The 142608-nt window shown below is 41.8% G+C and overlaps 10 protein-coding genes and 1 long non-coding RNA gene across 15 annotated transcripts; 8 read left to right on the forward strand and 3 right to left on the reverse strand.

The window, feature by feature from the left end:
• Positions 1-7273: 7273 nt before the first annotated feature.
• dharma lies at positions 7274-9479 on the forward strand. The gene is made up of 4 exons (XM_036131467.1): positions 7274-7446; positions 7535-7655; positions 7768-8004; positions 9292-9479. Exons 1-4 carry the CDS (start codon positions 7328-7330, stop codon positions 9418-9420), a joined length of 606 nt encoding a protein of 201 aa, XP_035987360.1. The 5' UTR covers positions 7274-7327; the 3' UTR covers positions 9421-9479.
• Positions 9480-10203: 724 nt separating this feature from the next.
• On the reverse strand, positions 10204-29415 carry clip3 (CAP-GLY domain containing linker protein 3). 2 transcript variants are annotated; one of them, XM_036131576.1, is made up of 14 exons: positions 29280-29415; positions 23270-23641; positions 21152-21291; positions 18398-18491; positions 16770-16931; positions 16563-16681; positions 16238-16474; positions 14872-15007; positions 14401-14553; positions 14192-14323; positions 13985-14108; positions 13829-13896; positions 13635-13707; positions 10204-13311 (listed from the first exon to the last, which is right to left on the reverse strand). In XM_036131576.1, the coding sequence occupies exons 1-14, from the start codon at positions 29410-29412 to the stop codon at positions 13257-13259; spliced, it is 1998 nt and encodes a 665-aa protein (XP_035987469.1). In that variant the 5' UTR covers positions 29413-29415; the 3' UTR covers positions 10204-13256. The 2 variants fall into 2 exon arrangements, with proteins under 2 accessions (XP_035987469.1, XP_035987468.1); XM_036131575.1 differs by having other exon boundaries at positions 14872-15061.
• A 5947-nt stretch (positions 29416-35362) lies between these two features.
• Positions 35363-37745, forward strand: LOC118560523 (E3 ubiquitin-protein ligase TRIM21-like). The gene has a single exon (XM_036131584.1). The coding sequence runs from the start codon at positions 35757-35759 to the stop codon at positions 36198-36200; it is 444 nt and encodes a 147-aa protein (XP_035987477.1). The 5' UTR covers positions 35363-35756; the 3' UTR covers positions 36201-37745.
• Positions 37746-40094: 2349 nt separating this feature from the next.
• Positions 40095-51030, forward strand: LOC110367702 (zinc finger protein OZF). Its single transcript, XM_036131582.1, has 3 exons — positions 40095-40355; positions 41510-41981; positions 46475-51030. Exons 2-3 carry the CDS (start codon positions 41879-41881, stop codon positions 47827-47829), a joined length of 1458 nt encoding a protein of 485 aa, XP_035987475.1. The 5' UTR covers positions 40095-40355; positions 41510-41878; the 3' UTR covers positions 47830-51030.
• A 3732-nt stretch (positions 51031-54762) lies between these two features.
• LOC105922500 (oocyte zinc finger protein XlCOF6-like) lies at positions 54763-59311 on the reverse strand. Of its 2 annotated transcripts, none has more exons than XM_036131574.1 (2): positions 58830-59311; positions 54763-57220 (listed from the first exon to the last, which is right to left on the reverse strand). In XM_036131574.1, the coding sequence occupies exons 1-2, from the start codon at positions 58930-58932 to the stop codon at positions 55032-55034; spliced, it is 2292 nt and encodes a 763-aa protein (XP_035987467.1). In that variant the 5' UTR covers positions 58933-59311; the 3' UTR covers positions 54763-55031. The 2 variants fall into 2 exon arrangements, with proteins under 2 accessions (XP_035987467.1, XP_035987466.1); XM_036131573.1 differs by having other exon boundaries at positions 54763-57232; positions 58830-59308.
• Positions 59312-64747: 5436 nt separating this feature from the next.
• LOC105924523 (zinc finger protein OZF) lies at positions 64748-73050 on the forward strand. Of its 2 annotated transcripts, none has more exons than XM_036131581.1 (2): positions 64748-65013; positions 71068-73050. In XM_036131581.1, exons 1-2 carry the CDS (start codon positions 64911-64913, stop codon positions 72444-72446), a joined length of 1482 nt encoding a protein of 493 aa, XP_035987474.1. In that variant the 5' UTR covers positions 64748-64910; the 3' UTR covers positions 72447-73050. The 2 variants fall into 2 exon arrangements, with proteins under 2 accessions (XP_035987474.1, XP_012715799.3); XM_012860345.3 differs by having other exon boundaries at positions 71071-73050.
• Positions 73051-79037: 5987 nt separating this feature from the next.
• Positions 79038-87076, forward strand: LOC118560520 (gastrula zinc finger protein XlCGF26.1-like). The gene is made up of 2 exons (XM_036131577.1): positions 79038-79383; positions 84673-87076. The coding sequence occupies exons 1-2, from the start codon at positions 79281-79283 to the stop codon at positions 86505-86507; spliced, it is 1938 nt and encodes a 645-aa protein (XP_035987470.1). The 5' UTR covers positions 79038-79280; the 3' UTR covers positions 86508-87076.
• LOC118560524 lies at positions 81638-82969 on the reverse strand. Its single transcript, XR_004929417.1, has 2 exons — positions 82910-82969; positions 81638-82130 (listed from the first exon to the last, which is right to left on the reverse strand). It is a non-coding gene; the product is annotated as an uncharacterized LOC118560524 (long non-coding RNA).
• Positions 87077-94387: 7311 nt separating the features above from the next.
• LOC118560522 (gastrula zinc finger protein XlCGF57.1-like) lies at positions 94388-101074 on the forward strand. Of its 2 annotated transcripts, XM_036131580.1 has the most exons (3): positions 94389-94772; positions 99367-99518; positions 99609-101074. In XM_036131580.1, the coding sequence occupies exons 1-3, from the start codon at positions 94670-94672 to the stop codon at positions 100875-100877; spliced, it is 1524 nt and encodes a 507-aa protein (XP_035987473.1). In that variant the 5' UTR covers positions 94389-94669; the 3' UTR covers positions 100878-101074. The 2 variants fall into 2 exon arrangements, with proteins under 2 accessions (XP_035987472.1, XP_035987473.1); XM_036131579.1 differs by having other exon boundaries at positions 94388-94772; positions 99367-101074.
• Positions 101075-106914: 5840 nt separating this feature from the next.
• Positions 106915-120200, forward strand: LOC118560521 (gastrula zinc finger protein XlCGF57.1-like). Its single transcript, XM_036131578.1, has 2 exons — positions 106915-107253; positions 118139-120200. The coding sequence occupies exons 1-2, from the start codon at positions 107151-107153 to the stop codon at positions 119797-119799; spliced, it is 1764 nt and encodes a 587-aa protein (XP_035987471.1). The 5' UTR covers positions 106915-107150; the 3' UTR covers positions 119800-120200.
• An 8438-nt stretch (positions 120201-128638) lies between these two features.
• LOC105922590 (zinc finger protein OZF) lies at positions 128639-135037 on the forward strand. Its single transcript, XM_012858486.3, has 2 exons — positions 128639-128966; positions 133345-135037. Exons 1-2 carry the CDS (start codon positions 128876-128878, stop codon positions 134724-134726), a joined length of 1473 nt encoding a protein of 490 aa, XP_012713940.2. The 5' UTR covers positions 128639-128875; the 3' UTR covers positions 134727-135037.
• The last annotated feature ends 7571 nt before the right edge of the window (positions 135038-142608 follow it).

Here is a 142608-nt window from a genome sequence, read left to right on the forward strand (position 1 = left end):
AGTTAATATTCTATATTAATATTAAACAGCTGATCTGTGTGGTTCAGTGCTGTTCCTCCCTCAGGAAGCTGCTGCTAACAGGCCTGGACAAAGACTCAGAAATTATTATTCCTTTAAATTTTATCACTGTAAAAACTTCTGCATGTTATTCATCAAACTGTTCGTACATATTTTAATGGTCATCAGGTTCTTGTTTTCTGTTTTGTCCACTAAGACGAGTAAAAGAAGTCTTGATGCCCATTAGTCTTTTATCGGGTGAAATTATATATATATATATATATATATATATATATATATATATATATATATATATATATATATATATATATATATATATATACACATATATATATATGTGTATATATATATATATGTGTGTGTATATATATATATATATATATATATATATATATATATATATATATATATATATATATATATATATATATGTGTATATATATATATATGTGTATATATATATATATATATGTGTATATATATATATATATATATATATATATATATATATGTATATATATATATATATATATAATATTCCTTTAAATAAGCATGTTGTCCCAACCCTTCTCCATATGCATTATGCTGTTTTATTTTAACCTGCTTCTGCTCACATCAGTGTTTTAACAAAGTTTCCTAATAAATCCAGATTTTTATGATCTGTAATGTTTCTGGGTTCTTGGTGAGAATCCGCTCCAAGATAACTTCCTGTTTTAGACGAAGGAACCTGACCAGGAATGAGTTTCCTGTCTTTAACTACATGAGTTGATGAAAATCGTTAAAGGAACAGAGAGCGGTCCGGACTCAACCCCCCGACTCCTCGGCCAGAACCTCCATCAGAACCGCTTTGTTCTGCTCCAGGTACCTGAGCAGGTAAACTCAGAGACGTCATCCAGACCGATGCTCCACCGCAGCTTCATCAGCTGTTAGTCTGTAGTCTGCAGCAGTGAGAGCCTGACTGGACCTGCCGGGGGGGGGGGCTGGTTAACAGCTTCTCTGCTGGTGATCAATGAACCAGCAGCTCAGACTCACATGTTGCATTAACACCGCTGGGAATGCTAGTCTGGCTGCACGTCCATGCAGACTGCACCGTCTAAGGCCTAAAATTAGTGATGTTCTCTGGATGTTCATTTATTTCTGTTAATAATAATATTTCTGTTGTCATTTATTCTAAGTGTGCAGAGTTTGCTGTTCAAAGATGGCCAGTTCTCCAATCATCCCTTTCAACAATTTTCCTGATATCAGCTGATTGGGCTGATATTCACCAGACAATAACAGTTATTTATTAAACACTAAATAACTTAGAACAGTGTAGTAGCACAACAAGGCCTGCACAGATGTTTGCATGAGTCCCAGGATCTTTACTGGAGGACCTTTGGTTGCTTCTCTGCAGCAGATCCACAGAAAGTGTTTCCACCTTGGAACAACAAGCCATCACCAGGCGTGAGCCTCGTTTGCATGAGCGCGGCTGAGTTCCTGTCCTCAGAGGCGTGGACACGAGGTTTAGGGTTATCTGCTGCTAGTTACATCAGAAGCTGCTTCTGTTTGCAGGCGTGAGGAACTCTGATGCTTCATTAAAGCTCTTAGTTTGCTCCACAGCTTCCAGTTTTATTTGACATCAGATTATTTCTACCTTTGCATGTAAACAGGATAAATGTAGTAAATGTTAAATAGAGCAGAGAAGGACAGGGCTTCAGTCCCAGGTGGACATGTGTCCTCCTCCTGGAGACGGCCCTGCGTGTCTCCAGCAAATAGTTCTGATCCAGGCGGGATCTGATCCAAAAATGTGCTCCTCGTGGTTCTGGTGATTTTAGGGAACCGGCCCTGGAAGCAGAGGCCACTCCTCAATGGAGCCACACCTTTAAACCACGTTCCTAGAGATCTGCATCATGAACACCTCCTGGTGGGATTTACCAGCTCCCAGCTGGCGGCCATATTGGACCGATTGGACTGGGTCGGGTTCTGAGGTGAGCTGCTGGTCCGATGAAAGTCTGGGCCTCAGATGTTCTGTTGGGTTCACTGAATCGAGTCCAGGGAGGCTCAAAGCGGTCTGCTTGATGTTCTTCATTAAGAAGTTCTTCAACCAGCAGAACGTTGATGTTCTGCCATGCTAACCTGTTTCATGCTAACCTGTTTTATGCTAACCTGTTTCATGCTAACCTGTTTCATGCTAACCTGTTTTATGCTAACCTGTTTCATGCTAACCTGTTTCATGCTAACCTGTTTCATGCTAACCTGTTTTATGCTAACCTGTTTCATGCTAACCTGTTTCATGCTAACCTGTTTCATGCTAACCACAACACCGCACTGACCTGTCACCTGTCAGCCTGGTGACCAATCACTGCTCCTGTTGTGACACAAAGCAGCCAATCAGAGCACATGCTCTCCACCTGACCAATCATCTCCCTGCTCTCCTCCTGACTCCATCGTCTGTGTCTGAGAGCGTTTCCTGACCTTTCCTCTGATATCAGCTGCCACCTTTTCAGCGGCGGCGGGGGGGGAGCGTTCGCCGCTTTCATCCGACACGCCGGCAGCAGAGAGACGACAAACCGGGTCAGACGTTCTGCTGCTGTCGTCCCTGATGTTACTGCTGGCCGTGTTCCTGAGACGGAGCAGAACCGCCTGCTGGTCCATAGCAGCCTGAACACCTGAGGAGGTTCATGTGGAGCCAGGCAGCTCCACGGCTGCTATGTTAGCAACATATCTACAGCCTTTACTTCTGCTTATTTACAACGTACCACTGATAAAATGACATCCACCGATAAAAAGGAACCCTATTCCAGCGATGTTCTGCTCCGTCCGGCTGACACCAGCGGCCTCCACAAGGAAGGTGACCCAGAAAAGGTTGTGGCTAAAAAAGCTTTCTGCTGACAGCCAGCAGTGTCCAAACAGTTACTGGAAAGTTGAGTGGAAGGAAAAACTGAAAGGTTGATGAGCAACACAGAGAACTGAAGTCTTGAGAGGATTGTGCTGCTGAGGGAACGTCTCCCTGCACACATTCAGCAGCTGTATGTTCAGATATTTACAACAGAAACCAGCAGAATATAGAGTTCCTCTATATTATGTGGCCATTTTTATGCCAATGTTATATTTGTTCTTTTGATGCTTCCTTTTTGTTTTGTCTGTTTTTTGTTTTATTTTATTCCTTGTTCTGTTTCTATCCTGAAGTGTGCAGAAACCACGACAGCCGTCAACATTAGCAGAAATAAATGCTTGAACAGAATCCCTCTGCGTGAAAAGATTCTGAGTTACTTTAACTTTTTTAATCTGTTTTAATTGTATTCTGACTGATTGAGATGCAGCTTCTTTTGCTATTTAATCTTTATAAAGTCGTTAAAACCAGGTCTGGATATCTTGGCTTTAACTGCACGTGTTGTTGTGACACTCATGTGATGCAGCTTTGAAATCAAGATTAAAATGTTAAACTAAATTGCTTTGAAAGTTTCAAAGTGAGCTGTTAAAATGGCGGAACATTAGATCATCTCTTCATCTTTGCTCGCTGGGTTTGGTTTCCCCCGCTGAGGAACATTAAGCAGCCACGACCCTGAGCTGTTTGGCTGTTGGTCTTTCCCTTGTTGCTTCTTATGTGCTAAAATGTCTTGCCACATAATGTCCATTTCACTGTGTGCATTATTGTCTTTCCTTATATAAAAACATATAAATACTGTGTTGGGTTTTCTGAGTATTCTCTGGCTCCGTGGAGCCAACGCGTTGGAGAAAGTTGATGAGGAGTTTCAGAATCGTCCCCAAAATATTCTAGATTCCTTTAAATAATTCTTGTTTGTTGTGTTTTTGTTTGAAAAGAGCTGTTAAAGCCTGTTTAGCTCCATTCATCGCTCACCTGAGGGAGCGTTTGATTCATCAGAGGACGTGTCTGAGATCTCAGCAGCAAACCAAATCCTGCAGAGCCCAGTTAGATGTAGAGCACCTGCAGAGGGATCAGCTTGTTCAGAGGAGGACTTGTGTAGCACCTCAGGGTGTCAGGGCCCAGCGTGGTGCCGTGAAGGTCGGACTGATGGCCGTGAGTGCTTCCTCTATCTGCTCTGACTGCAAGGAGAGAACCAGGAGGTTAAAAAAGGAAAGATAAAACAGGCCATGTCTCATTAAGAAGAGATGGAGAGACAGACAAGTGGATGAAAAAAAGACAGAGGGGGGAGAAGGAGACATTACATAATGGTTTTTACCGGCTGTCTGTCTGCTCTGCCCCCTGCAGGCCAAACTTACCATGGATCATAAGATCTACTGCAAGAGAAGCAAAGGGATCCGGTGGAGAGCAGAATCTCAGACATGAGGATCCGCCCATGGCGTCTAAACCCTAAAAACCTGTGATCCTCCTCCAGAGCTGCATCAGCCCCCCCCCCCCCCTCCACTCCTCCATCTCTGCCTGACTTTCATCTTCTCTGACAGAAACACGATCAGAATGTTTAAAATGTTTAAAAGAGTCCCTTCCTGTGAATTCACAGTAAACATGAAGTCTCCAACATCAATTAAGAGGAAAATACATGTTTAGAGATTTGATGTATTATAGATGCTAGATTACAGGAAAAAGGTTTCTTTATGTAATAAATTGGTTATTTTAGTAATCAATGTTTATTTGGACAATCCCTACAAAACTTGTAGCCAGATAAACTTCTTCCAGTTCCAGTCTGGTCATTTCTCCACAGTCCAAAGTTCCAGACTTCTGGACCCACGTCTTTGGACCAGACCAGAGCAGAGATGATGGCCCTCACTCACGGAACCACAGAACCTCAGGAACCTCAGGAACCTCAGGAACCACGGGAACCATAAAACCACGGGAACCTGAGGAACCTGAGGAACCTGGAGGCTGATCCCATTTCAACAGCAGGAAGTTTAGAAATGAAAGTGGATTAAACTGAATAATTCACCACTATTTCAGACTAAATTAGTCCTCCTGATGGACGAAGAACATCCAGAGACAGACAGGTAAATGTCTCTCCACATCTTCCTGCAGGCAGAACTCTGCTGGGACTTCTAGACTAATTCAAACAGCAGAGATTTACACACAGAGCTGGTCAGGAAGGCGTGAAACGTTGACCAGCAGACGTCCACCTTAAAAACCTGCTGAGCAGACCACCGCGTTAAGAAAAAATGACCTACAGGGGTAAAAACAACAGAGTCAGCAGAAACTGCTTTGGTCCTGGAACTGAGACGAGTTCAGATGGAAAATAAACTGAAAAGGTCTGAAACAGCCGTTGTTCAGATAAATGCAGAGAACAGGAAGATCTCCTCCTTCAGACTAAGAAAAAATCAGATTATTTGGATTTTAACTGGTCCTTATGGAGATGGTTTAGCTATGTTTTCATAAATGTAATAAAAGTTTAACATAATCTAAACATATGCAGTTTTAAACCGTGTCTGTTCACTGAAGGATCATCCTGCCCAGAGGTGACCCATCTGAGGAAGGTGCTCTTTGATTCCTGACTGTCAGCAGGTAAAAACCAGCAGGTGTGAACGGCTGGAACGGTTCTGCTGCAGTTTCTCTTGATTGATGGATCAGATCAGAGGAAGTTCAAATACAGCTGCTGGTTTGGCCCTGATTGGTCAGTGATTGGTCCCTGATTGGTCCCTGACTGATCCCTGATTGGTCAGTGATCAGAGGTCAGATTGAGCTCACTTCACATCACAGAGGATTATTCAAAGATCCAAGAAGACTTCATCTACATCAACTTCTAACAATTAATAATGAATCAAAGAGAAAGGAGCTCTGCTGCATGTGATTCAGACTGAGCATGCGCAGTAGGACCTGAAAGGTGAGAAACGTCCTGCTTTAAAGAGTCCAGAGGAAAGAAAGAACCTGCCGAAAAGACAAAAGGCTGTTTTCATCTTTAAACTTTCCCAGGAGAGACCACGTGGTCCTTCAGATGTGGTCTTTTAACTGGCGCGTGACAGACCGGAGCTGCGCGCGCATTTCCTGGAGTTTGTCGCCCTCTGTAGGCTGCGAAGAATCACTGCAGACACACCAGGCGTTCAAAGTTTTAAAAACTACCAATAACCTCATAAAACTAAAATGAGAACAAAGAACACCCCCCCCCCACGATCTGTTTTATATTATATTACAATATATCATATTATATTAGATTATCATATTATATTATATTATATTATAAATATGTTATACTATATTACTATATTAGATTATCAGATTGTATTATATATTATATTATATTACATTATAAATATGGCATACTATATTACTATATTAGATTATATCATATTATATTATATTATAAATATGTTATACTATATTACTATATTAGATTATATCAGATTAAATTATATTATATTTTATTATATTATATTATATTATAAATATGTTATGCTATATTACTACATTATATTATATTATATTATATTATATTATATTATACATCTGTTATACTATATTACTATATTACATTATATCAGATTAAATTATATCATATTTTATTATATTATATTATATTATAAATATGTTATACTATATTACTATATTAGATTATATCAGATTAAATTATATTATATTATAAATATGTTATGCTATATTACTACATTAGATTATATCATATTATATTATATTATATTATACATATGTTATACTATATTACTATATTAGATTATATCAGATTAAATTATATTATATTTTATTATATTATATTATACATATGTTATACTATATTACTATATTAGATTATCAGATTGTATTATATTATATTATAAATATGGAGCTTAGACGCTGACATTTTTGTAAGAAAGGCCATTCTTCTCTTTTATGAGCAACTTTTAAAACTTTGCAAGTTTTACCTCCATGTCAACTTTATGCATCAGTAATATAATTATTATTTTTTCCTCCTTTTCGGTCCTTTATGATAAAGCTCATTACACAACATCCAGTCATTCATCAAATTGGTGTTATTATAAAACGGGTACAAGCAGGTCTGATATTAAAATGTGTTGTTTTAGCTCCACGGTCCAAACTAAGATGCTGTAAAATAAAACGTAGTCAAAAATGTCTCTGGAACGATCCCGAGTTTCTCTTATTAGTTTCTGTTGTAAACATCTAATTAAAGATCAAATAATAATTCCACTAAACCCCATCAAGTGTTAAAAGAAGCTGTTCACACCTGAATGGGTCCAGAACCTGAATCATCAGGTGGTTCTGGTCTCATCAAAGTCCAGACCTCCTCTGAAGTCTGACTGAACTCGGAACATCAAACGGCCTCATTAACGCCTCCAGGGGCCCCAGGTACGCGTGGAGGCCCCTCCGCTTAAAACCGGACCGCCAGAACCTGCGGCTCACCTGGAGCAGAACATGGACGGCAGCAGAGTGTCGGACTTCAGCATCAAGCGCATCCTTTCCCCGCAGCTGGGCCGCAGACCGCCGCAGCCGGAGCCGGAGCCGGACGGAGGCCAGCGGGGGGTCCCGGGCGGGTTCGGCCCAGAGCCAGCCAGGCCCTGGGCTTCTGCGCTCATCCCCTTCGCGGTTCCGGCGCCGTTCCCGGTGCCGGCCTGTCTGCAGTACCGGGGACTGTGCTTCGGAGACGGGTTCTGTGCGTGCAGAGCCCCGCAGCACCACCATCACCACCATCATCACCATGCAGAGGTCAGCTTCTGCGCACATTGGGCTCCAGCTCCTGAAGGTGGGTCAGAACCTCCCCGGACCAGTTCTTAGGGCTACCGACGTTTAAAGTTATTATTAACGTTATTAATAACGTTTAAAGTTATTATTAACGTTATTAATAACGTTTAAAGTTATTATTAACGTTATTTATAACGTTTAAAGTTAACTGTTCCATGTTTGTTGCGTCTTTGTCCGCAGGCGGTTCTGATGCGGCCCACAGCGGGTACCAGAAGGCCCGGATGAGGACGGTGTTCACCGACAGCCAGAGCAGAGAGCTGGAGGCGCTGTTCCACATCACCGACTACCCGGCCACGGAGGCCCGGGCCCAGCTGGCCCGGAACACCGGGCTGAGCGAGGAGACCGTCCGGGTGAGTCTCTGGTCCGGGGGGACTCTGGGGAATGCTGTCAGTTTTACAAGTTTCTAAAATAAATTTTGGTCTAAATAGATTATTTTTATATCGGGACGAAGCATAAAGTCCAAGTTAATGAAACAATTGACTTATTTTTCCGGATCTCATTCTGTTATTAACTAAATAAAAAAGTTCACCAGGAACAACCAACACTGGTTGTCCCAGTCTTATGTTGGCTGTTATTTTAGTAATCATGTTAATTTACCAATCCAGCATTTTTGAGGAATTAAGATCACTTTCATTAGCAAGAAAAGCATTAAAAATCACATTAAAAACATCAGTTTCATCTAAATTCAAACTTGTAGAGAAAATGGCAAAAGATGTGATTTAACCTCAGCTGAAAACAGATAATACAAACATTTTAGCCTATTTGTGTTTTAACAAAGCAGGTGAACACAAAATGCTTTCCTTGTGTTAAATGCATTAAATAGATGAAAATAAACGGCTTTCTTCTGTCACCGTCATTGACCCAGCTGTCCATTTAATAGAAAACAGAACGGTACATTAAACTCTAACACAGGTTATCTAGCATGGCTGGTCTGGATTCTTTGGTAATAGTTAAGCTAACAGCTAAATTTGTAGGTTAAGCAAAGAAGAAAATATTCTACTTGTTGATTAACTTTTCTCTTTGTATTGGCATCATTTCAAAGCTTCAAGCATCATTTCTGATACATAAAAAAAAATCATATTTTCTTACCAAACATTTCCAGGTCGTCTCATCACAGCTATGCTGACCCTAAGCCTTAAATAATTCCCCTCTGGGATTATTAAAGTATTTCTGGTTCTGATCTGATGCTGAATGTGTGAAAAGCAGCAGCGATTAAAGATGATTGAAAATAAAAACTTAGAACCTGCAGCAGATCCAGTTTGGTTTTCTTTCACTTCTCCAAAAAGGCCAAATTGTCTCTATTTCAAAGTTCTCCAGACTTCCTGAAGAATTAAAGGATCTGAAGGTTCTGGGTTGGATCCAACCCAGAACCTTCGGTCTGCTCAGGTTCCTCTGATTTCAGTGGGAGAACCATCAGATGTGGTTCTTAGGTCCAGAGAATATCTGGAACATTTAGTGTTGATTAAAACCTTTTCAGAGGGAAACAGGAACGTAGATTCCAGAACCGCGGGTCCAGAACCTACAGAGAACATAGTTCTTGTATTCAGAACTGTTTGTATGATGAAGAGCTTCTTCATCCAGAACCACCATCGCTTTGTTCCACCTCACCTGAAGCTTCATCCATGCTTTGTCTCCAGGTTTGGTTTAAGAACCGCCGGGCCCGGAGGAAGAGGCAGCGCAGCGGGTCAAAGGTCAGATCGCCGTGTCCGTCACCGAGCGCCGCCGCAGCGTCGTCAGAGAAGAAGACCTACAGCTCCTCCCCCTGAGGCCCAGCGCCGACCCACCTGCTGCTGCTCAGGGGCACTTCAGCAGGGCGGCTTCACCGCTGGACGTCTTCCTGCAGCTGCTGCTGGGGGTCCAGTGGGTCCGGGTCCGGGTCTGGGTCCTGGTCTGGGTCCTGGTCCAGTGGGTCCTGGTCTGGGTCCTGGTCCAGTGGGTCCTGGTCCTGGTCTGGGTCCTGGTCCAGTGGGTCCTGGTCTGGGTCTGGGTCCTGGTCCTGGTCCTGGTCCGGGTCCTGGTCCAGTGGGTCCGGGTCCTGGTCTGGGTCCTGGTCTGGGTCCTGGTCTGGGTCCTGGTCCTTGTTGGCCCACCAGCAGATGTTTAAGGACAGATTTCCACTTTTGAACTGGATAATTTATTATAAAGAACTTTATACATGAACACAAACTTTGGACTTTATTGATTTCCTGAGAATAAATTTTGATATTCAGAGAAAATATGATTTCTGCTTTTATTAAACTCCATCCATCCATCCATCCATTCATCCATCCATCCATCCATCCATCCATCCATCCATCCATCATCCATCCATCATTCATCCATCCATCCATCCATCATCCATCCATCATCCATCCATCCATCCATCCTCTGACTTATTCTGTAAACGTCCAGCGGTAACAGAACCAGAACCGTCCTCCGTCTTTACAGCTCTGGGTTTTACTTTGAGTCTGATCTTCATCTCTGAGTCTTTTGTCCCGTTCCGTAAACCAACAACAGCAGTTTTTGTCCTGAACAGTAATCTGATTACAAACCAAGACCAGCAGACATAGAAAATGCAAAAACATCAAATTCTTTATTATATTGATAGTTAACAATATCTGAAGCATTTTCATGCTGATGAGGAGAAGACACAGACTGAAAACCCGACAATCAGAAAATACTGAGGAGAAGGTTACAGACGGAGAGCATGCAGTGAGTTTATCTGTCAGGATTCCTCGTCTTCCTCCTGTTTCAGCATCAGGAACTGACAGGTTCTACCAAACAGGACCGACCCACTCACACAGGCTGTACCCGAGCTCATAAGTAGTCAAATCATTTTAAAAGATACAAAAACAAAAGGTACACTTAGTGAAGTTATCAAAATATAGGCTATATACTGTAGATCATTAAGACTTGTTCATAATGAAACAACCACTGCTTGGTTACTTCCAGGACAGAACCAGAGATTCTGACGGTTCTAGCCAGCAACCACAGAATAATTAATACTTTACTTTCCTGCTGACTCGGTTTTCAATGTTTTCAGAGATTTTACGTGTTTTTTCAACTACCATCATTTTCTTTTAATATCTGGATAAAAATGAACCTGTTTGCTGTTAAAATGAATCCGTTGAACGAGCAACGGATTCAGAGACGGGACATTAACAGTCTCTGCTGTAATTACACCATATAACTAAACGGACTCAATAAAGTTAATTCTGCTGAAGAGGACAAAGAAGTATTTTAAAACTAGACTGCAGGAATGCAAAGTTTACAGTTTAAATTTGCAGAACTGAACCAGTTTGAACCAGAGGCAGAGCCTGTTATAAGCAACAAATAATAAAAAAAAAAACAGTTATGCAAAGATCTTAGATTAAATTGAGATTATAGTGACACCTGGCGGCCAAACCAGGGAAAACTCCACGTTTACAAAGTTGACAGTGAAGTGGCTTCACTGGGACACGTTGACCGTACTGTAACTTTACGTTTACTGTACAAAGACAAACTTCCACCATCACTGTGGCCCACAAAAGGTGACGCTTAGCTGAGATGAAGTTAGCAGATCCCATCAGCGTTTTACACAGCGAGCAACAAAAGCTGCACTGTGGCAAAACAGAGTGTGAAATATGAACAGGAGAAATTAGCATTGTGTGGATTAACTTTGTGTTGTTAAGCTCTGGGGTTGACTGAGAGAACCAAAAAGAGCAGGAAGGTATAGCAGGGAGTCATCTGCATATCATGAGATCTGAGACAGGCTGTAAACTTTCTTTTCTAGGCAGAAAAAGGTCACAACTTTAAGTTTTAATCATGCAGGAAAAAGGTTTCAGGGGAAATCTGCAAAAGTTCTGGTTGAATTAATGTTTATTCAGTTTGTGTGTAAACGCTGAAAAGCAGCTGCTCTGCAGGTACGTACAGAACGTTTGTATCCATGGACCCAAAGCTGATTGGGTCAGATAAGGTCCAGTCTGCCTGGAACCTCATCAGGTTCCTGTGATGAGCAGAACCGCTGCAGATTATATCAGCCAACTGTTGGAGCTTATTGCACAAACAGAAAAGTTCTGTACAGCAGTGCAGCAGCAGCCACAATGTTTGCCCTCAGTGAGGCTGAGAAGCACGAAGCACACATCATTTAACATTACTGATAGATATTTATAAAACAAACACTTTTACGATTTTTAAGTATTATCATTAAGTCATTAAAGGACATTAAGAGAATGGAAGTGTTGAACAAACCAGAACTAAAATAAAGCATTCCAGAGAGAACTGTGTTATTTATCGGCTTATTTGCTTTAATCCATCAGTTCTGCACTTTCAGGGTTTCCAGAGTTTTATTCTACAGCAGCTCCAGTTTTAGATAAATAGGTCCTTAAATCTGAAAATGGGCAGGAATGAAAGGTGACGGATCTAACGTTGATCTAACGTTCAAAGCAACGCCGATGGATCAGAGGTGACGGATTCTCCATTTTCTGGATGGACACCTCAGCCGGGGAGCTGGCTTTGTCCCGGTTTGGGTTTTTAACCTGGATCATAGGAACCGTCTCCACACGGAGCGGATCACTGATTTCAGCTTCACACCAGAGAGGTTTCCAACAATTAGCTCACATGAAGGCTAACTGTTCCTGTTTGTGTTAGCAGCACATGCTCAGATATTCAAAAGCAGAAGAAGCCTGAGAAAAGAAGAAGAATGAAGGAGGGATGAGAGAAGAAGGAAAATCATGGACTCCTTGGAAAGATTCTCCTAAACGAGGACATGAAAGCTTTCGGATCTTTGGAAACTGATAAACTGAGACAAGCTAGAAACGAAATGATTAATTACGGTAAATAACGTTTATTTTCAGAAGTAGTTTAAGGATTGTGAAATTATTTTGGGTTATTAAACAACCATCTATAAGTTCTAGACCTAAAATAACGTCAGTTTCAAAGAGTTTTCATCTGATAAGAAACTGATCATGGAATCATTTTCTGATGATCAGCTGCCAAACCGTCACGCAAACTAACGGAAACTTTGTAGGTTTGTTGAAGAAGATTTTGCTGACATTATTTGTCTAAAACCTAAAAGTTGTGACTGACATGATGTAAAAATGTGGAGATGATTAACCCTGTTTCCTCGTCAGATATTAAAGCAGGAGACACCTGACTGATGCACGAACTGTGTTCAAATATCATTAGAAATCAAATTCTGGATCTCACTGCAAGGAGCCAGCAGCCAGCGGCGGGTCCGACTTTCTCACCAAACAACCGGAGCGCACCCCCACCGGTTCTGGTGTCGGATCAAAGAGATCCGCAGGTGCAGAGAACGTTTCTGGACTCAACCCACTCAGACCTGAAGCCGGCTGCAGCCAAACAAAACCACGAGACAGAGGGGAGAACTGAGCACCCCGGACCAGTAGGGGGCGCCAGAGGGAGAGGACGGGTTTCAGAGCTCTCTGCTCCTTCAGAGCTGGACTCAGTGAATTGAAGGAATGCAGGACGTTTCAGATACAAGGCACTATATGTTGCTATAGAACGGCTAAATTAGGAGGACTCGGGCTGGGAGAGCGTCACCACGAGGAGTTCAGACAGAACGATGGAGAGAAAGTAGAGCCGAGAGGTCCGTCCGGTGGAGGGAACGGTGGGCAGGGCGTGGTTAGGACTGCATCTCAGCGCGAAGCATCCATGGGAACCAGCAGCAGAACAGCAACCTGCAGCAGGTGGACAGAGGACAGCCTGTCAGTCACTGATTCTGGTAGATCTCACCCAGAACCGGCCCGTAGAACAGAGGCGCTGCTCAGAACCTTCCCATCGTTGGTGTGACCCGAACATCTGCACAGCCCTCAGAAAACCAACAAACCCTTCAGGGGAACCACGAGCTCTGTGGTGGCAGAGCCTGACCCATAACGGGACGGAGGAGCCGTTTTATCTGATCCCAGTCTGGATCAGAGCGTGATGGTTCTGGTTCTGGTTCTGGACAACATAGGTGAGGTGAGCAGCACCATGAGGTTGGAGCTGAAGCAGAAGGTCTCACCTGGATATGGAGCTCTCAGAGGTCAGGTCTTTAGGAGATCGCATGGTGTGGAAGTTCCTCTTGGGCTGCGACACTGCAGGGAGACGGACACACAGAGGTTCTGTTGGCTAACACTGGGCCCGGTTGAGCTGGGGCAGAACTTTCATTGTTCTGATGACCTGAACAGGTCAATGAAAGCAGTGGTGGAAACTTACTGGAGACCTGGTGGACCTTCTTCACCATGGAGCTGTCGTTCTGGGAGCCTTCTTTGGGTCCGCCGATCCTGCAGAACCAACAAAACCCAAACCGTCAGTCTGCTGCCCGTTCATCAGCAAACCCGTCAGGTAGAGCCCGGTTCTGCCCGCCGGTACCTCTGGACACGGGAGGGCGGAGCAAACACTCCATATTTGGGCAGACAGTTGAAGTAGCGGACCCCGAACACCGAGCCGTCGTGTTTCCCGGTGGGCTGATCCAGTTCCACGCCGAACCAGAACCCTGCAGGGACACCGGGTCAGAACATCCTGTCAGAACACAGAAACAACCCGGCTACCGGATCCTACAGAACCACCAGCACACACCTGGAGCAAAGTCCGTCTTGCCGTAGAAGCGAACGATGCCGAGTTTCTGACCGGCCACCAGAACCTGGTCTCCCACCTCCACGCCGGTTCCGTCTGGGTCCAGACTGGCCACAGACGTCTTCTTCCTCTGGGCTGAAGACACCAACAACACCAGTCACCTCCGTCAGACCAGAACCTGCAGAACCCAGCCAGAATTCCAGCTGCCTTACCTTTCTCCTTCTCCTTCTTCTCCTTCTTCTCCTTCTTGGTTCTGCCGGCCAGGCGGGAGGCCAGGTCCATGCGGGGAGTTCTGGGGGTGGAGGTGACGGAGGACGGAGTCTGGTCCACAGCCTTGGAAATCTTTGACACTGGAGCAAAAATGCCTGCAGGTCCAAACACAAAGACGATGAAGACAAGAAGGCTGTTGGACAGCAGAACCGGCTCCAGCAGAACCGGCTCCAGCAGAACCGGCTCCAGCAGAACCGGGTCCAGCAGAACCAGGTCCAGCAGAACCGGGTCCAGCAGAACCGGGTCCAGCAGAACCAGGTCCAGCAGAACCGGGTCCAGCAGAACCAGGTCCAGCAGAACCGGCTCCAGCAGAACCGGGTCCAGCAGAACCGGTCCAGCAGACCCGGGTCCAGCAGAACCGGGTCCAGCAGAACCAGTCCAGCAGAACCGGGTCCAGCAGCGCCGCAGCTCACCCAGTTTAGGAGGACAGATGAAGTAGCGGACTCCGCCCACGCTGCCGTCGTTCTTCCCCTCCGGCTCGTCCAGCTCCACGCCGACCCACTGACCGCTGGCGAACTCCGTGGTTCCACAGAACCTCAGGGTTCCACTCTGAGACGGACGGAGGACAGGTTCTGCAATGGCTCTGAGGTCAGCGGACATCAGCTACACACGGCAGCAAGTCAGAACATTCAGAGTTCTTCTGGTTCCGCTCCAGATTACAGTTACAGCCACGACACCTTCAGCTCCATGTGGCGGAAAACACCGCATGAATCCATCCATCCGTTCATCCATCCGTTCATCCATCCATCTGTTCATCCATCCATCCATCCATCAGTCTGTTCATCCATCCATCCATCCATCCATCTGTTTATCCATCCATCCATCCGTTTATCCATCCATCCGTTTATCCATCCATTTATCCATCCATCCATCCATCCATCTGTTCATCCATCCATCTGTTCATCCATCCATCCATCCATCAGTCTGTTCATCCATCCATCCATCCATCCATCTGTTTATCCATCCATCCATCCGTTTATCCATCCATCCGTTTATCCATCCGTTTATCCATCCATCCATCCATCCATCTGTTCATCCATCCATCTGTTCATCCATCCATCCATCTATCCATCTGTTCATCCATCTGTTTATCCATCCATCCATCCGTTTATCCATCCGTTTATCCATCCATCCATCCATCCATCTGTTTATCCATCCATCCATCCATCTGTTCATCCATCCATCTGTCCATCCATCCATCCATCTGTTCATCCATCCATCCACCCACCCATCCATCCATCTGTCCATCCATCCATCCATCCATCCATCCATCCATCCATCCATCTGTTTATCCATCCATCCATCCATCCATCCATCCATCCATCCATCCATCCATCCGTCTGTTTATCCATCCATCCATCCATCCATCCATCCATCCATCCATCCATCCCTCTTTATTCTGCATTTCTTCATTATTCAGGTTTTCTTTCATATTTTTATCAAAGCTGAATTTAACCGTTCTACAGATCCGTTTCCAAAGACGTTAATCTGACAACTTTCCAGATGCTTCAAAGAAACTGTTGAGAGCATCAGAAAGAAAATAAATGTAAAAGTTTAATCTGCTGTAAAGACGCACTGACACTAGGAGGCGCTGTTGTAGCTCATTCATAATGATCACGTGATCTGATGATGGTGCCATGGTGACAGGAACCAGCAGGTCCTGGAGGTTCAGGAACCAGCAGGACCTGGACCTTCTGGTTCCTGCAGGTCCTGGAGGTTCAGGAACCAGCAGGACCTGGACCTGCTGGTTCCAGCAGCAAAGCGCTGTCCAGTGAGTACCTTCATGTCATCGAGGACCACCCGCTCTCCCAGCTTCAGCCCCAGCGCCGCCAGCATCAGGTTCCCAGGGATGTTGTCGTAGTTGGGCAGGGTGGCCTTTGGGAGGTTGCAGCTCAGAGGCACGGCGTCCAGAAGCAGCTGCTTCAGGTCTTTGGCCACCATGGCCGCCTCAGCTTTGTCCAGGCTCATGTCCATGGGGTCAGGAACCACCTCAGCAGGAACCTGGCCCTTATCGTTCTGCAGACACAAACCCAAAGCTCTCACAGCAACAGGCTGACGGCCCGTTTACAGGTCGCTTCCAGACAGAAGGTAAGTTTGGGTTTACCCTGACGGAGGGGTTGGCTCCGTGCTCCAGCAGGCATTTGACGGCGCTCAGACACAGGTTGGAGGCAGCGATGTGCAGAGCCGTGCCGTAGTGGAAGTCGCTGCAGGTGGAGTTCAGCACTGAGGAGAAAGAAGAAGCAGCTGAGCTCGTCTGCTGGAGTCCACCTGGGCTCTGCAGCCAATCAGCATCAGGCTGGAGCTCACACACCTCTGGGTTTGGTGCCTTTGAGCAGCACCCGGATCAGTTCTGGGACGTCAAAGTAGGCGGCGTAGTGCAGAGCGTTCATGTTGGTCCACCGGCTCCGCAGACTCACGTCGGCGCCCAGCGAGATCAGCTGACTGGTGAGGCGCAGCGCCGCCGCCGGGTCGCCTGCACACAGCCGGGATGAAGGTAAGAGCTGCTGTGGGTCTGCACCCCCCCCACCACCCCCACAGCACCCTGCCGTCCCCCGTCACAGCAGGGCCCCACAGACGCCGACCTGGACCGACCTGAAAACTCATCGGTGACTTTCTGAAGAAACTGTTTTTTCTGCAGAAATACGGTTTAAAGTCTGAGCATTTGAAAAAGTCCATCTAGGAAGTGTAACAATTACAGAAAACACACTTTGATTTCTGGTTCTAATGTGTTTAAAATTCACCAAAGGCTGATTAACACTGAACTCTTCCTCTACGTTATGTTTTGAGGGTTTCATGCTGTGTAGCGTTAATGCTGTACTGTCACTTTAAGAGAGGGCCACGCTTTAACGGCGATAGGTGCTAGGCTCCCTGAGAAGAGGTGGGAACGTTTCTTTACCTGTAGGTTTCCTGAAATCCACCATGTGGATGTAACTACCTGCAGCTGTGAATGCTGTCTGCTAAAACACAGCAGGAGGCGTCTGTGGTGGACAGACATGCTCCAGAGCAGAAACGCTCCAGAGCAGAGATGCTCCAGAGCAGAATGCTCCAGAGCAGAAATGCTCCAGAACAGACATGCAGATACTACAGTTCTCTGGAGGAGCTGCATGGCACTCACTTCTATTTCTGGAGGCTCCTCCCATCAAGCTGCAGATACTGTTGGTCTTTCTCCAGGGCAAGGTTGACGTGTTATAACTCAGAATGCAACGATTACACAAGGAAAACAAACTCAGGTGTTAATTTCTCTTGTAAAATATAAGATTTTTTTTACAGGTGAGGTTTGTTTTCCATGAAGTTTCGCTTCTGCAGCTCAGAATCGTTTTGGCCAAAGTAACCAGGCCTGCTGTGAGTGGCAGCAGGATAATCCCGCATCATGACACCACCACCGCCGTGTCTCACAGATCAGTGGGTGGTTAGTGTCTGATGATGAGAACATTTACTGAATCATTAGGCTTATACATCCAAATTAAAACACATTTGTTCAGGATTGCCTTTGACTCTTCTAGTTAAACTGTTAACTAGTTTGTAGTCCAACTGTTTTTAATATTTGCTTTTAGTTTCCATTTTCCCATGTTTTATTTTGCTTAAATTGTTCTACATTTTATTCCAGCTTGCTTTAATTGTTTTTATTTTCCTATATTTTAATTATATAAAGCACTTGGTGTCTTTGTACTGAAATGTGCTACACCAACATGAACACATTTATTTCACGGTTGCTCTGTTTGATTTGAAGCCCTGAATCTGTCTGAGAGCAGATGATGGTAGTTAGTGGCTGGAGGTGAATTCCTGACCTGAATCTCTGATCCTTCCTCTGTTCCTCTTCCTGAAACTCTAACAGACTCTTCCTCAGCTTCATTTTCACGCCCCTCTGGGTCTCTAGCAGCAATTCCTCCGCGCTCACAGAGAGAACGCCTGACGGTCTAAAGCAGGAGCGATGCTCACCGACTCCGTGCGCTCCGGCCTTGCAGCTGTAGTGAAGCAGCGTCATGTCGGTCAAACCGTCGCGGTCGTTCACGTGGCAACCACGCTTCAGGATCTGAGAGACAAACACAGAGCTGGAGATCATTCACACGTCCATGTGGTGAAAACTGAGGCTGGCTTCATCAGAGGACAGGTCAGCTGATCTCTGCTCCGCCTCACTGGTCAGACTGAAGGTGTTATGCTAAACTGAATTATTAACACAGCATCACCTGCAGGCTGCAGCGTTTTTATTTCCTTTCAGAAAAGTTGTGTTTTTTCTCATTGGGGAAGATTCAACCTGCCGTTAACGTCTCCTACAGGCCCGGCGCCACAAGGGGGCACACTGGAGCACCGCCCCTCAGAATAAAATAATAAATATGCAAACAGGAGCTGGTGGCGCTTTTTTCAATGACACACTGGGTGAGACACGAGCACTTAAGGAAAAATAATCTGCAGCCAAAAGCGTTTTCCCGTTATCTGGCAGATCACTCTGTGAGGAGCTGGCGCCTCGCTTGCTGTGAGAAGATGCTGCAGCGCTGCAGGCTGGAGGAGACGAGGAGGAGACGAGGAGGAGACGAGGAGGAGCAGTAGAAGACCTTAGTGGGCTGCTATTGAGAATAGACTAATATGACTATAATGCTTAGATTACCTCATCTAAGGTAAACAATCAAAGCAGAGGGATCATTAAAGCAAAATCACCTCTGACCCATCTTCTTGGAAACATGTGATCAGCTGGACTCAGGGAGAGGACAGTTTCACTCCATCCTGGTTAAAACAAGGTCAACGCTGGTGTGTTTCCTGTGTGAGACTAAATGTTTGGTTTCAGATGTTTGTGTTACGTCTGCTCTGATCAGTTGATATAGCAGTGAGAGAAGGAGGAAGGAGCCAGGGGTGTGATTACTTTGTGTCTGCTCTGGTTCTCAGTAAAGTGCTGGAACTTGATGGAATCATGTTGATGAATCAGTTTTCCCACCAAACCCATCCATCCATCCTTGCATCTATCCGTCCATCATCTTCCTCTGATGCCAGAAATATTTACATCCTCCAAGTAATTCTGGGGGATCCCAAAGCGTTTGTTTAGATCAGATCAGATTCATGGGTTAGAACGGCCTAGTCAAAGTCCAGACCTGCATCCAACTGAGGATCTGTGGCTAGAAAGCTGAAGTTCTCAGATGTTCTCCACCCAGCCTGACTGAGCTGGAGATGTTTTATAGAGAAGTTTCATCTGCAGACGTTCAGAGCCCAGAAGTCCTGCAGCTGAGGAGGTTCTACAGAGTTCTGACTCAGGGTGGTGAATAAAGATGAACCTGTGCTGCATGTTGGAACAGAAACAAATGTGTGAATACTTTAATCTGAGGTTGCAGCAGCTGCAGGACAGAGAGAACCGAGGAAGAATGAAAATGTTGTTTCTGTTTAAAACATGTTTGTTCAGATGATTTACATCCCGTCTGATTATTCCTGGTTCTGAGTCATGTGACTGGGTCATGTGACCGGGTCATGTGACCGGCCGCTCCAGGACGCCCTTTCCTCTCTCGCCTGAATCGGCCTCTTGCTGAGTCACTGCAGCGTCTGAATGGCGTTGAGCTGCTCTCTATTCTGCTCACGTCTCTCAGTCTGCAGACATTTCTCTGAGGCTCTCACAGCCTGATCAGCTGGTTCTGTCCTTCTGTCAGGAGTTTTCCTCCAGTCCCTAAAAACAGCAATTATCAAACCACTGCTGAAAAAGAACAATTTAGACAAACTTCTCCTCCAGAACTTCAGGTCCATCTCAAACCTCCTTTATCAGTAGATTATAGAAAAATCTGAGTTTCAACAATTAAACACCTTCTTAACAACGACCAGCAGCTTTGATGTTCTCCAGTCAGGTTTCCTCACCACAGTACAGAGACCGCCCTGATCAAGGTGCTGGTTCTGTTGGACCTCAGTGCTGGTTCTGATGGACCTCAGAACCTCAGTGCTGGTTCTATTGGACCTCAGTGCTGGTTCTGTTGGACATCAGAACCTCAGTGCTGGTTCTATTGGACCTCAGTGCTGGTTCTGTTGGACATCAGAACCTCAGTGCTGGTTCTGATGGACCTCAGAACCTCAGTGCTGGTTCTGGTGGACCTCAGTGCTGGTTCTGATGGACCTCAGTGCAGCATTGATACTGTGGATCACTCCATCCTGGTAGAACATCTGGAGAACTGGGTCGGCCTCTCTGGTACAGCTCTCCACTGGTTTAAATCTACTTAAAGGACTTTTAGTGTCAGCAGGTAACTTTACATCAGAGACGACATAAATCACATGTGGGGTTCTCCAAGGTTCCATCCTGGGTTCCTCCTGTTCTAGATCTACATGCTCCTCTAGCTCAGATCATAAACATCATCAGCTACCATCACTATGTAGACGACACACAGCTCTACATCACCATGTCACCAGGTGACTATGAACCAGTTCAGCCTCTGAGGAAATAGAGGAAATCAATGCAGGAGGAGACTAAATGTTCTTTAACTGAATAAAAACTAAACTGAAGGAATAATTTCTGGACCAATAGAGGAGAGGTCCAGAGTTAGCTCACAGCTTCAGCTGCTTCAGCTAGGAACCACTGATCAGGCCTGAAACCTGGGAGTAGTGATGGACTCACACCTGAACCTCCATCTGAAGACAAAGTGGACCTTCTAGAACCTGGAGAACATTTCCAGGATTAAAGGACTGATGTTAAAGTCCTGATAAAGTGGATCTCTGAACGTTTCTCACCTCGTTTCCAATGACGTCGATCTTGTGCTGCACCTGCGGGACCCACTGACGGACAATGGCGAAGAGCTCTGGGATGGTGGTGCGAGGATCTGTGAGGATCTCCTGACACGCCGGGTCGTTGGGGTCGAAGAAGGTGAACGCTGCAGGTGGAAACATCAGAGTTAACAGCAACCTCTGGAGAGTTAACCTCTGGATGATCAGCAGAGCGATCAGGACGCAACAGAAAGGATGAGCAAAGGGATCCCCGCACTTCTCTTTCCACCAATCTCCTTTCACTGAGATACCAAAACATCTGGAGAGAAACCTCAGGAGCCCCTGCAGACCAGAACCCGGATCATAGCAGCTAAACGGAACCAGAACCCGGATCATAGCAGCTAAACGGAACCAAAACCCGGATCATAGCAGCTAAACGGAACCAGAACCCGGATCATAGCAGCTAAACGGAACCAGAACCCGGATCATAGCAGCTAAACGGAACCAGAACCCGGATCATAGCAGCTAAACGGAACCAGAACCCGGATCATAGCAGCTAAACGGAACCAGAACCCAATTCATAGCAGCTAAACGGAACCAGAACCCGGATCATAGCAGCTAATCGGAACCAGAACCCAGATCATAGCAGCTAAACGGAACCAAAACCCGGATCATAGCAGCTAAACGGAACCAAAACCCGGATCATAGCAGCTAAACGGAACCAGAACCCGGATCATAGCAGCTAATCGGAACCAGAACCCGGATCATAGCAGCTAAACGGAACCAAAACCCGGATCATAGCAGCTAAACGGAACCAGAACCCGGATCATAGCAGCTAATCGGAACCAGAACCCGGATCATAGCAGCTAAACGGAACCAAAACCCGGATCATAGCAGCTAAACGGAAGCAGAACCCGGATCATAGCAGCTAAACGGAACCAAAACCCGGATCATAGCAGCTAAACGGAACCAAAACCCGGATCATAGCAGCTAAACGGAACCAGAACCCGGATCATAGCAGCTAAACGGAACCAGAACCCGGATCATAGCAGCTAAACGGAACCAGAACCCGGATCATAGCAGCTAAACGGAACCAGAACCCGGATCATAGCAGCTAATTGGAACCAGAACCCGGATCATAGCAGCTAAACGGAACCAGAACCCGGATCATAGCAGCTAAACGGAACCAGAACCCGGATCATAGCAGCTAAACGGAACCAGAACCCGGATCATAGCAGCTAATTGGAACCAGAACCCGGATCATAGCAGCTAAACGGAACCAGAACCCGGATCATAGCAGCTAAACGGAACCAAAGGCTGTTTTTGGTCCTCTCTGCTGTGATTCTGCTCCATCATTAACCATCAAAGCTGCTTTTCTGCTCTCCACCTGCTGTGGACCAAAACCTCCTAAACGAGGGGCTGATTAACTTGGACCGGTCCACCAGACTCTTCTGCACTGAACTGATGTTCCTAAAAACAGGATTGATGATTTCTGGAACATTTCTCTCTGTTTGTGGCTTTAAAGCTAAACCCATCTAGTCCCAGTTAGACGGGATCACAGTCTAAAACAAACCTGTAAGCACAACTAGAGCTGGGCGATAAATCATTAACAATAAAAAAAGGGTCAATAAAAAGTTCTATAGAATATATTATCCTTCGTTTTCTATTCTAGTCATGTAGGTAAATATTGCATCATTACATCCTCCCAGCCAATCACAACACAGATGCAGGAACCAAGCCCCGCCCCCATAAAGGGTTCAGAGAGCACACGTTCTTTTTTCTTTCTTTCTTTTTTTTCTTTTTTAAGTTTTGGTAAAAACTTGGTTGAATTAAGGGTTGAGTTTGATTCTGTGTTTCTATCTAAAAATAGATAATTAAGCATCAGCATAAAATGTCCAGGGCTGCACTAAAAATATGTGTTTTGAATGTGTTGATGATTATTTGTCAATATGATTTCTATTTTATCCATATGCTGTTTTTTTAGATCACCTAGCCCTAATCAGAACTTTATTGCCATTGAGCTCCTGAGCCAAAATAAAAAGGTTTAGATAATAAATCTTAAGGTGTTTAATATTGCCATTGAGCTGAGCCAAAATGAAAAGGTTTAAATAATAAATCTTGAGGTGTTCAGGTGGTACGACCCACCGTAGTCTTTGGGCAGCGGCGCCTGGGCCGACGGGTGCACCATGGCCCGGCGGGGCGCTTCCTGAACCGGACTCTGAAACTCAGAAACAGAGAGCGGCTCGGTCGCTGGTTCTGCAGTGGGATCCTCCTCCTCCTCCTCTTCCTCCTGCTCCTCCTGCTCCTCCCGCTCCTCCTCCGGCTCGTTCTCCTCCTCGTTCTCTACCTCTGCCCTCTCCTCCTCCAGCTCATATTCCTCCTCCTCTTCCTCGGTCAGCTCCTCATCCTCCTCCCTCTGAACGCGCGCCTCCTCCTGCTCCTCGTGGTCGTGCCTCTCCTTCTCCAGTTCCTGCACGTTTTCCTCTTTAGTCATGATGAAGGATGCTGCAGCTGGGCCTGTCAGAGGATCAGACACAGAGATCACAAACATTTTTTATTTTATTTTATTTTGATTTGATTTATTTTCACAACAAAACATAAAAACAGAACCATGTTTCACTAAAAAAGAAGAATATGTGATGGATAACTGCTGAAAACCCCTCAAGGGGCCTAATGAGTGGCCGTCTCCATAATAACAAATATATTTCAAAAACAACAACATTTCAATATATAAAACAGTTTAAAATATAATTTAGACCACAAATACCATATGGAAAATTCAGACAACTAGGTAGCAGCAATTTTACTCTGCGTTTAAATTGTTCTTTAGAAAGATCTGTCAATGATCCATATCTTTGACCCTCTATAATACACTAAACTGTGTTTAAACTGTGGAGGTCTGATAAGACAACTACTACGAGTTGGATACTGGTGAAATTCATAATTAAAAGTAAAAATATTACAAAAGTGCTGAGGAAGTAACTTTTTTATAGAGCTATAAATGAATAAAGCTATTTGAAGTTGAGCAAACAGTGGTTGTGAGGAGTGTCTACGATTTACACAGAATATTAGCCTTAAAGCTCACTTCTGAAGTCCAAAAACAGATTCCAGTTTAGTTGGTGGGTGCTAGCCCAAGCAACATTACAGTAATTAATATATAGATATAACATTGAATAATATAACATAATTGCAACTTTTTTGTTAATCAGGTGGTGGATTTTTCCCAGTATACCGACCACTTTGGCTAGTTTTGTACTTCTGGCACTAATGTGGTGTTTCCAGGATAAAGAATCATCTAGAATAACACCAAGGAAACGAGCAGATCTAACATTATTAATCGAAGTATTATCAATTTTCATTGGAGGTTTAAACATATCAAACTTATAACCAAAAAAATATATAACTTGTTTTTTTTATGTTAAGTGACATTTTATTTAGCACCCAGAAAAAAGATAAACCTGCTTTAAAATATCAGAATGTGAATTTCATTATAATGCAGCGCTTCTGTTTCCTCAGAGGTTCTCTAGAGAAGAAGCCCAGCAGGCAGGCGAGAAAGTTCTAGTCAGGTTGAGCTTTCAGTCAAAGCTGATGAGAAGGGCAGCAGCTACTGCTGAGAGGAAACCTGGAGAAGTCATGCAGGAGATGCTGCGATGGTGAGGATGAAGGTGAGGATGAAGGTGAGGATGAAGGTGAGGATAACGGTGAGGATGAACGGTGAGGATGAAGGTGAGGATGAAGGTGAGGATAACGGTGAGGATGAAGGTGAGGATAACGGTGAGGATAACGGTGAGGATGAAGGTGAGGATGAAGGTGAGGATGAAGGTGAGGATGAAGGTGAGGATGAAGGTGAGGATGAAGGTGCTCTGGGCTTTTGGCCAACATGAACCTCATCTTCTGGTCTGGCTGTCGACCATGGTGGAGGAACCTAAGCACAGCAGATCAGCACAAATAGCTCAGACCTCCTTCCAAGTATGGTGGTGGAGGGATGATGGTTTGTTTTGAGTGCCTTGTAGTTGCTGAGTGGACCATAACACCCCCCCCCCCCCCCCCCCCAAAAGTGTTCCAGACTCAAAAATGATCCCGTCTCTCCAACCAAGTCTGGTCCAGACTACATGAATCCAAAAGAATCAGTGAGTTGCAGTTAAAATCCAGTTTTTCTGTGATGTTTGTTTCACTCTTCGTCGTCAGATTCTGAACCAGTTCTGTGGTTCTAAAGCAGCTGGTTCTGGAGGTTCAGCACCGCTCTCTGTTGTCTGTCGTCATGTTTAGGTTGTGTTTGCAGAGAGAGAAGAAGAAGAAACAGCTGGTGTGTCTCTGAGTGTCGGACTGGCGCCGTCCATCATCGTGTCGACAGACCGGACTGGATTCTATCTGCTCTCCACTTTAGGCAGCAGACCAGAAGCTGAAATCCTTTCAGCAGCCGCTCCCTCCATCACCCAGCCGTCCATCTTCTGCTCAGTCTGCCCAGAGGCCAACCAGCAGGAACTTTACGCTTTAACTGAATTACACCGATAAGTACTGACGATGAAACATTCATTTCCCTGGTGGTCTTCCTGCTCTGAAACAATGATTGTCAGGCTATTAGTACTGGACATGTAGAAAACACAGAACCGGGCTGACATCTGGCAGCGTTCTGGAAACAACCCAGACCCAGTGAAGGTCAGAAATGCTTCCTCTTTACTCGCGTATCAGAGGAACAGAAAGAGCTCTTTTAAGACCTTCACAGCTGCAGAACATGCTGATGGGACTGAAATATCACTTAATCGCTGGATGTTCCAGAGCGCCCCCTGCTGGGCGGGGAAAGACTTTGGTCTCACGGTCCACCAGCAGCAGACAGGATTTCTGAAGAGTTGCCCCAGAGCTAAAAACCACTCCCAGCCTCAGAAACGCCTACAATCAGCAGCTGTTCCACGACCCAAATAAGCCATTTAGTCACTGCGCAACACTCCACTGCTGAAGAAACAGCTGGTTGAAGCTCCTTTAAAGGTTTTACAAAACATTGGGACAAGCCAGTGAAATCCTGGGTGAATATAATTTGGTGAGATGAGATTAATATTGAGGAGACGACCCTGCAGGTCAGAGGAGACGACACTGTAAAAACGGAAATAAGAATAACTAAACTTTTCTTGAAATTATTGTATTTATCCTTGATTTGAGCAGGTAAATAAGATGATTTGCCAATGGAATAAGATTTCTGCACTTAAAATAGGAACAACTCATCTCCATCATCTTATTTCAAGTGCAGTATGCCTAATTATCTTATTTTAGGGGTCAAAATACTCATTCCATTGGCAGATAATCTTATTTACCTGCCAAAATCAAGGACAAATGCACTAGCTTCCAGAGAATTGTACTTATTTTTAGTTGAGTTTTTGCAGTGCACCCTGCAGGTCAGAGGAGACGGAGCTGCTGCTGGTGTGGATGGAGCGACGTCTCCATCCACACCAGCAGCAGCTCCTGAATCTGAGCGGCGGTTTGTTGCATCAGACGTCGGGTCAGAGGACGCGTCTGCAGGAGGCAGCAAACACAGACGACACGCGTGTTCCTCAGGGTTGTAGAGGCGGGAGGCAGGCATGTTGCGCCTGGAGACTGGAGCTGTTCATGTTCCCAGAATAAAAGCAAAAGGACTGAGAATAAACCCCCCGTCCAGCCTGCTTAGCGTTGGTTCTGGTCGGTCTCTGTGTCTAAAGCATGACTCAGCCTGGATGACGGCGGATGAAATGTGAAGCCAGGGATGCTTTAAAGGAGACGCTGGGACGTTTGCTGCTGTCTGGGCTGTGATCTGATCAGAGTTTGAGTTAAACCTGATTCTGCCGGAGTAAAAACATCCGTCAGTTTCCTTGATTTACATGTTTCTATATGTGAACAGCCTCAGAGTCCCAGAGAAGACAGAAGCCTGTAACAGAGCTCAGAGGGTCCACGGCTGGAATCAGATCAAACGGGACACAAACTTTGATCAGACCTTCGCAGGAAAACATCAACTTTTACCAGAAATGTCTAGAAATAATTCCCTGATCCTGGAAATGTTCTGTCCGCTGCAGCGCTCAGCTTCAGGGCTTTGCGGTGTTTAGGTGTTCATCATGAATGCATACGATACACAAGTTCCTCTGATCCACAAAAGCTCTGAATAAGTTTGACCGATGGCCTTGGCAGGAATGGTGGAGGTCATTTAAACTGGCTGGTTAACTGGTAAAACAACCATCTCACACATGCATTCCCCCTGAAAGGCAAAAATGAGACTCCAGTTCACCCAGCAGTCCAGCTTCTGGACTGCTGGAGGAGGCAGAGTACCCAGAGAGAAGCCCTGCATGCACAGGGAGAACAGGAGCCTTGCTGCAAGGCAACAGTGCTACAATCTGTGCTACGATGCAGCCCAGCTTGGAGGTGTTGGGGATCATTGTACAACTTCTAGCGGCTGAGTCGAGGTGACGCTGAAGACTTTGCAGGTATGCGGTTAATGAAACAGGCCCACAGTATGATACTGCCACCACCATGCTTCACAGGTGAGGCAGTGCTGCAGCTGCAGGTTTCAGGTGCGCCATGCTAAACTGGCTGAGGTTCCTGGGTCGTTCCTGACGGTCCGTCCATCTGAGGATCGGGGGAGTGGTGGTCTGCACCTCCAACTTAAACTAATCGCTTCAAATGGTAACAAGTCATTGAAATAAATTGGATCAACTCTTGATCTGAATTACTTGTTACCATTAGAAGCGATTCATTTACGTTTTCTCTTTTTAGAGCCACTGCTCCGTGAGGGGCAAGTTAAATGTCACATTTCATCTGAATGTAAAGTTGAATAAACATTATTATTATTATTATTATTATTATTATTATTATTATTATGATGATGATGATGTTTGGAACGGATAAAGCAGGCTAATATTAAGAACTTTCACCTCCGCTGTATTGAAAATGTGTGGAATATGTTAATAAATGGTGTTTTTACCAGGAAACCAAGCAGTGGTCCAACACCAGCCAGAATGAAACCAGACGCAGCTGTGGCTACATCTGTTCACACTGGATTTATGGGTGCATTTTGAGCTTGTATGTATAAATCTGACCCTGTGTGGACCAGAGAACATCCATCATAAATATAAACTGAAGGAAGTTCCTTCTTGTTTAGATCCCTCCACCAGCTTCTCAGAAATACCTCCAGGGTGTGAAAATGACTCCAACCCAGAGCAAACATGGAGGTTCTGGGCTGAAGATCCTCAGATTATGTAGAAACAACAGGAAGTGTTCAGCTGCCTGCCGCCTGTTGACCTGACCAACATGGCCGGACTGATCACGACCCATAAGACAAACACCACAGATTCACACAACACTCATCAGCGTCATCAGGCTTCTGTGTATGCTGGGTTCTACTGGGTTCTACTGGGTTCTACTCGATTGAACTTGATTTTGTAAAGTGCCTTGAGATGACATGTTTCATGATTTGGCGCTATATAAATAAATTGAATTGAATTGAATTGAATTGGGTTTATCTCCTCCGGACTGGGTCGCTGCTGGATCCGCCCATGTTGAGCTTGTGAAACGGTACCGGAACCGGTCCAGCTGGAACCCAACAAGAACATCTAAGGATGACATTAGAGTGATTCTAGAGGACTGCTGCGACGGAGCAGGTTGTGAGGCCGAGGCAGCCATTGCCTCCTCTTCCTCCTCCTCTTCCTCCTCTTCCTCCTCCATCAGCCTCCATCTTACAGCCAGCCCAAACAGAACAGGCGCAGAAAAAGGCGCAGATTCGCACAGAAAAGCATCTAAACCCGCTTCGTGTTCCGGCTCAACGCCACTAAACCGACCCTGAACCGTAAAAACAGAAGATCGGACTCACACACGCCTCAGTTTGCGGTTTTCTCGATGTGCGCACTGAGGAGAGAACCGCCCGCAGAGCAACAATAACATGCGCACACGCTGGAAAACCCGCAGCAGCGAAGCAGAACAAATGTTCGCCTCGGTCTGCTGGAAATGAGCAGAAAAGAGGAAAAGAGGTCAGAGCTGCTGGCTGCGGATGCAGCAGGACAACAAGGGGCCATTTCAGCTCCTTCTTCATCACCCCTCCTCATCATCTCCATCCGCACGACCTAACAGCGCAAACTGAGCGGTAGAATGGACCCGACCGAGCTGCGGAGGTCCAGATGCCGGCAGGTTGGTGTTTTACCTGAAAACAAGCCGCTGGAGGATGCTGAAGATGCTGATGAAGATGCTCTCTGATGCTCAGCAGAAACAACACTGACGCTGCTCCGCTCCTCACGCTGCCTGCGCATCCCCCGCCCCCACCTGACGCTGCGCATCCCCCGCCCCCACCTGACGCTGCGCATCCCCCGCCCCCACCTGACGCTGCGCATCCCCCGCCCCCACCTGACGCTGCGCATCTGGCGCTTTCCTCCGCTTCACGGCAGCCTCTCTCCACCGCCTCTCTCTAATTTATCCCAGTTTGTGATTCCTGCAGCGTGAGTGTCCATCAGGAGCTGATTTCCCTAAATGAGATGTTTTATTTCTAGTGTGTGAGCTGCTGTCCCTGCTGTGGAGCTTTAGTTAGTACCTGGTGGTCATTGAATAAAAACAGATGTTACAAATCTACACAAATATACAACGTATTGCAGAAACTATTCGCTCACACGTGTTGGTGGACGTTGGTTCAGCTCTGCTAACTCGGTCCGTGAAGTTCTCGACTGTTTATGGGAGTTTTGTGGAACCATCTCCCAGTTTTGGTCCGTGAGGCAGACACCCCGTCTACTTTTAAGACTAGGCTTAAAACTTTCCTTTGTGACAAAGCTTCTAGTCAGAGTGGCTCATGTTACCCTGAACTACCTCTATAGTTATGCTGCTATAGGCTTAGGCTGCTGGAGGACATCAGGGTCTATTTCTCTCTCTCTGCTGAGTTCTCCTGCTGTAGAAGTCAGTCTGTAGCACCCTGGAGGCTCTGCTGCCTCTGCTGGAACCGACGTTTCCACACAGCTGCTTGACTCGGGACAGAAAACAAGCGATCGTCCAAAGACCCAGGTAAGGTCTGACCTTATTAACACCTCATCCTGTCCTTTCTGCTCCCAGCGACCAGCCTCAGGAAGCCAGTTTACAGAAAATGTAGAAAATCCAACAACAGAGATTAGCTTCTACTGAACAGAAACGGCTTCCAGAACTTGTTGTTCCACATTGCTGTGAAGAACGACGTGGGGTTTAGAACCAGCAGCTTTTTCCTTCTGATCATTGGGTGTAAGATGTACGCCGACGCTACAGCTGGTAAAACAGCTTAAAGTGTAAAAGCTAGATCAGAAAACCTTCTGTACCGTAGCTCAATGAAAAACACAGCCTGAGGCGAGGCAAGTTTATTTATGGCACTTATCAGTAACAGCAGCAAAGTGCTGAACAGAAAATCATTACAGAGGAAAAGAAACTTTAACCCTAAGCTTCTCTATGGGCAGATAAACAGGGACGACTCAAGGCTAAAAGCTGAAATATTTCCAGATTCCTCAAACATAAAACCTAACCAAAGGAAAGAAAATGCTCAGATCAGATGAGTTTTAACTTTACATTTTCTACTTTGGAGACGTTTGAGTTTACGGAGGTGAACTTTCTGGTGATGTTGGAGAAAAAAGACGAAATGTTCCTGTTTCTCCAGTCATTGGATCGAGGCTGAATCTGTTTCCTGCTTTTAGCACTCATCCCAGCCCGGACCTTCACTCTTTCTTCAGTGATTAAACATTTAAATCTTCTTCCTCAAAACAGCTTCAAGAAGTTCGTCCTCCTTGATCCTTTAATGTACGATGCATTGAGTGAAATATGTTGACATTATTAGCATTTTCTAAGTTTGTATTGACACAAACATCATGTTTAGTCAAAGCAGGAATATTTACAGGGCCGAGCTCCAGATGTGAAGTCTTCTTCATCTCAGCCTGGTGTTGAACATCAGCATCTGGGCCAAATTAGGAGGTCTTGTTTTTCTAAGGGACCTTGTCACATACTATGAATATTAAAAGAACCATCTATTCATCTTTAAATAAAACAATACCTGCCAGGCGTTCATCCTGACAGCGTTTAGTCCTACAGCCTGAACAGAGCTTTGCACCGAGGGATCAGCAGAGAGAACCACTGTTGTGTCGTCTGCCACGTTCCTCATGATCAAAACAAACTAATCTCTGCATGATGACAGCAGATCTGTTCTTGGGTCCCCATGGCTGACAAATGAAAAGGACTGCAGCACCACTCCCTTACAGCAAACCTTACACCTGGACTTTTCTTCTGCAGTGTAAATATCAGCATTCTTTCACTGAACTGATGTGTTTAAATGGGACACACCGTTGTTGTGCAATTAAATACTTTTAAGTTATTTAATGCTTAATCAAATAACTCTTGGTCTGACAGGTATTGTCCTGTGAATAGCAGCCCAGCCGGCTTTGACATTCGGACAATGGTGGAAAGAGTGATTTGAGCTCTAACGTTCTCTAACAGCAAACTCTGAACACGTATGCCATAAATAAATGACGTCATTTTAAATTTGAGAAATTATTAACAGAATTAAATATCCATCCATAGACTACCATTAATAATGTTGTTTACCTAAATTAACAATATACTTCAATCAACAAATGTTCTTTATCTAGGCTAGTGAAACTTAAATAAAAACTACTAAGCAAAATTAAGTATTAAGAGACCAAGGAAGTAAAATACCAGACAAAGGTTTGGGCAGACCTTGTATTTAATTGGTCTTTATTTTTATTCCTACCTCTGAGAACCATTTCAGGTGAATAACCCCATTAAGCTCATGGAGAGGACACTAAGAGCTGGAATCAGAACAACGGGGGAGTATTTAGAAAAAGGGAAAATATAGAAGATGTTTTGAGTCATTTCACAATTTAGTGTTTGATGCATAATTCTAGATACTTTTCAGTCCTAGTTTTGATGTCTTCAATATAGATCTGCAATGTAGAAAGTCATGAAAATAAGGAGAAGCCATTGCAAGATAATGGTGAGTCCAAAGGTTACATATGGACACACAAAAGAACAAAATGACAGATAAAAGTGGGTGAAAACCATCACCATAAAATTATTTAATGATTTTAGACTTCAGTGAGGATCTTTAAGTTAGAGAACAATAGCTCATCTTAAATGATGGAAATTATGGAATGTGGTCAAATTAGCTTAGAACAACATTAGGTATGTATTCAACCCATTCAGAATGCAGCTCAGAGATACATAAACCTAACTAACAAGATTTTAAATAATTATTTTTTAAATTACAAATCTATAATCTTTTTGACACTTTATTTTAGTTAATGTAATAATTTTTCCAGAAATAATTACTTTGGAATTGGTAACTTAAGACGGTAGAGGGACACTTTAAGGGGACGGACAGGAAGCACGTGGCAAAACCAAAAGGCTATTGGCTTAATAATAATAGAGAGATAATAATAATAATAGCAAAGAAATGTTTAAACAAACCATAGTTATGTTTAGCTTTTAGCAAGCTGTTAGCTGCTAATGCTAGCAGACATCAGAGGTCGTTTAACAGACTTTTCAGCCATCTTTCAATGTAATGAGTTCACCAGAATACACAAACATCAGTCCCTTCAGTGTTTAAAACCCTCATGGAAACAAAGTTTGTCATGACCTTAAAACAACCCAAAACACATCAGCATCATGGTGACAGAGTGCTAGCAGGTAGCTTAGCCTGTTAGCTCCAGGTTTTTACCTCAGTTTATCCCAAACTAACTTTCCCTGTTTTCTCTGCCAGACCTCATCCTTTATCGTGTTCTGGTGACTGGGGGACACTGAGTGGCGATGCGTTGTTAAGTGAGGATCGGCCGGTGGAGAGAAAGTGGCTGCTCTCGCTCTCCTTTGTAGTCGCTCCTATGGGCTCTTGGGGGCTCCTCTGGGCTCCTGGGGGCTCCTGCACGGCTTCTCTGGTACAGCTGAACTCGCCGCTGTCCTCGTATCGGGCCTACAAAGGCGGCTCTCACTCATAGTCGGGGCAGGCGCTTTGGGGACAGCATAGTGGCTTGAAGCGGGGTGCAGATTCTCCGCTGCTTGAAGCGGGTTAGATTCCCAGGAAAAGCTGAGAGAGAGATCACAAGCAGCCAGTTTCTATGGTGACTGGCTGCTTCCATGTCTGATTTCATAGAAAGCAGACAGGACATAGCTTTGGTTCTAGTCTTGTCCGTTTTGGGCATTAAACGGCCAGTGGCTCTCCGATGTTGCTTGCTGTTGCAAACAGCGAGAAAAGACGGTGATTTGAATTAGATCTTGTCGGTCTCAGGAGCAGGGTGGTCCTAGGAAGCTCCTACAGTCTCATGTATCTCAAGGCTATCAGATTACAATCTGATATTTACGTTCCTCATGGCGGAGGCTCTACATCGTGCTTTTTAATGCCTTCCTTTTCACATCCACATCTTTCAGTTGTGGTCTATCTAAAGGGGAACAGCAGAGCTTTGGTCTAAATTCCTGGTTACTGTTGCCCCACAGCTCCCATTTTTACCGCTGCCCTGAGGTGCGTCTGAGATCAACTCGTTTTGGTGCCGTCTCTTTAAAGCCAAGGTCTGCGATTTTTCTGGAAGCTTCCCCAGTTCCCTTTTTGAATAACTGAAAAAATTACAATTATAATTACAAAATAACTGCTACTATTCTGAACATCATTTTTTCTTTCCATTTTCAATTGAAAAAAAGCAAAAATCTGAAACGTTCTGGATGATGATGATGATGATGATGATGATGGTGATGATGATGATGGTGGTGATGATGATGATGATGGTGATGATGATGATGGTGATGATGGTGGTGATGATGATGATGGTGATGATGATGATGATGATGGTGGTGATGATGATGATGATGATGATGATGATGATGATGATGATGATGGTGGTGGTGATGATGATGATGATGATGATGATGGTGATGATGATGATGATGATGATGATGATGATGGTGGTGATGATGATGATGATGATGATGATGATGATGATGATGATGATGATGATGATGGTGATGATGATGATGATGATGATGATGGTGATGATGATGATGATGATGATGATGATGATGGTGGTGATGATGATGATGATGATGATGATGATGATGATGATGATGATGATGATGATGATGATGATGGTGGTGGTGGTGATGATGATGATGATGATGGTGATGATGATGATGATGATGATGATGATGATGGTGATGATGATGATGATGATGATGATGATGATGATGGTGGTGGTGATGATGATGATGATGATGGTGGTGATGATGATGATGGTGATCTCTCCTCCAGATATGGCTGCTTTCAGCACGTCTCAGGACCACTTCCACTGTTCCATCTGCCTGGACATCTTCAGAGAACCCGTGTCCACAGGGGGTGGACACGGGTCCACCCCCTGTGGACACGGGTTCTGCAGGAGCTGCATTGAAGGCTACTGGGACACGAATGAAGTCAAGCGGTGTCCGCTGTGCATGGAGACCCATGTCAGCGCTCCCACGCTGAGAGTCAACTCAGTTCAGGGATATTTTAGAGCTTTTTAAGAAGACTGGAGCAGCAGGTGACCATCACAGTCCTCCTGGACTTCCCTGGGGCGTGTCCTGTGACCTCTGCCTGGGGGGGGGGGGGGGGGGTGCTGTAAAATCCTGCCTCATTTGTCTGGCATCGTACTGTGAAGCTCACCGCAGAGCCTCACCGCAGAGCTGAGGCGTTAAAGTGGCACAAACTGATCAGACCGGTGGTGTCCCTCGAGAACAGAGCTTGCAGGAAACACAGCAAGCTGAAGGAGTTCTTCTGCAGGAGAGAGAGGACCAGTGTGTGCGCTGCGTGCCTGAGGGACGACCATGTGACGCATGACGTTGTCTCTGTGGAGGAGGAGCTTCAGGAGAGGACAACTCAGGTGGCTTTTATGAAAGTTAGAGTCAACCAAAATACGGAAGAGAAGATCTTCAATGTTCAAAGACTTCAAAGGTCTGTAAAGCAGCGTCGGCAAAAAGTGGAGAGACTCAAATCTGAAGTGATCAAGTCCTTTGGAGCTCTGGTGGCCTTGGTTGAGTCCCACAAGGTGAAACTGATGGATCTACTGGAGGGCCAGCAAAAAGCAGCGGAGCAGGAAGCTGGAGAGCGGATCACACGGCTGCAGGATGAAACTGCGGAGAACCAGAGGATGAGCAAGGAGCTGGAGGAGCTCTCACAGTCTGAGGATGACTTCAAGCTCCTGCAGGGCGTCCCATTTGTGTCGACCAGCACAGACCATGAATCCCCCCCCCCCCCAGAGACCTAACCCTCCTGCAGGTGGAGACCGTGAAGACGGCAGTAGCCAGAGCTGAGGAGGTGTTCCACCAACAGGTAGAGAACATTTTCAGAGAGGTCCATTCGACTGAGGAGGAGGAACGGGAAGATCCCCAAACAGAGAAGGCGTTTAATGATGCGCTCGAGAAAATCCAACAGGAATGTGCAACAAACGTGACTCTGGACCCAAACTCTGCACATCTGTCCCTCATCGTCTCACAGGACAGGAAGCAGGTGAAGCACGGAGGCTCCAGGAGAAACGTTCCTGACATCTCCTCCAGGTTCGACTGTCTCCACTACATCCTGGGAAGCGAGGGTTTTTCCGCCGGCAGGATCTACTACGAGGTTTCTCTGAGCGGCCAAACGACGTGGGAGATGGGCGTGGCTAGAGAAGCCATCAGCAGGAAAGGCCTGAATTTATCTCTCACTCCTGAAAATGGATGCTGGACTCTTGGTTGTTACTGGGGACGATGCCAAGCTAACGCTAATCCTCCGGTGATCCTACCCAGGAAGCCTGAGAAGGTCGGCGTGTTTGTGGATTACGAGCAGAGCGTGGTCTCTTTCTACGACGTAGACCACAGGACGCTGCTTTACTCCTTCACCAGGTGTTCCTTCTCTGCTGCAGCACCTGGAGACAGCAGCTTATGGAGTCGCTGGACTTCCAGGGCCAAACCCACAAACTACAGGATCTACCCAATATTTGGGCCCAGCTCTGCGGAGACGGGCTCTCCTCTGCAGATCTCTGCAGTCAGGGTCACAAAGGGACAGGAGGGAATGAGTTCAGCCTGGCCAGGACAATCAGCAGCGTTTAGTTGCTGAAAACAGACTGCATGTGATTCTAAGGCGGTGTTAAAGCTGCCTTCTGTGTGCTTCTGCTGCATGATTTGAGCCTTCAGGGACACCGTACAGACAGCTTTAGCACAACTGCAGAGCACAAAACATCCTTCAGTCTGTGTTTGCTGCAGCATCTTTCAGTCATATTCAATAAGACAGAATATAATTAAAAAGTTCATTTATTTCAGTGGCTCACTTCACTGAGGGAAACGTACAGACTGGTGATGTTTTGGTCTATAATTCAGTTAATTGTGATTTTTTTTCCACCCCCCAAATGGCATTTAAAATTAGAATATTGCATCAGAGCAATAAAAAAGACACATTTTTTCATGCAGAAATGCAGGATTAATTATTGAAACTATGTTTAATACCAGATTAAGGTTGTTTTTAAAAACACTGGATTATAGACGTCTGGTACATCAATCAGTATGGTAATGGTGTGATGGGTAAATGTAAAAGGTCATCCGTCTTATAAAGAAGGTCATAGAATCGAGTCAGGAGACAGAAAAATGCCAGTTTAGTTCTGGATGGCCATTACAGTCAGTCAGCAAGGTAAAACCCATGCTGCCTTTTTCTGCTCTTCCACCTCGGGTCCATGTTTCATCTATTATAAATAAAACATGGGAGCAATCTGGGTAAACTTGATGCTAAAAATCATTTACAATCCAGAATCTCAGAGTTTCACTGTTGCATCAAAACCTGGTCATAAAGTAGGAGCTCCTTTTGTTGAATTAGAATCGGGTTACGTGTGAAATCATAGAATTAGTCATATGGTTTCTGTTTATATGGGGGAATTAGTCGGCATCACGTTGGCATTAATGTGGATCGAATCAAGTAAACCTACATGTGTTGTTGTTGCCACAGATTCCAGTTGTGACTTTTTCAGTATAAAGTTTGGTCACAGTCCAGGAAATGTTACAGCTGGTATACAGAATTAAAAAATTAGGAAATTTAATTAGCTTGGGTTGGGTCTTTCTCATATAGGAGTAGTGGGTAATGAGCTTGTGGATTATAGGTTTGCTAAAGATGCTACTAAGGAACCACTCTGGCAGTCTTAGTAAATCAGAAATTAAATCTATAGTGAAGGAAGAAAGGAAGCAGAAATGGCAGGAAGGATGGAAAAAGAGGGTAAAGGGAGACATTTTATGTAGGAATGATGAGTGAAATCAGAAATACTTTAATAATCCCAGAGGGAAATTTAATATATACATCAAGGAGGGAAGATGATATTCTATCCAGAGTAAAACTTGGTCATACTTATTTTTTTATAGGAAAGCCGGTCTGTGCACACTGTGTGTTGGTCACAAGAGACAGTTGAACATGTGCTTATTGATATTATACGGCATCATAGAAAAAGACTAAATATTCTTCACTGTAAGTTCAGCGAGCAAAGAGGACACTTTAACTGGACTGAATTACTTTCAGTTTCTTTTAAAAACAGAACTGTTTATTCAGAAATGGGGTGGCAGGAATGCGCACCCATAAGCTGCTTGCCAACCGCCATAAAATCCAAAGAAGAAGAAGTTATGTCTGTAGTGACCACTGAGCTATATAATACACTGGAGTGCTGATTTTGCCGAAAAACTGAAGTCACTGGCGGCCATCTTGCTACTCCCGACTCTCACAGAATCCCACAGGATTTGGTTGCAACAACAAGCAGTTTTCTGGCTGAGTGAAAACGTTTCACAGGTAATTCTACAGTCAGTGGATGTACTAACACTATCAAGTACTAGGAAATTAGGTGCTGAAATATTTTACATGTTATTTATATTAGATATATATATATGTATATATAAGTATGTGTATATGTATATATGTATATATATGTATACACATATGTAAATATATGTTTTTGTATATTGTTATTTATATATTTATAAATTTTAAACATATATATTTAAATGAATAAAATGCAAAATATTTCAGCACATGACTTTCTCAGTACTTGATATTTTTAGAACATAACATAAAAGTATATGGCATTTGACATTTTAAAAGTCTTAAGCTCCCCCTGAACATGAGAAAATCCTCGTTATTCGATGCTGTAGCGCACATATTCCCTAGTTACTGGGGGGAAATAGGGAGTACCAATATGGCGGCTGGTGGCTTCACAGAGACTCGTTCAAACAGACGGTGATTAGCACTCCAGTGTATTATATGGCTCAGTGGTAGTGATGGTGAGATGAGGCCTTTGCACATGAAACCACCTAGTGGCCGAATACATAATTACAGTCAGAAATATAAGGCCCCTTGGGAATTATCATTAATTAGTAATATCCATTAATATCCATCTTATGATTATCACATCTGTATAATAAAATATTTCACATGTGCTATGTGTATTTTTTTCTACGTGGATATTATATAATCTTATATGGCTGGCTGTGTATGCTTTTCTGTCACTTTAGTGACATGGCAGGACTTAAACGTTAAAGTGCTTGTGCAACACCAGTTTTTACTTTTTTTGGCATTTTTATGAAGAAAAGTAAATTAAAATATGCACAACTAAATACAGTTAACAAAAGAAGAAAATCCAAAACAGTGATCATTTTCATAAAAACTGAAAATATCATAAAACAGGCAGTCAACCAAAACCTGTGACTTTGAATCTAGAGTTGAGGAGGGTAGCCAGCGGTAAGATGCTGATGGTCTGCAGATTCTGAAGCTTTTCTCATGGTTGCCTGATGAGATGGTCTCCAGCGTCCTGCTTCATCATCTCCTCCTGGAGGCTTTGCTCCAACATTTTCATGAGGAGGCAGAGACATGTTCCTCAGCAGACGTCATAATGCAGACAGCAGAACGGCAGCCTCCTCTGATGTTAATGAAGGGATGTCAGTTAGTGGGCCAGCTAATAAAGAACAAAGAAACAGTGAAAACAGTTACTGAACTGCTTCTCATTAGTTTCATAACATCCCTAGTTTGCAGCGACTGCTGCTAAGTCAACGCTCTCTGTGACTGAATGTCTGCTAAGGAGCTCAGTGTGATAGATTGACCTGCAGATCCAGCGACATCAATGCACTCCTGCAGTTGTCCTCTGATCCTGGAGGTGGCCGCTGTTTTTTCATAGGGCCACAGAACAACAGAATGAAACGGCAATAATTAATGCTTTAATAATATTAAGTTGGAACTGCAGGTTTCAGACTCCTGATCTAGCTGAAGCTAAATGTGAAACACTTTAATTTTTAAATCCTTGTTAGAGTACAACTATAAAGGTAAAAGATAAAATTGGTCAATGTGACCAATCAGTTACGGTTTGTTTGCCATATAATCATAAGAATTGTATTTAATGTTATGTCTTTAGTACAGCGGCCATAACAGGAGCCAGGACCATTTCTACGGGGGCACTGGCCCCTGTTGGCCCCGGTTAGAGCCGGCCCTGCTCTGGTTCCTCCAGGGTGGGGGTGCAGCTGGAGCAGCTCCCCGTCCCCCTGACTGTCATCTGTAGTTGTTACAGATTATGAGATTACAGAGACAGGACTGAGGAAGGCTCTCACCATGAAAATTACAGATAGACGCACTCTGCAGGCACAAAGTCTGACATACTTACACGTCCATCTCTAAATATTAGCATATTGTGATAAAGTTCATTATTTTCCATAATGTAACGATAAAAGTGGAACATTCATATATTTTAGATTCATTGCACACTAACTGAAATATTTCAGGTCTTTTATTGTCTTAATACGGATGATTTTGGCATACAGCTCATGAAAACCCAAAATTCCTATCTCACAAAATCAGCATATCATGAAAAGGGTCTCTAAACGAGCTAATCATCCGAATCAACAAATTAACTCTAAACACCTGCAAAAGATTCCTGAGGCCTTTAAAACTCCCAGCCTGGTTCATCACTCCAGTCCCCAATCATGGGTTAGACTGCCGACCTGACTGCCGTCCAGAAGGCCATCAGTGACACCTTCAAGCAAGAAGCTGTGATACAGGAAGATGTTTCTGAACGAATGGGCTGTTCCCAGAGTGCTGCATCAAATTAACTCAGTGGGAAGAAAAACGCTGCACAACGACAAGAGGTGACCCGACCCTGAGCAAGATTGTGGAGAAGCGCCAATTCCAGACCTTGGAGGACCTGCAGAAGCAGTGGACTGAGTCTGGAGTAGAAACATCCAGAGCCACCGTGTACAGGTGTGTGCAGGTAATGGGCTGCAGGTGCCGCGTTCCCCAGGTCAACCAGAAACAGCAGCAGAGGCGCCTGACCTGGGCTACAGAGAAGCAGCACTGGACTGTTGCTCAGTGGTCCAAAGTACTTTCTTCAGATGAAAGCAAGTTTTGCATGTTATTTGGAAATCAATGTGCCAGAGTCTGGAGGAGGACTGAGGAGAAGGAAATGCCAAAATGTCATGTAGCCACAGTGAGTGATGGTCTGGTGTGCCATGTCAGCTGCTGGTGTTGGTCCACTGGGTTTTATCCAGGGCAGAGTCAGTGCAGCTAGCTATCAGGAGAGTTTGGAGAACTTCATGCTTCCATCTGTTGAAAAGCTTTATGGAGATGAAGATTTCATTTTTCAGCCTGACCTGGCACCTGCTCACAGTGCCAACACCACTGGTAGATGGTTTACTGACCATGGTATCACTACCATCTCTCCTGACCTGAACCCCACAGAGAATCTGTGAGATATTGTGAAGAGAAAGTTGAGAGACGTATATAAGAGCCAACACTGTGGATGAGCTAAAGGCCGTTACTGAAGCATCCTGTCCTCCATAAGACCTCAGCAGTGCCACAGGCTGATTGCCTCCATGCCACGGCGCTCTGAAGCAGTCCAAGTATTGAGTGCATAACTGTTCATAATTATTTGACGGTTGACCTTTTTTGTATTAAGAACACTTTTCTTTTATTGGTCGGATGAAATATGCTAATTTTTGGGTTTTTATGAGCTGTATGCCAAAATTATCCATATTAAGACAATAAAAGACCTGAAATATTTCAGTTAGTGTGCAATGAATCTAAAATATATGAATGTTCAAGTTTTATCATTACATTATGGAAAATAATGAACTTTCTCACAATATGCTAATATTTTGAGATGATCTTCTCCACCAACATGATGAAGGAGACACTGATAGTACTGAAGCTGTAAACATCCCTCCGCCTTTTAGATTAAATATGGTAAAATATAGTTACAGTTTCAACTGTCAGACATCTACAATAGAAACATCACATTATTCAGGAAAATAACCTGGAGCAGCAGGTTATTTTCTATTTCCTTAATAGCTGTCAAGGAATGTAATGTTTAAACGTCAGGTTGAGTTAAGCTCTTGGTTTCACGTTCCTCCCCGCAGATCATCCACAGCCTCGGCTCTCATCTGGCTCCAGGATCTGGACTGACTGACGTCCAGCATGGAGCCAAATGGCCGCCTATCCTCAACCAAGATGGCCGACGCAGTGACGTCATGACGTCGGAGTTCCACTCGTACAACTGCCAGTGCGCAGACTCGTGTTTCTCCGGAAGAATGGCGGCAGCGGGCTCGTCGTCGTTCGTGTTTTGTTGGGTTTTTGTCCACGGAGCAGCAGCGGGAGAGTTAATAAAGCTGGAAGATAGAAAGAGCAGCAGTTGGTGAACTGTGGAAAGAAGAGAAACGGCTTGAAGCTCAGCTGGAACTGCTCAGGAAGTGTTAAAGGAAAGTTTGGAGAGAGAAAAGCTAGCAGAGATGTGGAGACAGCAGGTCAAGCAGCGACTGGATGCAGCAGAGGAGCAGAGACACCACATCCTGGATGCTGCTTTCAGCCCCCAACATCTGCTGCACACATCAGGTTTGATGCTTCCACACTCCATCATCTCACCTCCAGCTGCGGGCAGCTGGATTTTAGCTGCGCAGAAACTCTGTGTAATACGGTAATGAGCAGCGCGGCTCGTCCAGAGCCAGGAAATAAACTAAATGTGTCCAACTTTGAGAACTACAAATGGCTGCAAAGCATAATCTGGTCGGTGAAATCTCAATAAATCCTCATCAGAAGGTGTCAGTTGCTGTGACGTCAACGTTGCCTGTTTTTAATAAAGCCTGCAAACCGCTGCAGCTGCTGTTTACTGAGAGGCAACAACACGTAGAATAGGGCTTGGTCGTCATGACGTATTACTTTGTGTGGCCGCCATATTGAAAGCCTCCGCGGCTCCGCCCCCGCTACTCAGACTACTGCCTATGACTACCGCGTACTGTACTCCCTCTCTCAGCCGTGTTTTAATTTTATTAATTTTACCGTAACTTGATTTCAACCATGGTAAACCGTTGCTGTGTTGTGGGCTGTAACAGCGCAACACATGATCGCCATGGGAAAAACATAGAAAATGGGTTAACTTTCCACCGCTTTCCTGCCTGGAGGCGCAACCACGGAGAGACAGCAAGCGCAATGGAGTCGTCGGCTCGCTTGGATCGCGGCTTTAGGACTACCGATCATAACTTTCCACAGTATCCCGATGTCTATGAGAGTATGTTCCCTCCATTTTCATTCTGGTAAGTTAAAGCTGCACGGTTTTATTTAATAGCCTACATTGTTTCTTTCCTTCAGCCGTGACACCACATACATGCACATAAATACTAAAACGGCAGCGGGGAAAGGCTCAAATACGTGAGAAACCCGGAAGGTTTAGGGAGGGCTGGCAGTTAATGTTACTAACTACACCTTTGAAACACATAGCAGCTAGTTAAAAGTACATTACATGCGTGAGTGGTTGTTAGCACTAACGGTTAGCATGTGCCAGAGCCCGTCTGAGCACAGCTTACCTTTGTACGAATTACTGTGTTCCCACTGTTTGCTGGCTTTATGATCTGCAGCTCCTGAACCCATCCATTCATGAACTGCATGAGACTCCAAGGACTTGTAGCTTTGGAACTTTTATGAAGTCTAGGCGATCACACCACAAACAAGGTAGCCGAAGACGTCCGATATGCAAAACAGTGGCAACAAGTGGTCGTCGGCGCTCCATAATAACGCTGATTTTGTCAACATACCGGTCCCTGATTTCTCTATTTAATGTGTCCCGGTAAATTTCAGATCCTTTTCGGGATTTTAATATATTTTTTATATCTATTCTTTCTCAACTCTACTTCTACGTCTCTTCGTTCAACAACGTTATGTCAGAGGTATTTTAACGTTGCGTTGCTGTCAATATGGCCGCCGCGTCCCACAATGCAACGCGGATCCCGAGCCCTATAGACAAGGGACATAAAACTAGACTAAGACTAGAGCTTTAAAATGATACCAAGATTATTGGTCTAAGATGAATGTTAATGAAGTTATCTAAAATTGAAATCACAAAATCGAGGGGCTAATCGGGCCTTGTGATCATCTTCTACGACTTTTCACCTGTTATTGCTTATAACGTCAGAAATAATTATTATAGCTCATTAAAATTTTCAGGACTTATAAGTTGTATTATTTACTTTCTGAATTCCAAATGAAAAGTAAAAAACCTAATTCTTAATTAATTAATCAGCAATTTTAAATACTCATCACCATTTACCGACATGGTGGAATATGCAAAATATACAATATGAGAGATTCAATTCCATTTCCACTGTATTATAGCTACTGTTAATTATAAAAAATCTGTCTCAAAAGAATCGGAATTTCATTGAATAAACCTATCACGTGCTTTCTCATTGTTTGTAAACAAAGCAGTTGGCCAATCAGAGACTCTGAATCGTGTCATGTGATCGAGTTCACAGAAACTGATTGATAACAGTGTCACTGAATACCGAGCACTACACTGCATCTCAAAATAAGCGAGTTAGCGATTTAACAAGTCTGAATACCAACGACTGCGATGTACAGTATGGCTTCGCTAGCAGTGGTCAACCCTCGCTACAGCGCCACCTGCTGATCGTCACGTACCTAATAAATAAACCTAATAAAACGGCAGAACAACCGCTTTATTTTTCATTCTCTCCCATCCGACAGTTCAGCATCTTATCAGGAGGCTGAAACACTTCATGGAAACTAAATGTTTTAAAGCTGGTTTCTGAACGTTTTAAACTTGATATCAAGAACTAGAGGCGACGCAAAAGATCCGTCTCTCCGGATCAGACCAGGTTTTCCCCAGAAAGTTCTCCAGTTATCAATGTAGCCCACGTCGTTTTCAGGACACCACCTAGACAACCAGCGGTTGAATGATGACATGCGGCTAAACATGTCATCACTGGTCAGATCAGGCAGGGGACCAGAGAAAATTACAGAGTCCGACATTGCTTTAGCAAACTCACAAACCGAAGCAACACTGCAGGGGACCCACGCCTCCCCCTTTGATTCCACGTCTTCTTTACTCTCCATCTGAGCCTGGAACACCTGGAGAAGGACGACACCTTCATGCGTCTGCTGCTGCTGGACTTCAGCTAAGCATTCACACTTTGACCTGGTCCCTCCACGCCTTTCTGTGTCCAATGAGAAGAGCAAAGAGCAGACGCAGCGCAGGGCTCAGCCCCCCTGACAGTTTCACAGGGTCCTCAGTAATCCTAAAGCTAGAGCGGATTATCTTTCTTTGGCTACCAGTCATCGTGACGCGCTCTCCTAACGCCTAGTTTCTTCTTACTGCGCACTTCTTGTGTTTATGTATCTGGTTAGCTTAGCTGTTAGCTTAGCCGTTAGCTTAGCGGCTAGCTTCGGTGTTAGCTGTTCATTGTAGCTGCGCTGCTCTCACCGCAGACTTTGAACTTGGCTGACAGTAAAGAAGCAAACCGTGTTCATGTTTATGAGAAGAAGAGGAAGATCTCAGTAGAAAGAAGACTTAGACAAACTTTATTTTCATTTTGAGTGCATTGATTTTTATTAGATTTTTATGGTAAGACTAGAGTGGATTTGGTGTATTTTTTTTCAGCGATTTCCCCCTGAGGAACGGCGGTTCTGCTTCGCGTTATTCTCCGGCTGAAAACCCCTCGACAGCCTACTGGCTAAACATGTCCAAAAGGTTTGGACTGCAATCCTTGGAGGTTTTAAATGATTCAATGCAAACACCTATTAGCAGCTCTGCACCTGTACCTGCCTCTGTTTTCAGGTGGTGCTACTCCTCCATCACCTTCTCCTTTTCTCCTGCCCCTCCTCATCTGCCTCCTGCTCCTCACTCCTATGTCTGACATTATTCTCCACTGAAACTGGCCTCCCCAGCTACAGTAATAAACATTATAGTATCTACAGTGTTAAAACACAAATGCAAAAAATAAATCTAAATAAGGAACACAGTAAAGGAATTACTCAACTTATTTCTAATTGAGTTGGACATGAATCCTTGTTGAACATAAATGGGTTAAGGTTTAATGGGTTAGGTGTTGCAGCGTCGCACAGCCATTGAAGAGGAGTGGACCAACATCCCACAGGCCACAGCTGACAACCTGATCAACTCTATGCGAAGGAGATGTGTTGCACTGCATGAGGCAAATGATGGTCACACCAGATACTGACTGGTTTTCTGCCCCCCCCCCCCCCCCCAATAAAACAAAGCTGCACCTTTCAGAGTGGCCTTTTATTGTGGGCAGTCTAAGGCACACCTGTGCACTAATCTTGGTGTCTAATCAGCATCTTGATATGGCACACCTGTGAGGTGGGATGGATTATCTCAGCAATTGAGAAGTGCTCACTATCACAGATTTAGACAAACAATATTTGAGGGAAATGGTGATATTGTGTATGTGGAAAAAGTTTTAGATCTTTGAGTTCATCTAAAAAAAAAAATGGGAGCAAAACCAAAAGTGTTGCGTTTATATTTGTGGAGTGTAGGTAGGATAAATAAAAGACGTTATTCATTTCCACTACCTTAGTAGTAGTGGGGACTCAATTTGATGATAACTAGAATGAGAGCTGGGAAGATATTTAAAAATGGCTAATTTATCCTGGAAGAGAGCGCAAGTGTAGGTCAGAGGAATGCAATCCAGCATGTCAGAAATGTTTTACCAAATGTTTTGTTAAGAAGAATTAAGTCACACTTGGTTTAATCCTTTCCTTTGTTTTTATATGTTAACACAGTTTGCCATAGAATACTGGCTGACCACATACAGTCAAAGGAAACTCCTTGCTTCTTATGTCTTAGTGACGTTTTTACAAGGGAGTTTAATGTATTTGATTTTGAATGGAATTTAACCAGAAAAAACAGAATGACACATTTTAATGCTTTTAAAACTTTTTAAAATTATACTTTAGCAGCTCTTTAACAGACATTTCATTAGCATCAGCTCCCATTATGGAAAGCTGTTGCTGTGAATAAGAGTCGTTGCAGTTAAAGTTCATTATTTACATAATGGTTTTAATTTTTCCTGCAGATGTTCAGCAGATGCTGAAGGTTAAAGAGGCTCCTGAAGAACAGAGACCTGGTGAGGACCAGCTGGACCCAGAGACCCTCCCCATAAAGGAGGAGCAGGAAGAAATCTGGATCAGTCAGGAGGTTGGGCCGCTCAGTGTGAAGGAGGAGGCTGATTCAAACAAATGTCCCCTAGCTACTGCTCCTGTGAAGAGTGAAGATGATGAAGAGAAACCTCTGTTCTCGCAGCTTCATCAAATGGAAGACGGAGGTCTTCCCACCAGCAGCTCAGCCGACCAGATGAAAGCAGAACCTGATGAGGAGGACCTCAGAGGAGGAGAATTCAGCAGGAAGCCAGATGATCTAAATGCCACCAACTCTTCAGAGACTGAAGACAGTGAGGATGAAGCTGATTTAAGGCGTCCTGACTGTGGATCTGAAACTGAAGACAGTGAGGATGACTGGAAGGACAGCAGGAATCCTGAGTCTCAGGGTAGAACCGGCGTCAGCAGATCTCTGAGCTGCTCTGGCTGTGGCCAACTCTTCGATAACCAGCTCTCTCTTCAGTGTCACATGACAGATCATTCAACAATTTGCTCTTCAGTCAATGAAACATGTTTTAATGTGAAGAAATATGTGGATGCATCAGAGAAAGCCCAGAAGGGTGTGAAATGTTTTAGCTGTGATGAATGTGGGAAACGTTTTGACAGGAAAAATCATCTGAACAAACACCTGAGAGTTCACACTGGAGAGAAACCATTTGGCTGTGATCTCTGTGGCCAACACTTTAGTATAAAATCAACTTTAAACAGTCACATAAGGATCCACACTGGGGAGAAACCATTTGGCTGTGATGTTTGTGGGCATAGATTTAGCATCAAGTCATCTTTGAAAAAACACATTAGGATCCACACAGGAGAAAAGCCATTTGCTTGTGACGTCTGTGGACACAGATTTAGCGTAAAGTCTGCTTTAAATATGCACAACAAAACGCACACGGGGGAGAAACCTTTTAGTTGTGATGTCTGTGGACAAAGATTTAGCCGAAAGGCAACATTGAATTTGCACCTACGAAACCACGCTGGCCAGAAACCGTTTGTTTGTGATGTTTGTGGAAAAGGCTTTAATGATAACTCAAGTTTGAAAAAACACATCCGGATTCACACAGGAGAGAAACCCTTTGGCTGTGACATCTGTGGAAAAAACTTTAATGATAAGTCAACTTTAAAAAAACACATGAAAATTCACATTGGTTGTAATATTTGTGGAAAAACATTTAACCAGAGGGCGAGTTTAAACATACACATGAGGATCCACACAGAAGAGAAACATATGGTTATGATATTTGCACCGATAACCAGTGCTTTAACTTGTTAAACCAATCTGTACTGGCAGAGGTACGCCTATTTTATCACGCTTTAAAAGTAGGTCTGAGACGGTCTTGTGTTTTTCTTTCCTAAATACATCAAAGGAGGAGGCTTTAATATTTATAAAACAAGTCCCCAATTTTTTTCACAAATACTTTTGGTTTTACAGCATTTTAAACACACAAAATGCCTTTTAACTTTCTTTCAAATATTGCTGAGTCTCAGAAAATTCAAGGTACTCTTTAATGCCTTAGTGTCACACAAATACTAAAATTTACATGTACTCGTCATACTTTGGAGCTTCTCTTAATTTGTATCAGACGTGTAATTTCAGGCAGAAATTGCTCCTAAAACCCTTTGGGCTTTAAGGGTTAAGTGGACCGGTAGGCGGTACCAGCACTTCTAAATTTTACCATTCAGCTTAACTAGACTTTGAGCTGCATCTCCACAGTTTACTGCTTGTAGTCAATTTGTTGATTTAAAAAAAAATCACCTGACCTGAAACCCATTGTCTTGGTGCACAACACTTACCGTACATTCAGTGGTATGGGGTAAAATAAGTGTCAATAAACGTTTGCGTAGGTGTCTGAACTTGTAAATGTAAGTCAATAGATGTGAATAATTTTAAGATTTGTATTTGTTCCTTGTCAACTAATATATGTGACATCAGGTGTTTTGTCTGAGAATACTGGATCAGAAGTTACGAATACAAGTTATAACTTTGCAACAATACATACAAGTACAAATGAGAAATTTACAAATCACAAATTTAGGAGTATGAATCTACAACCCCTGAAGAAGCTGTTGGACAGCTTCCAGTTGGTGGCGGTAAACATTTTATTACCGCAGCCATCCGGTAAGCAGTGTAACAGTTTCAGCAGGGGTTGTAGATTCGTACTCGGAAATTTGTGATTCGTACTTGTATTGTTGTAACTGTTATTCGTAACTTCTAAACCTGTATTCAACATCTGATGTCACATGTATGAGTTGACGAAGAGGAACAAATCTTAAATTCATTCACGTTTATTGACTTACATTTACAAATTCAGACCCCCAGGCATACGTTTTTATTGACGGTTATCTTACCCCGTACAGTGGATGCAGGCGCTTCGTATGAGCGAGGGAAAGCGGAGGGAAATGGTCACGGCTGTGATGTTTACCTGGCTCTGGGAGCAGAGCTGAATGATGACTGATAAAACTGTCCGTCACTAGAACACGGAGGTCAGACTCAGCTGGCATTAGAGCGTCCAACAGGAAACCTGCTGCTGCACAAACGCCTCGGTGAGATCAGGGGCGGTGCTAGCCATTTGGTGGCCCTGAACACCAATGAGCTGGGTGGTGCCCCCCGTGTGGAAATGAACTGTAATACATAGGTCTGGACAATGATTTAATAACAATATATATAGATAGATTGACGTGTGGTTCAATAGAGAAAAAAGGGTCAATAAAAAGTTCAACAGAACAGTTTTCCTTCCTATTGCATTCTAGCCATGTAGATTAACTAATTTTGTAAGACCTGTCGATATATTTTCACACAAGATAACTGTTTTACTCACCAAGGAGGAAAATTAATAATACATTTTAAGTGGGATTAAAAGAAAACAAAAGTACAATAAATAAAATGTAACAATGGGCAGTGTAATACATTTATATACGAACTCATCCTATAAAATAATCCTGTTTGTTTGATGAAAACACCTAAAAACATCACAAATGTCTTGACTTTCCAGAGGAAACTGAACAACGTGATCATGACAGGTTTTGTTTTCCTGGGGAAGGTTCATTAGGAGGAGCTCATTAAATCAAAGATTGCAGATTATTTGCAGATTATTTTAGATTAACAGACTTTAAGGCTTCAGTAACGCCCAGATTCCACGTCCTCTGTGCTCGCTCCGCTGCGTTCACGTCTGACCGGCGCAGAGAAAGCCTGCCTCCCGGGCTTTTCCCCGCTAAACTGTGATAATTCAGGCAGGTTATATTTAATGCTTAATATTAGGCTAAATTCAGACTTTAATTTATTCCTCAGATTAGTGCGAAGCTGCTAATGGGATAGTTTTATTTAACTTTAAGGTCTTACTGCAGAGTAGATTTGGAAATAATTATTCCGGTCATATTTTTCCCTGATGCTGATGCTGGACTAAAACAGGTGAGGTGAATATTTAGTTTTTAATTAAAATGTTGGAGATCATAAACAATAATCATGACTAGTTGACTGAAAAAATAATTAGGACTATTCCACTAATAAAATAATGGTTAGTTGAAGCCTTAATATTTATTCATGAATTGTAGTTTTACAGAAACGCTTTGAGCTTCTGTCAGAGTTTTAATGTTTTAGCTGTGAACAATATTCAGTGATCTCTTTCAGATCTTTTCCAAAACATGAGTTTTATCCTAAAATTCATGTTAAGTTCAGTCGGGTCAGTCTCTGCAGAGTGTTTAGCGGTTCTTCCTGTGGTTCTCCTGCTGGGAGCCGAGCTTCTGGTCCGTCCTCAGCAGTTTGTTCCCTGATAATCTGCAGCTTCCTCCAATATCTCAGGTTCTGTTCAGAAGGTTTTTTATTTATTTCCCTCTTTATGAAGTTCTCAAAACTTGTCTCAGTGGCCTGTCCAATGTTCTCCTGTTCCCATGTGAAAACCCTACTTCCTGTCTGGTCCAACAGAACACGGCTTGGTTCTGTAAGAACCTCGTCAAAGCGTGGAAACTTCGTCTGCCATCCAGGCGCTGCAGCGGTCTCCATCTCAAAGCGCTGAGCTTTCTGCGAGCTTCAGGAGAACCGGCCGGACCTGAGCTCCATCTGCTGAGGCGTGATGGAGGTTCTAAGGCCCGACGGCAGCTTTGGAGCAAAGCCATCCAGAGGCCGACTCAAAGGACGGTTCTGCTGAGGTTCTGGCATCATGTTGCCAGATGATGTGGGACATTTATTACTGATCAACGTCACCAGATGCATCTGGACCGGTGGAACCTCACAGGGCTGAGGAACCTCTGGAAGCTCCAGGAGATCGGTTCAGTTTGCCGTCAGAATCTATTCCTGATTAATTTAATCTGATTCAAAGCCTTGGGCGACCCGTCCTCCTCTGTGACGGGCGCTGTGCGAAGAACTGGATTAACGGCTTTGTACCCTGCCAGGGGGTTAAAATGTTATTCCTTCTTTCTTTTTGTCTTTGTACTGAAATGTGCTACACAAATAAATGTGTACTTAACATAAACATGACTCTGAAGGTGGATTATTCTTTTATTGTGAAGCAATAAATGAATAATGGTGTTTGTGAAGCAAACAATAAATATTCTTTTATTGCCAGTCTATTTTGCAGGGCTGAAGCATTAAAGAGATTAATAGCAATTAATCAGTTTTGTAGTTGAATCGTCACCTAAAGAACTCTGAAAGGCGCCATCTGCCAGAACGGGACAAAATATGGAACATTTAGCGTTAAAGAGGAAAACAGTCGTAAATATTCTCCTGCCACCGTTTGTTGACTGATAATCTATAACAGTCAACAGATCGGTCATGTCCTGGAGTGGCTGCGAGGTTGTGGGTTCAAATCCCACAGACTGCCACTCTGGGTCCTGAGGGATGGGTCGAATGACAAAGATTATGTATAAAACTTAATATTAAAATTAACATTTATGCTCATTGGACATCATTTCAGCAAAAAGATAATTAGGATAATTAAAAAGATAATTTAAGATTACTGTTTCAAATTAATTGTGCAATAAATGTTTTTTCAATTCAAAATGCTTGTTTATTGATGTAAGTTAATTTACTAAGCGTTCTCTTTTTAACTTAATAAAGGAAGATTAATTGATTACATCTGTGGAGCCTTCAGCAGCAGCTCCAGCTGCCAGAGGCTCTGGATCGTCTCTAGGAGCTCTGGGGGTTCTGACCCGTTCCTCCAGGCTGAACTGCTGCAGCTCCTCCATGCTGGAGGCTTTTCACTGGTCAACAGAGATCTTCACGTCTGACCACAGCTTCTCTGGACTTTGACTAGGCCGTCACAACACATTTAAACGTGTCACATTAAGCTAGTTGAATGTTGCTTTAGCAGAATGAATGAAAAACGTCCCCCAGCATCATGCTGCCTCCACCGTGTTCCACTGTGGAACAGGTTCTAGAGGGGATGGGTGAAGTATTATAACGTGAAGAATGATACCCTGAAGTTGGGTTGACAGGCTTTTATATAGCTCAGCTCTCCATTAGGGCTATCTATCTTTTATTTCTACAGCTTCAATTCCCATCACGTCATCTCAAGGCTCTCTCCAAAGTCAGACTCCATCAGATCCTCCAGGTTGGTGAGAAAGTTTCCTCTCTAAGGAAACCCAGCAGGTTGCATCAAGTCTCTCCAAGCAGCATTCACTCCTCCTGAAAGAGCGTAGAGCCACAGTGGACAGTCGTCTGCATTGTTGATGGCTTTGCAGCAATCCCTCATACTGAGCATGCATGAAGCGACAGTGGAGAGGAAAACTCCCCTTTATCAGGGAGGAGAACCTCCAGTAGAACCAGAACCAGGCTCAGTGTGAACGCTCATCTGCCTCCACCCACTGGGGCTTAGAGAAGACAGAGCAGAGACACAGAAAGCACAGAAGCTCACATTGACCCAGGAGTACTTTCTATGTTAGAGAAGACAGAGCAGAGACACAGAAAGCTCAGAAGCTCACATTGACCCAGGAGTACTTTCTATGTTAGAGAAGACAGAGCAGAGACACAGAAAGCACAGAAGCTCACATTGACCCAGGAGTACTTTCTATGTTAGAGAAGACAGAGCAGAGACACAGAAAGCTCAGAAGCTCACATTGACCCAGGAGTACTTTCTATGTTAGAGAAGACAGAGCAGAGACACAGAAAGCACAGAAGCTCACATTGACCCAGGAGTACTTTCTATGGTAGAGAAGACAGAGCAGAGACACAGAAAGCTCAGAAGCTCACATTGACCCAGGAGTACTTTCTATGGTAGAGAAGACAGAGCAGAGACACAGAAAGCTCAGAAGCTCACATTGACCCAGGAGTACTTTCTATGTTAGAGAAGACAGAGCAGAGACACAGAAAGCACAGAAGCTCACATTGACCCAGGAGTACTTTCTATGTTAGAGAAGACAAAGCAGAGACACAGAAAGCACAGAAGCTCACATTGACCCAGGAGTACTTTCTATGGTAGAGAAGACAGAGCAGAGACACAGAAAGCACAGAAGCTCACATTGACCCAGGAGTACTTTCTATGGTAGAGAAGACAGAGCAGAGACACAGAAAGCTCAGAAGCTCACATTGACCCAGGAGTACTTTCTATGGTAGAGAAGACAGAGCAGAGACACAGAAAGCTCAGAAGCTCACATTGACCCAGGAGTACTTTCTATGTTAGAGAAGACAGAGCAGAGACACAGAAAGCACAGAAGCTCACATTGACCCAGGAATCTTCTAACGTATAAAGCCCTTAATAATCAAGCTCCATCATATATCAGAGCTCTGATTACCCCGTATGTTCCTAACAGAGCACTTCGCTCTCAGACTGCAGGTCTGCTGGTGGTTCCTAGAGTCTCTAAAAGTAGAATGGGAGGCAGATCCTTTAGCTATCAGGCTCCTCTCCTGTGGAACCAACTCCCAGTTTTGGTCCGAACAAAGGCCTTGCAGTGGCTTAGATAACATACAAATACAACGGAAACTGGTCCACTCCTCTGTTTCGGTTCAATCTGCTGGCCTAATGTCTTTAACGACCGCACATTACTAAGGGGTGGACCTGTTTCAGTTGTATTTGTATGTTATCTAAGACATTGCAAGGCCTTTGTTGGGCAGTAGTATAAAGCTTGGTACTCCACATTACTCCAGACTTTTTGAATTAAGAAAGCTTCCTGGAGAGGAAGAGAAACGTCTTCAACAACGGAAAACAAGTCCAGTTGCTTTGTTTTTTACTTTTTTTGGAATGACCATGACCTGGATGACTGAGAATCTTCACCAGCATCCTGATAGTAAAGAATTACTTTAGCCAATGAAGGGATTTAAATGACATGTCCTGGTCAAAAACAACACCAAGATTTTTTACTTTATTACCAGAGGCCAAGTTAATGCCATCCAGATTAAGTGATTGATTAAGAAGTTTGTTTTTTAGGACTCTGGTCCAAAGATTACAACTTCTGTCTTGTTAGAATTTAAATGCAGGAAATATAAAGTCATCCAGCTTTTGATGTCATCAAGACATGACTGCAGTCGAAGTAACTGATTGGATTCATCAGGATTTATGGATAAATATAGCTGAGTGTCATCAGCATAACAGTGGAAATTAATCCCATGCTGTCTGATAATTCTGCCTATCGGAAGCATATATATAGTAAAGAGAATTGGTCCAAGGACTGAACCCTGTGGTACTCCACAGGTGACCCTAGAGTTTGAGGAAGATTTATTATTAACATGAACAAACTGGAATCTGTCTGACAGATAAGATTTAAACCAGCCTAATGCTTTCCCCTTAATCCCTACAGTATGCTCAAGTCTTTGTAGGAGAATATTGTGATCAACTGTATCAAATGCAGCACTGAGATCTAACAGGACAAGTACAGACACAAGTCCATTATCTGAGGCCATGAGAATATCATTAGTGACCTTCACCAGAGCTGCTTCAGTGCTATGATGAGCTCTAAAGCCTGACTGAAACTCCTCAAGTAGGTCATTACTTTGTAAATGTTCACATAGTTGATTAGCTACTACTTTCTCAAGAATTCTAGATAAGAAGTTAAGTTGAGAATTCCTTTATTGTCCCGCAATGGGGAAATTCGGGTGTGAAAATTCTGGTGATTTTAGATGAGAAAGGAAGGTTAGATATAGGTCTGTAATTTATTAAATCAGTTTACTAAAGAGAGGGCGTAAGGTTCAAGGGATCTTTATTGTCCCTATAGGCAATTTGTTTTATGGCTTGCAGTAGCAGGCAAACAATTAAACACTCAGACCAAAAAAAGCAGGTTAATTTATAGTAAAGGTTTAATAACAGCTACTTTAAAGTCTGTGGTACATATCCATTTACTAGATAGATTTAGCATGTTTACAATGGGGGCATTAATCAAAAGGAATACTTCAAATAATAAAATTTCAATAACCTAAGGAAATTATGGCAAACTGTTAAGACCCTCTCAGGCAACCATTGCTGCTCAGATCTTCTCCTTTAGCTATTTTCTGCTTTCATTAACTACAGTCATAAGGTTTGTCTCCTGTGTGGATTCTCGCATGCATCATTAAAAAAGACTTTTGGTTAAATATTTCTCTCCTGTGTGGATAATCATGTGTTGTTCTAAATGTACCTTTCGACAAAATCTTTGATCACAGACATCACAAGCAAACGGCTTTTCTCCTGAGTGGATTTTGACGTGTCGGTCTAAATAGGCCTTTTCATGAAATCTTTGTCCACAAACAACACAACCAAAAGGTTTGTTCTCTGCGTGGCTACCCATGTGTCGTTCTAAATGTGCTTTCCGACTAAATCTTTGTCCACAGACATCACAAGCAAACAGTTTTTCTCCTGAGTGGATTTTGACATGTCGGTCTAAATAGGCCTTTTCATAAAATCTTAGTCCACAAACATCACAGCCAAAGCGCTTCTCCTCTGCATGGCTACCCATGTGTCGTTCTAAATGAGACTTCCGACTAAATCTATGTCCACAAACATTACAAGCAAATGGCTTTTCTCCTGAGTGGATTTTGATGTGTTGGTCTAAATAGGCCTTTTCATAAAATCTTTTTCCACAAACATCACAGCCAAAAGGTTTCTCCTTTGTGTGGCTTCCCATGTGTCGTCCTAAATGCGACTTCCGACTAAATCTTTGTCCACAAACATTACAAGCAAACGGTTTTTCTTCTGAGTGGATTTTGATGTGTTGATCTAAACAAACCTTTTCATGAAATCTTTGTCTACAAACGTCACAGCCAAAGGGTTTCTCCTCTGCGTGGCTACCCATGTGTCGCTCTAAATGGGCCTTCCGACTAAATCTTTGTCCACAGACATCACAAGTAAACGGCTTTTCTCCTGAGTGAATTTTGACATGTCGATCTAAATAGGCCTTTTCATAAAATCTTTGTCCACAAACCACACAACCAAAGGGTTTCTTCCCTGCGTGGCTACCCATGTGACGTTCTAAATGTGCTTTCCGACTAAATCTTTGTCCACAGACATCACAAGCAAACGGCTTTTCTCCTGAGTGGATTTTGACATGTCGGTCTAAATAGGCCTTTTCGTAAAATCTTTGTCCACAATTGTCACAGCCAAAGGGTTTCTCCTCTGCATGGCTACCCATGTGTCGTTCTAAATGTGCTTTCCGACTAAATCTTTGTCCACAGATATCACAAGAAAAGGGCTTTTCTCCTGCATGGATTTTGATATGTCGGTCTAAATAGGCCTTTTCATAAAATCTTTGTCCACAAATGTCACAGCAAAATGGTTTCTCCCCTGTGTGAATTTTCATGTGTCGGTCTAAATGAGATTTCCTGCTGAATGTTTGTCCACAGACGTCGCAGCCAAACGGTTTCTCCCCTGTGTGAGTTTTCCTGTGTCGGTTTAAATAAGATTTCCTGCTGAATGTTTGTCCACAGACTGCACAGCCAAATGGTTTCTCCCCCGTGTGGATCTTCACGTGTCTGTTTAAATGGGTTTCTTGGCTGAACGTTTGTCTGCACACGTCACAAACAAAGGTTTTCTCTACTGTGTGGATCCTCATGTGAACCTTTAGGTGATTTTTCCGGTTAAAACTTTTACCACAGTCAGCACAATTGAAGCAGTTCAGATCTGTCTGGACTTCCCTCTGCGGGTCCATATTTACATCGTCTCTGAGCCCGTCCTTACTGAACGAACAGCTCGGGCATCTTACCGCTGAATGAGCCGCCGTGCGACTCTGAAAGGAGCGAAGGTTAAGTTGTTGACCACATTCAGAACAGCTCAGAGATTTAATCGCCTGTCCACCTGATTCCAGAGTCCTGCTCTCCTTCTTCTCATTGTCTTCAGTTTCAGACCCAGAGTCAGGACAGTCCATCTCCTCATCTTCACTGACCTCCGTCTCTGAAGAGTTGGTGGCATCTCCAGGAGTGTTTAGATCTGGCTCTCTGCTGGATTCTACTCCTCCATAGTCTTCTTCATCAGGTTCTGCTTTCATCTGCTCAGCTGAGCTGCTGGTTGCAACGTCTCTGTTGTCTGTTTGGTGAAGTTCAGAGAACAGAGGTTTCTCTTCACCATCTTCCCTCTTGATGAGAACAGCAATGACTGGAGAGCCAGTGGGATCAGTCTCCTCCTTCACACTGGGCTGATCTCCCTGCTGACTGCTCCAGAGTTCCTCCTGCTCCTCCTTTATGTGGAGAAGCTCCAGGTCCCTCTGGTCCTCACCAGGACTCTGTTCTTCAGGAGCCTCTTCTTTAACCAGCAGCATCTGCTGAACATCTGCAGGCAGCTCTGAAACACATTAGGTTTGTTGTCAATAATACAAAGACGATGCAGCGTAGAATTAGGGGACAACATGGGAATCATGAGCTAATAAAACATCTTTAACTCGCAGGAACCAACAGTAACTGTGGAGACCTTTGCTGCCAAAGTCCAGAGAAACGGGAAGTTTTACCTGAAAGATCAACGTTTTGCTCGCTGCACTGATCAGTGTTGCTTTAGTTGGAAACAATGATTAAGTTATAAATTCACATTTTACTGCACTTAGTTATATGGGGTGCAGTCAAAAAATGACAGCATTTTTTGGGCATAAAAGAAAAAAAAACCTGGGTTCATTTTCCAACTCTTATTTTCACCACAGCATTCATACCTTTATAAATGTCACAGTTCCAAACTCAATGTTTAGCTCCAAATTACATTTAATGTCCTATTTAATTTGCAAACTAAATATTTAATTTAAGTACTAAATATTTAGCTCAGACCTAAATATTTAGTTTTGAGCTAAATTGTTAGCTAGCTAGCTTGCTGCTAACTAAATATTTAGCCTGGATCAAAATGTTTAGCTAATATCTAATTTCACTTGCCGATAAGCGGAAGTGGACTAGCAAAACAAAAGCTGGGCTTTGCGACCATAGACATAAAGAATGGGCACCTAATGGACCACTATTGCCTATCGTATTCTATTCTCTGTGGGGATTTTATCTCGCTCGTAACTCTGGAAATGCGTTTTTATTATAAGTTATAGACAGAAAAACAGGCATTATAAGTATAAGTAATTTTGACTTTTTTCCCCAAAGAGCTACAGTTAAAATTATGAAACAATTATTCTATTTATAGTATAACTGACCCTTAAACATAATATGAAGAGGGATTGTTGTCACCTCTTAAGATTTTGGAGAAATAAATTCCTGAAAATGAGTTAAAACCATATCCAACTTCCAGTTGCTAGAACCTCAAAATAAGTTAAGGAGAGAAGCTGAAAAGTCTGTTACATCGTTATTACTTGTTTTAACTATAAAGAAACAAAAAGGGCAGTTAACGAATAAATCGCCCACTTAGTGTCACTAAAGCCATGCTTTGAAATGTAAAGGAACAAATAATGCAGTTTAAGCTCCATGAACAACACACTAAGTTATGATAATTGCCTAATATAACAGAAGGAGCGAAAATGACGTTATAGTAAGTCAACAGGTCGGTGAATTAATCATTTTACTGATTCAGTTCTCTCAAAACAACCGTGCTGCCCATCACTGATGCCTCAGTAGCTGTTCCTCTGGCTTCTTCCTGTGTCTGCAGACATGCGCACTACCGCCCCCTGCTGGCAGACTCTGGCGGCTCACATTCAGGGCAACTTTCACTACAGCGCGGCGGCCATGTTGGATAAACTCCGACTACGGAGCACAGGAGAGCCGCAGCTGAGCAGCTTCCGGGGAATAAAGTGACATATCGCATAAATGGATGTGAATTTATCACGACGTCAATAAACGTAGCATTAAATGTCCCATTTAATAACTAAATGTTCCATTAAATTATGTTTTGACTCAAAAAAAAAAAAAAAAAAAGCTGATGCAGCATCTGGCTGAGATGATGGAGTGTGGAAGCATCAAACCTGATGTGTGCAGCAGATGTTGGGGGCTGAAAGCAGCATCCAGGATGTGGTGTCTCTGCTCCTCTGCTGCATCCAGTCGCTGCTTGACCTGCTGTCTCCACATCTCTGCTAGCTTTTCTCTCTCCAAACTTTCCTTTAACACTTCCTGAGCAGTTCCAGCTGAGCTTCAAGCCGTTTCTCTTCTTTCCACAGTTCACCAACTGCTGCTCTTTCTATCTTCCAGCTTTATTAACTCTCCCGCTGCTGCTCCGTGGACAAAAAACCAACAAAACACGAACGACGACGAGCCCGCTGCCGCCATTCTTCCGGAGAAACACGAGTCTGCGCACTGGGACCAGCGGCAGGAGCCGCCCAGAGTATTTTAGACGTAGACGCCCCATTTCGTGTTGGAGCGCATCCTGCGTCGCCGCCATATTGGATGGGTCTCTGGCTGCTCCAGGCTGGCATAGGAGCCAAAGGGAGTAAAGGCAGAGGAAGCAACTTTACCGTATTTTCTGCAGTTTACGGTCACAATAACCGGGGATAACCATAGACATAATATAAGAGTAGACGCGTCATTGGGCGGGTTCTGCCTATGCTGCGATGCGTCAGAGCGTCCGCCATCTTAAATGTGGCAAATCGGCAGTTACTCAGTCACTTAAACAGTATCAGAGGGACTTTAATCTCTGAATATACTTTGTATTCGTAGTATTTCTTTTTTGTAATATTACAAGTTTATTTTCGTATCCCTTTAGCTTCATTCTCCTGAATTTATTCTCCTAAAGAATAAAAATAATTAAAATAATCTAACCTGGCCCTATTACTCCAGGAGTGAAATAATTCTGCAAACTGTGATTATTCTGGAAATGTTCCCCCTTAATTCTCATAATATGATGTTTTTATCATAACATTATCACTTTTGTGTTTGTTAGTTTATTTTTACTTTAGGACTTTTTTTTCCTCATATTATTAATTTTACCTCTTTAATACTCACCCAAAAAGTCTGTTCCTAAAGGTTCACATGTGACACGGGTTTATGAAATAATGAAGACCACAATGTTTAGATTTAACAAATTTATCCTTATATTCATAACACATAAACACACACACATACACACACACACACACATATATATATATATATATATATATATATATATATATATATATATATATATATATATATATATATATACACATATATATATATATGTATATACATACATATATATATACATATATATATATACATACATATATACATATATATACATATATATGTATATATGTATGTATATATATATGTATATATATATATGTATGTATATATATGTATGTATATATATATATATATATATATATATATATATATATATATATATATATATATATATATATATATATATATGCGTGTGTGTGTGTATTTATTGCAGCACAGGAGTGAGGCATCTTTTCTGATTCACGTTCACAATAACAGAACTCGACTTTTTTCTGCCACATACAATATGGCGGTGACGTTGACGTGCGAACCTGCGCCCTATGACGCGTCTACGTATATGATGTCTATGGGGATAACCTATGGAGACAAATTTCTGCCAAAACGTTGCACACAAAAAAAATGTTGCACACAAATAAAACTTGTTTTGCACACAAAAAGATATGTTTCACACAAAAAAAATTGTTTTGCAAACTGTTCGCCAACCTTGCACTCAAAATATCATTTATAAGTTTTCCTCGAGTACAAAACGGTCTCTGCTCGCACAAAACAGCCTCTGCTCGAGTACGAAACAATCCCACTACCGCTGCGGTAAATTTGTGCCAAAAGTCACGTGATGCATTGAGTTGTTGTTGTTGTTCAGACTTCCCGACAGCAGGGGGCGCACCCGAAAGAAACTGAAACGCGCCGGTTTGGCTAAAGAAGAAAAACGTGACATCACAGCTAACAGCATTAGCACTCCACAGGTAACTTTCAAAGCTTTCCCGGTGAAAAAGTAACAGCTCACTGATAGATCATGTAAGATTTCAGTTAAAGGCCCTGTTTAGTTTTATCTCTGATCTAAAAATGCTGTGTAACGGACTTTTGAAAAATAACGTATTTAAACCATGATTTAACTCTCCTTTCAGAATTCAACGTGTTTGGAGAGACGTGTGGTGCGCAGGAACAAACATATACAACAATGTGCTGCACTCAGGAGAGGACAACAGTTTGCTTGAGCTGTCAAACATGTTGGATAACTTCTGTTGTCACTATTTATTTATCCCAAGACTACAACTAAGTTTTCACACCATCAGCAGTGGCTGAGATGACCATTCACTCAGAACTGAGAGGAATCTAACACTCAGTCAGTTATGGGAGATGGGAAGCATCCAGCATGCTGTGGTAGAACCAGAAATCACAGAGGTAAGATGGATTTTTTTTGTGCGTGCTATTATACAGTTTCTCACAATGCATATATTTCAAACCAGAAATGAATTTATCTGATCATTCCAATACAACAAAACATCGAATACATCAGAGAGGTGGCATTGAAACTGTTTTCTTTGAAATGTGTTTATTATTAAAATAATTAATGGATTTTGGAGTCTTTTTTTCAATCCTTAGCTCCATGAATTAAATTATATTCAGTAAGTTGTAGCAACAGAATCATGGCCTCTTTTTTATTCTCTATATATCTCCATCTTTCTTGCAGGGACTCTGCCTGCCTCATATTGACTGGGACAACAGTGGACTGCTGGATGACCCACACTGTGGGGTCACTATTCCTGAAACTGGCAATGTGTTGAGCCCCGAACAACTTGGTAGCACTGAGGGCAGCAATGGATGCACTGGGACATTCTGAATCACACGGTTCAGATATATATATATATATATATATATATATATATATGTTGCTACTGTCCAGTATGACCAACACTTTACGAGTTTAATCTTATTTTGGTTACCATTGTTGCAAAAGGTTTTCAAGTAATAAAATCTAGCCAGGAAAATGTAACTAAGTTAGTGTATTCACTGAATAAAAATGTAGAATTGCTAGGATTGTGATAGTAAATGTGTAAGGTACTGTATAAACCTTTTGAAAATGCTGAGGTTATTGAAAAAAAGGGGCACATGACCCCTTTTTTTACTAAAACTGAGGATGCAAACATTGTGAGACAATTAAACAGTCCTTTATTTTCCACATTGCATAATAAACATACCCTTTGATAAACTCTTCATTTCCAATTCTTACCAATATTAATCAAAGTGAATACACCTTTTTCACAAGGATTGCTTTTATTGTTGAAATTAAGACTGAAAGAACTCCATTAATTCTCCAGGTTTTTCCCAGTAAACAATCCATATATTAACAATAAAACGGGCTGTATTAAAAAAACTGGCTGATGAAATGGATGAAGCCAAAAACAGGACTATGAAAAACAATTTCTGCATGTAAGACTGTCAGGAAATTTAGAACAATCTCAAACCTGGCCTTTTTTTTTCCTAACCTTTTTTTTTTTTAGCCTAAACGGCTCCACTAAGAGCTATGAAGGACATGCTGCAACAGTTACTGATCAAAGTAGTTAATACTGGGAACTAAAACGGTTACATATTAAGTTATTTTTTAACAAGCCCAACTCCTCATGTGTTTAAAGATTCCATCAAATCCTGAATTGTTCAAGTCTTGGTAGTCTCGTGATGGAAGTCGACCTGGTAGACTACCAGAGTTTATGTAGGAGCCTTCCATCCAGCCCAGAACTTTGATGGCCTTCACCTCATCAGTGGGTGCTGGAAAACAGATATGTGTTATTGTTATGTAAAGGATAATACTGTTAAAGAAAAAAATAAATCACCACTTCGATGAAAACAAACTTTTCAAGAAAATATCTGCTCATGTGGCTAATTCCAGCTGTGGTTTTTGCCATGGCCAAACCAATTTTATTAAGTGCACAACACATATTTGCAATTGGGCACAGATGACCTCATTTTTACTTTGAAGAAATTAAGGAGTTAGAAAGGTAGTGAGATATGATCTAGATCTGCTGCTATATGCTTTACTTGTAACATTCATATTTATGTTAGAAAACGCAATTTTTAATTAATTTCCTTACCAATTTTCATATAATCAATATCCACTCGTTGCAATTATTTTAAATTCATTAAGAATTCGTTTTGCACATAAGCATACATGCATTGGTTTGACAGTTTTAGGATAAATTACCAAATCCAAACACCAATTTAGATTTACACCAATAAGAACAATAGACAGTCATTTGAAAACAACACAAAAACCACATGATAATCTGTTAACAATGCATTTATCTGGGTATCCACTCAGGTACTATTTATTTGACACAGCACAGTAAAAGCAGAAGCCAACCACAGTGGCTGCATTACAAAGCAAAAGTTGTTTTAGCATGGCGTTCAACCTAAGGCAAGCTTTCATGTTATTTGCTCTAAAAAGTAACATGGTCCCTTACTGTAACACAGCAGGGCCTTTAACTGAAATCTTACATGATCTATCACCATAGTGAGCTACTACTTTTTCACCGGGAAAGCTTTGAAAGTTACCTGTGGAGTGCTAATGCTGTTAGCTGTGATGTCACGTTTTTCTTCTTCAGCCAAACCGGCGCGTTTCAGTTTCTTTCGGGTGCGCCCCGTGCTGTCGGGAAGTCTGAACAACAACAACAACAACTCAATGCATCACGTGACTTTTGGCACAAATTTACCGCAGCGGTGGTGGGATTGTTTCGTACTCGAGCAGAGGCTGTTTTGTACGAGCAGAGACCGTTTTGTGCTCGAGGAAAACTTATAAATGATATTTTGAGTGCAAGGTTGGCGAACAGTTTGCAAAACATTTTTTTTGTGTGAAACAAATCTTTTTGTGTGCAAACAAGTTTTGTTTGTGTGCAAAACTTTTTTTTGTGTGCAACGTTTTGGCAGAAATGTGTCTCCATAATAACCACTGAAAGTAGATCACAGGGTGCAGATCACCATTTTGGGCTGAGATTAGTTCTGAAGATGAGTTTTTACTTGGTGAGAACATTGCAGAAACACATGGGCCGTAATTTTATATTTATTGATCTGCTACCACCGTATTTCACAGATTAAAGCTAAATCAAGTTGCCAAATTAAGAACCCTGGAGTTACAGAGTACATCACATGCAATAAGCTGTGCAAAATAGTTGTTTTTCAAGGGTCTTAAGCTCCAACCTAACTGCAAGCAGGATAGTGTAAGACACTGGAATGACCTGGAAATTTTAAAGAACACCTTTTTCAGGCATTTACAAAAAAAACTATAAATGTGTGCATGCACAGCACCCAATTTTTTTTTAATTATTGTTGGCGTATAGAGAAGGATCAGGCTAGTACATGTGAGAGAGTGAAGTACATTTAAATAAACTATCCAACTTGTTTCTGTACTAACGTATACAATGTATTAATTTATACATTTATTGATTTGTAATACCACATATATCTTTGTTTAAGATTATAAAACAAAGTATGTCAGCATAAAAGCACGTATTTAATAATATGCCATACTGCATGTCTGTCTTTGTTAAATAGCATAAAACAAAGTATTGTGGTATGAAATCATGTATTTATACATCAATATGCCAGATGTCTGTCTGTTAAAGACCAAACATTTATGAAATATGTTGTTTAAGCAACTTATTTCAGCATAAAAACATGTTTTTTTTTCACGTGTAACAGCGTCCTGTATCATAACCACATTTCTGGCGTTTGTAACAAACCAAACTGTAAAAATCGGGTAGAAATTCAGGGAGTTCTGACTTATTTTAGTTGGACAGTGTGAGAGACCCATCCAAGATGGCGGCCGGCTAGCGTCAGTCCATGCGGCGTCTACGTGTTTTACCGCATCGTGCAACGTTAGCCAATCATGGGTTGTGACGTCATCGCCCAGCGCAGGATTCCGAGCAGTTCTGACCACCGAGTTTTGTTGGTTTTTTGTCCACGGAGCAGCAGCGGGAGAGTTAATAAAGCTGGAAGATAGAAAGAGCAGCAGTTGGTGAACTGTGGAAAGAAGAGAAACGGCTTGAAGCTCAGCTGGAACTGCTCAGGAAGTGTTAAAGGAAAGTTTGGAGAGAGAAAAGCTAGCAGAGATGTGGAGACAGCAGGTCAAGCAGCGACTGGATGCAGCAGAGGAGCAGAGACACCACATCCTGGATGCTGCTTTCAGCCCCCAACATCTGCTGCACACATCAGGTTTGATGCTTCCACACTCCACGCCAGCCTCACTTTAAACACATTTCTGTGCCACGCAATGACACAGATGCGGTATTATTATTTTTATTATTATTATTATTATCAGCTTATTGTTATAAAGGATGGCAGGAGGGACGCAGCCTGCTGGCCTTCACTGCAGCACATCGGTTTCACTGAAAGAGCAGAATTAGTTTTTCTGTGTATTCTGTCGGGTTGTAACTCAAAGCGGTGCAGCTGAATGAAAACCATCACTGCATTTAAACTGGAAATGAAAAGGTTATTTTTTAAATAATTTACAGACAGTAAGTTGGAGGTTAGACAAAAATAAATAGATTTAGCAGAATGCACTGAATGCTCCAAGTATTTGTTCTGGTAAGGAAAGAAGTTTGTGCTTTTCCTGTGGAGTAATCTGTTGAATGATGAACACATCTGCAAGCTTTTACTTTGCTGCATCTCTGAATTCATTATAAATTAATCAGTTTTAATAGTTTTAGCAATCTTTCCTTAAACTGATTCACATGTGCATTAAACATTTAGCAGCACTTCAGTGAAAGGCTTTGTTTTGTCACTGTTTGTTTGCATTGTCCCTGTCATATAAAGATTTTTATTTAGTTATATATTGCTGCAGTGTTACATTATCAATAGAGTTAGGAAATAAACATCCAGGGTGTTTGTGTAACTGGGCCCTCCTCATAAACTGGAAATACTATCATGTAGTTTTTATGGGAGCGTCACTTCACAACAGCATTTATTGGGGGTAAAAATATAATAATAAGATGCAAAAGAAATAAAACGTCTGCCAGAACCTGAAGCTACGGAAGCCGAGAGCGGAATATTTGAATGTTTTTTTCCCCACTGTTTTCTCAGGTGATGACATGATTATCACGAGATAACGGATAGCGTTTATTTTTATTTTTAATGCTCATGTTGGGTTTCTCAGTCTGCTTAAAGCCTTACCACAACAGACTCAAGCTGAAAATGTCATCTGGTGGAGAACCCGCTGTGTGGGGAACGCGCATTGCAGCCAGAGAGGCTCCAATAGGTCTTGGGCGTCATGACGTATTACTTTCCGTGGCCGCCATATTGAATGCCTCCGCCGCCGCTACTCAGACTACTGCCTATGACTACCGCGTACTGTACTCTCTCTCTCAGCCGTGTTTTAATTTGATTAATTTCACCGTAACTTGATTTCAACCATGGTAAACCGTTGCTGTGTTGTGGGCTGTAACAGCGCAACACATGATCGCCATGGGAAAAACATAGAAAATGGGTTAACTTTCCACCGCTTTCCTGCCTGGAGGCGCAACCACGGGAGAGACAGCAAGCGCAATGGAGTTGTCGGCTCGCTTGGATCGCGGCTTTAAGACGACCGATCATAACTTTCCACAGTATCCCGATGTCAATGAGAGTGTGTTCCCTGCATTTTCATTCTGGTAAGTTAAAGATGCACGGTTTTATTTTATAGCCTACAGTTTCTTTTCTTCAGCCGCGACCACATACATGCACATAAATACTAAATCGGCAGCGGGAAAAGGCTCAAATACGTGAGAAACCCGGAAGGTTTAGGGAGGGTTGTCAGTTAATGTTACTAACTAAACCTTTGAAACACATAGCAGCTAGTTAAAAGTACATTACATGCGTGAGTGGTTGTTAGCACTAACGGTTAGCAGGTGCCAGAGCCCGTCTGATCACAGCTTACCTTTGTGTGAATTACTGTGTTCCCACTGTTTGCTGGCTTTATGATCTGCAGCTCCTGAACCCATCCATTCGTAAACATGAGACTCCAAGGATTTGTAGCTTTGGAACTTTTATGAAGTATAGGCGCTCACACCACAAACAAGGTAGCCGAAGACGTCTGATATGCAAAACAGTGGCAACATGTGGTCGTCAGCGCTCCATAATAATGCTGATTTTGTCAACATACCGGTCCCTGATTTCTCTATTTAATGTGTCCCGGTAAATTTCAGATCCTTTTCGGGATTTTAACATATTTTTTCTATCTATTCTTTCTCAACTCTACTTCTACGTCTCTTCGTTCAACAACGTTATGCGTTGCCATCAATATGGCCGCCACGTCCCACAATGCAACGCGGATCCCAAGCCCTATTTATTTTTATTTTACAATTATGTAAACAACAGCTGCCGATTAAACTGAATGTTACAACCTCCACATGATTATAGGAGTTGTTTTACCGTGAAAACGGTCAGACCACCTCTCTGGCTGCAGTGCGCGCTCCCGACACACAGGGAACTGAATTTCGCACACCGGCATTGAACGCATCAGATTTTACTTCCCTGAAGCTGTGGCGTCTCTGCATGTGGATCCACCAGGTGGCGCTGTGGAGCTCTATGTTCACAATAATCAGCGCAGGATCGTTCTTTATAGAGTAATATTGTAAAAAATACAGATTCCCTTAACAGTAAAATTCTGTTATAAACATCTGTGTCTATTTATCTAAGTCTGTCAGAAACTAACAGCTCAGCAGATAAATCCTCCTGAGGCGTCTTGATATTGGGGCTGACCAACATTTGTTTAAATAATGAACATCTGAAATCTCAGTGAGCATGCTCAGTACGCTCTCAGCAGACATAGTGGGGAACAAATCCTACGGCAACAAGCTGGGATCGTCCAATCAGAACGCTGGAAATACAGACGTTACGTTTATTTTGCTGGATAGAGAAACCATCTAGTGTTAGTTCTCCTTGGTGGATCATTGAAGGACTGATGTCAATCCCTTCTGTTCAATAAATGAACATTATTAATGAGCTTTTATTTGTAATTCAATCTATAAAAATGTAATTACATTTAGCTTATATAAGATGGTGTTCCTAGTGTGTTGGTTTATACTAATTTATCAGTTTATTTAAAATGGATCAAAGTCAGGTTGTATTAATCACAGAAAAGTTAGTTGCTGCTATCAGGTGTTGAGTGTTGGTCACTTAGCTCATCCTGCCAGACGCCACTGCTCTCGAGGTCTAACAGGGAGAAATTGTAATTGGTCTGTCTTGTAGAGAGAGGCTACATGCCATGACTTACATTTATAAGTCCTCTGCCACTCTGGTGGCGTTTGCAGGATGGAATCAGCTTTAACTCACACACCAATCATCTTGTGATTTAAAGAAAATGAAGCTTGTTTTCTTGAATTAAATCAAAGAGTTATCTTTAGATAACGAGAAAATCAACTGGTTATCCCGAGAAAACAATCGTCAAAAAGTTGTCATGGTTTAGTCTTGATTCGGCTTTTGTTTACCATTAGTTTTCATTTTTTTCTTCCTCGTTTGGGTTCTAGTTATGATTTGACTTTATTTATTGTTAGTTTTAGTTTCCTCCTCCCCTTCTCACTCAGCCTTCACTTCCCTCCCCTTGCAGTCAGTCACACCTGTTGGTAGTTAATTAGTCAATCATCAGTCAGAGTCATTTCACCTGCCAGCCTCCCTATTTAAGCCTCCCTCTGTTTCACTCCAGTGCCGGTCCGTCATCATTTAACAGCCACTCCATGCCTGTCTGTATTTCTCTCCTGCATTACTGGAATCCTGGCACCTCTGCAGACCTACGGTTTATTCTGCTGCCTGTCTCTGGTTTCATTAACCCGCTCTCTGGGCCGTCAGCTCCTGCCATCATCTACACCTCTGCTCCTGTTCAGTTCTTCCTCTCCGGTTACATCATCACCATCCATTCAATAAAGACTGTTAATTTGTGGTTCTGTGTTGTGGTTCTGGGTTCATCCGAAAACAAATCCAGACAAAAGTATGGGAGGGACACGTCTGCTCTCAGCTTCTGTATGAACCAGACGGAGATCAGGGATATTAAAGGCACAAAGTAAGGAAAGGACTGTGAATAACAGGGTTGTGTAGCGTTGTTAAAAAACACTGTTTAGGTGTTTATAAGGGTTTATAGGTACACATTTATGTTAAATTCTTAAATTTCCTTTGCAGTCAATGTCTTGTGGTGAGTGGGGCACTGGGGTGGGATGGTGTGAATGAACAGATTTCCTGTGTCGGCCCCTCCTGGGCGACCTGCTTTAGGGGCCCCTTTGGGAGTCCGGGGTTACGGGTCCCCTGACTCCTGCCTCTGGGCTCGGGGAAGGCGGGCCTTTGGTTCTCCACAATCACTATCAAGCTATTTCTGGATAATCTTCACCTAAACTAGTGCACTTTCACAAACTCCCACAGGTGCTGGGTCCCAGGTATTAAGTGTTCACTTATATACAGAAAGCCTATAATTTATTTATTTATTTTTTACTTTCTTTTTCAGGTATCACATTACACATGTCAGCTTACATAATAATACATATGATTTAGCAATGGTATCTAGGTGTTATTCGATTGTATCTGTTGCTTTATGTCTGTTGGTTGTGCTGTTCTTTTTGTGTCTCTTTCCAGCTGATGGAGCAGACAGAGAAGGTTTTATCATTCTCTCCCTTTTATCTCTTCTTTCTATCACTTCTTCTCTTTCTTTTTTTTCTCTTCTTGTTCTTCCTTTACTTTCCCATTGTAGTGTCCATATAATTTGAAATTCTCCCTGCAGGAATCATAATAAAACTATTAACATGCATAAATCAAACGGAGCATTATGGCGAAAGCTGTTTGCTCCACTTGTAAAAGCAAAATCTGTCGAGCTCCATCTGGCATTAAGACATCAATTCCTATTGCCACATTGCTAGACAGGACACTGGAGGAAAAAAGATTAAAGAAAGACCTATTTTCTGTGTCTACTTTCCCAATTTATGAGCACACCATTTCACTTTTCTTTCACTAGTTCACTATTTCTCTGCTCTCTTTTTCTCTTCGTCTTCTCCTTCTTTCCCACCGCCCGGCTTGCCACAGGTTTGCCGGCTGTGTCTAAAAATGCTAGCAGCAGCAACCCTGACTGACTCATTGGCTAATTTGCATCACGTGTCGCCTGGTGCCAGATGCTCCGTGGGGCTTTACCATATTAACAGAAGAAGCGGCGCAAGTGAAATTAGACACTGTTGTCGGACAACCTGCAGTAATTTATAAATGTTTTAAATCAGGTTGGTCCTCTAATCCGTGACCTCTGCTGTAGCGCATTCTGCGTCGCGGCCATATTGGCTGGGTCGTTTCTCCTCTAGACTGACATAGGAGTCGAGGGAATAAAGGCAGAGGGAGCAACTCTGCCTTTATTTTCTGCAGTTTACGGTGCAATAACCGGTGATAACAGCTGAAAGTAGATTACACGGACCAGATCACCATTTTGAGCAGAGATTGGTTCTGAAGATGAGTTTTTACACCCTAATAACATTGCAGAAACCCAACCCATAAACCGTACTTCAATGCTTATTAATTAGTTGTGTCTGTATTTGAAACTAAGGCCGAATCACGTTGCCAAACAGAGTAACCTGGAGTTACAGCGTCAGCACATGAAGCTGTGCTAAACAGTCTCTTTCAAGGGTATTAAGCTCCTGGCCAGCTGCAAGCAAAGTGTAAGATTCTGGAATGACCTGGAAATCTAAAACCTTTTCCAGGCTTTAAAAAAAAATTAGCATAAACGTGGATATAAACAACATGCAAAAATATGCAAAGAAATTATTGTTGTTGGTGTGAAAGGTTAGAATTAGATGTGTGAGAGAGTGAAAAAATGAACAACAAAATTTGCTACTTAATTAAAATGTATTAATTTATATGTTAATGCTTAATACCATGTCTATCTTTAAGAGGGGAAAAATTCAGCATGAAAACAGGTATTTATTTACATATTTGTTTACACGTTGTGTAAACATCAGGGCGTTATGATTAGTGATTTAGCCATTAATAAAAAAAATACAATATTTTGTACAAGCATGTTTTTTATGTTATTTATTGCAAAATTGCATATTAAAATGGCAAAACTTGTGACTCTCAGCCATGTTCAAAGTCTACGGTGAGCGCAGCAAAGCTACAATGAATGGCTAACCGCTAAGCTAACTGGATAAATTAACACTAGAGGTGAATTGGCTGCTGAATGTCAGGAAAATGCAGAGAATTTTCCAGAAATATGTTCAGATTTGCCTTAAAGATAACATACAGTTGATTATGTTTTTTTGTTTCCCCCAGCAGACACTCAGCAGATGGTGCTGGTTAAAGAGGCTGCTGAAGAACAGAACCCTGGGGAGGACCATGTGGACCCAGACCCGCTCCACATAAAGGAGGAACAAGAGGAACTCTGGATCAGTCTGGAGAGAGAGCAGGAGGAGACTACTGCCACCATGTTTCCAGTCATTGCTGATCTCATGAAGAGCGAAGATGATGAAGGAGAAGACAGAGATCTACCAACCATCAGCTCAGCTGACCAGATGAAAGCAGAACCTAATGAAGAGGACCACAGAGAAGCAGAATCCAGCAGGAAGTCAGATAAAAAACCTCACAGTGCGACTTCTAGCTCTTCAGAGACTGAAGACAGCGAGGATGATGATGTGGACCATCCTAATCCTGAGCTGAAACCCTTATCGGACCCTGGGTCTGAAACTGAAGACAGTGTGGAATATGGGAAGAGCAGAACTGTCAACAGAACTCTGAACTTCTCTTATTGTGGGCAACAGTTTAGTAACGAGCACCCTCAGGGTCACATGACAGATCAGTTCAGCGTGACCTCATCAACCTGTACAGGTGAAAAGGAACGGCAGAGTGAAAAGAAAGATGTTGAGTCACAGAGGAAAGTCCAGACAAAACTGAAACGTTATCGTTGTGGTGACTGTGGGAACCTTTTTCAAAAGAAATATCTCCAGGTACACATGAGAATCCACACTGGAGAGAAACCATTTGGCTGTGATGTTTGTGGACGTAGATTTAGTGATAAAATGGCTTTAAACCGTCATATGAGGGTCCACACTGGAGACAAACCCTATGGTTGTGATGTTTGTGGAAAAACATTCAGTGAAAAGGCAAGTATAACTAGACACAGAAGGATCCACACTGGAGAGAAACCCTTTGGCTGTAGTGTTTGTGGACAAAGATTTAGTTACAAGGTTGTTTTAACCCGTCACATGAGGATCCACACTGGAGACAAACCATATGGTTGTGATGTTTGTGGTAAAACATTTAGCCAAAGGTCAAGCATAATCAAACACAAGAGGATCCACACAGGAGAGAAACCATTTAAATGTCATGTATGTGGACAAAGATTTAATGACAAGGCACGTATAAAAAGACATATTACAACCCACACAGGTGAGAAACCCTTTGACTGTGATGTGTGTGGACAAAAATTTAGTCACAAGTCATCTTTGGACAGACACATGATTATCCACACAGGAGAGAAACCATTTGGCTGTGATGTCTGTGGACAGAGATTTACGTACAAGTCATCTTTAGACAGACACATGATTATCCACACTGGAGAGAAACCATTTAGCTGTGAATTTTGTGGACAAAGATTTAACCAAAAGGGAAATTTAAACATGCACATGAGAATCCATGCAGTAGGGAAAAATTAAGATGCTCAGACGGCTGCTGAAGAAACACAGTGACGTTCTGACTTAAATGGCTGCACAGTGTTTCTGCTGCTCTACTGTAACAAGCAGCGCCCTGCTGTCTGTCACTGGGCGGGCAGAGGGCAGTGGATTGTGTGCTTATTTTCTGCACAACAAACACCATCAGTAAACTTAGTTATGTTGATTGGGAGAGTGGTGGTCTAGTGGTTAGAGTATGGTGCTTTTGTCTTGGAGGTTCTGGGTTTGACTGCCACTCCGGGTCCTTGAGCAAAACCCTTAGCACCAGAATTCTCCCTGGGCTCCACATAGTGCAGCCCACTGCTCCCTAAGTGATGGTTAAATACAGAGCTCATGTTTCATTAGAATGTATGGCCACATTCACACTGCAGGTCTTGATGCCCAATTCCGATTTTTTGCTGAAATCAGATTTTTTTGAGGTGGCCGTTCATACTGCTATTAAATGTGACTGCCATCAGACTTCTGTCTGAACGGTTAAAGACTGCAAAGTGACCCGCATGCACAGATAACAGAAGGAGGCGTCACAGAGCAGCGCACTGTTTACAGAAGTAATGGTGAATGTAGATTTTTCTAGTGTTCAATAAAGTCAATAAAAGAAACCTTGAAAAGAAAAAAAACATGGATACCAGCCGACATCTCTCCTTTTTATTATAGAAAGCTGTTGAGCAATGACAGCTGATAATGTTAATACCGCATCACACCGAGACCAAGTAAGGTAAGAAGAAAGCAGCGCAGCTATTAATGGTCTTTATGGAGCGCTAGCTGCTGCTAATGTGTGTGGATGAGTAGTGAGAGACAGGAGAGAGACGTGAAAGACGGATAAACTACGACATGACCGTTCAGACTGCGGTCGCTTTGAAAAGAATCCGATACGTATCCGAATAAGCACCACATGTGGAAGTGACACTAATCTGATTTTTTTTTTTTTTTTGGGGGGGGGGTGAAAAGTTAGAAATTGGGCGGTTCACACTGCCATGAAAAAGACGTATATGGGTGACATACAGGCAAAAAGATCCGATTTGGGTCGCATTTCCCTGCAGTGTGAACGTGTGAACAATGACAAATAAAGATGATTATTATTTCCTCATCGGTCAACTCTACGTGGGCCTGGATCAGACACATTTCCTCTGGTCTTTGCAAACAAAGCTACATCTAAAACATTTAAATTACTGTGAATTTTTCTCCTCATTTTATAAGTGGAATGTGATATCAAATTAATTTACCGTGAAATGTTTATATCCTTTTAAATGATTTGTTAATTCTGTGTTTTAATTATTGTTTTGTAAAGACCACCTAGGGATGATCATTGGAAATCAGCCACAGCTATAGGTGCTACAGTATATGACATGTAAAGTGTATATATTTTACTCTATATTAAGTAAACAAATAAATAAAATGAAAATCATAGAACCGTCACACATGGAATGACATTTTTCAAGCCTTTATTTCTTGATTCTGGTTACAGAGAATAAAAACCCAATGCTAATTAACTCCAAACACCTGCAAGGTTTGTTCTCTCAGTCTGGGTCAGTAGGCAACACTTTCATGGAGAAGGCTGCTGACTGGATGTCCAGTGAGTCATTTTCTAGGTTTACATGCAAAAATGTCTTAATCTGATTGAAATTTGTTCGGACTGCAAAAAAATTTATCATGATGTATGTTTACATGGTCCAGGTTCTTGAAGCATTTCATGATCGGAGTGAGTGCTATGGGGTGGTAATCATTTAGTGATGAAATTGTGTTATTTTGGGAGCTGGTATGATGGTTGCAGTCTTTCTTTCTTAATGCCAAAAAGAGCCCAACAGATTCACTTTCTTAAGTGGAGCATTACTGCTTTTGCTATAGTGCTCCACTTGATTTATATGCAAAAAACTTTCTTGGATATTATTTTGGGATTATTTCAAGTTCAATGGACACAGAAATGGTAAGGTAAAAGAGAAAGAAATAAGAAAAAGGTGAGGTAAAACGTTAGTCCAAAATAACATCCTCAGAGTCTGCTTCTACACCTGCAGAGACAGATATATCTGTTCTCAATTCAATTCAATTCAATTTTATTTATATAGCGCCAAATCATGAAACATGTCATCTCAAGGCACTTTACAAAGTCAAGTTCAATCATATTATACAGATTGGGTCAGATTATACAGATTGTTCTGTCTCACTTCGAGGTCGGTTGTGTTTTTTCTCTCCTCTCTAGCTTTCACCCCCCCCTCCTGCTTCTGCTATTATGTCTTGTCTTTCTGAGCACTTTCTTCATACCAACCGAACTCTGAAAACCATGGATCTGGTAAGCTGGTCTCTCAATGCTATAGATCAAATTTTTTCCACGGGTAGGCAGCATAAAGGGGACCTGTCAGGTGTCCCAATTGACTAATTTTGTGGGATACACTCTACATTCTACAAGTCTTTCGACTTTGTCATTCCTGGACGTTGAAACGTTTGCATGTTTGGATTCATGATACTTGGATTTCTACTTAATGGACTTGGTGGATTTTTGATGTATCAGCAAATACAGCGGATGTCGGTAGCCATTTGGCCTTGATCAGGCTGCCGGCTGCATGATGCGATCACTAAGGCTCCATTTGGAGCCAGCAAAGACTTAAAGCTGACAGGAAAGTCAATGCAGCTTGTTTCATAACAAATAACATATTTGGTCTATGCCTCCCTATCTCTACTCCTAGATTGTTATGGTGTAGAGCTCAGAACTCTCCCCCGCTCTCCCTCCTCCCCCGCTGACATCTGTGGATGTTTTCTGAACTGTTAACATCAAGGACAATGGCCTCTGGAGAGCGTTCACGGAAATATAAACACTTTCACCCAAACAGACACACATAACTGATGCTCATATAAACTGATGAACGTACATACGACTAGTCTCAAATGTTTACCTTCTGCTATATGTGTCTCGTCTTATTTGTGCTTCTCGTGCCAAAGGATTTTTGTCAGATATCTCACACTGTACCGTGAGAGGATAGGGTGTGGTTTATTTCTCTTTTTCTCCTCTTCTCCCCTATTGTGGCATTCTATCTTTCCACAGATTCAATGCCAGCACCCTGTGGACACAGTAGTGTCCTTGGCAGCATGGCCTCAGTAAATCGCCCCCCCCCCCCCCTGAAATGTTTGTGATGTATGTGATGGCAGTTTTACTGAAACAGTAATTTCCCTCTGAGATCATTAAAGTATTTCTGATTCTGATTCTGATATAAAAAGAACAGCAAAGCCGAAAGAAAAAAAGGTATCACAGGTACAAACAACCAATGCCTTGATCACATCACACAGTATTATTTAATACAAGATGTATAATGAAGGTGTAGTGGCTAAATGTCCGTGCTTAAAGTCTAACTCTTGGAATGAAAAAAAATCCTGAAAACGGTTGAATAACTTCCAGAACAAGGTAAACTTTGAATATTCATGTATCAAAAGTGTTCAAATTAAGTTTAAATATGAAATATTGCGTATTTTTTACACCTATTATGGTATTCCGCGTTTGAGTGCTGCCTCCGTTTACGATCGTCCATTTCCGACGTGTGACGTCAGTTCAAGAACAACGAGAATGCGCGCAGCGATCTTGCATAGAAACACTCATTGTTTATGTTGTACAACCGGTACGGCTAACCAAGATATATGGATGTTTTCCAGTATCTTCTTTCACACACCAAATCTGCTCATCCACGTCTACTTTGAGCAAGCGCTTTTAAAAAAAAATCGCCGAACTAAGTCCACAATAAAATGCCTTCTAGGTGCGTAGTTGGTGGCTGTAGTGCAGACCGCGGTGAAGTTGGTTTGACATTGGACATTCAAGCTCTGCGGAGTCAGTTGGATCTAGCTCACGGTTGATCCGGTTGAAGGACTCCGATTTCGGCCAGCGTCTCTCAGCTGCTCCCTTCTCCCATACGCGGTGGGACCGTCAACAAATCTGATTTGATTTTTGTTTCTCAAGAGTGCTCCGCTGACTCCGCGGAGCTTGAATGTCCAATGTCAAACCAACTTCACCGCGGTCTAGTGCAGGCCAGAAAGTAGTGCTACATACTTGGCCGGATGATTAAAAGGTCCGAAAGAAATGGGATAAATTCGTAAAAGAAACGCGAAAGGACTGGATTCCCGGCAGTGACAAAAGTGTTTTATGCAATTCACACTTCACGAGCGAGGATTTTGAGGGGTACTTACAATGGAGCATAGGCTCTATGTCTTGGGCGGCGTTAGATATAGTCTCCTCAGGTTCACCTTGTTTAAACTCCGTTTCTTCATATATATATATTCAGTATCGGAGTCGCCGATGCTTGAGGTGGAGTTTGTAGATGTATCAGACATTCTTTTTTAATTAATTAGCCCTGGGTACTGCAGCGACGAGCCTGTGAGCTCAGCTACACCAGAGTGAACCCCCCCCCCTCCCCCCAGCGGAGCCCCAACAGAGCCATGGAGCCCAGGCCCTGCGAAGCACCTGCCAGGAATGCGTCAGCACACACCCAGCCTCAGACACCGAGCATCACCGATGCACCAGCAGGTCTGCACCAACCACCGGAGGGGAGCCGGATGGAACGGATGGGCTGGAGACCTGGGATGTCCCGGGAGAGGGGGCAGCTCAACACCCTACATGACAAAAAGACAAAGAAACTTTATTAAAATGTATTATTAACATGAACAAACTGGAATCTGATCAGATTTAAACCAGCCTAATGCTTTTCCCTTAATCCCTACAGTATGCTCAAGTCTTTGTAGGAGAATATTGTGATCAACTGTATCAAACGCAGCACTGAGATCTAACAGGACAAGTATAGACACAAGTCCATTATCTGAGGCCATGAGAATATCATTGGTGACCTTCACCAGAGCTGTTTCAGTGCTATGATGAGCTCTGAAGCCTGACTGAAACTCCTCAAGTAGGTCATTACTTTGTAAATGTTCACATAGTTGATTAGCAACTACTTTCTCAAGAATTTTAGATAAGAAAAGAAGATTAGATATAGGTCTGTAATTTACTAACTCATCTTGATCAAGAGATGGTTTCTTAAGTAAAGGTTTAATAACAGCTACTTTAAAAGCCTGTGGTGCATATCCATTTACCAAGGATAGATTAATCATGTCTGAAATAGGACCACTGATCAGAGGGAATACCTCCTTAAACAACTTGGTTGGGATTGGATCTAACATACAGGTAGAAGGTTTAGATGAAGCGAAAATTTTAGATATCTCAGAAAGTTAAACATATTTTTATATGTTTCACTTACTGCTCCTTTGACGTTACCAGAATCCACGCTGAGGTCTAAACAATCTGAACCTAACCAGCTGTATGTACCTGCAGTTTTATGATTATTTTTGACTTGATCAGTTCAGTGTTTGGCTTGAGGTCCCAGAGTTTCATACGGAAATGGTTTGGTCTGCCTTGAAGTCACTGTGAACTGTAGAAGATCTATTTTACATTTTTATTTGCAGAATCTCATAATACCTGCACAGTGGTCTGTGAACAGGTTCATGTGATTGGCTTATAAGTTAACCATCAGCCACATGGAGCACTTTCTTGTGATTGTCTGAAACAAAGGAGATTTCTGATCGGTTGGAAATCATTCCGTTAAAAAATGCATTTGTGTATTGAGTCAAGTCAGGGGAGTCTCAAAAATCCACATCCAGATGCAGTAAAGTTTAAAGACCACAGGTAGTTAGTAAATCAATATATAGTTGCTTATGTATCAGGAATTCTTGTCCTGTGCATGTGTAAATCTTGTGTGTTTGTTTGAATCATCCTGTGCATGCATGGATCTTGTCCTGTGTCTGTATGAATCGCATATCTGTATTTGTAAATATTGAGACTCTTCTAGTTCCATACAACACCCTGTGGGTCGATGGTTTGGAAGTCACTGATGCAGCAGCAGAGCCAACTGGTGTTAGCACTGGGGCCGCTGTAGACCACAGTGATGATGTTGGTGGTAAACACCCTGGACAGATAGAAAGCTCTACATTTCATAGTCAGAAACATAATTTACAGAAAGCAATGACTTAATACCACCTTGGCAATGTTAAAGCAGCTGTTTTTAATGTAGATGCAAACACCCGGGTTTTACCGATGAGAGAGAAGCTCCTGTCCCACAGGAGGTTGGTGAGCCCCTCCATGCTTACATCATCAGAAAGTTTAGCCATGTCTCAGGCAAAGAAGACTTGATATCATGATTTGCTCCAAGTGATCGACTTGGTTCTCCAGGAAGCGGACGTTGACAAACAAGATGGATGGAAGCTGCGTTCTGCACGCATTGGCTTTCATTGTAGTTGTTAGCCTACCTGATTGCTGACCTTCAGTTTCCATCTCAGCCTCCAGGTAAAGCCCGTAGAGGTGGGAGCTCCAGCTGCTTCGTCGCCTGCTGGGTTTCAGCGATATAGCAGTCCAAGGCTGCTCAGATGGTGCAGAGTTGTAATGGCCACTGTTGTCCATTGGTCAATCCAATGTGCTGTTTTCATTTTGTAAATTATTATTATATCTAAGTTACTTCTCTGTTCACTAGAAGTGTTGAATGACCCTGCCAATATGGCGGACGCATTATCGGTTAGATAGCGGATATCCTGTGTAGGCGGGACTTCCGGGTGACTTCTTATCGGGATTGGTTGGTCCGGCCCTGTTTCTCCGGAAGAATGGCGGCAGCGGGCTCGTCGTCGTTCGTGTTTTGTTGGGTTTTTGTCCACGGAGCAGCAGCGGGAGAGTTAATAAAGCTGGAAGATAGAAAGAGCAGCAGTTGGTGAACTGTGGAAAGAAGAGAAACGGCTTGAAGCTCAGCTGGAACTGCTCAGGAAGTGTTAAAGGAAAGTTTGGAGAGAGAAAAGCTAGCAGAGATGTGGAGACAGCAGGTCAAGCAGCGACTGGATGCAGCAGAGGAGCAGAGACACCACATCCTGGATGCTGCTTTCAGCCCCCAACATCTGCTGCACACATCAGGTTTGATGCTTCCACACTCCATCATCTCACCTCCAGCTGCGGCTCTCAGGGCCGTTTTCTCTCTTTCTGCTGCCTTAGGGAGGGGATCGCTGTGATTGGCAAGCTGTTGTACCGATTAGAGCCACAAGGTGTCAGTGTTGCTCACTCACTTACTTTAAATGACCGTTTCGAAGGTTTTAAAACAGTAAAATTTGTGTTCACACTCGGCATGTTCTCAGCTTACAGTTCCCCCATGCTGCATTTCTGGAGGGGAAACTTCATTTGTATCCTGACTTGTGCAGCTCTGCAGGCCAATAAGCTGCGTGCTTACTGGCCAACAACAATAAGTAAATAATAAGTAAATGGCTGTCATCATGGCCCTTGATCACAACCATTTGAAATCATTTTCGTTGTAGCTATCCTTTGATTTTGAATGACAAATTATAATTGCCAATTATAATTATTTATAATATTCATAACTGCACAACACAAGCATATCCACTAAGACTAAGAACGTAGAGAACATGGACCCGTATGGAGATAATTTCCTGCCAAAACGTTGTAAGCAAAAAAATGTGTTGCACACAAATAAAACCTGTTTTGCACACAAAATGATATGTTTCACACACAAAAAATTGTTTTGCAAACTGTTCGCCAACCTTGCACTCAAAATATCATTTATAAGTTTTCCTCGAGTACAAAACGGTCTGTGCTCGTACAAAACAGCCTCTGCTCGAGTACGAAACAATCCCACCACCGCTGCGGTAAATTTGTGCCAAAAGTCACGTGATGCATTGAGTTGTTGTTCAGACTTCCCGACAGCAGGGCGCGCACCCAAAAAAACTGAAACGCACCGGTTTGGCTGAGGAAGAGAGACGTGATAACACAGCTAACAGCATCAGCACCCCACAGGTAACTTTCAAAACTTTCCCGGTGAAAAAGTAACAGCTCACTGATAGATCATGTAAGATTTTAGTTAAAGGCCCTGTTTAGTTTTATCTCTGATCTAAAAATGCTGTGTAACGGACTTTTGAAAAATAATGTATTTAGACTATGATTTGATCTTTACTCTCCTTTCAGAATGAAACGTCTTTGGAGACGTGTGGTGCGCAGGAACTAACATACACAACAATGTGCTGCACTCAGGAGAGGACAACAATTCGCTTGACCTGTCAAACATGTTAGATAACTTCTGTTGTCACCATTTATTTGTCCCAAGACTACAACTAAGTTTTCACACCATCAGCAGTGGCTGAGATGACCATTCACTCAGAACTGAGGGGAATCTAACACTCAGTCAGTTATGGAAGATGGGAAGCATCCAGCATGCTGTGGTAGAACCAGAAATCACAGAGGTAAGATGGATTTTTTTTGTGCGTGCTATTATACAGTTTCTCACATTAATGCGTATATTTCAAACCAGAAATGAATTTATCTGATCATTTATCTGATCACTCCAATACAACAAAACATTGAGTACATCAGAGAGGTGGCACTGAAACTGGTTTCTTTGAAATCTGTTTATTATGGTCCTTCAAAATAATTAATGGATTTTGGAGTCATTTGCTTTTCCATCCTTAGCTTCATAAATTTAATTATATTCAGTAAGTTGTAGCAACAGAATCACGGCCCTCTTTTTTATTCTCTATATATCTTTCTTGCAGGGACTCTGCCTGCCTCATATTGACTGGGACAACAGTGGACTGCTGGATGACCCACACTGTGGGGTCACTATTTCTGAAACTGGCAATGTGTTGAGCCCTGAACAACTTGGTAGCACTGAGGGCAGCAATGGATGCACTGGGACATTCTGAATCGCACGGCTCAGAATATATATATATATATATATATATATATATATATATATATATATATATATATATATATATATATATATATATATATATATATATATGTTGCTACTCTCCAGTATGACCAACACTTTACGGGTTTAATCTTATTGTGGTTACCATTGTTGCAAAAGGTTTTTAAGTAGTAAAATCTAGCCAGGGAAATGTAACTAAGTTAGTGTATTCACTGAATAAAAGTGTAGAACTGCTGGGATTATGATGGTAAATGTGTATGGTACTGTATAAAAATTTTGAAAATGCTGAGGTTATTGGAAAAAAGGGCACATGGAGCTGTTAATAAACCTGAGGATGCAAACAGTGTGGGAAAATTAAAGTCCTTTATTTTCCACATTGCATAATAAACATACCCTTTCATAAAGTCTTCATTTCCAATTCTTACCAATATTAATCAAAGTGAATACACCTTTCCACAAGGATTGCTTTTATTGTTGAAATCAAGACTGAAAGAACTCCATTAATTCTCCAGGTTTTTCCCAGTAAACAATCCATGTATTACCATAAAGCGGGCTGTATAAAACAAACTGGCTGATGAAATGGATGAAGCCAAAAACAGGACTATGAAAAACAATTTCTGCATGTAAGACTGTCAGGAAATTTAGAACCTCAAACCTGGCCTTTTTTTTCCAGCCTAAACTGCTCAACTAAGAGCTATGAAGGACATGCTGCAACAGTTAGTGATCAAAGTAGTTAATACTGGGAACTAAAACGGTTACATATTAAGTTATTTTTAAACAAGCTCAAATCATCTGCCGTATGTTTAAAGATTACATAAAATTTTGAATTGTTCAAGTCTTGGTAGTCTTGTGATGGAAGTCGGCGTGTCTCCAAGCAGGTTGATGATCTGGTAGCCTTCCATCCAGCCCAGAACTTTGATGACCTTCACCTCATCAGTGGATGCTGGAAAACAGATATGTGTTATGGATATGTAAAGGATAATACTCCTCTTAAAGAAAAAAAAAATTACCAAGAGGAAAACAAACGTTTTAAGAAAATATCTGCCCATGTGGCCAATTCCAGCTGTGTTTTTTGCCATGGCCAAACCAATTTTATTAAGTTCACAACACATATTTGCAATTGGGCACAGATGACCTCATTTTTACTTTGAAGAAATTAAGGAGTTAGAAAGGTAGTGAGATATAATCTAGATCTGCTGCTATATGCTTTACTTGTAACATTCATATTTATGTTAGAAAACGCAATTTTTAATTAATTTCCTTACCAATTTTCAAATAATCAATATCCACTCGTTGCAATTATTTTAAATTGCTTAAGAATCCGTTTTGCACATAAGCATACATGCATTGGTTTAACAGTTTTAGGATAAATTACCATATCCAAACACCAATTTAGGTTTACACCAATAAGAACAACAGACAGTCAGTTGAAAACAACATAAAAACACATTATAATCTGTTAACAATGCATTTATCTGGGTATCCACTCAGGTACTATTTATTTGACAACAAAGTAAAGGGAGAAGCCAACCAGTGGGGTTACATTACAAAGCAAAAGTTGTTTTAGCATGGCGTTCAACCTAAGGCTAGCTTTCATGTAATTTGCTCTAAAACGTAACATGGTCCCTTACTGTAACACAGCAGTACCTTTAACTGAAATCTTACATGATCTATCTGCAAAGTGAGCTGATACTTTTTCACCGGGAAAGCTTTGAAAGTTACCTGTGGGGTGCTGATGCTGTTAGCTGCACTGAGCCATGGTGTCACGTCTTTTTTCCTCAGCCAAACCGGCGCGTTTCAGTTTCTTTCGGGTGCGCCCCCTGCTGTCGGGAAGTCTGAACAACAACAACAACAACTCTTAATGCATCACGTGACTTTTGGCACAAATTTACCGCAGCGGTGGTGGGATTGTTTCGTACTCGAGCAGAGGCTGTTTTGTACGAGCAGAGACCGTTTTGTACCCGAGGAAAACTTATAAATGATATTTTGAGTGCAAGGTTGGCGAACAGTTTGCAAAACAATTTTTTGTGTGTGAAACAAGTTTTATTTGTGTGCAACACATTTTTTTGCTTACAACGTTTTGTCAAGAAATTATCTCCATAGACCCGGTTCTGAAGTCCTTCCACTAAGACTAAGAACGTAGAGAACATGGACCCGGTTCTGAAGTCCTCACTAAGACTAAGAACGTAGAGAACATGGACCCGGTTCTGAAGTTCTTCCACTAGGACTAAGAACGTAGAGAACATGGACCCGGTTCTGAAGTCCTCACTAAGACTAAGAACGTAGAGAACATGGACCCGGTTCTAAAGTCCTCACTAAGACTAAGAATGTAGAGAACATGGACCCGGTTCTGAAGTCCTTCCACTAAGACTAAGAACGTAGAGAACATGGACCCGGTTCTGAAGTCCTCACTAAGACTTAGAACGTAGAGAACATGGACCCGGTTCTGAAGTCCTTCCATGGCTCCCTGGATCTCAGAGAATAGACTTTAAAATCCTTCTGTTAGTCTATAAATCCCTGAATTAGCACCTAAATCCATCACAGACTTGTTATCAGGGCATCAACCCTCCAGACCACTCAGGTCTTCTGGCTCCAGCCTGCTCTGCAGAACCAGAACCAGAACCAGACATGGAGAAGCAGCATTTAGTTCCTATGCTCCACTGATCTGGAACAAACTTCCAGAAAACTGTAAAAGTGCTGAAAGCCTGAGTTCCTTTAAATCAAAGTTAAAACCTGTTTTTTTTAAGTAATTTCCCTCTGGGATTATTAAAGTATGCCTGATTCTGATTCTGGTTTAGAGTTGCCTTTAAATATTAAAAAAGTTAACGTTCGTAGTCCAAACTGTTGTAGTTCACTGACACTTCATTAAATGTAGTTTGTAGTCCAACTTATCTTGACCTGCTGTTACTATTCCACTGCAACGTGATTTCCTCTGTAAGGTTTTCTTTTATGTTCTGTTCATCTTCAGCACTTTGAATTGCCCTATTATTGAATTGTGCTACAAATAAACTTTCCTTCATGAGATGAAGCCTCACTCAGGTTGATCTTGATCCCTGTTGCTCAGGTAGTTAATCGATGATTCTGATAGTTTGCTGACATATGAGGCTTAGAGCCGCTGTCAGTGTAACTATCAATATGGGTCACACACACTACAACTGGCTGCTGTTTTAGTCTCCAGACAAGTTGCCACTCGTTCCCTTTCCTTTAAAAGTCACAATTTGCCACCTTTACACAACTTTTCTGCAGGAGCAGAAGTAGGCAAATGACTGATATAACTTCATATAGTGGAGTCAGTAGCTTTAAAAATCTCTAAGCTTTTGTGTCGGTTCATATTCATCACCTAGATACTGATAATTAATCATCTTTAGTTAAAAACGAGTTCCTGTGCTGGTTTCTTGGTTTTTAACTGACACAGATCAGATTTTTCTACTAAATCTAAACCAGTAAGAGTTGGTCTCACATCCTTCTTTCTATGTTCTCTACAGATGTTCAGCAGATGCTGCTGGTTAAAGAAGAGGCTCCTGAAGAACAGAGTCCTGGTGAGGACCAGAGTGACCTGGAGCTTCTCCACATAAAGGAGGAGCAGGAGGACCTCTGGAGCAGTCAGCAGGGAGATCAGCCCAGTGTGAAGGAGGAGACTGATCCCACTGGCTCTCCAGTCATTGCTGTTCTCATCAAGAGGGAAGATGGTGAAGAGAAACCTCTGTTCTCTGAACTTCACCAAACAGACAACAGAGACGTTGCAACCAGCAGCTCAGCTGAGCAGATGAAAGCAGAACCTGATGAAGAAGACTATGGAGGAGTAGAATCCAGCAGAGAGCCAGATCTAAACACTCCTGGAGACACTTGTAACCCTTCAGAAACTCACCACAGTGGGAATGAAGATGAAGGGGATGACGTAGACCATGTTGGATCTGAAACTGAGGACAGTGAGGATGACAGGAAGCAGAGCAGGACTCCTTTCGAGTCAGATGGGAAAAAATCTATCAGATGTTCTGGATGTAGCCAACAATTTAGAAACAGGTGCTCTCTTCAGAAACCCATGATGGATCGTTCGTCAGTAATTTCTTCATATTTTGACCCACTGAGGAAAGTTCAGAAAGAACTCGGGTGTTTTAGTTGTTCTGACTGTGGTAGAAGTTTTAAAAGGAAAAGTTATCTTGAAAAACACAAACGAATCCACACAGGAGAGAAACCATTTGGATGTGATCTTTGTGAACAAAGATTTATAGATACTTCTAATTTAACCACTCACAAAAGAATCCACAATGATGAAAAACCATTTGGTTGTGATGGCTGTGAACAAAGATTTCGATTCAAGTCAAATTTAAACAGACACATGAGGATCCACTCTGGAGAAAGACCGTTTTGCTGTGATGTTTGTGGAAAAACATTTCGATTTGACTCAAATTTAAATCGGCACATGAAAAGCCACATAAACAGGCAGTTGAGGATTCACACTGGACATAGACCCTTTGGGTGTGATGTTTGTGGACAAAGGTTTAGTCAAAAAGCACATGTGAATCGACATATGAAAATCCATGCAGATAACAAAGCTCTTGGTTGTGAATATTGTGGAGAACAATTTAGATCCAAGTCATCTTTCAATGACCACATGAAAGTCCACACTGGGAGCAAACCATTTAGTTGTGATGTTTGTGGACTAAAATTTAGATTTAGATCAGCTTTACAGATCCATGCGACAGTACACACTGGAGACAAACCTTTTGGTTGTGAAGTTTGTGGACGGAAATTTAGATTGAAGTTAACTCTAAACAGACACATGAGAGTCCACACAGTAGACAAGCCATGCAGTTGTGATGTTTGTGGACAAAGGTTTAAATGCAAGTCAAACTTAAACAAACACAAAAAGATTCACACAAAAGACAAACCACATGGGTGTGATCATTGTGGACAAAAATTCAGATTTAAGTCAACTTTAAACAAGCACAGGATTATGCACACAGGACACAAACCTTTCAATTGTGATCATTGTGGACAAAGATTTTTGAATAAGTCGACTTTTAGAAAACATCTGAGAAGCCACCTGGGAGAAAAACCATATGTTTGTGTTTTTTGTGGGAAAAGATTTAGCCAGAGGATATTTCTAAAACGACACACACGAGTCCACACAGGAGAGAAACCCTTTTCGTGTGATGTTTGTGGAAGGAGATTTACCCGAAAGGGTACATTAAACAGTCACATGATAAACCACACAGGAGAAAAACCATTTGGTTGTGATGTTTGTGGAAAAAAATTTAACCAAAAGTCAAATTTAAACCGTCACATCAGAATTCACTCTAGAGGAGAAACTGCTTAAATGTAAGATAACTTTTTTTGTAAACCATGATTGTCTCAAACTATTTAAAGTTTTCTCATGGGATGAACTCGTTTGCAGTAAGATTCATATGTTCTTTGTTAAAATATCTAATCAGACTCCTAGCGGAAAGTTTCAGGTTTTATGTTGGAAACACTACAAACAGAAAGGGAATCGTGTGGCTGCTGCACTCACAAAAGGTTGTTGAAAGAAAAATACATTTTGTGTTGCATATTTGTTTCTAATGGAAGTGTTTTGTAAAAAACAGCAAGTTCTGATAAAAAAAATGGTCATTATTCTAAGCAGCACAGTTTAAGTTTCTACCCAAGTATTAGCTTGATTTGAGATAAGTTATTTTTTAGGTCAATATGCGTATCAATGCTTTGTGTACCTTGCCTATGTAAGTTGAGAGAGTCGGATTTGTTGCTGAATGTGTTCACAACAGTTATTTACTCCCTACTCTAACCTTTCATTAAATGACTGCATTACATTTAGTTCTGCTCATTAGGTTGTAAACAAATTTTTCCATTTTAGTCAATAAATGGTCATTTTTCAAATCTTCATGAAATGCTTGCGGCTCTTGCTAGGCTGAAGGAAAAAATGGCTTTTTGAATTTGTAAACATTGCTGACCACTGACTTCATCTATGTATCCAACTATATATTACATACATACATACACACACAGACACACGAATATATAGATCTAGATAGATAGATATAAATTATATATAAAATTAAAAATGTGTGTTGTGTCTACCTGTATATATTGATTAGAAATACTTTAATAATCCCTTTGCAGCAATCCCTCATACTGAGCATGCATGAAGTGACAGTGGAGAGTAAAACTCCCCTTTAACAGGGAGGAGAACCTCCAGCAGAACCAGAACCAGGCTCAGTGTGAACGCTCATCTGCCTCCACCCACTGGGGCTTAGAGAAGACAGAGCAGAGACACAGAAAGCTCAGAAGCTCACATTGACCCAGGAGTACTTTCTATGTTAGAGGAGACAGAGCAGAGACACAGAAAGCACAGAAGCTCACATTGACCCAGGAGTACTTTCTATGTTAGAGAAGACAGAGCAGAGACACAGAAAGCTCAGAAGCTCACATTGACCCAGGAGTACTTTCTATGTTAGAGAAGACAGAGCAGAGACACAGAAAGCTCAGAAGCTCACATTGACCCAGGAGTACTTTCTATGTTAGATGGTAATAGAGGATGATCTGCCTCCCCTGATAATGTCACAGCTAACAGAACACCAGACCAGGTGTACCTTCTATGAAGAAAAAAGAGAGAGAGCAAAAAGTTAAAAGCTGAAATAACAGTCATTTCAATGCAATGCAAAACTGGAGAGCAGTAGGAGAACTCAGCAGAGAGAGAGAAATAGACCCTGATGTCCTCCAGCAGCCTAAGCCTATAGCAGCATAACTATAAAGATAGCTCAGGGTAACATGAGCCACTCTGACTAGAAGCTTTGTCACAAAGGAAAGTTTTAAGGTTAGTCTTAAAAGTAGACGGGGTGTCGGGTGACCAAAACTGGGAGTTAGTTCCACAGGAGAGGAGCCTGATAGCTAAAGGATCTGCCTCCCATTCTACTTTTAGAGACTCTAGGAACCACCAGCAGACCTGCAGTCTGAGAGCGAAGTGCTCTGTTAGGAACATACGGGGTAATCAGAGCTCTGATATATGATGGAGCTTGATTATTAAGGGCTTTATACGTTAGAAGGAGAATTTTAAATTCTATTCTTGATTTAACAGGAAGCCAATGAAGGGAAGCTAAAATTGGAGAAATATGATCCCTCTTGTTGATTTTCATCAGAACTCTTGCTGCAGCATTTTGAATCAGCTGAAGGCTTTGAACTGCATTTTGTGGACTTCCTGATAGTAAAGAATTACAATAGTCCAGCCTTGAAGTAACAAATGCATGGACCAGTTTTTCAGCATCACTCCTGGACAGAATGTTTCTAATTTTGGCGATATTCCTGAGGTGAAAAAAGGAAACTCTGGAAACCTGTTTAATATGGGATTTAAATGACATGTCTTGGTCAAAAATAACACCAAGATGTTTTACTTTATTACCAGAGGCTAATGCCATCCAGAACAAGCAGGTATAAACAGTGGATGGATATACATATTACATTTTTTATAGTTGCTTTACTTGTTAATAAATGTTTCCTTGAAGGTTAAACTATGGAGACAAATTTCTGCCAAAACGTTGCACACAAAAAAAATGTTGCACACAAATAAAACTTGTTTTGCACACAAAAAGATATGTTTCACACAAAAAAAATTGTTTTGCAAACTGTTCGCCAACCTTGCACTCAAAATATCATTTATAAGTTTTCCTCGAGTACAAAACGGTCTCTGCTCGCACAAAACAGCCTCTGCTCGAGTACGAAACAATCCCACTACCGCTGCGGTAAATTTGTGCCAAAAGTCACGTGATGCATTGAGTTGTTGTTGTTGTTCAGACTTCCCGACAGCAGGGGGCGCACCCGAAAGAAACTGAAACGCGCCGGTTTGGCTAAAGAAGAAAAACGTGACATCACAGCTAACAGCATTAGCACTCCACAGGTAACTTTCAAAGCTTTCCCGGTGAAAAAGTAACAGCTCACTGATAGATCATGTAAGATTTCAGTTAAAGGCCCTGTTTAGTTTTATCTCTGATCTAAAAATGCTGTGTAACGGACTTTTGAAAAATAACGTATTTAAACCATGATTTAACTCTCCTTTCAGAATTCAACGTGTTTGGAGAGACGTGTGGTGCGCAGGAACAAACATATACAACAATGTGCTGCACTCAGGAGAGGACAACAGTTTGCTTGAGCTGTCAAACATGTTGGATAACTTCTGTTGTCACTATTTATTTATCCCAAGACTACAACTAAGTTTTCACACCATCAGCAGTGGCTGAGATGACCATTCACTCAGAACTGAGAGGAATCTGACACTCAGTCAGTTATGGGAGATGGGAAGCATCCAGCATGCTGTGGTAGAACCAGAAATCACAGAGGTAAGATGGATTTTTTTGTGCTGGCTATTATACAGTTTCTCACAATGCATATATTTCAAACCAGAAATGAATTTATCTGATCATTCCAATACAACAAAACATCGAATACATCAGAGAGGTGGCATTGAAACTGTTTTCTTTGAAATGTGTTTATTATTAAAATAATTAATGGATTTTGGAGTCTTTTTTTCAATCCTTAGCTCCATGAATTAAATTATATTCAGTAAGTTGTAGCAACAGAATCATGGCCTCTTTTTTATTCTCTATATATCTCCATCTTTCTTGCAGGGACTCTGCCTGCCTCATATTGACAGTGGACTGCTGGATGACCCACACTGTGGGGTCACTATTCCTGAAACTGGCAATGTGTTGAGCCCCGAACAACTTGGTAGCACTGAGGGCAGCAATGGATGCACTGGGACATTCTGAATCACACGGTTCAGATATATATATATATATATATATATATATATATATATATATATATATATATATATATATATATATATATTATATATATATTAGGGCTGGGCAACGATTAAAATATTTAATCGCGATTAATCGCCCTGATTAATCGCGATTAATCGCGATTAATCGCATTGTATTTACAAACTCCAAGAATGAATTCAAAAGTAGTGTAAAGAGCACTTTTATTTTAATGTTCTGCTGCCATATGAACAAAAGTGTTGTAACATTTGTAGCACTTATTTTATACTGGATATTTTCAACCCATCTATTGAATTTAGTGCACTAGTTGATCTTTTCTTCATAAGAGAACAAGCACTGCAGCCAAAATATGGCCTTTTTTGACCTGCTGTATATTAGCCAGTCCCTAAGCTTGATGTATCATGAAACTGTTGACCTTTTGGGTTTTGTGGTTTTTATTTTATTATTACAATTAAATAATAATAATAATAATAATAATAATAATAATAATGTTATGTTCAGTGTTTTTTCGCTAATCCACCTCTTATATATTTCAATCCTTATGTAATTTTGTCTGTGTTGTGTGCACCTGCCTGTTGCTTTAATCCTATTAATTTCCCCGTCGTGGGATAAAAAAAGGATTAGCTAATGTTATCTTATCTTAAATAACACTTTTTAATATATGTACTGGGTTCTTTCAAGGTCTTAATTACATGTTATGTGTGGGCTCCAGTAACATCCATCCATCCATCCATCCATCCATCCATCCACTGATCTACCTGGATGTTCCCTGGAGGACTGAAACGCCTCAGTCAGAGACGTCTGTGGGTCTGTCGGGGCAGTGAGAGAAGTTTCGTCTCCTCTCTCCGTTTCTGGGGCTCGACGTTTTCATGTTTTTTCACGTGCTTAGATAAATTTGTTGTGTTTCCACTGAAATGAACCGGCTTTTTACAAAACATACAGCTTGATTTCATTTACGGTATTAAAATAAAGCCGAACGGTGCTACTTCCTCTGTTCATGTTTTTTCGCTGCTGCGTTCTCTCTCAGCTGTTTGTGTATTAAGTTTGTGTGAGAGCTGAGTGCGCGGGCCAGGCTGAGCCTGCGTGCTGATTGGCTGGCGCCGCTGAGCCATGTACGAGAGGGGAGGGGGAGCGGGAGAGTGCTGCCTGACTGACACTGACTGAAAGCATGTGAGCAACATGCGTTAATGCGCGATAAAATAAATATCGCCGTTAATAGTCTAATGAATTAACGCGAAATTAACGCGTTAACTTGCCCAGCCCTAATATATATATATAAATGTTGCTACTGTCCAGTATGACCAACACTTTACGAGTTTAATCTTATTTTGGTTACCATTGTTGCAAAAGGTTTTCAAGTAATAAAATCTAGCCAGGAAAATGTAACTAAGTTAGTGTATTCACTGAATAAAAATGTAGAATTGCTAGGATTGTGATAGTAAATGTGTAAGGTACTGTATAAACCTTTTGAAAATGCTGAGGTTATTGAAAAAAAGGGGCACATGACCCCTTTTTTTACTAAAACTGAGGATGCAAACATTGTGAGACAATTAAACAGTCCTTTATTTTCCACATTGCATAATAAACATACCCTTTGATAAACTCTTCATTTCCAATTCTTACCAATATTAATCAAAGTGAATACACCTTTTTCACAAGGATTGCTTTTATTGTTGAAATTAAGACTGAAAGAACTCCATTAATTCTCCAGGTTTTTTCCCAGTAAACAATCCATATATTAACAATAAAACGGGCTGTATTAAAAAAACTGGCTGATGAAATGGATGAAGCCAAAAACAGGACTATGAAAAACAATTTCTGCATGTAAGACTGTCAGGAAATTTAGAACAATCTCAAACCTGGCCTTTTTTTTCCTAACCTTTTTTTTTTTTAGCCTAAACGGCTCCACTAAGAGCTATGAAGGACATGCTGCAACAGTTACTGATCAAAGTAGTTAATACTGGGAACTAAAACGGTTACATATTAAGTTATTTTTTAACAAGCCCAACTCCTCATGTGTTTAAAGATTCCATCAAATCCTGAATTGTTCAAGTCTTGGTAGTCTCGTGATGGAAGTCGACCTGGTAGACTACCAGAGTTTATGTAGGAGCCTTCCATCCAGCCCAGAACTTTGATGGCCTTCACCTCATCAGTGGGTGCTGGAAAACAGATATGTGTTATTGTTATGTAAAGGATAATACTGTTAAAGAAAAAAATAAATCACCACTTCGATGAAAACAAACTTTTCAAGAAAATATCTGCTCATGTGGCTAATTCCAGCTGTGGTTTTTGCCATGGCCAAACCAATTTTATTAAGTGCACAACACATATTTGCAATTGGGCACAGATGACCTCATTTTTACTTTGAAGAAATTAAGGAGTTAGAAAGGTAGTGAGATATGATCTAGATCTGCTGCTATATGCTTTACTTGTAACATTCATATTTATGTTAGAAAACGCAATTTTTAATTAATTTCCTTACCAATTTTCATATAATCAATATCCACTCGTTGCAATTATTTTAAATTCATTAAGAATTCGTTTTGCACATAAGCATACATGCATTGGTTTGACAGTTTTAGGATAAATTACCAAATCCAAACACCAATTTAGATTTACACCAATAAGAACAATAGACAGTCATTTGAAAACAACACAAAAACCACATGATAATCTGTTAACAATGCATTTATCTGGGTATCCACTCAGGTACTATTTATTTGACACAGCACAGTAAAAGCAGAAGCCAACCACAGTGGCTGCATTACAAAGCAAAAGTTGTTTTAGCATGGCGTTCAACCTAAGGCAAGCTTTCATGTTATTTGCTCTAAAAAGTAACATGGTCCCTTACTGTAACACAGCAGGGCCTTTAACTGAAATCTTACATGATCTATCACCATAGTGAGCTACTACTTTTTCACCGGGAAAGCTTTGAAAGTTACCTGTGGAGTGCTAATGCTGTTAGCTGTGATGTCACGTTTTTCTTCTTCAGCCAAACCGGCGCGTTTCAGTTTCTTTCGGGTGCGCCCCGTGCTGTCGGGAAGTCTGAACAACAACAACAACAACTCAATGCATCACGTGACTTTTGGCACAAATTTACCGCAGCGGTGGTGGGATTGTTTCGTACTCGAGCAGAGGCTGTTTTGTACGAGCAGAGACCGTTTTGTGCTCGAGGAAAACTTATAAATGATATTTTGAGTGCAAGGTTGGCGAACAGTTTGCAAAACATTTTTTTTTGTGTGAAACAAATCTTTTTGTGTGCAAACAAGTTTTGTTTGTGTGCAAAACTTTTTTTTGTGTGCAACGTTTTGGCAGAAATGTGTCTCCATATTAAACGTTTTTAATAAAATTATGTTTGGTATTTTATTTCATTACACCAAAATGATGATTGTAACACCCTATTGTCTAGAGCAGGGCTCACCAACTTTTCAAACAGAGCTTTGTAAGCGCTACCAGTACTGACCTTTGAACTACAAGAGTCCAAGCTCACCTTAACTTTACATAATATAAACATGTTTTCAAGGCTTTTATCATTTTAAAAGCTATGTAAATACAAGTATGATTAAAAAGGAAGAGCAACTGAATAAAATAGCATTTTAGATGCAGCTCACTGGAGGGTTGTGCTATTTCTTTGAACAGGCTTAATGAATGGTAAATTTACCCTTAACTGTTAGATTCTATGAAATTATTAATTGTGAACCCCACTGTTTAAAATAAATATCTATATATCTATATCTATCTATATATCTATCTATCTATCTATCTATCTATCTATCTATCTATCTATCTATCTATCTATCTATCTATCTATCTATCTATCTATATATATATATATATATATATATACATAATATATATGTGTATATATATATATAATATATATGTGTATATACATAATATATATGTGTATATATATATAATATATGTGTATATACAAATATATATGTGTGTATATATAGTATATATATATATATATATATATATATATATATATATATATAATATATATATATAATCTATAATATATATGTGTGTATATATATATCGCTATATATTATCTATATATATCTACGACACATATATATTTATATCTATAGATTATATATATATATACCTATATCTATGTATATATATATAATATATCTGTGTCTATACATCTATATGTGTATATCTCTATATCTATCTATATAATATATCTCTATCTAATATATATCTATCTCTCTAGATCTCTCTCTATCTATCTAATATATATGTGTGTATATATCTCTATATATCTCTATCTCTCTCTCTCTCTCTATCTATCTCTCTATATATATATCTATCTCTATATCTATCTATATATATATCTAAATCACCCAAAATTGCAGTTTAATTGTTCATTGGAATTTTTGGCCCTACCAACATGGTGGACATGTTAACGTCTAACGGATGTCCTGTGTGCGCGACTTCCGGGTCTTTGGTTCCGCGGGCCTCCAACTGCCAGTGCGCAGACTCGTGTTTCTCCGGAAGAATGGCGGCAGCGGGCTCGTCGTCGTTCGTGTTTTGTTGGGTTTTTGTCCACGGAGCAGCAGCGGGAGAGTTAATAAAGCTGGAAGATAGAAAGAGCAGCAGTTGGTGAACTGTGGAAAGAAGAGAAACGGCTTGAAGCTCAGCTGGAACTGCTCAGGAAGTGTTAAAGGAAAGTTTGGAGAGAGAAAAGCTAGCAGAGATGTGGAGACAGCAGGTCAAGCAGCGACTGGATGCAGCAGAGGAGCAGAGACACCACATCCTGGATGCTGCTTTCAGCCCCCAACATCTGCTGCACACATCAGGTTTGATGCTTCCACACTCCATCATCTCACCTCCAGATGCTGCATCAGCTTTATTCCCCGGAAGCTGCTCAGCTGCTGTCTGTTTGTAGCTTAGCTTCTGGGTTTCAGGTTTTGGTCTGACGCTGGATTCTAACTGCGCAAATACTCTGAGTAATGCGGTAACGAGCGGCACGGTTCGTCCAGAAGGTGGCTGCGTCAATGCCTGTTCAAAAATAGGATCAACGTAACGAATCTGTCCACAAAATGTTAGGAATCCAGTTTATTGAACACATTTGTGGCCACCTGGAAATAATATGTTTCAAATATCTGGTTCTTCCAGAGCAGCATTCAGTGGAGATCTCCAGATTAACTGGAGACACATCCCAGCTCACATTTTAGGAATTATAACGGAAATCACAAGGTTCCAAGTATAGTTTTAACAGAGCCAGGCAGTATCTGCGTTCTGTGACCAGCATGTCTTAGAAAAAAAAAAGATAATAATTGGCCGTTGTTTCACAATAAAGAAGGTGTTTTCTGTAATTCCACAGAAATGCTGGGCTGTCAGAATATGGCTCTAAAACTCATCTTATTGCTGACTATCATTATGATTTGTCTCTGGTTTGGATGCGTGAACAGAAAAAAAGCCACAGCAGCAGGTGTGTGATTCTGTTTTTATCCTTTTCTCAACAAATGCATATAATACACCTGTTTTACATACAGTGCAGCTAAACCAGTTCAGAAACAGTCTGAAGTGGTTTCAGGATTTAATCAATGAACTCGTTAGGCTCCATGTGCTCTTAACATGCAGCCACACTAACGAGAACTTTGAGAACAACTCACAGATTTACAGCTGGGATATTCTGACAGCCCAGCATTTCTGTGGAATTACAGAAAACACCTTCTTTATTGTGAAACAACGGCCAATTATTATCTTTCTTTTCTAAGACATGCTGGTCACAGAACGCAGATACTGCCTGGCTCTGTTAAAACTATACTTGGAACCTTGTGATTTCCGTTATAATTCCTAAAATGTGAGCTGAGATGTGTCTCCAGTTAATCTGGAGTTCACCACTGAATGCTGATCTGAAAGAACCAGATATTTGAAACATATTCTTTCCAGGTGGCAACATAAATGTGTCCAATAAACTGGATTCCTAACATTTTGTAGACAGATTCGTTACACTGATGGTATTTTTAAACAGGCACCGCCACCTGCCCTTTAGACTCACCTACGTTTTCCAGCTGCTACCAGCTCATCTATCACACCAGGTTTTTATTTGTTAGCATCGTTGCACCATAAATGCAAGTCCTGTAAAATATGTTGACCCTAACATAAACCATGCAGGTATTCATATTTATGTTCTGGCTGTCCTGCTGTTTCTGTAAAAGTTCAGATATCCAGCATATATAATATAACATATAATAATATCATTATTTGCTAAAATCCTGCTTGATTCAAGCTGCAGGGACAGCCACTGATGTGAAAACATAATATGTATTTCTTTACTCCGTCTTAGCAGAGAACGCAGGCAGTGGTGTCCCAGTGGTTAGAGCGCTTGGGTCCTGCAGAGGTCACAAAGGTTCTTGGTGTGAGTCCCACAGACTGCCACTAGGGTCCCTGAGCAAGGCTCTCAGTCACACCTGTGGCAGCCCACTGCTCCCTGAGGGGCGGGTTAGCTGCAGAAGCTGGGATTCCATTTCAGCATTCGACTGAGATCTTTGTCTCTTAGCAGTTTATTGATATTTTTTTATTTTTTTTATTGATGTTTTCTTCACGTTGAAATCATCCAGTTCTTGTCTAAAGAACAGCTGCAACACTTTAGTCTGACTTCCTCGTTCTTGTTGCCCCACATCAGCAACATTAACTCGGTCACAACATTTCAAAACAACTTTGGCTCCGCTGGTTGGAAACTCTCCACACCACCTGTAAACCTCCACAGACTTAATTTCTACAGTCCAACACCTGAGACCGGCACCAGAGGAACCATCGTTCCCTCTGACGTCTCCTCTCTGCTCGCCTGCGTTCATCAGAGGCACTGAACTCTGTCAGGACTCACGTGGAACACCAAGCAGCACTGAAAGAACCGATTTGACATCAAACCAGATCTGTGGCCTGGTGGACCTCTGTCTCTCAACCACATATTCCAGAGACAGAGACAACCTTCACAGACAGAAACACGGTGTGCTGTGGGCTCCCAGAGCCCCCCACTGTGAGCAGTTTGTACCTGGAGGAGGTGGAGAGCAGGACCCCCAGTGCTTACACCACCAACCCTCTCCTTTAGGTTACCTGCAGTATGGTAGCACTCAGTTGGACACTTGGGTCAAAATAAAGACCGAAGATGTTGAGGCATTGACCAACCCCATCAGCTCAGGGGACAGCGACGTGAGAGGACGCCAAGAACGGCATGTTGCCTTTCCTGGACTCTGCGGTGCACATTCAGGAAGACGGGAGTCTGTAACTGAGATTCACCAGAAGCCCCACAAACACAGACCAATACCTCCATTTAGATTCCCATCAGCCAGTGGAGAACAAACTGTAATCAGAACTCTGAGTTAGCGGCTGACAACGTTCCCTCTGCCTCAGAGGAGAACCAACAACTGTCAGCTTGTGGTTACCTGAACTGGACCTTTGCTATATCAGCCACAAAGATGGCAGAAAAGCAATAGCTTCTGGGAAATGTTCTCCAAACACAACATAGCAGTAAATGTCAAACTAATAAAACTCTCAGACTAAAACTATTTCCTCCCAAAGACAGAACAGCTGAGCGGCGTTGTGTCTGCGGTCCGATGCAGCTCAGAGGAACTAAACTACAGCTACATGAACTGGAGCAGCAGGAGGACCAGCAGCTCAGGGTCAGACTCAGTGGTCCACTGGTAGTTCTTTGTCAACTTGAATATTATCCTCCTGTAAGGTCAAGTGCTTTAAGAAACATCTGGATAAATTGCAGGTGGTTCAGAATAAAGCTAAAACTAGCACTCAGATGGGGAGGATGGAGTTTACAGCTCAGTCCTCCAACTGGTTCCAGATCAGCATCTCATCATGGTTCAGGAGACCAAGTCCTCCGCTCACACCAAGCAGCAGCTTCTACCCACCAGGACAGAGATGGTGGGTCTTTGATCTGCATCTCACTGAGAAAGGTTACCCTGAGCTACCTCTATAGTTGTGCTGCTATAGGCTTAGGCTGCTGGAGGACATCAGGGTCTATTTCTCTCTCTCTGCTGAGTTCTCCTACTGCTCTCCAATCTGCATTGTTTGTTGTTATTTCAGCTTTTTATTTTTCTCTTCATAGAAGGTACACCTGGTCTGGTGTTCTGTTAGCTGTGACATCATCAGGGGAGGCAGATCATCCACTATTACCATCTAACATAGAAAGTACTCCTGGGTCAATGTGAGCTTCTGAGCTTTCTGTGTCTCTGCTCTGTCTTCTCTAACATAGAAAGTACTCCTGGGTCAATGTGAGCTTCTGAGCTTTCTGTGTCTCTGCTCTGTCTTCTCTACCATAGAAAGTACTCCTGGGTCAACGTGAGCTTCTGTCCTTTCTGTGTCTCTGCTCTGTGTTCTCTACCATAGAAAGTACTCCTGGGTCAATGTGAGCTTCTGTGCTTTCTGTGTCTCTGCTCTGTCTTCTCTAACATAGAAAGTACTCCTGGGTCAATGTGAGCTTCTGTGCTTTCTGTGTCTCTGCTCTGTCTTCTCTACCATAGAAAGTACTCCTGGGTCAATGTGAGCTTCTGAGCTTTCTGTGTCTCTGCTCTGTCTTCTCTACCATAGAAAGTACTCCTGGGTCAATGTGAGCTTCTGTGCTTTCTGTGTCTCTGCTCTGTCTTCTCTAACATAGAAAGTACTCCTGGGTCAATGTGAGCTTCTGAGCTTTCTGTGTCTCTGCTCTGTCTTCTCTAACATAGAAAGTACTCCTGGGTCAATGTGAGCTTCTGTGCTTTCTGTGTCTCTGCTCTGTCTTCTCTAAGCCCCAGTGGGTGGAGGCAGATGAGCGTTCACACTGAGCCTGGTTCTGGTTCTGCTGGAGGTTCTCCTCCCTGTTAAAGGGGAGTTTTCCTCTCCACTGTCGCTTCATGCATGCTCAGTATGAGGGATTGCTGCAAAGCCATCAACAATGCAGACGACTGTCCACTGTGGCTCTACGCCCAAATGCTCCGATATGTTGAGGAGGAGGAAGAACGCTTGGAGGTCAGCTGGCCTCCATTATTTTGAAGGCGTCTGATTGGCTGACAGGTTTTAGCTTAGCGCTACACTGCCCCCTAATGGTCAGGTATGTTTAAAACAACGCTCAGTGGCGTATTTGTGCAGGTTTGTGTGGATGAAAACTTTTATGAAAACAATCCTGTGTGTACGATATTATTTCTGAAAAAATTATTTGGGGAGATATTAGTTTTTATAAAGACCCAGCTACATGTTGACGAAGTCTTACTTACACATTTCTGAATATGAAATTGATGTTTGTCATGTAAAGTGCCTTGAGACACCAAATGTTGTGAATGTGCTACATAAAGACACATTTAAAATATTTACCAAAATGTTCACTAAATCTCATAACTGCCATTTCAGATGTATTGATAAGTTACAGTTGCTCATCATCTGTATATTCTGTTTCAGAACTGCCTGCAGATGTTCAAGAGACGGTGGTGGTTAAAGAAGAGGTTCCTGAAGAAGAGAGCGCTGATGTGGACCTGCAGGACTCAGAGCCTGTCATTATAAAGGAGGAAGATGAGGGACTCTGGAGCAGTGTGGAGGAAGAGCAGCTCAGTGTAAAGGAGGAGACTGATGTCACCAGGTTTCGAGTCATTACTGTTCTCACAAAGAGTGAAGATGATGAAGGGAATCTTCTCTTCTCACAGCTTCAAAATCACCAAACGGATGGGGGAGATCCTGCAATCAGCAGCTCAGCTGAGCAGATGAAAGAAGTGATGGATGAAGAGGAATGTGGGGGACCAGAATGCAGCACGGAGCAAGATCTGAACACTCATGGAGAAACTTCCAACTCCTCAGAGACTGAAGAGACCAAGAATGATGATGTGGACCATCCTGACTCTGACCTAAAGCCCTCGTCTGAGTCTGGATCTGAAACTGAAGACAGTGACGACGAGCAGAAGGAGAGCCGGGCTCCTGAATCAGGTGGAAACACCGTCAACAGATCTCTGAGTTGCTCTGAGTGTGGCCAACGGTTTGTCAACAAGCTCTCTCTGCAGAGCCACATGACAGCTCACTCAACAGTAAGGTCTTCCAGCTCAGCGAGTACGGTCCAAGCAGATCTAAAACTTTATAGTTGTCCTGACTGCGGTAAAAGTTTTAACAGGAAGGATTATCTAAACAAACACATGAAATGCCACACAGGAGAGAAACCCTATATTTGTGATCTTTGTGAACAAAGATTTAGGGTTAAATCAAAGCTAAATAGACATATGAAGATCCACACAGGAGAAAAACCATTTAGTTGTGAGGTTTGCGAACAAAAATTTAGAGTTAAATCAAGTTTAAACAGACACATGAGAATCCATACAGGAGACAAACCATTTAGTTGTGATTTTTGTGGACGAACATTTCGCAACAAGTCAACTTTAAACAATCATATCAGAATTCATGCAGGAGAAAAAGCTTTTAATTGTGATGTTTGCGATCAAAGATTCAGGTTAAAGGCAACTTTAAAAAGCCACATGAGAGTCCACACAGGAGACAAACCATTTATTTGTGATGTTTGTGGGCAAAGATTCATCGAAAAATCAGCATTAAACCGTCACATGACGATCCATACTGGGGATAAACCATTTAGTTGTGATGTTTGTGGGAAAAGATTTAGTGAAAATTCACATTTAAACTGCCATATGAGAATCCACACAGGAGATAAACCATTTAGTTGTGAGGTCTGTGGGCAAAGATTTAGATTTAAATCAAATCTAAACAGACACGTGAAAAGTCACACAGGAGAGAGACCATTTGGTTGTGATCTTTGTGGCCGCAGATTTTTTCAAAAGTCTGCTTTAAATGGTCACATGACAATCCACAGAAGAGACAAACCTTTTGGATGTGACGTTTGTGGCCGAAGATTCACAGAAAAGCCCACTTTAAAAAATCACATGAGAATCCACAAAGGAGGAGAAATTGTGTAGATGGAAATATTAACACAGCTGTAATTCCTGCGCATGTGTGGCTTCCTCCAGCTGGCCAAAAGGAGACTATTACCCGATTAATTGTTCTCACTACATTGCCCATAGGTAGTGTCTGTTTGTGTGATTGTATACACACACACACACACACACACACACACACACACACACACACACACACACACACACACAACCCAAACCTTCAAGGAAATGCGGTTAGAGACAATGAATGAACACTTGATCCTATTGAAATGCCTTTGTGACCATAATAAAGATTTAGTAAAACTAGGCTTAAAGGTGTATAACCACATTACGTCCTTATAAAGAAGACTAAAAACCATTGATCATGATAAAATAAGGTTATATACACCAAGCCTCCATCCTGATAATGTTTGATGGTCCTTTTTGTGGGCAAATAGCCCAGCACCAGGCACTATTAGTAGATATAAACAGATGTGGCGCCATCTAGTGGCAGTATCGCAGAACTACCATAAAGCCAGTTTGATTAATTAATAAATCAGTATTAAATAACGTCAGACCGAGCCTGACTCTCAATGCCTCGCAGTAAAGCAGCAGCTCAGCGTGATGAAGACCAACGTTATTAATTAAATAATCTACAGCAACTTTAAGATCCTCATATCAGAACATTTACTCACGACAGTCAACTCTGCGTCACATCTGAGCCTCGGCAGGTTTAGCTTCAGTGAACACCAACGTTCAGACTGGATTCCCAGAGACGTTCCAGACTTTTCCCTCTTCATAGATTTTTATTTGTGTTTTCTTCCACTAGATCTTGGACCTTTCTTCATTGTTTCGCTGGGAGATGCTAATAGCCGTTAGCCACTTCCTTGTTTTATCCCCTGCTGTTTATGTGCAGCATGTACTTCTGTTAAAATCGTAAATAAGCATCAAAGGCTTGATTTACTAACATATTGAGCAAAAACAAAGCATAAACACCAAAATAAAAACTAATACGCCAGCAGGATGTGATAATCTTTCATAAAAATTTTGTATGCAACCAGAGTGAGATATTGACGTATAAACAAATAGTCAAATAATGTGGCTATGCACCTTTAAGACTGAATGTTTATAGTTGTTTTATTATAATTTTTTTTTCATTTTAGAGAAAAGTAAAATTTAAGATTAATAAACAGAGGCAAATATACAATTTCTCACAAACTACATTGTAATTACTATATAAACACCATAAAACTCACCTGATGAGTAAATAACATTTGGCCTTTAGGGCAAAGTTGCAGGTTTTCAGTTCTGACATAAAACCATCAGTTTCTGCACACTTCAGGTTTTCAGGGAGTTTGTTCTGGACCTGAGGAAAATAAATGCTGCTTCACTTCGTTTAGTTCTGGTACAGGAACACAGGAAAGAGATCTGGTTCCATAAACTGGGTCACTTAGGTTTACTCCAATATCAGTGACTTGATGCAGTCAGATGGAGAACTTGATATATCGGCTCGCCTGGATCCTCCTTGTGGCAGTTATGATGCGAGCTCCATCCTAATATTGATAAAAGATGTCCTGCTTTGCAAAACACTAATTTTTCACAATAACAAATATTCTCTGATATGTTTTATTTTTTATTTTTATTTTGCTCCTTTTAGGACCAAAAGTTAAATTTGTAAACCAAACAAGTACTATATAGTGTGTTTTTTGTTGTTTCTTTGTTATAACGCTTCTTGACAATAAATCTTAAACCATTGAGAAGCCTGTTTATTTCTATTTAAATATTTATTTCTATTTAAATGGTGGCTAGTTATTTTTTAGAACCTTTTATTTTTATCAGTGTAGCTTGTTCTGTTGTTAATCCCCACATTTGTTAGTTTTTACTATTAAAACATTATTGCTGATTATAAAGCGGAATAATTTTATATAGTGTTGTTTTGCACTATTATAGATGAATGTATTTATATCAGACGAAGTCAGCTGTATTTTTCTCTGGGTGATTTCACGTTTTAACAGCGTTGTCTGTGGAGTACCTCATAGATCAATCAAACGTTTAAACCCTTTCCTGGCGCTCATCAGTATATTAGCGCTACATTCATGCCTTCATTACATCTTGGACTACTGCGACTCTTTGTGTTGTGAGCTCAATCAGGCCTCCATTCATCGTCTGCAGGCAGATCAGAACGCTGCAGCCAGAGTGAATAACTCCTCTGTCGGCTTCACTGCACTGGCTGCTAGTCAGCTGTAGGATTCATTTTAAGATGTTGTAAATGGTTTTTAAATGTTTGAATGGTTAGCTTCGCTCTATCTCTCTGAGCTGTTGTCTGTCCATGTTCCAGCTCCATCAACAGGAAGTCAGGAGACTTTGGTTGAGCTGAGATCAGGAAAACTAGAGGGAACCGAGCGTTTGCTGTGGCTGCGCCGAGACTCTGGGTCTGTCTGCTTCTGAGATTCTATCTATCTATCTATCTATCTATCTATCTATCTATCTATCTATCTATCTATCTATCTATCTATCTATCTATCTATCTATCTATCTATCTATCTATCTATCTATCTATCTATCTATCTATCTATCTATAAAAGATTCACATATTAAAGTATATCAGTCACATAATTGAGAATTAACTAAACAATCTATTTACCAATCTGACATGAGTTTTTGTCTCCCATTAAACACTTTATCATACGGTTAAAAAGGTCAGGAGTTAAATCTGTTTCAGGGCTACGACTTTCTACAATCACAGATGACAACATGTCGTCCAAAGACTTGGAGAAAAAGCCCATAAAGCTTTACGTTGATTTAAATGCTGTACCGATCCGTTGTGGTGAAGAAAGAGCTGAGCCAAAAGGCGTCCCTGGTGAGGAGACCCAGATAAGAGGAAGAAGATGGATGGATGGATGGATGGATGGATGATTTATATGCATAGTATTGATCTCCATAAGAGTGTCTGTTTCCTCTGACTGGTTCCTCCTCAGGGTCCATCAGAACCAGAACCTGGGGGCAGAACCTGTCTCCATGGAGGCTGGTCTCTCTGCAGCGCCACCTGGAGGTGAAAGTCTAACCAGGTGGTGTCCAGGATGTGTGGCTCTGCAGAGATGTTAGCAGACCTTCTCCTGGTTCTGGACCTGTTCAGGTTCTGGATGGAGGGAAGGTCAGCCTGATGGTCCTCTCTGCAGACCTGGTTGGTCGATGCAGTTTGGACCGGTTCTGCTCTGTGGACCGGTTCTGTTCTGTAGACCGGTTCTGTTCTGATGATCCAAACCTCTCAGTGATGGAGGAACACAGACTGAATGATGAAGAAGAAGATGAGCAGCAGCTCCTGGGGAAGGCTGGACTCCTGGATTGCTGCAGGAGGTCCGGTCTCTGCTGGACCTTCTTCAGATGCTTCACGATAAAACAACTATAGAAACAGCAAAGAAATAAAAACAAGAGAAAACAGCATCATGCAGCATAAAACCCGTTAAAAGCCAATCTGAACAATTGTGTAGATATGGAAGCCCGTTTCTGCCACATGAAAGTAAAAAAATACGTCATGGAAAGTTTAAATTGATAATTATGAGATTCAAAGTGATAATTATGAGATTTAAAGTGATAATTATGAGATTCAAAGTGATAATTATAAGATTTAAAGTGATAATTATGAGATTTAAAGTGATAATTATGAGATTTAAAGTAAAGAATTTTAGATTCAAAGTGATCATTATGAGATTCAAAGTGATAATTATGAGATTTAAAGTGATAATTATGAGAATCAAAGTGATAATTATGAGAATTAAAGTGATAATTATGAGATTTAAAGTGATAATTATGAGATAAAGTGATAATTATGAGATTTAAAGTGATAATTATGAGATTTAAAGTAAAGAATTTTAGATTCAAAGTGATCATTATGAAATTCAAAGTGATAATTATGAGATTTAAAGTGATAATTATGAGAATTAAAGTGATAATTATGAGAATCAAAGTGATAATTATGAGAATTAAAGTGATAATTATGAGATTTAAAGTGATGATTATGAGATAAAGTGATAATTATGAGATTTAAAGTAAAAAAATTTAGATTCAAAGTGATAATTATGAGATTCAAAGTGATAATTATGAGAATCAAAGTGATAATTATGAGATTCAAAGTGATAATTATGAGAATCAAAGTGATAATTATGAGATTTAAAGTGATAATTATGAGATTCAAAGTGATAATTATGAGATTTAAAGTGATAATTATAAGATTCAAAGTGATAATTATGAGATTTAAAGTGATAATTATGAGATTTAAAGTGATAATTATGAGGAACCAGAGCAGTGGCCTCCTTTGAGGAACAGCGTACATCATCAGATTCTTCGATGCTCCAGAAACTGACAGCTTCTGACGTTTTTCTATATGCATGTTCTCTTGTTGAGGAGGAGCTATAGACCGTGATGTGTTTGATCTGTTTAGCCAACTGGAACATTTTTTTTTTTACTTTTTAATGGTTGTAAAGATATTGAGGAGTATTTGCGACATGGTTTAACAAATGATGAAATCCTTGCTTTGCTGGCCGAGGTTGATGGGATTATTCTAAGCAAGAGGACTTTGGAAAGGATTCTTAGGAAGAAGAAACTTTGGTGCTGAAAGGAGGAAACAGAAGTCAGTGTTGTGGCAGCATTCATCCAACAGCAGCCTGAAATCTTTGGACAGAGTCCTGGACGGCGATGGCTGGATGAACGGTCTTGTAACAGACAGGCAAACAGTTTGAGTTGTTCTACTTTTAGTAGATGGTGAAGGAGTTGACCTCAGGCCCAGAAATCCTCTGCAGAGACGACTTTACCATAGATGTGACCTGAACTAGGTTTGGCACATGGATGGTTATGATAAGCTCAAACCGTCTGGAATAGAACTAGTGGCTGTATTGACGTTTGTCCAGAAGACTAACGTGAGGGTTGTCCTGAAAGACTGAGACTGGATTTAGGGACAGAAAATGTTCATGTGGCTGATATGCAAAGATTTCTGCATTTTACAGAAAACCTGAAAGAGCTTATGTAATATTTGGTCCAAGCACTGGAAATGAGCCAACATAAAGCTGCTGGCTGATCCTCGCAGTGTCCAGTTGTGGACGGACACTTCTCAGACAACTTCTTGGACAAAGCCCTGCTCTGCTGAGCTCTCCTCGCTCCTCCAGACGATGAACTGAAGATCTGTGGAGGACACAGAGGAGAGGACGCGTATGATGGAGACGGTCTGCGTTCGTTAATATGCCGTGAGTGAAACTGATTAATGGTGTGCAATGTTTTAAAATAACATGATTAGGGTAAAATATCAAGTGTTTTCAAGTAAAATAAATTAATTAAATTTTACTAAAGGCATCGACTCCTTATTTCCACTAAATATCGTCTCAATCTCCATCTTCTGTGCCCTGCTGGAAGGATTTTGTGCTGAATCTTAATTGGGGAAATTTCCCTCCCACAACAATATTTCTTCAATAATAAAGTTAAAGCAGTTTAGTTTAAATTAATTCATGGTTTTTATTCCAAATAAAGCAGATATATGTTGCCTAATCTTTCTGTACCCTTCACCCAGAAACATCTGTATTCTGGAAATGTCTGTTCACAGAACCTCTGGACAAATACTTCTGCTATGATCTCTAATCATATCAAGCCTGGTTTTCTATAGTATTTAGATTTTTTCCTCTATTTTTTATTTAATTTGTCTGCTTTTTTCTCATTGGTCTGATTTTATTTCTGTCACATTTGTTAATCAAAAAGGTTAAATCATAAAAAATAACCAGTCTTTTTCTCTTGGTAAAGAAAGTCAAACTCTACTTGGAAACAATTTCAGACCCTGGTAGTAAAAAGGCTTTAAAGACCTTAAATCTTGTTAATGCACCAAAACTAACATTAAAACTCCCGTTGTGTCTTCTTTTTATTAATTTTGTAACATCTTAGTTCTCTGTTTCATTCTTTTGTTCATTTTCTACTTATAGACGTTATCTGTATATGAAGGCTTTCATCTTTTGCTTCCTTATATGTATCTCAAATGCAAAAAGTTAAATAAAGTTCTGGAGAAAATAAAGACTGATGACCCTGGGCGGCTCCTGCCGCTGGTCCCAGTGCGCAGACTCGTGTTTCTCCGGAAGAATGGCGGCAGCGGGCTCGTCGTCGTTCGTGTTTTGTTGGGTTTTTGTCCACGGAGCAGCAGCGGGAGAGTTAATAAAGCTGGAAGATAGAAAGAGCAGCAGTTGGTGAACTGTGGAAAGAAGAGAAACGGCTTGAAGCTCAGCTGGAACTGCTCAGGAAGTGTTAAAGGAAAGTTTGGAGAGAGAAAAGCTAGCAGAGATGTGGAGACAGCAGGTCAAGCAGCGACTGGATGCAGCAGAGGAGCAGAGACACCACATCCTGGATGCTGCTTTCAGCCCCCAACATCTGCTGCACACATCAGGTTTGATGCTTCCACACTCCATCATCTCACCTCCAGCTGCTGCATCAGCTTTATTCCCCGGAAGCTTCATAACTAAGCTTTGGGTTTCAGCTTCTCATCAGTGTTGCTGCACTCATACACGGTGTAATACGGTAAAAGTGAACCTTCAGATGTTGCCTAAAGCTTAATTATCGTTAACCTGCAGAAAAAAGCGCAATCCTTAGAAAACATTACCTGAAGGTTTATACCAGCAGAGTTTATTCTTCTTCATGTTTAGCATTTAAACATCTACGTTCATGATTGTTAGGAATAAATAATTTATAAAATTATACTCAGAAACTAAGCGGTTCATAACCAGAATTAGAACCGTGGATCATGAAGGATTACAAAGTGCTGCAGAGATGAGGCGCATTTAACGCGGAGAAAACATCCTTTTAGTGTATGGAGGACCAAGTCTTCCAGATCTAAAAATAAATACAGAAATAAATAAATGCTCAATAAATAAATAAGCATACAATTAATTGCCACCAAATTAATAAATGTAGGTAGAAATTAAATTATACAGTGAGACATAAATGTATATATCTCTTTTAATTAGCTTATTCTTTTATTCGCCTTTGTAATAATTACCTTATTTATTTATTGTGCGTTATAATCTTCAACTTTATTTATTAATTACTTATTTTTTTAAGTATTTATTTTTGTGCATGTTATAATATTTTTGTCTGTTTTATTCTTCCTTTGTATTTTTTTACCCTATATATTTCTGTGATGCTTTTTATTTCTGCCTGTCGCTTTTACATTTCTGCCTGTCCTTTTTACATTTCTGTATGCATTTCTGCCTCATTATGCAAATGAGGAGGGGCTGTGTCTTAAGGGCTCAACTTCTTCCCATTGGTTGGTTAGCATTTTACTGCATCGGTCAAATCTACATGGCTTTTCCCCGCACTAAAGTTTAAGTAATGTCAAACTCAGCAGTCAGACGTTCAGTGTCCGACCGCTTAAGGAAAGCTGCTAATAGACTGGAAGAATTAGAACGCTGTACATTTGGGATCTGAATGTTTTTTCTGTGGTTTCAGATTCGGTTTTTCCAGATCAGTAACTCATCGGCGGATGATTTCTTCTACAAAACAGACACCTCTCTGCAACCACAGCAAGGCAGACACTGAGCTACAACCGTAGTTTCCTCAAAACGAGTCTCCCATCGCGCTGGGTGAATTACATTGGACCCTATGCAGAGCTCGCTTGATAAGAAAATACTGTAGTTGATTATAAAAGGCACAATATGAATTATCAGATTCACATCCAGGCAATAAAAAGCACTACAAATTATCATTATTCTATCAATGTTGGTCTAATTTGTGAAGGAGGCGGAGTTTCATCAAGCCGATCCAACATTTCCCCCTCAGCTGCAACACTCGGGGTTCATGCTGCGTCTTTACGCATGATCCAGCACCGCAGTGAAGTTGGTTTGAATTTGGATATTGGACATTCAAGCTCCACGGAGTCAGCGGGATCTAGCTCATGGTTAATCCGATTGAGGGGCTCCGATTTCGGCCAGCGTCTCTCAGCTGCTCCCTCCTCCCACACGCGGTGGTGCAGTTAGAGACCGTCAAAAAACTTTTGAACCAAGCTCTCTTGAGAAATAAAAATCAATAAATGTATTATCTTGTGACCAGCTAAGATAAAGTAATATAAATTGATGCCAATAGATAAAAATCTGTAAGGCACACTTGTTTTTATTAATTTTTAAGCTATTTTCAATTTTCAAGACAAAAATTTGGACTTTTCTTCAATAGCTTCCAGGTCATGTGACCCACTCACTCAAATTCTTTGTGAAATTGTTCTACTACTTCAGCCAACTATTGTCTTTGAATAAATCTTAAAAATTGAAAATAGCTTAAAATGGAATAAAAACAAGGGTGCCTTACAGATGTTATTTAGTGGCATGATTTTATATTAGTTTTGTCATAGGTGGTCACAAAATACGTATTGATTTTTGTTTCTCAAGAGTGCTTGATTCAAAGGTTTTTTGGCGGTCCCTAAATGCACCACCGCGTGTGGGAGGAGGGAGCAGCTGAGAGACGCTGGCCGAAATCGGAGCCCCTCAACCGGATTAACCATGAGCTAGATCCTGTTGACTCCGTGGAGTCAACGGGACTTTTATAATCAACTACAGTATTTTCTTATCAAGCGAGCTCTGCATAGGGTCCAATGTAATTCACCCAGCGCGATGGGAGACTCGTTTTGAGGAAACTACGGTTGTAGCTCAGTGTCTGCCTTGCTGTGGTTGCAGAGAGGTGTCTGTTTTGTAGAAGAAATCATCCGCCGATGAGTTACTGATCTGGAAAAACCGAATCTGAAACCTCAGAAAAACATTCAAATCCCAAATGTACAGCGTTCTAATTCTTCCAGTCTATTAGCAGCTTTCCTTAAGAGGTTGGACACTGAACGTCTGACTGCTGAGTTTGACATTACTTAAACTTTAGTGCGGGGAAAAGCCATGTAGATTTGACCGACGCAGTAAAATGCTAACCAACCAATGGGAAGAAGTTGAGCCCTTAAGACACAGCCCCTCCTCATTTGCATAATGAGGCAGAAATGCATACAGAAATGTAAAAAGGACAGGCAGAAATGTAAAAGCGACAGGCAGAAATAAATAGCATCACAGAAATATATAGGGTAAAAAAATACAAAGGATGAATAAAACAGACAAAAATATTATAACATGCACATAAATAAATACTTAAAAAATATAAGTAATTAATAAATAAAGTTGAAGATTATAACGCACAATAAATAAATAAGGTAATTATTACAAAGGCGAATAAAAGAATAAGCTAATTAAAAGAGATATATACATTTATGTCTCACTGTATAATTTAATTTCTACCTACATTTATTAATTTGGTGGCAATTAATTGTATGCTTATTTATTTATTGAGCATTTATTTATTTCTGTATTTATTTTTAGATATGGAAGACTTGGTCCTCCATATTAGTGAAGCTAGTTGAAAATCATTTTTCAATGAAAGACGCGTTCATGACGTCTTGATTTCACCAACTTTGCTCCCTGCTGAGCGCACAGCGTCATTTCAGACGTCGGCGCCTCCTGGCTGTCCAGTTTCTGGGACATGTAGTTATTTTAGATACTTCAGATGGGCTTTATAGCTTCATTTCATCATCCCACATGTTGGGACATAAATATGCATGCAGAAGGTGTAATGCTTTCCTCATTCAAACCTGTTTCTGAGCCCAAGCCAAATGCTTGTGTCCTCCACCTTATGAACAAGCCACGTGGACTAAGGTACACAAATCACTCATTTACTTTAAAAATATATATCTTTGTTTGATTTGAATTAACAGAACATGCAGGTTAACACAGGAGACAAAAGAACAACAATATTACACAGCCCACTTTGCTTGAGTCTGTACTTCACAATAAAATATTAAATAAATAAATTCATGGGTATTATCCTTATTTCTTATTACTTAACAGGACCAATCACAGCGTGGGAGGCGGGACATATTCCCTAATGACAAATGCGGAAGTTGTGCAGGAAACTGCACTTCACCTTCAGTCCAGCGGGTGGCAGTAAGAATAGTAATAAGAAACCAAAGTTCAACAACCAAAGCCATATCCTTTTCTTCCATTTTTCAAACATTGGTAACACCTCTGAAGGTAATTTTATCACACTTTGTGTCTTTTATAAGAGCAGCTGCAGAGATGCAGAGCTCCTTCAGGGACAGACGGCTGCATCCCAGATGCTCTAATCACAGCTTCCACAGATCCTTCCTCCCTGCTGCTGCTGGACTTTAGAAGCTCTGCTGCTCACAACAGAATCAATCAGTGTTTACATCAGAATAAAGTTTAATCGCCAAAAAGGTTTGCACTTACAAGGAATTGGACTTGGTGTTGATGGTGCAGACAAAAAATAAGAATACAGTAAAATAAAATGGATATATATATATATATATATTAGGGCTGGGCAACGATTAAAATATTTAATCGCGATTAATCGCACTGATTAATCGCGATTAATCGCGATTAATCGCATTGTATTTACAAACTCCAAGAATGAATTCAAAAGTAGTGTAAAGAGCACTTTTATTTTAATGTTCTGCTGCCATATGAACAAAAGTGTTGTAACATTTGTAGCACTTATCAGTAACACATATTTAGTGTAAAGCTCAACTTAAACATGTAAAACAAAAAATAGCAATAATAATAAATTAAAGCTTATTGCCACTGACAGGGAATTCTCTTTATGGGGAAAAAATCTACCAAAAACAGGCAATTTCTGAGGTAACAGCAGGGAGCAGCATTACCATTTTATGTTCAATACCAAAGTTTAACTTGGCAGTCGTTACAACTAACTTGTTTCTGTCATATTCCATGCTGGAAGAACTTTAAACTGAAATGCTTGCTAACTCGATATGCTTGCGTTTATTTGACGTTGACACGCGGTTTTTTGTTGTTGCTTTCTCGCGCGCATATAATGAATGGCAGGGGGAAAACAGGCAAAAACACATGGATACTTTGAAACGAGAAGCGACTTCACCGACGGCGTCGAAGCAGACTCCGCTCCGCACAAAACTTGTTCCGGCCGCCAACTCACCGCCTCGCCTCGCCTAAGCTCGCTCGCGGTACCTGCGGGAAACACCGCCTTCCGCATGTCAGCTGTGTTTTTTTCCGGCCAGCACCTTTCTTCCTCTTTGAATCCGAGACTGGGCTGACAGCGAGGTTATTGGCGCATTATCGCCACCTACTGTTCTGATTCAAACCCCTACACCGCAGCAACAGACCTTCACAAAATAAAAGCATGTGACCAACATGCGTTAACGCGCGTTAAAGAAAATATCGCCGTTAATAGTCTAATGAGTTAACGCGAAATTAACGCGTTAACTTGCCCAGCCCTAATATATATATATATATATATATATATATATATATATATACACACAGAAGTTATATACACTCAGTAAACTGTGCGTTAATGTAACTGAGAAGCTTGTAAGTCCTGAACGGGGGAGAGAGACAGTGTCCAGAGTCACAGGCGGCTCTGGGCCTTGTTCATTAGGCCGGTAGCAGATGGTAAAAACTGTTGTTGTGGCGTGAGGTTCTGGTCCTGATGGAGGGCAGCCTGTTCTGGTTCTGGTTCTGGTTCTGATGGAGCGCAGCCTGTTCTGGTTCTGATGGAGCGCAGCCTGTTCTGGTTCTGGTCCTGATGGAGCGCAGCCTCCTGCCAGAGGGAAGTGACTGAAATAGTCTGTGACTGGGGTGAAGGGATCAGCCACAATCTTCCTGCACGCCTCAGAGTCCTGGAGGCGTGCAGGTCCTGGAGAGATGGAAGATTGTAGCCAATCAGCTTCTCTGGAGACCTGATGACACGCTGCAGTCTGCTCTGGTCCTTAGCGGTGGCACCAGCGTACCAGATGGTGATGGATCAGGATCAGGATCATTTCCCAACAAAATGAAAATAGCGAAGGTCAAACCAATGTATAAAACTGGCAACAAACACCTCTTCACTAACTACAGGCCTGTTTCTCTTCTCCCACAATTTTCTAAAATCCTGGAAAAACTCTTTAAGAAAAGACTGGAACAATTCATAGAAAAACATTCGCTACTTATCAGCAGTCAATATGGATTCAGAGCAAACCGGTCAACATCGCTGGCCGTAACTGACTTAATAGAAGAAATAACCAACGCAATAGATAGTAAGAAACTGGCAGTAGGGATATTTATAGATTTAAAGAAAGCTTTTGATACAATAAATCATGAAATCCTACTTAAAAAATTAGAACGCTATGGAATTAGGGGAGTAGTTTCTGACTGGATGAGGAGTTATTTAAAGAGCCGGAAACAATTTGTGAAATTGGGAGATGTGGAATCTGATTGGCAGGAGACTGTCTGTGGAGTACCACAAGGATCAGTATTGGGACCAATTTTATTTAATCTCTATATAAATGATATCAGTAAAGTGTCCAATGTATTAAAATTTATCTTATTCGCTGATGACACAAATATTCTAGCCTCAGGAGATAATTTAGAGCATCTTCTCTCAACAGTCACTTCAGAGATTAGTAAGTTAAAGATATGGTTTGACCATAACAAATTATCTCTAAATTTGGACAAGACGAAATTCATGGTCTTTGGGAACTGTTATAAAAATATTGAAATTCAAGTTCAAATAGAGGACGTAACTCTAGAAAGGGTTTTTGCTAATAAGTTCCTCGGTTTAATAATAGATGACAAAATCAGTTGGAAAGCTCATATTCAACATTTACAGAGTAAACTCAGTAGAAGTATATCCATATTGGCCAGAGCTAGACATGTATTGAATGCTAAATCACTTCATACTCTATATAACTCTCTGATTTTACCATATCTATCATATTGCTGTGAAGTGTGGGGAGTTAATTACAAGAGCTCTTTACATCCGGTAACCGTCCTACAGAAACGAGCCATTAGAATCATCCATAATGTCGGTTATTATGAGCATACAAACCCGCTCTTCATAATATCCAGAATTCTCAAATTTGACGACCTTGTAGAATTTAAAATGGCTCAATTTATGTTCAAGGTATCAAAGAAGTTGTTACCTGAGCACATACAGAGCACGTTTTCTGAAAGAGAAGGGGGGTATAACTTAAGGGGTCACTCAATCTTCAAGATCCGCAATTTTAGAACAACAAGGAAAAGCTTCTGTATTTCAATTAAAGGTGTAAAGTTATGGAATAAGTTACATGAAGATTTAAAACAAAGCAATAGTTTAACACAATTCAAAAGAAGGTACAAAGAGGTAATTTTCAATAGATATACACATGGGGACAGAAAGCAATAAGGTGTGTATTGAAGATAATAACTTGGTGTAAGGGTTTAGAAAGATAAACCAGCATAAAATGGGAAAATGTATAGGTAAATATTAGTAACTGTTACTTCAAACTGCCACTTTGATTTTGATTTTTTTTTTTTATGACAGTAGGACTAAAGTCTCAAGTGTTTAGGGGTAGGAGTTTATAAGTTCTCACTTCTTCCTACCCCATTTTGAGCATGATATGTTAACTGAAACAAAAATCTGTATTTTCTCTTCTTTCTTATGCACTTCTTGTTACTGTGCACTATTTTATTTTTATATTTGTATCATGTTCACGTTCGAATAAATTTCATGGAGGAGGTGAGGATGGACTCCATGATGGAGGAGTAGAACTGCACCATCATTGTCCTTGGCAGGTTGAAGTTCTTCAGCTGCCTTCTTCAGGAAGTCCATCCTCTGCTGGGCTTTCTTGGTGAGGGAGTTGATGTTCAGCTCCCACTTTAGGTCCTGGGAGATGATAGTTCCCAGGAAGCAGAAAGACTCCACAGTGTCCATGGTGGAGTCACAGAGGGTGATGGAGGTAGCTGGGGCTGAGTTCTTCCTGAAGTCCACAACCATCTCCACTGTTTTTACAGCGTTGAGCTCCAGGTTGTTCTCCCTGCACCAGGTCACCAGATGGTCAGCCTCCCACCTGTAGGCGGACTCGTCACCATCAGAGATGAGTCCCATGAGAGTGGTGTCGTCAGGAACTTCAGGAGCTTGATGACTGATGACTGGAGGTGCAGCTGTTGGTGTACAGGTAGAAGAGCAGAGGAGAAAGAACACAGCCCTGGGGGGAACCAGTGCTGATGAGCTGAGAGTCAGAGTCATGTTTTCCCAGCTTCACCTGCTGCTTCCTGTCAGACAGGAAGTCTGTGATCCACCTGCTGCTTCCTGTCAGACAGGAAGTCTGTGATCCACCTGCAGGTGGAGTCGGGCACATTCAGCTGGGAGAGCTTCTCCTGAAGCAGAGCTGGGATGATGGTGTTGAAGGCAGAGCTGAAATCCCCAACAGGATCCTGGCGTAGGTTCCTGCAGAGTCCAGGTGATGGAGGATGTGGTGAAGGTCCAGGCTGACAGCATCGTCTGCAGACCTGTTGGCTCTGTATGCAAACTGTAGGAGGTCCAGGAGGGGATCTGTGATTTATTTAAGGTGTGAAAGCACAAGGAGCTCAAAGGACTTCATAACCACAGAGGTCAGAGCGACGGGTCTAAAGTCATTAAGTCCTGTGGTCCTTGGCTTCTTCACGCTGATGGTTGCACTGGTTCTGATCCAGTCGTTGTTCACACCATCCCCAGATGCTAAGGTAACTTAAACACGCTTTAGCTGCTTCGGCATGCTGCTGCACTATCATGCACATTGCATGTCATGTTATTGTGTGTTATGTAAATAGTCTAGAATCCTTTCCGCTGTTAAATATTTTCCACTGTGTAACGATTCAGAATGTGGACCCAGTATTAGAGTGCCGACAAAAGACATTTATTTTGGAACTGATAGTGGGACAGGAACCAAAACTACTGAGGCAGTCAGATCACAAAAAAAGGAAAAACAAGAATCTTAATCTAAAATCAGTCCAGGGTTCAAAAACAGAAAAACCAGAATAGCAAGAGTGTCCAAAGAACAGGTCTGAGGTTGGCAAACAAATAAACTAAGCAGGAGGACTAGGAACAAACGAGCACTACTAGACAGGAACAGAATCAGGACAGGTAAACAGGAATCAGGTAATAGAATCAGGATCAGACTCACCATAAAACAAGAACAGACGAACTGGCACTGATGACTGACTGAACAGGGATTATACACTGCAAAAAGAGAACTAAAATATGTAAAATGTTCTTGAAATTAATGTATTTGCCCTTGATTTGAGCAGGTAAATAAGATTATTTGCCAATGGTATGAGTATTTTTACCCCTAAAATAAGATAATTAGATATACTGCACTTGAAATAAGGTGATGGAGATGAATTGTTCCTATTTTAAGTGCAAAGATTTTATTCCATTGGCAAATAGTCCTATTTATCTGCTCAAATCAAGGAAAAATACTTTAATTTCAGGGAAAAAAAACTTATTTTTAGGTCTATTTTGCAGCGTATAGAGCTGAGACCAGGTGAAGCCAGGTGGAGCAGAGCAGGTGTGCAAAGAGAACCAGCCTCAGTGCTGAGTTCCCAACAGAAAACCGAAGCAAGCCAGAAACCAAAACAATAACAGAAAAACATGGCAGACAGCAAATAAAACTGATAATATACACAGAATTAAAATACCAAATAACCCAAGACCCCACACTATGGCATAAAACAAGCTAAAACAGGTAAGTGGGCTGGCAGGTAAAGCAAACTGAACTAAAAGCTTACAGAACCCTGGCTGATAACATAAAACAACAAACATAACAAAAACTCAAATCATGACACACTGTGCAATATTTACTCTGGTATTTACTTCTTATCTTATATTCATTTCAGAAGGAAAATGTGTCTCTGCCTTTAACCCATCCTTAGGGAGCAGGATGCTGCCCTGCTGAGTGACACACGGGGAGACCGAGTTTTGAACCAGTCACCTTTGGGGCCTCTCCAAGACATCAATCAATCAATCAATCAATCAATCAATCAATCAATCAATCAATCAATCAATCAATCATTTTTTACTGCAGACACTGTTTGGTCCATATAAAAACAAAGGCAACAACAACAAATAAACAATAAAATGAATAAATAAAAAACTCTAAACACTATTATCCACATAGACAAATTCTCCAGTGTCTCCAATAACAAAATATGTATCTGATGCTGCTTTTTGAGGCATAATTACAACAACATTTTTTTCATTTACTGATTCCTCCAGATGCATTAAAAATCTGTACACAAGATTTTTGATCACAGTTTTTAAAGTGGGTAAATTATTATGGACAAGCAGCTGCAAGGGACCTTCAGTGGGATCATTTTACGCCGCGAGCAATTTATCCTTCCAGTAATTTCCCTCTGGGATTATTAAAGTATTTCTGATTCTGATTCTGATTCCTGTAATGAGCCCACAGGCGTGCAGCGTACAGCAGAGTACAACAGGCTTTAAACAAAGCAGCTTTGACATAATCAGAACACGTGAAATTGACATGCCACCATGTTTGTATATCATCATCATCATCATCATCATCATCATCATCATCACCACAAAAATCACTCCTAATATTGTGACTGAGATATTTAACCATGTCCACAACAGTTAATACATATTTGTCTTTGTTCTCTCCTCTTGTCCTAACAACCGTTGCCACCGTTGTTATATTTCCTCATCTTGCATGGTTTGGTTTGTATACCAAAAATGTAGGATCCAAATCAAATAATTAGGAACCTCTCCTTCTTGTAATTCCATAAATAATTTGCCATGATTAATGCAATCAAACGCCTTGGACGCATCCAAGAAACCCAAAAACGTAGTGGAATTCTGTTTTGTATTTGCTTACTGCCTTCATTAAAGCATATACACATATCGGTGCCATGTTTAATTTTAAAACCAAATTGTTTATCATATATTTTTGAAATCTATCTAAAATGATTCTTTCTAAAACTTTAGACAGCACACTTGCTAATGCGATGGGCTTATAGTTTTCAATACTGGATATCTTTCCTGTTTTATCTTTAATCACTGGTACCAGTAAAAGTGAGCCGAGTCAAATAATCGAGTCATCAGCAGGACTTGACTGCAAGCTGAGGAGCTGATTCAGCCTTTTGATTCAGGACACACAGGAAAGCAGACCTGCAGGACCGGAATTGAAGATCCCTGGGTTATAATATAAATTTGATGACATTTTATTAGAACTACAAATTAACTAGAATGTATGTAATATGATTTAAAATAATTATTTGATAATATATTATGAATTGAAGATGTATCTGTTTGTCTGTTTCTTAAAGGTTCAGAAAGAGAGCAAATGTGGTCAATCATCTGTAAAAACTTAAGTGAACAATATTTATCAGATTGGTACCCTGAAACTAATCTGAACCATTTTAATATAGGAAAGTTAAATTGTTTATAATCTGTATATTCTGTTTCAGAGCTGCCTGGAGATGTTCAAGAGACGGTGGTGGTTAAAGAAGAGGTTCCTGAAGAAGAGAGCGCTGATGTGGACCTGCAGGACTCTGGGCCTGTCATTATAAAGGAGGAAGATGAGGAACTCTGGAGCAGTGTGGAGGAAGAGCAGCTCAGTGTAAAGGAGGAGACTGATGTCACCAGGTTTTCAGTTATTACTGTTCAAATAAAGCATGAGGATGATGAAGAGAAACCGCCGTTTTCACGGCTTCATCAAACAGATAATAGTGATCTTGCCACCAGCAGCTGTACTGACCAGATAAAAGCAGATCCCCATGAAGAGGAATGTGGGGGACCAGAATGCAGCACGGAGCAAGATCTGAACACTCATGGAGAAACTTCCAACTCCTCAGAGACTGAAGAGACCAAGAATGATGATGTGGACCATCCTGACTCTGACCTGAAGCCCTCGTCTGACTCTGGATCTGAAACTGAAGACAGTGACGACGAGCAGAAGGAGAGCTGGGCTCCTGAATCAGGTGGAAACACCGTCAACAGATCTCTGAGTTGCTCTGAGTGTGGCCAACGGTTTGTCAACAAGCTCTCTCTGCAGAGCCACATGACAGCTCACTCAACAGTAAGGTCTTCCAGCTCAGCGAGTACGGTCCAAGCAGATCTAAAACTTTATAGTTGTCCTGACTGCGGTAAAAGTTTTAACAGGAAGGATTATCTAAACAAACACATGAAATGCCACACAGGAGAGAAACCCTATATTTGTGATCTTTGTGAACAAAGATTTAGGGTTAAATCAAAGCTAAATAGACATATGAAGATCCACACAGGAGAAAAACCATTTAGTTGTGAGGTTTGTGAACAAAAATTTGGAGTTAAATCAAGTTTAAACAGACACATGAGAATCCATACAGGAGACAAACCATTTAGTTGTGATTTTTGTGGACGAACATTTCGCAACAAGTCAACTTTAAACAATCATATCAGAATTCATGCAGGAGCCGGAGCCTTTAGTTGTGATGTTTGCAATCAAAGATTCAGGTTAAAGGCAACTTTAAAAAGCCACATGAGAGTCCACACAGGAGACAAACCATTTAGTTGTGATGTTTGTGGGCAAAGGTTCATCGAAAGGTCAGCATTAAACCGTCACATGACGATCCACACTGGGGATAAACCCTTTGGTTGTGATGTTTGTGGGAAAAGATTTAGTGAAAACTCACATTTAATCTGCCATATGAGAATCCACACGGGAGATAAACCATTTAGTTGTGACGTCTGTGGGCAAAGATTTAGATTTAAATCAAATCTAAACAGACACGTGAAAAGTCACACAGGAGAGAGACCATTTGGTTGTGCCGTTTGTGGTCGAAGATTTATTGAAAAATCTGCCTTAAACAGTCACACGAGAAGTCACACAGGAGAAAAACCATTTAGCTGTAAAGTCTGCGGACGAAGATTCGTCAAAAAGTCCGCTTTAAACTGTCACATGACAATCCACACAGGCGATGAACCATTTCATTGTGATGTTTGTGGAAGAAGATTCAGTGAAAAGTCTAATTTAAACTGCCATATGAGAATCCACACAGGAGACAAACCGTTTAATTGTGATATCTGTGGACAAAGATTTAGATTTAAATCAAATTTAAACAGACATGCGAAGAATCATAATTTTTAATTTTGAAAAAGCAGGAGCATTCACACTTCAAAAAAACAGCAAAAGTTGTTCTTTGTGATCCGTAATTTTTTAAACTTGTCCTAAAGTCTCTGTTTGTGTGACACACTAATGTGTAATCACATTAAATGTTTTGTTGGTTTGAGAGAGGAAAATTCAGGAAAAGTCACGTTGAGAATGACTATTTAAGTTGTATTTACACCCCCATGCCACAAGGGGCGCATTGCTACGTGAGACAGTCTAGTGAGGTGAAATGCCGTTCTTCTCCAGTATGGCAGAAGCGAGGCATTGAGAAACATCAACATTCGTCTGTCTCATCATTTCCTTGTGTTTTACAGGTTAGTATTAAAGGCATACTATGCAACATTTTTCAGTTAATTAATGTGTTCCATACCGTTTTGGATGATTAAATGAGTCATTTCAGGTCGAACAAAGGTTTTCTCGGCCGCCCTGGTGGTCTGTGGGGGAAATACCGTACTTGCAATTGCAGGAGCACTCGGCCCGCACACAGAGAAGTCTCGCTTTACGGCGAGAACTCCATGTGTTTTTGCCCTGCCATTCACTATATGCACGCGCAAAAGCAACAACAAAGAACCGCGTGTTAACGTCAAATAAACATGCAAGCATATCGAGTTTTTATTATTATTATTATTATTATTATTATTATTATTATTTATTTTTATTTTTTTTGAAAATAGCGCTATGGGAAACCCTGATATTCACTGTGTTAGTCATTGTTTGTACTGCCGTTTTTTCCACTTTTCGTTGCGTTCGCCTGTCTGCTAAGCTCAAAACAACCGCGCCTGGCTTGATGGAGAAATCAGAACAGCTGAGCATCTTTATGTCAGTGCACTTTTACTTTCGCCCTCTGGGGGGAGCCTCGCTGGAAAATCAACCCCGGTTGTATAGTATACCTTTTAAGTAAAAATCATATGAAAGGGTTGTAATGCACTTTTAAGACGCACAGTTAAATGTGAATGTATAAAGTAGTCAGTCAAAAACCCTGTATTTTGTTACGTTTTAAACTATATAAAAAAATAGACTGAGAAGAGAAGAAACTGGAGTCAGGGCGATGCTGCGTGCGCCATTTTGATTTGACTTTCTATTTATTTAAACCTACTCAGTTATACAATCCCCATTTTGTATCCTGACATGTGTTCTAGTGTTAAAATGCCTTTGGCAGTGAGTAATATGTTGTTGACGGGTTGTAAAGATACACGTTGAGAATGTTTAAAGCTAAGCCTGCCAGCATGCATGTATTTAGTTCCATGCTATCTGTAAGCTATTTAAGACAGTTGTATATTAAGCACTGGTGTATGTCAAAAAAAATTGTACATTTGATTGTATTAATAAATATGGCAGAAGCGAGGCACTGAGAAACGTTAACATTCGTCTGTCTCATCATGTCCCTGTGTTTTACAGGGACATTTAATCTGTTCTACAGACTCAGATTCTGGGTCTGTTACATTTGCATTTTCATATTGTTCCTGAAAACATTTAATAAGACTCTTTACAGAACCTTATCAGAGAAGCAGGAAGTTTCCTATTTAAGATGTGAAAGAATTCAAACCATAAACCAGCAGGTGAGCAACTGCCCAGCGGCCAACAAGCCAGAAATACGGCAGTACAATGGCGCCATCTAGTGGCGCTTTCACCTCCCTGCCACTCCAGCCTCCTCACTCACTCTTCTCCAGGCTTGCTCCTTTCTGGACTCGTCTCGGTAGAAATAACTGGTTGAGTCTTACAACTCAGGCCAACCACAGACCGCCACTATCTGCTGGTGTGCTGCCACAGGTTTCCAAGTTAGACTCGTGTGTTTTAAGGAGGACACATTTCCACAGGACTCCAATGTAAAAGGATACAAAACAAATATGTATTCCTGTGTTTGTGAATCTTCTTACAGGAGTAATTCTAACCCAAGTTGTCCTCAACAATAAAACAAACTACGGTATAAAAACCGTGTGGCTCTGTCCATCAGTGTTGCAGCTCCACTCTAAGCCTCGCGCTGCACGTCTTCATTTGCATGAAACCACGAAGTGGCCTTTAAAAATAGAAAACCAACCTTCAAAGAAAACCTATACACAATAAGACTTTATCAAATCAACACAAATGTAATATAATAATCTTACACCAATCTGAACCGTAATTTTACTTAATAAATTATTATACAAAATATAAGTTTAACAGCAAAAAAATAAATACAGTATATATATATATATATATATATATATATATATATATGTATATGTACTGTATATATCACAATATTGTGCCAGCCTATACAAGCTGGCACAACATTATGAGTTCCAAGGGACCAAAGACGAACAAATCAGTGGTAGAACTGGCATTTTGTGTGTCTGGGTTCGTACACACAACCTCTAGTCCACATTACTCACAGGCAAATGGGCCGAACGAGCCGTTCAGACTGCTAAACATGTGTTGAAGCAGCCACATCTGGCTCTGCTGTGCTACAGGGTGACTCCTAGTGCCGCTACACTAGGCCTGCTTATGACAGGGAGAGAGATTAGGACCACGGTTCCAACACTAGAGACAAATCTAAGATACTCCTGTGAACAGACAGCAGGTCCAGCTCAAAGATGACCAGACAAAGACAGCTTATTGTTCTTCCATGACAGCCATCACTCTGCACAGCCGCTTCCAAGACTACAACCTGGGCAGGAGGTCAGAATGAAATTGGATGGAGAAAAGGGTTGAAAAAACACCGGCTAAAGTCATCCCAAATGCAAGGAGCGACAATCCTAACTGGTGGAGACAGAAAACAGAGACATCTGCTGGACCCGCCACAGCCAATGAACTGCAGAGGGTAGGAGCCATACTTTGTTTTATGTTCATCTTGTGCTCTTCTGACAATAATATCCTCTCTATGGGTGTATGGGCACCCGCATGTGACGTCACTGGTATCTGTGGGTGGCACCGTGGGTGTGGGGTCATCTGTATTTGTTTGTTTGCTCACCTGAGTTCTACAGCGACCTGGATTACACGCAGCTGGGTGAGCTTGGGGAGAAACTTTCTGTTGACCGTCATCAATGCACTGTTTGATGTATCCATGCACGGCTCATAAATGTAAGTAAAAGTTTGTGTTAAGACCGTGAGATGGAGAAATAAAACGACATCACCGTGTGTAATGGTTCAACGTGACGCGTCATCAGTAGCCTACATCCTTTGTCTTAGCCGGCCGCGGCGTTTGGATAAAAATTTTTAATTGGTACGCCGCAATAGGCAGTGTTATTGGATTATTATCAGCCAGATCTTCGATGGAGACAACCAACAACTCTTCACCCGGGTCAGCTCAGATGGAGCTCCTGTACAGGGCCAACCCAGACCAGTGGCTGACTGCTCCCCCCAGGCAGAGAGTTACAGCTTACGTCCAGGGGTCCCCTCAGATATAGGGACACTTAGTCATTTAAAGGCATACTATGCAACATTTTCCAGTTAATTAATGTGTTCCATACCGTTTTGGATGATTAAATGAGTCATTTCAGGTTGAACTAAGGTTTTCTCGGCCACCCTGGTGGTCTGTGGGGGAAATACCGCGCTTGCAATTGCAGGAGCAGTCGGCCCGCACACACAGGCTCAGAAGTCTGGTGCACCGCGAGAGTCGGTCTCGCTTTACGGCGAGAACTGCTACACGCTCGCAGTGAAAGGCATGCTCGTTGCTAGCGCAGTGGTGATATTTGTGCAGTTATCATGGCGGAACCAGCGAGAAAACAGCGAAAGCCCATGTAGGAGCAGGCAAGAAAGAGGAAAAGGGTTCTGGACAGAGAGAGGAGTCGTACACGGTGAACATCGGGCAAGCTTTTTCAGAATGGCGAGAGCTAAAAGAGAAAGAAGGCTGCAAGGCTGACGCGGACCTCGCGTTTCTGCTGATGCGATTGTAAGTAACATTGTAGGGTTTACCTCACGCTACCGCCTCGCCGACATTCCAAAAAAATAATAATAAAAAAATAAAACTAACTCGATATGCGCGCAAAGCTTGTCTCCCCCCCGCTCAGCTCAGCCGGTAAGCAAATTCCTAGGAGAAACACTGCATTGGAATGGTTTCTCTCTCTCTCTCTGTGCATGTTCATACTTTCAATGTGTTAGTAGACATGGTGATTCGTTGGTTCGCCTGTCTGCTAAGCTCAGAACAACCGCGCCTGGCTTGATGGAGAAACCAGAACAGCTGAGCATCTTTACGACAGTGCACTTTTACTTTGGCCCTCTGGGGGGAGCCTCGCTGGAAAATCAACGCCGGTTGCATAGTATACCTTTAAAATTCTCTATTCTACATACATGTTAGCCCACGAAAACATTCAGGGGTAGGCCCTCATTTTCACAAATGTATTCATAATAATTATTCACTGCTGGGTTAACATAAAAGTTCCATTCAGTTTTATTTATATAGCGCCAGTTAAAATCACATCATCTCCAGACTCTTTCCAAAGTCAGCTTCCATCAGATCCTCCAGGTTGGTGAGAAAGTTTCCTCTCTAAGGAAACCCAGCAGGTTGCATCAAGTCTCTCCAAGCAGCATTCACTCCTCCTGAAAGAGCGTAGAGCCACAGTGGACAGTCGTCTGCATTGTTGATGGCTTTGCAGCAATGGGCGATGCATGTCATCTCTTGTACGTTAGATGTTACTTTTCTGAGTGCGCTTCATTTAGTCTTGGAAGCATAAAGGTTATACTCTGTCTGCACAGTTGGTTTGTACGTTGCATCCATCGGTTGGACTTTCTCATGAAAACAAAAGAGTTTCTCATTGGTTGCATGTTAAATAGGAAAAGCTATTGAGGGCAGAATAATGCCTATGGTGCTGCGGACTGAGGCCGTCTACCCCAACGTCCTGGAGTTAAGAAATGTTAGTTTTCAACTTGTTTGCATTTATTATTCTATGTTCTATGTCTGGCAGCCAGACTGAATTACAGGGAGTAAGTCAGTCTGCTGAGGCTCCGTTCCCTCCGACCCCAAACAGACCGGACCAATCACAGCGCAGGAGGCGGGACTTTACGATGCGTCACTCGCAGCGGCAGAATTACCCATAATGCAACAGCGCTTTTCTGCTACCATAATAATCACGATACATACGGAGATTTTTGTTGCTTGGTGCCTTGGAAGACTAAGAAAGAATTACGTGAGTGAAACATGGATCCTCTGATCTTCTAGACAAAAGCGACAAAAAATTTTAGTTTGCTCGATGGCTGACATGTTTTACGGACTACAAATTGTAAAAATGGAGCGCGGCACATTCGTAGTTATCTGATTGGTTCTAACCTGATGACGCTGGCCCTGTTAGTCCTGCCTTAGAAATCGGGCACCAGCTCCTCACCAGACTGATGCACCGTGAATACGGTACGTATTCCCAGCTACCTCCATCACCCTCTGTGACTCCACCATGGACACTGTGGAGTCTTTCTGCTTCCTGGGAACTATCATCTCCCAGGACCTAAAGTGGGAGCTGAACATCAACTCCCTCACCAAGAAAGCCCAGCAGAGGATGGACTTCCTGAAGAAGGCAGCTGAAGAACTTCAACCTGCCAGGGACAATGATGGTGCAGTTCTACTCCTCCATCATTGAGTCCATCCTCACCTCCTCCATCACCATCTGGTACGCTGGTGCCACCGCTAAGGACCAGAGCAGACTGCAGCGTGTCATCAGGTCTGCAGAGAAGCTGATTGGCTGCAATCTTCCATCTCTCCAGGACCTGTACGCCTCCAGGACTCTGAGGCGTGCAGGAAGATTGTGGCTGATCCCTTCACCCCAGTCACAGACTATTTCAGTCACTTCCCTCTGGCAGGAGGCTGCGCTCCATCAGGACCAGAACCAGAACAGGCTGCGCTCCATCAGAACCAGAACAGGCTGCGCTCCATCAGGACCAGAACCAGAACAGGCTGCGCTCCATCAGAACCAGAACCTCACGCCACAACAACAGTTTTTTCATCTGCTACCAGCCTTATAAACAAGGCCAAGAGCCGCCTGTGACTCTGGACACTGTCTCTCTCCCCCATTCAGGACTACAAGCTTCTGCTTTACATTAACACACAGTTTACTGAGTGTATATAACTTCTGTATATATATCCATTTTATTCAATTTCATTTTATTTTATTGTATTCTTAAATTCCTTGTATGTGCAAACCTATTTGGCAATTAAACTTGATTCTGATTCTTCCTGGCCAGGCTAATGTTTCACAGCTTGGATTTAGTTTCACTTGAGCTTTCCATAAGTTGTCTGCAGGTAGATGATGAGGAGTACCGGAAAAACGGAGGGTCCATGAAGGGGTCTTCAGTTTAGCCCCGCCTCTGGCGGCCAAACAGTGCCAGCTTGTAGCGACATCATAGCTGAAGGAACTCTGCAGTGACACTATGCTGCAGCATAAAATGAGAATATCATCATAGCTTTTTACTTTCTAACAATGTTTGACTTTTCCATGTCTATTTTTTAAATGCTGAATCTCTTTTTCGACATCACTGCAAGCTGTCACTGTTTTAGCTCCATACACCTGAGCTGGGACCTGTTGCTGGACCGATACCTGGGGGAGGACCGCTGATCCTCACCACACTCTGACTCTGACTGCTGAGGCCGCTGGATGTTTTAGTTTTGGTGCTGGACTTTTTAACCATTTTAACGTACAGTTACACTTTTAGGAAAGGTGTTAGGCATCATGCACTGTACAGGTTTTAGGCTTTATTTTTTATTACTTTTTATCAGAATAAAAATTTTAAACTTTTTTATCTTGTTGGTCACCCCTGCGATATCAAACCTGTTTCTTATTCCTAGTTTAAGTAGGTGCCGTTGTTGGATCCAGTAGTTCTTTGTTTCTTAAAATAACATTAGCACTACACGGCCACCACATTTCCATATTTACGTATTTAAGGTGTGAGCGTAAAATTTCATTGGGGGCGTGGCCAGCTACAGTTTATTTTAAAAGAGCTCAAAATAATTAGAACTGAGGAGGTGAAATCTCATTATTTTAGGTTACGTGTTATGTTTAGCTTATAGACCTAACTTGTTAAAAAAGTAGCAGAGTAGGTCGTATTTAAAAGATGTTGTGTCCATCAGGTTAAATGTGTTTGCAGAGACTGACCTGGAAACCTTGAAGAGGGTGCACATGAAATTGGTTTAAATATCACAGACATCACTAACTGCAAACTAAGAAAACACATTTAAACGTAGAGCGACTTTTGCTTTAATTCATAATGTTGACACATTTCTTAACCTTATATGTCATGTAAAACTAGTGTTATTAATTCAGGCAGTTATGCTTTTGACACGAACATGATTGAGTCAAAGGTTTTAAAGCGATGATGTCTGAAGGTCATGTTCTCTGCCCTACGGGTCCCATTCCCCACTAATCTATCAACAGAACAATAGTTATAGTTTTGGGTCACATCCAGACCTGTTAAATTAACGTTCAAACGCCTGTATGGGTGAAACAATAAAAGGTGCATTTACAGTAAATGTTGATGGAAACAACAGAATTTGGTGTTTAAATTATGAGGAGTCGTGATAACTCACTGCTGTCATATGAAAAATGTTATTGCATTTAATCAGGTGGACTTTGACAGAGGGAGAGGCGTGTTATCACTAGACACTACATTGGATGTTCAAAAACTCAATAAATAAATTAAGTAGCATACACTGAATGCTCCCTAAGTGTCTGTTTTGGTAAGGAAAGAAATGTAAGCTTTTTTTGGAGTTATCTTTTTACTAATGCATGCTTTTCATAATTAAACATAGACTTGCTGATATCCATCCATCCATCCATCTTCTGACCCGCTTAATCCCTCATGGGGTCGCAGGTGCCTAACACCAGCTGTCAATGGGTGAGAGGCAGGGTTCACCTGGACAGGTTGCCAGTCTGTTGCAGGGCAACACAGAGACAAACAACCATTCACACACACAAAGACAATTTAGAGAGACCAATTAACCTAACAGTCATGTTTTTGGACTGTGGGAGGAAGCCGGAGTACCCGGAGAGAACCCATGCATGCACAGGGAGAACATGCAAACTCCACGCAGAAAGACCCAGGGTTGGATTTGAACCCAGAACCTTCTTGCTGCAAGGTAACAGCGCTACCCACTGCACCACTGTGCAGCCCTATTTGCAGATAATTTAAATGTATTTTATTATGGTGATAAAAACTTGAATTTGAAATTTGAAGACTTATTTGCCCCTAAGCCTTGACTTTCCAATGTCTTGAGATGATGCTTCAGTATTTCCATCTATTCCAGGAAAACATCCCGACAACATGACGCTGCCACCACCTTAACACAGTCTTCCTGCTCTTTCCTCCAAACGTAACAATGATCATTAAGGCCAAAAACGTCCATTTTGCCTCAGACCACAGAAGATGTCTCCTCAAAAATCAGCTCATTCTACCCAAAGCCGCTCGCAAGCTGTAGTCTAGGTTTGTATATTGCTATTGTTGGAATAGCATCTTGCTCCCTAAATGGCATTTCTATCCTACATGCATTACATGTAGCTTTCTAGAGATTGTGGCCGGGATTATCAAGGAGTGTCTGAGAGCCTGTTTAACTCACATTAGAAGCTTAAAAGGCCATGACTTCATTGTGTGGCCTTTAGCAAATTGTTTAAATGTATAGGATTTTAATTGCATGTAAATCTGACACTGAAAGATTTACGTTTTACTTATTTTTTTCTGTCTGAATCACCAACATGTTTTACATTTAGCCGTTAAATAAAAAAATGTGTAAAGATTAACCACATAAATTGTAAAAGCGTCTAAAACTGTTTACATGGACGGATTTCCCCTGCCAATATGGCGGGCGCATTGACTTGCTGCCCTGTGTAGGCGGGACTTCCGGGTCTGTTTTTCCGGAGGCCAGCACAGTCCCCAGTGCGCAGACTCGTGATTGTGTTGAGCAGAGCTAGCGGGCTCGTCGTCGTTCGTGTTTTGTTGGGTTTTTGTCCACGGAGCAGCAGCGGGAGAGTTAATAAAGCTGGAAGATAGAAAGAGCAGCAGTTGGTGAACTGTGGAAAGAAGAGAAACGGCTTGAAGCTCAGCTGGAACTGCTCAGGAAGTGTTAAAGGAAAGTTTGGAGAGAGAAAAGCTAGCAGAGATGTGGAGACAGCAGGTCAAGCAGCGACTGGATGCAGCAGAGGAGCAGAGACACCACATCCTGGATGCTGCTTTCAGCCCCGAAGATTCCGGTTGGTGCATTTCTATCTTCCGTTATCAGCTGCGCTCCGGGCGGCTCCGGGGGTTCCGGCCCGGCTCTCCAGGGGCCATCCCTGGCTAGAAAGCCCGGAGGGTCGAGCTCTGCTCACTAGCTGCTAGCTGCGGACAGGGGAGTAGACGGCGCATGAGCAGTAGCTCAACCTGGCCGCCATGTTGTGAGTGGCATCTCTGCGTGAGCCGACGTTGCATTCAGGGGCTCCAGAGGTGTTTTCTGCAGGTGCTAAGGGGGCTAAGGATTTCCTGAGAGTGCTGTGAAGGCTAACTTATTTCCACATTATTGTTAATTAGATTAGATTAGATTAGATTAGATTCAACTTTATTGTCATTACACATGTACAGGTACAAGACAACGAAATGCAGTTTAGGTCTAACCAGAAGTGCAACAGCAGCAAGTGCAGGATAAACAATGGTTCCATAAGTACATGATATGGGTTATTACTGAATAAATATAGAGATGGATACTATTATAAACAGAATTTTACTGATAGATTTGTCCTATGAGTATAATATATAGATAACTAGTGTTGTGAACTAAATTTACAGCTGGATATGTACCGAATATAATATACAGGTGGATATTACTATGAATAGAGTTATACAGATATGTACAATAGCATAATATACAGATGATTATTATTATAACAGAGTTTACATGTACTATGAATATATGTACAGGTAGCTATTACTATAAAATGAATAATAAAGAATAAAGTTTGGACAGAAGCTATTTAAATTAAAGTGCAGTGGAAGGTAATTGCATATTACAGTTAAAGTACGGTATTGCAGATGTATATGTAAACAATTGGTACTGTGAATAAACAGTCAGCAGTGCAAATCAATATTCAGTCATAGTTAGTAGTGCAGGATGCATGTAAACAGTTGTTACTATAGTAACAGTCAGTAGTGCAGGTGAACATTACAGTCTAGTAAATAACAGAATAACAAAATGGAGGTAGGTGTGAGGAGGAAGAGGAGAGTCTATCAGTGAGGATTAGAGTTCAATAAAGAGACTTTTTTGGGAAAAAGCTGTTCCTGCTTGTTGAAGCCAGAACTCTGACATGTGCAGGCGTCACCTGTAATCATAATTCTGCTGCTCAATTAAAGCAAACATGAATTCACTGCAGTCTTTTCCCAGATGCATTCATGGAAATGTAGGCAGAAAACAATGTTAGCATTACACATTCCTGTCAATCAGCGCTTTAGATAAAGACAGATAAGTGGCTGTACTCCCCTTAATGTCATATAAATAAGATGGGTAGTATTTTTATATAGATATAGCCGCCTATAAATCAGTAGTTTCATGGTACAGAAATGACAAAAGATGGAATAAAGGCAGTTCTAAATCAAATCCACATGAGCCACATCTGTTAACTTCAAGGCTCCTGGTGTTAATGTGGACATGGCATCAAAAAGATAAAACATATAACCATTAAAAACAAAGAAGGCTTAAGATTTCAATAAGCTTATTACTGTTACACTTACCTTCTGTAACACATATCAGGCCTGGCCTCAACAAACACATGCCACTGTATAAACTTTACTCTGAAAATATGTTAGTATCTTCAAAAGCTGAAAGTGTGAAATTTAAAATGTCATCAGGCCTGAACTTGTGCCGTCGACTGGAGGAGAACAAAAGCAGCTTCTCTGCTCTTCATCACAGGAATAAAAGAAGATAAATCAGCAGAGAACATTTCACTCCATCAGGAATTTATAAATAGTACTTTGAATAATTGGAATATAACAGCAGGTTTTGCACATACAGTGATTTTGAAATGTTAAATATGAATAATTATTTAGGTAACAGTAGTTTTCATCTAGAATTAATGGAGATGAACTACTTTAGAATGAATTCATCAGCTTCCTTAGAGTCTCCAGCAGGTCTTTACTGCTTCGGTGCTTCCAGCCTCTCACCAACAGCCTCGGCTCGTCTTATCCGCCGTAATGCTGACTCTCTGCGGCTAAATCATCAGCAACAGGCGGCGTGCAGAATCAGGATCCCTGCTAGGATCAGGATCCCTGCTAGGTGCGCTAATGCTAGCTTACGGAGTCCGGCCTCCATGCATGTAGTGAAGGACCGTTCAGAGCCGCTGCCATCCTGTTGGCTTCCTGCTGAGCCTTTTAGAGCCGGAGGTCAACATCTCAGCCGTGGTGATTTCTCTCCGCTTTGTCTTTCATCCACAACACCCAACGGCCCTGAATGTACGGCAAGCGATGTGCGCCAAAAGAAGGGTTTCTCTTCAGTCAGCACATGCAGAGTTCATTTCCTGTCACGTTTTTTTACTCAACATATAATAACTGATTGTTCATGGAAACTGGATGTGTTTTGTGGTGAAAATATAACACTCACATGTAAAATGATATTAACTTAGATGGAAAAAGAAAATAATCTTATATTTTATATTATATATTTACTGGGGGAGCTATAGCACCACCACTGGTTGTGACTATATATATATATATATATATATATATATATATATATATATATATATATATATATATATATATATATATATATATATATATATATATATTCTCTCATAGTTGAGGTATATCAATGATGAAAATTACAGGCCTCTCTCATCTTTTTAAGAGGGAGAAAATACTTCTTTGCCCCACTGTGTGTGTGTGTATATATATATATATATATATATATATATATATATATATATATATATATATATATATATATATATATATATATATATATACCTGGACTCTGACAGTTTGAAGCTTTTATTGTGGCGTCACACTTCCTGCTCAGCAGTCTGTCCTCTTACAGCTTTGGTCCTTCTAGATTCCCCGCTCAGCAGCCGACAGCTGGCTGGTTCACCTGGTGGACCGGAGGTGGGATTCTACTAATGCTAACGTTGAAAAACCACTGACAGGTGGCAGAACTCAGTGGGAGTGCAGCAGCTCAGCTAAAGAGCTGGTAATATACCTACAGCTCAGTGAAACGGATGAACTCCACGGCAGCAGAAGGCTTTTCAGTCACACTACTCTTTAGTTTTCTCTCTAACGTCTCTTGAACTGATCATAAAGGCGACCATATTCAATCAAAGTGGCGTCTTTAAAAAATGCTTACCTCCTGGGGTTAAGAGACTGGGTGCTGCTCATCATGGGTCCTTGAAACATGTCTGCTCTTCACTAAGCGTGCAGCCAGGATAAACAAAAGAAGACTGATAGGTTTCTTTATCACAGTCTGTCTCCCTGTGAGCAGCAGAGCTCAGTATGAGCCACTCAGTCTGCATCACATTGCTCACAGCGGTTTAATACTTCACCAGCTGCCTGGAATCTGTCAGTCTGAACATAAACTTCCTCTAGATCTGACGCTCTTGAATTGATGTCTGCAGCAGATCAGAAAGAAGCTTGTTTCTCAAACGGTTTACGGAGCAACAAACTCAGGGTCCATCTGGGTCAGGGGACCACGGCCTTTACAAGGTTTTAGGTTGGCTAATCCGTCCATTATGTTGCTTCTGGGCCTGCTTTGATAGCATCAACTAGCAGTACATTGACATTGAATGCAATTTAATTACATTTTATTTCTATAGCACCAATTCACCACATGTCATCTCAAGGCTCTTTCCAAAGTCAGACTCCATCAGATCCTCCAGGTTGGTCAGAAAGTTTTATATGACACTTTAAATCCAAATGAGCTGTTCACCTTTTCAATGAAAGTGTAATTATATTTATTTTCTTCTCTGTTTTTGGACTAAAAAAACAAGTAGAGCATAACTTGGCCCTTCAGTATACTAGAAACTTTCTGTTTTATTTGATAGATTCATGCTTTTTAATGTAAAACATCCAGAATATAATATGTAAGTGACACTTTATGCATGTTTTCTTTGTGAGCATTTTACTGCAGAGGCAGCTGTGTACTGATGACAGGTCAACCAGAAACAGTTCAGCTTTTATCATATTAATGCTTGAACCTGTTTTCAGCTGCAGTCCTATTATTCAATAAAGGAACTCAATTATATGCTTATTTACATTTTTCCATTTATTTCTACTAATGGATTTCTAGTACTCATAAAATAAGTTTAAATAATTTTTATTTTTTTTATTTTTTATAAATCCTGTTACTTGAATATTCATCAGAAAACCTATAAAACATTTTATTCCCATAATAATCGTAAGTTGCAGCCCAACTGAGAACCAGAGTAAATGGGAATCGGCTTAAAGTGGGATTTATCGATCACTTCAGCTTATTGTCATTTGCTCGTACCTTCAGCCGGTTTCTTCTCACTTTGGACTTGGTTTGTTTTTCTGGTTATTAAAACGTGAACGTCTGTCTCTTCAAACAATGACATAAATTTCTACTAATTCTAAGCTTTACCGTTATCTCTGCAGATATTCAATTAATGCTGCTGGTTGAAGAAGATAATCCTAAAGAGCAGAGTTCTGATGTGGAGCAGCAGGATTCAGAGCCCGTCCACATAAAGGAGGAGCAGGAAGACCTCTGGAGCAGTCTGGAGGAAGATCACGTGGATGAGGAGAACGATGACACAATATTCCCGTTAAATATAGTCATAGTGAAGTGTGAAAACGACGATGATGATGAGGATGAAGAAGGGAAACCTTTGTTCTCACATGTTCAGCAAACTGAGAACGAAGATCTTCCAAGCAGCAGCAGCAGCTCAGCTGAAAAGAAGAAAGCTGAAACTGATGAAGAGGACTGTGGAGCAGCAGGATGCAGCAGGAAGTACGACCCAAAGACTCGTGGAGACGCTTCCAACTCTTCAGAGACGGAGGAAAGTGAGGAATATAATGGATCCAAGCATCCTGACTCTGCGCTCAAACCCCTGTCTGAGTCTGAGTCTGACTCTAAAGACGCCGACAATGACTGGGCTGCTGGCTCAGGTGCAGACCGTGCTAACAAGCGTTGGAGCTGCACGGAGTGCGGCAACCAGTTTGCTAGCAAGCGTTCTCTTCAGAGACACATGGCGTGTCATTCCATCATTCGGTCTTTAAACTGCTCAGCCAGTAACAAAAGTGTCAGGAAGCAGAAAAACGTAAACTCGCCAAAGAAAGTTCCCACAGCTGTGAAATATTTCAGTTGTGACTGCGGGAAAAGTTTCACCAGAAGAACCGACCTAAAGATCCACATGAGAATCCACACAGGAGAGAAACCTTTTTGTTGCGACGTCTGTGGACAAAGGTTCAACCAGCAGGCGCATTTAAACCAACATACTAGAATCCACACCGGAGACAAACCCTTTTGTTGTGATGTTTGTGGGAAAAGATTCAGCCAGAAGGCCCATTTAAACCGGCACACGACCAGCCACTCCGGGGAGAAACCCTTTGAGTGTGACGTCTGTGGACAGAGGTACAGCCAGCAGGCCAACTTAAACAAGCACCGAAGGAGCCACACGGGAGAAAAACCCTTCGGATGTGATTTATGTGGACAGCGATTTAGCCACAAAGAGTCGCACAAAATCCACATGAGGCTGCACTCGGGAGAGAAACCGTTTGGCTGTGATGTTTGTGGACAGAGGTTTAGTCATAAGGAGTCCCATAAAATCCACATGAGAACGCATACAGGGCTGAAACCTTTCAGCTGTGAGGTTTGTGGACAAAGGTTCGGCTACAAGTCCAATTTAAAAATACACATGAGACTCCACACTGGAGAGAAACCGTTTTCCTGTGATCTCTGTGGACAGAGGTTCATCCAAAAGGCAAATCTGGACAAACACACAAGAGGCCACATGGAAGGGAGAGGTGTTTTACTCTGAATGCCCCTGAGCTCCCTCCCACTGCAGTCTGCAGAGTTCAGCTGGGATAGTTTCTGTTTAAACTCTGCAGCTTTCACTCTGCATTTCTGTCCCTGAAACAAGTTTATTCGCTGCTTTTAAGTAAAGCTCTTGAAGTAATTGTTCTCATTTATATTTTAGCTGGTTAGACAGCTACGAGCTGATGTCCACAAAGTTCTCTACATCCTCCAGTTTTAAATGGCGGCTTTAAATGTATTAAGTATGGATTCTAAATTGATTATTTCTCTAATAATAATCAGATGATTTGACATTAAAGAGCTCTAAGTAATGCTGACACCTTGTGGCTGAAATCGGTACAGCATCTTGCCAATCACAACAATCTAATCTGCCGTTTTTAAACGGTGTGTTGCTGTTGTGAATGTTTACCTCCACTGGACGGGTCTATGATGTGTTCTCTTCTATTTCTGGTTTATTTCTCTTACTGACTTCATGTTTGCAGGCTGCGGCTCTTTTGCCAAGATAAAATACCAAATACTGCGCTCTGTTTCGGGAACCCTGGGAACTGTCATCTGATTGGCTCAGGAACCAGGAAGTAAACACAGTCTACACTCAGAACTGAAGTAGTTCCGGACCGTACCTCTAGGTTTGACAGGAGAAAACGTGACGAAGATATTGATGATGAAGATAAACGATTGTTTATAGGGAACGTTACTTCCATCCCAGATGACAAATGACATTGATTTAGGCTGATTTTACAGTAAATTTCTTACTTATAGCTGCGTTTAAAAGGCAGCTGAGTATTTTAAGGCAAAATTTTATAAAGCTTATGAAGTTTGATGAATTTTGAGAGGCCTCAGGGCCATAGAGAGAGCAGCAAGTGTGCGGCGTTTTGTAGGCGACGACCAACGACGGCTGCCAGACATCAGCGGACTTATCCAAGGAAATGACAATCCAAATAAAAATGTTGTTAAACTCTGACGTTTTTGTTTAGGATTCCTGGAAACGATGGGAAGTCTTCATTGAACCACATTTTTCAGCCAAATGAGGACAATTAGTGGCACTCAACAGGTTTCTAGTTGCATTGGCATCTTGACTGGTCTCATGTGTACATAATATTCTGCTGTTAAACCCAAAGGTTTCAAAACTCAGCAGCTGGAATAAACTATGAATAAATGAAATGTGTGTTGGTCAACAGTTCTTCCAGGTTTGTTCTCCGGTTTTCTTCCTGTTTTCATATGACAAGAAGCAATTTTGGATCTAATGCAGCTCATCATTGAACCATTAGATTTCACTTAATCGTAGAAATGTATACATTTGGGCGGCAGTAGCGCAGGAGTTAGGGAGTTTGTCCCACATTTGGCAGGTTGCCAGTTCAATCCCCCACTCTGACCATCTCAGTTGTGTCCTTGGGCAAGACACTTCATCCACACTGCCTGCTGGCGGTGGTCAGAGGGCACCGACGTATGGCAGCCTCTGTCAGTATTGTTCACTCCTCATGGAGACATTCATGTTTAGACCATCAATTAGGGCTCATTAATACAAAAACACGTGTTAATAAAACATGAGCAGAGAAAAGAAAATGGAGGTGCAGCTGCAGGACATCAATGATGTTTGGAACAGTGAAAATAATCTCAGGTCAAGGCTGCAGGTCCAGAAGCCGTCAGCTCCAGGCTCTGTGTTGCATCATGGGAAACGTCTAGACCACACAGACCTCAGCGGCTACAGGCTGGTACCACCAACACCTGATGGAGAGGCTGGTCCTCAACCATCTCCCCCTGCTGAGGTCCTCACTGGATCCTCTGTAGTCCTCCTACCAGCCTGGCATCAGGGTGGATGCTGCCATCTTCTACCTGCTGCACCGGGTTCTGGTCCATCTGGAGAACCCTGGCAGCACCATCAGGATCATGTTCTTTGGTTCTCCAGAGCGTTCAGCACCATCCAACCAGAACTCCTGAAGGACCAGCTGGGGCGGTCAGGACCTCCACCTGTCCCAGTGGATCCTGGATCACCTCACTGGTCGACCCAGTATGTGAGACCCAGAGCTGTGGTTCTGACAGGCTGGTCTGCAGTAGGAGCACCACAGGGAGCTGTGCTGGTACCGGTTCTGTTCAGCCTCCACCCTGCAGACTTCTCCATCAGCAGATTCCCACCTGCAGAAGTTCTCTGATGATTCTGCCAGTCGGTCTCATCACAGAGGAGAACAAGTCAGAGAACAGACGGTGGATCCAGAACTTTGTAGACTGGTACCAGCAGAACCTTCCAGCTCATCTGTAGCACCTCCAACTCAGCTCAGAACCACACCCTGCCAGCTGTCAATCACTCTGCCCTCCTCCTGTTGTCTGATGCTGACCACGCCCACAGAGGAACGTCAAGCCATGAGGAATAATCAGACTGGAAACAGATGAAACAGGCAGGGACTGCCTCACAGCAGGGGATCACTATAAAGCCACGCTCCCACAGACAATCGTCCTCATTCCTGCTGTTTCGCTGGAACGGCGAAAGGAACGGCGTTGTGGAGGAACTCTCGTCCTCCTCTGCAGAGCCGAGGTCCTGACTGGGTTTGGAGAACTGCCGTCTGGATCAAAGCTAAGTCTGCAGTCTAACTTCTGCGTAACCAGAAGCCGGAGTAAAAAAATCCATCTATGTCAAAACCAGCCTTGTTTTGTTCTTCTCAGCTTTTGCAGGAAAGCTGACTCCAGATGGCGTGGAGCGGTTTCCTCGCCTGGGTCCAAGCCAAGCTGAGAAGAAATCTGAGCTGAAATCACCTGCTGCAACCGGGTCAAAGACCCGCATGAAGGACCCCGGAGCTCCAGCAGCCACGTTTTGGCTAGCCGCAGAGCCGCATGCTAGCCTCACCCTCCCTGCTTCATCTGCTTCCAACTGGATGTCCAAAGTGAACCGAAGTGACACAGAGGCACCGACAGGTTTGGCAGAGAAATAAACAGGGAGAGTTAAATGGGTTATTTAGAAGGTTAGTTAATGCGGTTTCACTGTGTTTTTAAAACACGCAGAGCTAACAGGATAGCTCCCACTAGCTTCTTTGAAACCATGCCATGCTGATGTAATGTGAGTGTTTTTTTTACAGTTATAACAACCGTTATCTCCACAAGGGTTTTATACATTGATGGGATATTAATGTTTGTGTTTTCCCGTCCGCTCATTACGTCAAAAATACAGCCGAAGCTTTTTAAAATTAGTACAGAATGTTCACTAGCCTAATGGTATTAGCTTCCGCATAACATTCACTCTTTCCGGAAACACGACTACGGTTTGTTTAAAACATGTTTGTTTCGTTTCGCTCCACCATCGTTCAATAGTGCTGTAAGCGTTATTATAACTTTAGGATTAAACTATTTTAGCGACCGATCTCTACAGCGACCCTTAGCCTCCCTGAGGTATAATCGCATTAAATCGAGCGTTTTAAAGGTTACTGACTTTACTGAGCAAATCATTCCTTAAAATGTTATTTTCTCAAATGTTTTGTTTAACTCAGTATTTGCATTGTGAATGGGTTGAAAACATGCCAAATGTTCTGAATTAGTTAAGCTAATTTAACTCCATTCCACATTCTTTAAGATGAACTTTGGTTCTCTAACTTAGATCTGCAGTGAACCAGGATTCACGGAATTATTCTTATAATGATGATCAACTATTGTATTTTCGTCTTTTGTTTTTTTTGTGTGTAAATAGTTCCTTAGCTTCTGTTTATGTTCATTTTGCTTAATAGTTTTAGTTAAGTTTCACAGCCTGGTAGAGAGGATTTGTTGATTGAAATATAGTGTTAATTCAGGTAAACAGCATTCTATAGTGATGTTCTCTGGATGTTCATTTTATTTCTGTTATTAAATTCTTGAACTTGAAGAGAAGTTGTCACATCTTTATTCTAAATGTGTGCAGAGTTTGCTGTTAAAAAACGTCAGTGCTCGAATCATCCCTTTCAGCTATTGTCCTGATATCAGCAGATTGGGCTGATATTCCCCAGATAATAGCTAACAGACAGTTATTTATTACACATAAAATAACTTAGAACAGTGTGTAATAGCACAACGGCTGTTAACCACGTCTCCGTCTTCTCCCATAAATTGTCATCCATGAGCTCAGATAGCCTCAGACGTCCATCAGGAGAAGGTCTGCTGCAGGTGGAGCACTTTCATTCATGTGGTCTGCGAGGAGACTTCAGTGATGAGACTTTATGTTAATGCTGATTATCAGATATGCAGATGGTATAAAGACAATAGGAAACAGATCATTTATGATTACTGTATGATTCATCTTATGAAGTCGACCCTGAATCAGTTTAATTCAGCCTTTCAGACTGGTTGTCGTCCTGCTGGCTATGATGGGACCAGGTGCATCATGCATGGTGTGTTCAGGTCTGTTTCCAGGTCAGGAGAAACCAGCAGTCAGACCAGAGGAAAACCTTTTGATCGCTGCTTAGAGGAGGAGACCACAGCCTCCAGGGGCCAGTAGATCCAGGTCTTCGTTTCACATGAAGGACCAGACATGTTTCTGACAGCTGACAGACTCTGGGGGCCAACTCAAAGACAACATCCAGTGTTAGATATACTAAGGTGATGGTCTGGTCTGAACCCCTCACCTGCATCAGCACTAGTGTTGCAGCGATACCAGTATGGGACGGGGTTCTGATCCAGCACTAAAATGGTGGTATCAGTATCAGGGAGTACCAACAAATAGGCACTGATACCATTTTGATGTTTGTATGTCACTAAAACGCAGTATTATACTAGTATTATACATGTTATATAAGTTCATGAAAGATGCACTATTTTGGCATTTGAGAGCCAAAACTCAGGGTTTAAAAGAGATTATTCAATTATTAATGTAATTTTACTGTCTTACTGTTGCACTATTATACATGTTATAATTTCACGAATGTTGCACTATTTTGGCCTTTGAGAGCCAAAAGTTTATTCAACTATTGTCACCCATTCCAGGCAGGCAATACAAAGTTCTACTGCCCTAAGTAGTATGCAGTTTTGCATATAAACACACATTAATTTAAAATAAATGGCCAATACTGCACAGCCAGGTATCGGGGCCAAAAAATGGCATCGGCGCAACACTAATCAGCAGCAAGGGTTGCAACAGATTCCGGTTTCATCAGCCGCCTCCTCTACATGAAGGCATCCAGCTGTAGGCCAAGGTAGAGACAGACATCTCCCCCTGATATGCCTAACCAGGAGATACAGCAAGGCCGCCATAATGTCACTGACTGAGTCGAATGGCGAGGGAAGCTGGTCGCAGCTGAAAGTTGCTGAAGAACCAGAAAGCAACACTGGAAAAGTTCAAAAGACAAAGGAACTACCCTACTCTAACCCTAAGACCAGGTATCTACCGAGAGGAAGGCAGGTTCTGAAGACCAGCTGAGTGGTCAGAATAAAGTCCTGCTGGATGATAACCTGCTGCTATAGCTGCCTGACCACAGAGGAGATGGAAGCCATCAGTACCTAGACAGGAAATCTAACAGGTCACTGAGGGTTTCCCCATAAATGAGCACCCTGAGACTGGGCTGATCATCAGCGTCACCAATCAGGATGAAACCAAGACCCAGGAGAACATGAGGAAAATGTCTTAGAGGAGTTAATGTCTCAGGCAGCAGAAACTCAGAATTCAAGGAAGAGGGCACCATCTTTTAGAGACAAGCATGGAGAGTTAATCTATCCTTGGTAAATGGATATGTACCACAGGTTTTTAAAGTAGCTGTTATTAAACCTTTACTTAAGAAACCTTCTCTTGACCCAGATGAGTTAGTAAATTACAGACCTATATCTAATCTTCTTTTCTAAAATTCTTGAGAAAGTAGTTGCTAATCAACTATGTGAACATTTACAAAGTAATGACCTACTTGAGGAGTTTCTGTCAGGCTTCAGAGCTCATCATAGCACTGAAACAGCTCTGGTGAAGGTCACTAATGATATTCTCATGGCCTCAGATAATGGACTTGTGTCTATACTTGTCCTGTTAGATCTCAGTGCTGCATTTGATACAGTTGATCACAATATTCTCCTACAAAGACTTGAACATACTGTGGGGATTAAGGGGAAAGCATTAGGCTGGTTTAAATCTTATCTGTCGGACAGATTCCAGTTTGTTCATGTTAATAATAAATCTTCCTCAAACTCTAGGGTCACCTGTGGAGTACCACAGGGTTCAGTCCTTGGACCAATTCTATTTACTATATATATGCTTCCGATAGGCAATATTATCAGACAGCATGGGATTAATTTCCACTGTTATGCTGATGATACTCAGCTATATTTATCCATAAATCCTGATGAATCCAATCAATTACTTCGACTGCAGTCATGTCTTAGATGACATCAAAAGCTGGATGACATTAAATTTCCTGCATTTAAATTCTGACAAGACAGAAGTTGTAATCTTTGGACCAGAGTCCTCAAAAAATAAACTTCTTAACCAATCACTTAATCTGGATGGCATTAACTTGGCCTCTGGTAATAAAGTAAAAAATCTTGGTGTTATTTTTGACCAAGACATGTCATTTAAATCCCATATTAAACAGGTTTCCAGAGTTTCCTTTTTTCACCTCAGGAATATCGCCAAAATTAGAAACATTCTGTCCAGGAGTGATGCTGAAAAACTAGTCCATGCATTTGTTACTTCAAGGCTGGACGATTGTAATTCTTTACTATCAGGAAGTCCACAAAATGCAGTTCAAAGTCTTCAGCTGATCCAAAATGCTGCAGCAAGAATTCTGATGAAAATCAACCAGAGGGATCATATTTCTCCAATTTTAGCTTCCCTTCATTGGCTTCCTGTTAAATCAAGAATAGAATTTAAAATTCTCCTTCTAACGTATAAAGCCCTTAATAATCAAGCTCCATCATATATCAGAGCTCTGATTACCCCGTATGTTCCTAACAGAGCACTTCGCTCTCAGACTGCAGGTCTGCTGGTGGTTCCTAGAGTCTCTAAAAGTAGAATGGGATGTCTATTGTTCTTACTCTACTGATTTCTACTGTTCTCCAATCTGCATTGCTTGTCATCATTTCAGCTTCTAACTTTTTGTTCTCTCTCTTTTCTCTTCATAGAAGGTACACCTGGTCTGGTGTTCTGTTAGCTGTGACATCATCAGGGGAGGCAGATCATCCTCTATTACCATCTACCATAGAAAGTACTCCTGGGTCAATGTGAGCTTCTGAGCTTTCTGTGTCTCTGCTCTGTCTTCTCTAACATAGAAAGTACTCCTGGGTCAATGTGAGCTTCTGTGCTTTCTGTGTCTCTGCTCTGTCTTCTCTAAGCCCCAGTGGGTGGAGGCAGATGAGCGTTCACACTGAGCCTGGTTCTGGTTCTGCTGGAGGTTCTCCTCCCTGTTAAAGGGGAGTTTTCCTCTCCACTGTCGCTTCATGCATGCTCAGTATGAGGGATTGCTGCAAAGCCATCAACAATGCAGACGACTGTCCACTGTGGCTCTACGCTCTTTCAGGAGGAGTGAATGCTGCTTGGAGAGACTTGATGCAATCAACTGGTTCCCTTATATAGGACATTTTTGACCAATCTGTATAATATGATTGATTTTGACTTTGTGAAGTGCCTTGAGATGACATGTTTCATGAATTGGCGCTATGTAAATAAAATTGAATTGAATTGAATTGAGTACCAGCAATGACTCAGAAAGACCAAGAAATCACAGCCAAGGGTTAGAGCGGATTGGACTGGTAGACCACAGAAGCTTAGACACTTCTGGAACAGTCTGACACGTTGGTATGAGACGCTGCTGGGCCACCAAGTCATCGCTCAGAAATCACAGATCGACCTGCTCACACACAGGTGAGCTTCCAAAGTGGACCAAAGGAGATGTGGAGAGCAACCAGGACAGTACAGATAGGTAATAATAATAAAATAGGTGTTGGGTATCTTC

Source organism: Fundulus heteroclitus, unplaced genomic scaffold (genome assembly GCF_011125445.2).
Source record: "Fundulus heteroclitus isolate FHET01 unplaced genomic scaffold, MU-UCD_Fhet_4.1 scaffold_44, whole genome shotgun sequence".
Classification (NCBI taxonomy): domain Eukaryota; kingdom Metazoa; phylum Chordata; class Actinopteri; order Cyprinodontiformes; family Fundulidae; genus Fundulus; species Fundulus heteroclitus.

What these genes read in the sequence shown, in the direction of transcription:
- dharma (XM_036131467.1), top strand. Translation starts at nt 7,328, where the DNA reads ATGGACGGCAGCAGAGTGTCGGACTTCAGCATCAAGCGCATCCTTTCC. An exon ending in CAGCGGGGGGTCCCGGGCGG is followed by an intron (nt 7,447 to 7,534) that starts GTTCGGCCCAGA and finishes GCCTGTCTGCAG; the next exon opens with TACCGGGGACTGTGCTTCGG. An exon ending in TTGGGCTCCAGCTCCTGAAG is followed by an intron (nt 7,656 to 7,767) that starts GTGGGTCAGAAC and finishes TAACGTTTAAAG; the next exon opens with TTATTATTAACGTTATTTAT.
- clip3 (XM_036131575.1), bottom strand. Translation starts at nt 29,412, where the DNA reads ATGCGCAGCGTCAGGTGGGGGCGGGGGATGCGCAGGCAGCGTGAGGAG. An exon ending in CAAAGGCACCAAACCCAGAG is followed by an intron (nt 16,682 to 16,769) that starts GTGTGTGAGCTC and finishes CTTTCTCCTCAG; the next exon opens with TGCTGAACTCCACCTGCAGC. An exon ending in CCGCCCTCCCGTGTCCAGAG is followed by an intron (nt 13,897 to 13,984) that starts GTACCGGCGGGC and finishes TTGGTTCTGCAG; the next exon opens with GATCGGCGGACCCAAAGAAG.
- LOC118560523 (XM_036131584.1), top strand. Translation starts at nt 35,757, where the DNA reads ATGGGCGTGGCTAGAGAAGCCATCAGCAGGAAAGGCCTGAATTTATCT.
- LOC110367702 (XM_036131582.1), top strand. Translation starts at nt 41,879, where the DNA reads ATGTGGAGACAGCAGGTCAAGCAGCGACTGGATGCAGCAGAGGAGCAG. An exon ending in ACATCTGCTGCACACATCAG is followed by an intron (nt 41,982 to 46,474) that starts GTTTGATGCTTC and finishes TTTTTCCTGCAG; the next exon opens with ATGTTCAGCAGATGCTGAAG.
- LOC105922500 (XM_036131573.1), bottom strand. Translation starts at nt 58,932, where the DNA reads ATGTGGAGACAGCAGGTCAAGCAGCGACTGGATGCAGCAGAGGAGCAG. An exon ending in ACATCTGCTGCACACATCAG is followed by an intron (nt 57,233 to 58,829) that starts GTTTGATGCTTC and finishes AATGTGTTTCAG; the next exon opens with AGCTGCCTGCAGATGTTCAG.
- LOC105924523 (XM_036131581.1), top strand. Translation starts at nt 64,911, where the DNA reads ATGTGGAGACAGCAGGTCAAGCAGCGACTGGATGCAGCAGAGGAGCAG. An exon ending in ACATCTGCTGCACACATCAG is followed by an intron (nt 65,014 to 71,067) that starts GTTTGATGCTTC and finishes TGTTTCCCCCAG; the next exon opens with CAGACACTCAGCAGATGGTG.
- LOC118560520 (XM_036131577.1), top strand. Translation starts at nt 79,281, where the DNA reads ATGTGGAGACAGCAGGTCAAGCAGCGACTGGATGCAGCAGAGGAGCAG. An exon ending in ACATCTGCTGCACACATCAG is followed by an intron (nt 79,384 to 84,672) that starts GTTTGATGCTTC and finishes TGTTCTCTACAG; the next exon opens with ATGTTCAGCAGATGCTGCTG.
- LOC118560522 (XM_036131579.1), top strand. Translation starts at nt 94,670, where the DNA reads ATGTGGAGACAGCAGGTCAAGCAGCGACTGGATGCAGCAGAGGAGCAG. An exon ending in ACATCTGCTGCACACATCAG is followed by an intron (nt 94,773 to 99,366) that starts GTTTGATGCTTC and finishes ATTCTGTTTCAG; the next exon opens with AACTGCCTGCAGATGTTCAA.
- LOC118560521 (XM_036131578.1), top strand. Translation starts at nt 107,151, where the DNA reads ATGTGGAGACAGCAGGTCAAGCAGCGACTGGATGCAGCAGAGGAGCAG. An exon ending in ACATCTGCTGCACACATCAG is followed by an intron (nt 107,254 to 118,138) that starts GTTTGATGCTTC and finishes ATTCTGTTTCAG; the next exon opens with AGCTGCCTGGAGATGTTCAA.
- LOC105922590 (XM_012858486.3), top strand. Translation starts at nt 128,876, where the DNA reads ATGTGGAGACAGCAGGTCAAGCAGCGACTGGATGCAGCAGAGGAGCAG. An exon ending in TTTCAGCCCCGAAGATTCCG is followed by an intron (nt 128,967 to 133,344) that starts GTTGGTGCATTT and finishes TTATCTCTGCAG; the next exon opens with ATATTCAATTAATGCTGCTG.